The 135,787-nt window shown below is 36.0% G+C and overlaps 23 protein-coding genes across 37 annotated transcripts in view; 13 read left to right on the top strand and 10 right to left on the bottom strand.

The window, feature by feature from the left end:
- LOC132186316 (O-Glycosyl hydrolases family 17 protein) overlaps window positions 1-1,205 on the bottom strand; it is a 1,707-nt gene extending 502 nt beyond the window's left edge. Inside the window, exons 1-2 of the mRNA XM_059600224.2 lie at window positions 989-1,205; window positions 1-878 (exon numbers count right to left, since the gene is read on the bottom strand). The exon at window positions 1-878 is cut by the window's left edge and continues 181 nt beyond it. Coding sequence (XP_059456207.2) covers window positions 1-878; window positions 989-1,067 — 957 coding nt within the window. The 5' untranslated portion in view covers window positions 1,068-1,205. The remainder of the gene's footprint in view (window positions 879-988) is intronic.
- A 6,549-nt stretch (window positions 1,206-7,754) lies between these two features.
- FH6 (formin homolog 6) lies at window positions 7,755-12,483 on the top strand. Its single transcript, XM_059600223.2, has 4 exons — window positions 7,755-9,464; window positions 9,569-9,768; window positions 10,706-10,947; window positions 11,063-12,483. Exons 1-4 carry the CDS (start codon window positions 8,059-8,061, stop codon window positions 11,852-11,854), a joined length of 2,640 nt encoding a protein of 879 aa, XP_059456206.2. The 5' UTR covers window positions 7,755-8,058; the 3' UTR covers window positions 11,855-12,483.
- A 2,343-nt stretch (window positions 12,484-14,826) lies between these two features.
- Window positions 14,827-18,474, bottom strand: LOC132188447 (BTB/POZ and TAZ domain-containing protein 4). 3 transcript variants are annotated; one of them, XM_059602897.2, is made up of 6 exons: window positions 18,123-18,474; window positions 16,759-17,020; window positions 16,510-16,640; window positions 15,994-16,120; window positions 15,358-15,671; window positions 14,827-15,183 (listed from the first exon to the last, which is right to left on the bottom strand). In XM_059602897.2, the coding sequence occupies exons 2-6, from the start codon at window positions 16,990-16,992 to the stop codon at window positions 15,048-15,050; spliced, it is 942 nt and encodes a 313-aa protein (XP_059458880.1). In that variant the 5' UTR covers window positions 16,993-17,020; window positions 18,123-18,474; the 3' UTR covers window positions 14,827-15,047. The 3 variants fall into 3 exon arrangements, with proteins under 3 accessions (XP_059458880.1, XP_059458877.1, XP_059458878.1); XM_059602894.2 differs by having other exon boundaries at window positions 15,814-16,120; window positions 18,123-18,473; XM_059602895.2 differs by lacking the exon at window positions 18,123-18,474 and adding an exon at window positions 17,483-17,637 and having other exon boundaries at window positions 15,814-16,120.
- Window positions 18,475-25,426: 6,952 nt separating this feature from the next.
- On the top strand, window positions 25,427-27,608 carry LOC132188315 (cyclin-D5-1-like). The gene is made up of 5 exons (XM_059602739.2): window positions 25,427-25,819; window positions 25,958-26,044; window positions 26,139-26,430; window positions 26,517-26,650; window positions 26,789-27,608. The coding sequence occupies exons 1-5, from the start codon at window positions 25,535-25,537 to the stop codon at window positions 27,005-27,007; spliced, it is 1,017 nt and encodes a 338-aa protein (XP_059458722.1). The 5' UTR covers window positions 25,427-25,534; the 3' UTR covers window positions 27,008-27,608.
- A 2,111-nt stretch (window positions 27,609-29,719) lies between these two features.
- HEB1 (ARM repeat superfamily protein) lies at window positions 29,720-35,382 on the bottom strand. Its single transcript, XM_059601616.2, has 5 exons — window positions 34,231-35,382; window positions 33,266-33,730; window positions 32,097-33,164; window positions 31,813-31,993; window positions 29,720-30,765 (listed from the first exon to the last, which is right to left on the bottom strand). Exons 1-5 carry the CDS (start codon window positions 35,326-35,328, stop codon window positions 29,789-29,791), a joined length of 3,789 nt encoding a protein of 1,262 aa, XP_059457599.2. The 5' UTR covers window positions 35,329-35,382; the 3' UTR covers window positions 29,720-29,788.
- A 417-nt stretch (window positions 35,383-35,799) lies between these two features.
- Window positions 35,800-37,246, top strand: LOC132186514 (cyclin-D5-1-like). The gene is made up of 5 exons (XM_059600495.2): window positions 35,800-36,111; window positions 36,194-36,283; window positions 36,411-36,699; window positions 36,791-36,927; window positions 37,028-37,246. The coding sequence occupies exons 1-5, from the start codon at window positions 35,800-35,802 to the stop codon at window positions 37,244-37,246; spliced, it is 1,047 nt and encodes a 348-aa protein (XP_059456478.1).
- A 2,511-nt stretch (window positions 37,247-39,757) lies between these two features.
- Window positions 39,758-42,136, top strand: LOC148584772 (uncharacterized). Its single transcript, XM_088517261.1, has 6 exons — window positions 39,758-40,408; window positions 40,477-40,566; window positions 40,700-40,991; window positions 41,064-41,200; window positions 41,285-41,383; window positions 41,918-42,136. Exons 1-6 carry the CDS (start codon window positions 39,758-39,760, stop codon window positions 42,134-42,136), a joined length of 1,488 nt encoding a protein of 495 aa, XP_088373387.1.
- Window positions 42,137-43,723: 1,587 nt separating this feature from the next.
- LOC132186515 (uncharacterized) lies at window positions 43,724-46,644 on the top strand. Its single transcript, XM_088517260.1, has 8 exons — window positions 43,724-44,200; window positions 44,342-44,545; window positions 44,614-44,703; window positions 44,797-45,088; window positions 45,167-45,303; window positions 45,384-45,518; window positions 46,328-46,414; window positions 46,510-46,644. The coding sequence occupies exons 1-8, from the start codon at window positions 43,724-43,726 to the stop codon at window positions 46,642-46,644; spliced, it is 1,557 nt and encodes a 518-aa protein (XP_088373386.1).
- A 1,155-nt stretch (window positions 46,645-47,799) lies between these two features.
- LOC132186133 (uncharacterized) lies at window positions 47,800-49,987 on the bottom strand. The gene is made up of 3 exons (XM_059599958.2): window positions 49,894-49,987; window positions 48,834-48,927; window positions 47,800-48,495 (listed from the first exon to the last, which is right to left on the bottom strand). Exon 3 carries the CDS (start codon window positions 48,490-48,492, stop codon window positions 47,875-47,877), a length of 618 nt encoding a protein of 205 aa, XP_059455941.2. The 5' UTR covers window positions 48,493-48,495; window positions 48,834-48,927; window positions 49,894-49,987; the 3' UTR covers window positions 47,800-47,874.
- A 2,654-nt stretch (window positions 49,988-52,641) lies between these two features.
- On the bottom strand, window positions 52,642-61,564 carry ACA2 (calcium ATPase 2). Its single transcript, XM_059599896.2, has 7 exons — window positions 60,976-61,564; window positions 58,135-58,189; window positions 56,105-58,053; window positions 55,615-55,773; window positions 54,920-55,091; window positions 54,501-54,799; window positions 52,642-53,144 (listed from the first exon to the last, which is right to left on the bottom strand). The coding sequence occupies exons 1-7, from the start codon at window positions 61,153-61,155 to the stop codon at window positions 52,905-52,907; spliced, it is 3,054 nt and encodes a 1,017-aa protein (XP_059455879.2). The 5' UTR covers window positions 61,156-61,564; the 3' UTR covers window positions 52,642-52,904.
- Window positions 61,565-66,260: 4,696 nt separating this feature from the next.
- LOC132188675 (mitochondrial outer membrane protein porin 2) lies at window positions 66,261-69,332 on the top strand. Its single transcript, XM_059603195.2, has 6 exons — window positions 66,261-66,442; window positions 66,549-66,616; window positions 67,997-68,107; window positions 68,188-68,274; window positions 68,395-68,603; window positions 68,708-69,332. The coding sequence occupies exons 1-6, from the start codon at window positions 66,394-66,396 to the stop codon at window positions 69,012-69,014; spliced, it is 831 nt and encodes a 276-aa protein (XP_059459178.1). The 5' UTR covers window positions 66,261-66,393; the 3' UTR covers window positions 69,015-69,332.
- A 2,366-nt stretch (window positions 69,333-71,698) lies between these two features.
- LOC132187202 (Translation protein SH3-like family protein) lies at window positions 71,699-72,429 on the bottom strand. Its single transcript, XM_059601427.2, has one exon. It carries the CDS (start codon window positions 72,345-72,347, stop codon window positions 71,907-71,909), a length of 441 nt encoding a protein of 146 aa, XP_059457410.1. The 5' UTR covers window positions 72,348-72,429; the 3' UTR covers window positions 71,699-71,906.
- A 1,472-nt stretch (window positions 72,430-73,901) lies between these two features.
- Window positions 73,902-77,575, top strand: LOC132187215 (Phototropic-responsive NPH3 family protein). 4 transcript variants are annotated; one of them, XM_059601452.2, is made up of 4 exons: window positions 73,902-74,087; window positions 74,220-74,289; window positions 75,521-76,042; window positions 76,711-77,575. In XM_059601452.2, the coding sequence occupies exons 1-4, from the start codon at window positions 73,948-73,950 to the stop codon at window positions 77,428-77,430; spliced, it is 1,452 nt and encodes a 483-aa protein (XP_059457435.2). In that variant the 5' UTR covers window positions 73,902-73,947; the 3' UTR covers window positions 77,431-77,575. The 4 variants fall into 4 exon arrangements, with proteins under 4 accessions (XP_059457435.2, XP_088373577.1, XP_059457436.2 ...); XM_088517451.1 differs by having other exon boundaries at window positions 74,207-74,289; window positions 75,576-76,042; XM_059601453.2 differs by having other exon boundaries at window positions 73,908-74,087; window positions 74,207-74,289.
- A 2,304-nt stretch (window positions 77,576-79,879) lies between these two features.
- APK4 (adenosine-5'-phosphosulfate (APS) kinase 4) lies at window positions 79,880-83,707 on the top strand. Of its 7 annotated transcripts, none has more exons than XM_059603100.2 (7): window positions 79,880-80,228; window positions 80,531-80,674; window positions 81,782-81,931; window positions 82,028-82,146; window positions 82,289-82,373; window positions 82,724-82,758; window positions 83,277-83,707. In XM_059603100.2, the coding sequence occupies exons 1-7, from the start codon at window positions 80,051-80,053 to the stop codon at window positions 83,373-83,375; spliced, it is 810 nt and encodes a 269-aa protein (XP_059459083.2). In that variant the 5' UTR covers window positions 79,880-80,050; the 3' UTR covers window positions 83,376-83,707. The 7 variants fall into 7 exon arrangements, with proteins under 7 accessions (XP_059459083.2, XP_059459082.2, XP_059459086.2 ...); XM_059603099.2 differs by having other exon boundaries at window positions 82,724-82,770; XM_059603103.2 differs by having other exon boundaries at window positions 82,289-82,392; window positions 82,724-82,770; window positions 83,277-83,366.
- Window positions 83,708-87,139: 3,432 nt separating this feature from the next.
- Window positions 87,140-89,611, bottom strand: LOC132187078 (uncharacterized). Its single transcript, XM_059601246.2, has 5 exons — window positions 89,323-89,611; window positions 88,540-88,687; window positions 87,898-87,968; window positions 87,600-87,803; window positions 87,140-87,499 (listed from the first exon to the last, which is right to left on the bottom strand). The coding sequence occupies exons 1-5, from the start codon at window positions 89,581-89,583 to the stop codon at window positions 87,434-87,436; spliced, it is 750 nt and encodes a 249-aa protein (XP_059457229.2). The 5' UTR covers window positions 89,584-89,611; the 3' UTR covers window positions 87,140-87,433.
- A 126-nt stretch (window positions 89,612-89,737) lies between these two features.
- On the top strand, window positions 89,738-94,188 carry PUB49 (plant U-box 49). Of its 2 annotated transcripts, XM_059603029.2 has the most exons (12): window positions 89,738-89,989; window positions 90,084-90,146; window positions 90,230-90,333; window positions 91,199-91,290; window positions 91,390-91,479; window positions 91,583-91,658; window positions 91,756-92,126; window positions 92,364-92,620; window positions 92,759-93,047; window positions 93,506-93,619; window positions 93,723-93,925; window positions 94,003-94,188. In XM_059603029.2, the coding sequence occupies exons 1-12, from the start codon at window positions 89,862-89,864 to the stop codon at window positions 94,013-94,015; spliced, it is 1,800 nt and encodes a 599-aa protein (XP_059459012.2). In that variant the 5' UTR covers window positions 89,738-89,861; the 3' UTR covers window positions 94,016-94,188. The 2 variants fall into 2 exon arrangements, with proteins under 2 accessions (XP_059459012.2, XP_088373958.1); XM_088517832.1 differs by having other exon boundaries at window positions 93,723-94,188.
- Window positions 94,189-99,839: 5,651 nt separating this feature from the next.
- On the top strand, window positions 99,840-101,864 carry SHR (GRAS family transcription factor). The gene has a single exon (XM_059600775.2). The coding sequence runs from the start codon at window positions 100,106-100,108 to the stop codon at window positions 101,561-101,563; it is 1,458 nt and encodes a 485-aa protein (XP_059456758.2). The 5' UTR covers window positions 99,840-100,105; the 3' UTR covers window positions 101,564-101,864.
- Window positions 101,865-104,792: 2,928 nt separating this feature from the next.
- LOC132187668 (uncharacterized) lies at window positions 104,793-110,298 on the bottom strand. Of its 3 annotated transcripts, none has more exons than XM_059602057.2 (3): window positions 109,818-110,298; window positions 108,403-109,008; window positions 104,793-105,894 (listed from the first exon to the last, which is right to left on the bottom strand). In XM_059602057.2, exons 2-3 carry the CDS (start codon window positions 108,952-108,954, stop codon window positions 105,043-105,045), a joined length of 1,404 nt encoding a protein of 467 aa, XP_059458040.2. In that variant the 5' UTR covers window positions 108,955-109,008; window positions 109,818-110,298; the 3' UTR covers window positions 104,793-105,042. The 3 variants fall into 3 exon arrangements, with proteins under 3 accessions (XP_059458040.2, XP_059458041.2, XP_059458043.2); XM_059602058.2 differs by having other exon boundaries at window positions 108,403-108,987; XM_059602060.2 differs by having other exon boundaries at window positions 108,403-108,902.
- Window positions 110,299-113,054: 2,756 nt separating this feature from the next.
- On the bottom strand, window positions 113,055-116,639 carry LOC132186510 (uncharacterized). The gene is made up of 9 exons (XM_059600490.2): window positions 116,448-116,639; window positions 116,009-116,193; window positions 115,528-115,803; window positions 114,917-114,975; window positions 114,779-114,815; window positions 114,611-114,682; window positions 114,376-114,526; window positions 114,096-114,263; window positions 113,055-113,411 (listed from the first exon to the last, which is right to left on the bottom strand). Exons 1-9 carry the CDS (start codon window positions 116,637-116,639, stop codon window positions 113,055-113,057), a joined length of 1,497 nt encoding a protein of 498 aa, XP_059456473.2.
- Window positions 116,640-118,877: 2,238 nt separating this feature from the next.
- On the top strand, window positions 118,878-122,238 carry LOC148584771 (ADP-ribosylation factor-like protein 8a). Its single transcript, XM_088517273.1, has 6 exons — window positions 118,878-119,044; window positions 119,586-119,667; window positions 119,764-119,796; window positions 119,958-120,079; window positions 121,659-121,820; window positions 121,938-122,238. The coding sequence occupies exons 1-6, from the start codon at window positions 119,007-119,009 to the stop codon at window positions 122,053-122,055; spliced, it is 555 nt and encodes a 184-aa protein (XP_088373399.1). The 5' UTR covers window positions 118,878-119,006; the 3' UTR covers window positions 122,056-122,238.
- A 2,496-nt stretch (window positions 122,239-124,734) lies between these two features.
- DG1 (Tetratricopeptide repeat (TPR)-like superfamily protein) lies at window positions 124,735-129,803 on the top strand. Its single transcript, XM_059600126.2, has 9 exons — window positions 124,735-125,352; window positions 125,435-125,626; window positions 125,767-125,848; window positions 125,947-126,135; window positions 126,239-126,352; window positions 126,758-126,851; window positions 126,928-127,085; window positions 128,033-128,470; window positions 128,755-129,803. The coding sequence occupies exons 1-9, from the start codon at window positions 124,778-124,780 to the stop codon at window positions 129,580-129,582; spliced, it is 2,670 nt and encodes an 889-aa protein (XP_059456109.2). The 5' UTR covers window positions 124,735-124,777; the 3' UTR covers window positions 129,583-129,803.
- Window positions 129,804-131,009: 1,206 nt separating this feature from the next.
- On the top strand, window positions 131,010-131,789 carry LOC132188280 (uncharacterized). The gene has a single exon (XM_059602701.2). It carries the CDS (start codon window positions 131,093-131,095, stop codon window positions 131,600-131,602), a length of 510 nt encoding a protein of 169 aa, XP_059458684.2. The 5' UTR covers window positions 131,010-131,092; the 3' UTR covers window positions 131,603-131,789.
- Window positions 131,790-134,357: 2,568 nt separating this feature from the next.
- Window positions 134,358-135,787, bottom strand: part of TRB2 (Homeodomain-like/winged-helix DNA-binding family protein) — a gene marked incomplete in the record, with an annotated part of 4,630 nt that continues 3,200 nt past the window's right edge. Inside the window, 2 exon segments of the mRNA XM_088517734.1 lie at window positions 134,358-134,791; window positions 135,616-135,787. Of these exon segments, the coding sequence (XP_088373860.1) occupies window position 134,791; window positions 135,616-135,787 (173 nt within the window).

The following is a 135,787-nucleotide window of genomic DNA, read 5'->3' as shown; positions in this document are numbered from 1 at the left end:
GTCCATTGCCTCTTGCAGTGTCTCTGCAGGAACACTAGGCTTAGCCACACACCAAAGCTTCTGGATCACTCCTGTTTCTGGTGCCGGAGCGCTGGGAGAAGATGGATTACAGGGAGGCAACGTGAAACCGAAAGGTGGATTCGCTGGATCCATAACTGGAGGCATCTCTGGAGCAAAAGGGATTGTCAATGATGGCGGAGAAGCTATTTGGGAAAGTGGGGGGTGCGGATTTTTGGCAATATTGGCAGGGACAGAGTAGGCAACGAACGAGAGCTTCCTGCTCATGGATTTTTCCTCTTTTGGACTGAAGGCCAACACATTAATATTTTTTAGCTCAAAAAATCCAAGCCTTACGATTGACTCTGAGTGAGAAAACACTAAGCCAACACTTTCATCTGACAATGGAGAGAAATTTGGAGGTGGGTTCACTGAGTAAGTTGAGTTGGTATTCTGCAGAAACTCTAGCAGAGGTTTAATGACTTTCTCAGCCAAATCATCTCTGTAAAAAGCAGAGTATGGGTGCAAGCAGTTGGAAGAGAAAGCAGCAGAGACTTTGATTTCTTTCTCCAAACCCCACCTTGTCAGAGAGTGATAAATGTTCTTGAGAGATGGGAGGACCAATTCCAACTTGTGCTCTTGGCCTCTGTTGCAAAGCACAGTGTTACCCGCAACAATGGTGGTGATTTTGGCGGCCGGGTAGTGAGATAAAACATGGGTCCTGAGCCACGTTTCAGCGATTAAAACACTGCTTGAGACCTCATTGAGGTTTTCAGCACCCACAGAAACTGCTATTGGAAGAGCAGAGTGAGAGGATGCTTGGAAGACCTCCGGGTTTGCCTCATAAAGGTTTAAAAGTTGAACAGATTCTTGACCTGCACCTGCAAAGAAGACGAAGGAAAGCAACGAAGGTGAATAAGAAGCCCCAAAAGAAGAACATGAAAATGAAGCATTTTTGGAAGTGAGGAGGAGAGATTGAGGTTTTGGTTACCAGTAAGAGCATAGGAACAGAGAAAGAAGAGGTGAAGGAGCAAGATTTGTGTCTTCAACATTTGTGTTGCAAACATCATCGCCGGGCAGAAGAGAAGTGGAATGCACTGCCCAACACCCACAATCCTCCCTCTCCCTCCTCTTCACACTGTTTATATGCAGGGTCTCAGAGTGCAGAGGAAGCCACTGATACTTGTGACAATTTTTTTTTTTCCTGCAATTCAATTTCCTACAGTTCAAGGCAGTTCTCTTATGCTGGTTGTACCTTTGTTAAGAAAAAAACATACTTCCCTTTACTTTACATGAAATATAAAAAGTAAAAAAAAATCCCTTTTCCTATCTTTTTTTTTTTCTTCTTCTAATATTCCCTTTCCTATCTTATTTGTACATGCAAGTACTTATTTACGATGGTAATCTATTTAATGTGATATTAAAAATTATTATTAAATTTTAAATGAATGATTATTAGATTTTGAATTTAACGGTAAATTTCACTAACACGTCAAGAATTGTGCACCTAAAAACAAGCACTTGAAAGTGCATGTAGTGTTTTTCCTTTTATAATGTCTTCTCAACATTTTAAGAATAAAGGTCTATTAGCATTTCAGTAGAATTGGCGTGCTTCATTTACCTTTAGATTAAAAAACAAAAAATGAATATTAATAGTTGATGAAACATGTCAACTCCATCGTAAGAGAATGGTAAGTAATATTTATCATATATTTCAATTATTATAGCATCATTTTCTTGCATATCTAATTTAAAAAATTCAGAAAAAAACAAAATTAGTTGTTTCAAATTTTTATTTTACCATTTTGATCATAAAAGGAGAATATTACAACCTTAACATAGATGATTGAAGGACATTGTAAACTTAAATAGAGAAGGAGGTAAATAATTATTTTTGAAAAAAGTAGTGCATCCATTGCATAGAAATGAACGTTGGGCTTAATTACACGGGGGCCTAAATTCCCCAGATTTTACAACGGGCATCGTACTTTTTGTTGGGGTATATATCGTTGGGACGCGTGGAAAAATTACAAAAGGTGGTGTGGGAAGTGTGAGCCGTGACAAACAAAACAGACAGGCAAAGTCCAAAACCCCTGTTTCTCTGGCCCCACACAATTTACCACAGAGAGAAAGAGGGAGCTGTCGTCCTCGTCTCCTGTGGAATCCGGCTTTGTCTTGAACAGTTGAACCGGACTGGACAATCACGAGACGCCACATGAAAGGCCTACGGCGCGTCGTTTCAACACATAAGCAGTACGCTTCCACATAAGCAGTACGCCACATGCAGAGCCGTTGAGGTCGTTGGGACCCACCGGCACTGATCGTACGACGGAGAGAGAGAGACACAGAGACTTACTTGATTAGCAAGTAAGCATGTGAACGTGGCGGTCAATGCATAATCTTTGAATTTTCTGGATTTCTCACTATCAGAGATTCACCCAGCTGTAATAGCTGTAACCATGATGGGCGTTAATTGTACACCATAAATCACCCCCAATGTGCCTCATGAGTCATGATGCCCTCTTCCCCATTTTCCTCTCAAATGCTTCTGTTCTAATTTCATGAATATTTGAGCAGTAGATAATTCAGATTTCAGAGGCTGTCAGCGAATGTGAGACAATTTTAATGAGAATGAACAAGTTTTGGATGTTTGGATTGTTGGTAATTTATATAATAAATTGTTAGAGATTTGAATATGTTGTGTGGCTCATTTTATAATGTTGGGGATAAGTAGGTTTCGTGTTAAGTGTAAAAGTAGATAGAGAATTACGTTAAAAATAGGTATAAAGTGTGAGTGATTAATATAATATTATTAAGTTCAAATCCTTCTACTTAGACTTTTACAGTATATGGTGTTTCAACTTACTATATTATATATACAAACAAAGATTTATGGAGTACGAGCATGAACGAAGGGGGAAGGAAAGTTTGTGGGTTATAGCGTGTCTTACCATGTTATATTATGGATTCACTAAAAAAATTCTGCAAGTTTTCCAAGACTATTTTTGCCATTGACTTTAAAAAATAAAGTGAATTGTAACTATATAAAGCGTTTACTTTTTGCCATTGGCAAACCGAGCCCAATTTCTTTTCTTTTATAAAAACTCAAACGATCTAATGGCATAGGATCCCAATCCTAGCAATTTTCAGAGAATATATTATGCAGTTGTAACAATAATTGTTAGCCAGGCCTTGAATGCTGCCGTTTCCGCTTAAAGGGTGACACGTTACTTGACAAGGGCATTTTGTCTCACCAACGTCACTTCTGTGTGGAAGAAAATAATTGTAGCATAGAAATATCACCACCCTTTGGACTTTCTTGTGTTTTATTTTTTTTTTATGTGATGTGAAGTGCGTTTCATTTTCATGAAAGTATGGTCCCATAATATAGCTGTGGTGTTGTCTACCATTGACTCACACCCCTTCTATTGAATATGCTTTTCAACAATTTTACATAATGAACGCCATAATTAAGTTTCATGTAAGCATGTGAAGAAATAATTGATTGGTGACAAATAATATTAAGATAATTTATGGTTGGGTCAATGAAAATTGAGGCCTAAGGTAAGAATTTAAAATGAGTCCTTTTTACGTTTAAATTTTTTAATATAATAAATTTTTAAAATAAGCCGTGATTCAACAGCAGAGAATTTTTTAAGGTGGCGTTTCCTTTCAAAAATTAAGCCAAGAAGCGAAGGACATTCATGCATGCATATGTGCTTTTTTATTTTTTTATTTTTATATATTCTTGCAGGGTATAGAGTTTATTGGTGCCTCTAAAGCCACAGCTTGAAAATGAGGAAAAGGACATACGAAAAGGGCATGCATGCTTGCCTTCTCAATTGGGGAATGCCTTTCAAAGAAAAAAAGGGTTTCGTGTTGTCTACTCCAAATGCCTTTACTTCAATTTACACCTCCCACTGCTTATCCTCTGCCCGTTTATTGGTTAATTTTGTCCCTTCACTCTCCAAATATAGTGATTTTTTTTTTTAATATAATTTAGTTTATTTAATTAAGCTAATTTAATATAATTAAATAACATAACACTCTTTGTAATCCCACCCTCGTGAATGCTGATGGAGCATTCCCTTCATAATCTTCAATAAGATATGTTTTTGTCCCGTAGTTTGATTACCTTGATCAATCCCGGATAAGTGCATGCATTTTCAAGCATAAAACAAGAATGACTTGAATGGTTGCTCTAATCATGTACGTAATGTCACGTTATTTAAAAATTATTTTATCAATTATAAGCGGACGTGTTAGTTTGTAAATAAAGTAAAACAAAAATTGTATTTTGATGTTGGAATCTATGTGTCCATTTCTTTACACACAAACAATGCGTAAATAGTTGAACTTTCGATGAGTGATAAAGGGTGATGTGGACGGCGGTATATGTGTTTTTCTTCGACCTTCCGTTTTGTTTTTTCTTCTTCTTTTGCTCGCAATGCTGCCTTTATTCTAGACTGGTTCGATGGCACGGCTCTAAAGCAACGGTAGATGCTTGACGTGTTGCCTGAGATTAGAGATTGTATAGCAAATTAACATGGCGTGAGGAACAGCGACTTGATGAGTTGACTGTTGTTTCCCCTTTGAGATAGAAGGTAATTGGATAGGGATGATGGTTACAGCCAGAATAAAGCATCATTAATCATGATTACTTACCCCCCCCCCCCCCCCCAAAAAGGTATAAATTATGATTGAAATGTCCAACTTTTTCCCTTAAGAGAATTATGGGGCAGTATTGGGGGGAAAAATTGAAGTTTTAACTCCTAAAATTGGCCCTTACATTGTTCATATTCCCATCCATGACCCCCAAAAAATAAAGAAGTCAAATTTTTTCATTAAAATGAGTGCATTTTTCGTGGCCTCTTTTTATTTTTATTTTTTTAAAAAAAAAAAATTGACATGTTCACGTTAAATCAAACTAGTGACTTTTACTTCATTAATCATAATCTTCAACCAATTGATCTATCATTAAAATCATTAGTCTTTTTATTATTGGTGATATTAATCTCCCTTTTTTTCTTTTTTCTTTTTTTTCTCCTTAAAACTTCTTTGTATTGTTTGCTCAGAAAAAAAGAAAAAAAAAAGGGGTCTGAATTTTAAGAAACTCATCAAACAAGCGAATTGACAAAGGAAACTTTTTATTTTTTAAAGCAAAAAAAGTAAAACTATAAATAAATAACTTTAAATACAAAAGGCTCAAAATTATTTTTACCTTTACATTATATGAAAATATTTGTTTCAATAAAAAAGCAAAATATTATTAAACGAACCTCCATTTTATCGCAATTGCTTCTTAGATGAGATAGACAATGTCCCCGATAAGGAACACAATCGACTGGAGACCATGTCTCATAAAGTAGAAGTCACTAGTTCGAATCTCCTCTCATCCCTTCTTGTATAGATATGTCTAAAAAAAAAAGAAAAAAAAGAAAGGAGATAGACAATAGGCCCGCAATTAACAAGAAAGTTGACCCCCACAAGTAATCTATTTTTATTTTATTTTAACAACCACAAGAATATAATTGAGTGTTGCTTACTTTGGCAATGTTCTATAATGACAACAACAATTATATTATAGAATCGGGCATTTTTTATATAGCTTGAGGGCTTCACCAACTTATAAAAAATAATAATAATAATTAAAAAAAAAAAAAAAAAAAAAGGCTTCACCATAGCCACGTAAGATATAAAAAATACGAAAAGTAATCGAAAACTCAATCAACAGGAATTTACAAGGTCAGCAATACGTGCCAAAAGGCCCAAGACCGACAGTCTTGAAAACTTGTCGGTCAATGGGACCAAATAGATACTTGAATGGACATTAAATATTTGCTCTATACAGGCAATCTAATCTAGTGGGTTCCCCTTCGTTTTACCTTAATCTATTTGGTTAACCCAATTTTGGACGGAAAATTTACGTTTTAGGGGTGTAGCCGAGCCTTTTGGCCAGATTGTTTTTGGAAAATTTTGCATGCTCCTAATTACAAGCAATTTCGTATCAATTTAGTTTGAAAAATATTTGGGTTACTATAATTTTATAACAAACTAAAGTGACAGTTTGTAATTGATGAAATAACGAGAGCAGTGACAGATAGTTAGCCACTAAGTAATTAAATTGATAAGTTAAATTTTTTACTTAAATCATTTTACAAATTATGTATTGTTACCTCAAGTTATAAAAATATTATATTAAAAGTTATTGTCCCTAATAACACTCATTTCACTTGCAAATTAAAAAAATTAGTTTGTAGTTAAATTCTTTGTATTTAAGGCCCAAATTGCAAGTTTTGATAGTTTGTTAAAGCTTGCTTTCAATTTCTTCATCTAACTCAATAAATTTATATTTTGTCGATATTGTTCCCACATCTGTTATTTTAATCTGAAGATTAGTCATGGGTTAGCAGATTTTGTTTAAAGTCTGAATTATGACGCTTGTAATCTCATAGCTTACTATGGCTGATTCAAAGCTTTTGCTCTATATTATTAGAACTTTATGCTTATCTAAAAAAAAAAAAAAAAAAAAAAAGGAAGGTTGTTGAGGAAGAGAAAAAAGAAAACAATTATTAAATGTCTTTTCGCATTATAGTATAGATACTATTCGCTTTCACACATTGCCAAAACAATTATTGTCAAATTTTAATTTTTTTTTTCCCAATATTTCTATTTGATGACATATAAAAAATATTTTGCAAAAGATAGTTGTATGATATATATTTAACATGAGATATTTGTAAAATAGAAATATAGTGTTTAGTATTGCGTATTTAATAATTAGCAAATATTATAATCTAAATCGCAAATACATGTTAACCCAACTGCTGAAAGCGTGAGAAACTTAAAAAAGGATAATATTGTCTTTGCGTATGTGGTGCTGTACAGCAAAAGTGAAAAGGAACAAAAGAAAAGTCGTAAAGCATATGCTATTGGGCGTGTGCATGTCCCCCTAAACAGTTAGACGGGGTCGGTGGATCAATCTAGCAAGAATAAAAGCAGAAAGCACAAAACGTTAACAGTGGCCATCGAACTTTTTCTCCGAAATTACATGTCTGACCTTGACCTCCCAAATCCCCAAACAAATTCATTTTTTTTCTTCCCTCATTTTTGCACGACGTGTTTAATTAAAATTAAAATTAGCTAATCTTTCAATCAAACTCACATCAATGCTATAACTTAAAATAATATAAGTGAATTATTATGTGTGCCCAATTGACAGTCCCAAGAATGATGACCGTCCATCAAAACAAGGAATTGGCCTTTGTTAATAGAAATAGGATTTTCTCTAATTCACTTGATTAGAATATTATTCAGTTAGTTATACTGTATAGATATTTTTGTTTTTCTATTTTTTGAGATGACAAAAATACTTCTGTGTTATAACTAAATGAATATTCTCTATTTCAAATGAACTGAAAATGATATTTGAATTAGAGAGGATCCTAATTCTGGTTTAATGTGATTTGGAGAGTTTTTTTTTTTTTTTTAAAAAAAAGCAATGAGGATTTTAATATTTATCATATTGGAAGGATTGTTAATTTTCCTTAATTGATTATGATTTAAACAATATCACAGGAAGGGCCACGTGGAGTTTGATGTATATATACAGTCAGATTGTGTAGAGGACTTCAACAATTGAATAAAAGTGATAAAGGAGTATATAGACACGAAGGGGACACAGGATTTAACGGCACAATTGGGGAAAAATGGTGGAATATGTCCTTTCCTCTCGGTCGCAACGAAAGGGGTAATCCATTTAATATCGCCACTCCCATGGTCATCATCGTCCATTTACTTTTTCCCTATTTACGAAAAATACAGTAAAATAAATAGAAAAGAGGAAAAAGAAGTGCGGCTATTGCCGTCGTCAGCTACTTGGGTATCCAGATCTCACATTACAGAAAAGAACCTTCCCCTTCTCTTTTTTTCTCTCCCAGACTGAGACGCACGCGCTCTCTCTCTCTCTCTCTCTATCTGACCGAACAGAATTGCAAAACAAAAACAAGAAATGAATTGGGTGAAAGAACAGAAAATTAGAGAGAGCCAGAGAAATTGACAATGAAAGCAGCTCACCAGCATCATTTGAGCGTCTTTTTGATTCTTCTATCATTGGCTGCTACCCAAAGAGTTGCAAGCGTTCTAAACTCTGCTAGTGTTGGTGAAGCTGAAACTCACCGAAGAATTCTGCACCAGCCATTGTTTCCGGCAGGTTCGGCGCCACCACCTGGCACCGACTCAACTTCACCACCGCCGCCGCCACCATCACCCCCATCGCCATCGGACGTGAGCTCCGGGTACCCGTTCTTCGGCGAAGGAGGGTCGAGCTCCGATCAGATTCAACCACCACCATCAGCCTTACCTGCCAATGGCGTCGCCGGGCCAATCCCGGTGGCCACGCAGCCCGGGAAGCCAACCAAAACCGTTGCGATCGCAATCTCCGTCGGAATCGTCACTCTCGGAATGCTCTCCGCGCTCGCATTCTTCCTTTACCGCCACCGCGCCAAACACCCCGACGAGTCTTCGAAGAAGCTTGTCAGAGGGAGCTCACGGGGGCATCCTGGCGACACGCGAGTCCCGCCTTCAAATTTTCTCTACATCGGGACCGTGGAGCCGGGTCCGATCAGCTCCGTCGGCGAGGCAAGCGGAGAGGATAACAGTAACAGTATCAGTATCAGGTCGCCTTATCACAAGCTCAATTCGGTTAAGAGATCGGATCGGTACCGCCCTAGTCCCGAGTTGCAGCCACTGCCGCCTTTAACCAAGCCTCCGAACGCGAATTCCCCGTCGCCGAGGTCCTCCTCCGACGAGGAAAGCCACGACACGTCGTTTCACTCCCCCAACTGCTCGTCGCTCAGCTACGAAGAGAGTAGCTACTATACTCCCACGAGTTCGCGCACGGCTAATAATTACAGTAATGCCCCCGCTTCTGTTATTCCCCATTCCAAACGGACTTCCCCTAAATCACGGCTTTCATCCTCATCATCAACAAATCACGCCCCGCCTCCCCCGCCACCGCCTCCGCCGCCTCCTTCGATCCCAATACCAGCAATTCCATACTCTCACGGAAGGCCAAGGTTTTCGTCGCCACCACCGCCACCGCCGAACTTAGCACGTCTTCAGGCAACAATAAGCAATCCGGTTCCTCCGCCGCCGCCACCCCCGCCCCCGCCTCTGCCGCCGCGGAAGGTAGAAAGTTCGGAAAGGAATGTTCGTCCAACGCCTCCTCCGCAAGTGTGGAGCAAGTCGCTGTCCTGGAATTCAAGCCCCAAGGCCATTTCTTCTCAGAATGTGATAACAATGCCGACTCAAGAGGTTAGTCGAAGCGCGAACCCTTGCGAGAGGCTTGATTGGGACGATGACAAGGAAGGAGCAAAGCCCAAGCTGAAGCCACTGCACTGGGACAAAGTTCGGGCCACCTCAGACCGAGCTACTGTGTGGGACCAGCTCAAATCAAGCTCATTTCAGTAAGTAGTGTTAGTGTTAAATTGTCAATGCTCTATGCATTTGCTTGCTTTGATAAAACACACACCAATTTGCTGATCTTGGGGATGCTTCCTTTGCCTGGCAGATTGAATGAGGACATGATGGAGTCTCTTTTCGGGTGCAATCCCGTGAATTCTGTTCCGAGAGAGCAAACCAGAAAATCGGTTCTCCCTCCTGTTGAAAAGGAAAACAGGGTGTTGGACCCGAAGAAGTCACAGAACATAGCTATACTGTTAAGAGCACTGAATGTGACACGAGATGAGGTGTCTGAAGCTCTTTTAGATGGTATGTGATCTTATTTTGCTTAGATTTTGCTTAGACTATAACTTACAATATGGTGGAGTTGCTAACCATATGGTAGACACTTACAAAAAAGTATCACAAATTCTTTTAGGGCAGAAAGGATCAACAAAAGGAAGAATGGAAGATATCCGGAACAGAAATTAGAGTTCTAGAGCTTATAGATGAGAAGCCATGATAATTACAATTGTATGTGATAGTAAAAACAGTTTAGCAGTAACATGTGCCACTTTCACCATTTATGTTAGATTTCAAGTATTCATGTCAAATCCTTGGTCAAAATGACTCATGAAATGAAGATTTTCAAAATGCAATTAAATTCCCTGACCAAAAGAATGATCAGTGTATTTCATTTTATAAATCGTTTTACTATATTTTGGCTAGTAAATACATGATCATTAAACCAGGCATGCCCTAGATGGATTCTTCTTTATCCCTGTAGAGAAAGCCTGACCACAATATTTTGTTTGCTTTCCCTTTTTTCTATGTCAATATGTTCTATCCCTTCGATTTATGCAAAATTCATTACACTCTTCTGCTCCAATCTAATATGAGAAACATTTCCTCCCCATATGTTGTTACTAACTTAATATTTACTATTTCAACCAACCTGAAGCAACACTAGTTGCTCTCTGATTACAACTACTTCAATTTTTACTATTTCAACCAACCTGAAGCAACACTAGTTGCTCTCTGATTACAACTACCTCATTAACTACACATGGCCTAATGTTGCTCGAGAAATTCTATATCACAATATCATTACATTGCTAGTGTATGTGTCTTAAGGTATCAAAGGAAGAAATAAAAGCAGATTTCTTGAAAAGTTTACAATTGTCATTGCCTTTGCATCCAACTTTCTATCTAGATACAGCATTTTCCATCTGCTGCATCACTTTGAATTATATGTTTGGCACAATAGGTAATCCGGAAGGCTTGGGTTCTGAGCTTTTGGAAACCTTGGTAAAGATGGCTCCAACTAAGGAGGAAGAGATAAAACTTCGAGACTACTGTGGTGACAGCTCAAAACTAGGGTCTGCAGAGCGATTTCTTAAGGCTGTACTTGATGTCCCGTTTGCGTTTAAAAGAGTTGAAGCCATGCTATACAGGGCTAATTTTGATACGGAAGTCAAATACCTGAGAAAGTCTTTTCAAACCCTTGAGGTATTTTGGCTGAAAGTTAACAATTTAACAAGGTTTAATTCCATAATATTTTGATCTCTTAATTTCATGAACATTTACATATTGAAACTCACACCTTAGATTTCTTATTTGTCAGGCAGCGAGTGACGAATTAAAAAACAGTCGATTATTCCTCAAACTCCTTGAAGCTGTTCTCAGGACAGGAAACCGAATGAATGTTGGGACCAATCGTGGTGATGCTATAGCTTTTAAACTTGATACACTCTTAAAACTTGTAGACATAAAGGGAACGGATGGGAAGACCACATTGCTCCACTTTGTGGTTCAAGAGATTATTAGAGCTGAAGGTGCAGGTACTGATTCTACAAATGAGAATGTTCAAAATAAAGTGACCCCAAAAATGGAGGATTATTTCAAGAAGCAGGGATTGCAGGTTGTGGCTGGGTTAAGCAGAGACCTCAGCAATGTCAAAAACGCAGCAGGAATGGACTCAGATGTCTTAAGCAGCTATCTGTCCAAGCTTGAAATGGGACTTGACAAAGTTAGACTGGTTTTGCAATATGAGAAGCCAGATATGCAAGGGAAATTCTTCAACTCAATGAAGCTATTTCTGAAAGAGGCTGAAGAAGAAATTGTTAGAATCAAGGCAGATGAAAAAAGGGCTTTATACATTGTGAAAGAGGTCACTGAATATTTCCATGGAAATGCGGCAAAGGAGGAAGCTCATCCTTTCAGAGTCTTCATGATTGTAAGAGATTTTCTAGGCGTACTGGATCATGTGTGCAAGGAAGTGGGGAGACTGCAGGATAGAACGATGATGGGTTCCGCCAGATCCTTCCGGATATCTGCAACTGCTTCACTACCCGTTCTCAATAGGTATAATGTGACTCAAGATAGAAGTTCAGATGAGGAAAGCCTGTCTCCTTGAAATTATCTGAATGTGAAGTAATGAACTTCTTAGAAGGACAATCACATTAGTACATATACTTCCACGGTTATAGACTCATTACTAGCACATCAGAGGAGAAGAAGGATGGAGATGTGAAAGCACTTCAGAAGGTCCATCATTGGTGAGAAAATCCGAGTCCACCCATACATGTAGCATTCAATTAACAGAGCAAGGCTTCCAGAAGAAGAACCAGGTTTTTTATGAGATCAAAGATGCATACAGTCAAATGTTGGACATTATTCATAAAAATTTAAAAAAAAAAAAAAAAAATGTTGGACATTAACTACTTTTACTATGATAGAAAAACAAGCTGTGAGAAGGGTCCATCCGATTGGAAAAAAAGGGCAGCAAAAGACGCAGATATGGTATTTCCTTTAGAGAAGTGCACTGCCAGAAGAAGTAATTTCTAAATGAAAAAAAGAAAAGAAAACAGAATTCTTTTTTCCTCAATCCAACACAGATGCCATAGTGGAGATAGGTTCTCTCTTTTTAGATCAGATTCCCACACATTTTCAAGAAATCAGAATGTTTTGATGTTACTTCTTGTGCTTTTTGTCTGCATTTATTTGATAAATTCCTAATAATAAATAGCAGTTTTTCAGCATTTTTTTTTTATGACTTCCATTTGACAGGCTCTTTGTCAGTGCCTGGCATTTAGATGCTATCTGCCGGAGTATGCTATTTTGAGTGTGTGTATATTCCTGGCTGGTGCGGTCCTTGTTTTAGCAACCGCCAAGGAGAAATATATAGAATAGCGAGACAAATAATATAGACCCAACTAGGTTTATCAATCAAAGGATTGAAGGTTTTGTGAGTAGAAGAAAAGAAGAAAAATATGGGTGGCTGGTTCAGCTTCAGCTTAATCAACCCTAGATTCATTTCTGATGGGTGCCCTAGTCACTACTATTTGAATGAAATGTGCACCAGCTATCGAACCGGTAAAAGGATAAACGAACCAAAAGAAGATGAAAGCTCCATTTCTAATACCTGCAATCTGCCTGAGTAGGAGTGGCGAGTGTTGCTTTCCCTGAGGGAGACCTTGTTCGTGCTTTGAGGCAACCGGCAAGCGTGAGAGGTAAAGACAGGTGGATGTTCTTCTTCGTCTTTTACGCTAAACGCACATCTTTTCATGTAAACAACGAGCTTTTGCGGCCAAGTTCTTGAGCAGGCGCTACACATGCCTTGTCACCGTGCAAACCAAGGCCATTAAGGACAAGGACTTTTTTGGATTGGGATCACCGTCGATTAGGTACCTAAATTGCTAATAATTGGATAGCACATTGTGAGAAAACTTGAGAGTTACTAGAACTACCCAACCACCCACTTGAGCAAATAAAGGATCTCATTGCATTTTGAATCCTTGACCATGCCCCAAAGAAAATGTCAATTTAGCTACAAAAAAATCTTGTGAGTCACATATCAATAGTTGGAGCTCCTTTGAACCGGTCATAAGGCTCCCTTACTCCTTGCTGCATTAGTGTTGGGAGAGTTACTTACAAAGTTCTTTTAACTAGATTATATAGCACATCACTCATTTCAAAAGCTTAAAATAATGAGTTTGAACCCAATTGTGTGATATTAATGGGTTAACTACTTTATTAGTATCTCGGTGGCTCGGTTTACACTTTTTTATTTTTTGCCTCATATGTTTTCAAAACAGCAAAATATGATACCTGACCTATGAGAAAATACAAAATCGATCCCTTGTTAGTTTTTGTTAGTCTAAATTAACGGAATTTCACGTCATCGCCACGTGTTACTCCCAAAATATGCCACATGTCATAAAATTAAAAAAAAAAAATAATAATAAAATAAACTAAACCTAAAAAAAAAATTAAAATTTTTTTTTTCACATAGAATTAAACTAATTTAATGTGTTGAATGTTGGTATGAAAATTTTTTGCGAGATCACTAGTGATTTCTGACCAAAATTTGTACAAATGACTCTAAAATTCTTAATGAAAAATTCAAACTAGTGAATTATCTAATGAAGTGGAAAAATCCTGAATTTTAGCGTCTAATCTCTCATCTTCTCGGTTGTCATCATCGTCATCAATGGCAGTAGGTGGTTCTAGTAAGCTCCTTAGCCCTCTAGGCTTGTCAATCCCAATTGGTTCGAGCCAAAACGAGCAACATGGTCACAACGCACGAGCCTTGCGCGGCCAAAAGGCCGAGCCATTGCCCTCTAAAATCAAATCCCGCATAAAAACTCAGCCACATGACGACCGGCATTCCCACGAGGTAAAAGCAGCTGAGGTTGATGTTGGCTCCCAATTTCGGCCAGAGCCTACTGTTGCTACAAGTTTTACCTTCTTCAGCTGATTAGCACCCAGTTCGTTTCCAACTCAGAGAATACAGGAAAATGTAGATCAACGCCATCGTTTGAATCAAAATCCTCATTGAAGCGCCAGCCAAAGCGAGCTCATCGAGGTTAACCCAGATATTATTATTATTATTATTATTATTATTATTATTATTATTTTGTTTAGTTATTATTATTATTATTATTATTTTTTATGACACATGGCATATTTTTGGGAGTGACACGTGGTGATGACGTGGAATTTCGTTAGTTTAGACTGACGAAAACTAACGAGGTATTGATTTTGCATTTTCCCATAAGTCACATTTTGTTGTTTTGAAAATATAGGGAGAAAAAATAAAAAAGTGTAAACCGAGGTACTAATAAAGTAGTTAACCCTTATGTTAATCTCTCTTTCTTATATGTTTCTAATATGGAACTTAATTGTTCTTAACTTGCATGCATTTAGCTATAATCTAAACAAACTTCTCCCTTGCTACAAATTTTGTTAAAAACATGTATGTAATATTCTTGTTGGTGTGGATCTTATGCAATACAAATTACAATCAATCCATCCTCCACTGTTTCATGAACGAAGTAATATTGAACATTAATATGTTTAGTTCGTGCATGAAATACAGGGTTCAAGTGCGAGAATGTCCAACATTTAGCAATAAATCAAGCTTTTTGGTATACATTCCAGGGAATGATAAAGGCATGTGGTTTGGGAGGAAGTGATCCTCTGCTTTATAATTTCACACTGAGATACAAAGGAACACCACTAACTTTTGGGCCAACTTTTTCTCTATAAAGAGGCAATTACAACTTATTTACAGTTAAGGCTGATTCTAGGAGAAGCAAACTTTGTTGTCATGTAGAGCTGGCAAGTGCCCATGAAAAGAATGGTTCTCCTGCAATGGTCTTTGTTCTCAATAATTTTTCCGCCAGTATTCTCCACTTCATCTCATCCTTCTTGCTCTGTCTTCTAATTTTTTCCTTAAAGTTCCTGAAATGGTGCAATACTTGGTCAGTAGCAGTGGTCACAATTAATTTCCTGTTTTTGATGAATCTACTGCAGTTCTATGCCTGCTATAAGTGCAAGAAACTCAAATCTCCCAAATCATGAGAGGATGGAATGAAAGCACATGGAAATGAAAAGGAGAAAGAAATGTAGGTTCACCTGCACAAGGGAACTCTACAGACATCAGAATTGGCACAAAGCCGGGAGTGTAACTCCAAAAGCTGCCACATTCTCTTGCAATGAACGCAGCCACCGGGGACTCTCAATTTACAACCCGCAAAATGGCGGACAAGCAATTCCAGTCCCTTACAGGCTGCATACTTACAAGGGACCTGGTTTGCTTTGAAGTCCTTATCATGGGGGCCAATTGTCTGACAACCATCTCTGCATATATGAACAAGAGCCTCCATTGCCTCATATAATTGCAGATAAATCTTTCTCTCATTTGATTTTCTGGTCCTCTCCTTTTGCCTCTGCAAATGAATTCAAAACATGACCTCAGAATGAAAATGCAGATGGAGAGGGGATTTTCATGAGTTTCTGCTACTTCTGCTATATCAGGGTAAGAAACAGAAGAAGAAGAAGAAAAAAGAAAAAGAAAATTAGAGTATTTACATCATCTTCAACAGTTACAGAATCCAAAATTTTCCTTTCTAGCACTGGATGGCTTTGCTTCATAGCTTGCCATCCTTCAGTAGCAGAAACAGCTTTGAAGTTCCTCATAATCATACGGTGACACATGAAGCTAAGCCGAGGGGCATCACACAATAATGCAAGTTGAAAGATGTCAATTACATTCTCTATGGTAAGCAAACCCTGCTCTAGTTGTCGCATGCACTCTTGCTTCAGCTGTGGAACCACAAATACATGTGACAGCACCAACAAATGCAACACAAATTCCTCCATTTCTTCTTTCTCATAACTACATGTGAAACACCAATAACAATACGATCAGCAAAGAGTAGTACCACGCTAACATAAATAACAATAAAATTAAAGCAGTATTGGAATAATACCCTTCTTGAAAAGGAGTTCAGCAAATGTTCAAAACATACAATTTGTAACAGACTTTCTCAGATAATTTATACTTGTTGATTAAACATTCAGTGAAACAAATTTAAAACTGGGTTTCGATCATAGACTATGATTTTCAGAGATTCATGTACTCACTAGAAAAATCTAAACATCTTCTATGGCATCTGCAGATAACTGTTCCCCTGCCCAGTTCTTAAGTCTTAACCAGAAGAATGTCAAGATTATTCCTCCAGCAACCCCAGAAAATAATAAGAACTGATTAGCGAAAATATTTACCAGGAAGAGTACAAGAATCGAATGAAAACTCGAACTGCATCATGTGGAACACCTCGAATTGAAATCGATCGCTGCCGATCACGCCTTTTTGAATTCTTTAACATGCCTTTCATCACAGGAGAAGCCATGCCCTGTCAGCAAACATCCAGTTAATGGATTGTTATGTTTATGTATTAAAGATACCATGCCAACATCCAAAACAAATCAGAATTAATCCAGTTCAAATATATAGGGAAAAAATTAACTTACAAGAATATTGGCATGTGCATAGATGATGCCACCATTGACAGTATTAACAAAAACATCAGCTCTATACCCTTCATCAAAGAGGCGCTCCCACAAATCTTTTGTTGCTGTAGAGACACAGCAATACCCTCTAACCCGTGATCCATGATAACTGCTTGTTGCTGGAGCAGGCAATGGAGGTGCCACTGGAGTGATTTTCTCTGAAACTAAGTGAGACCCCTCACAGTTGCTGTCCATCTTTCCTATCAATTTCTAAGCTACGCCTCTGCAGATGGAAATCAACAATGGAAATCAGTTTAACATTCTTGAAATTGACATATGTGGGAGCTATATATATATATGTTTCCTAGATACTTGAAAAAAGATGATGAAGAGAAGATGTGACTTGAAATGTCTTTTAAGCACTGAAAAACATATTGGTCCTTTGGCAGATATTAATGCAACTAAATTGTATCTTGGCAGGGATCGCATTTTCAGATTATCTATCAAACCATAAGCAACCAATTGTCCAAAAAAATATGTTATTTATGTTCACCATCAAAATTGAATTTCAAGATCGTGAGGGTCCATGAGAAAAGAAATATCCTGCTTAGCAAAACTGACAAAGCTCCGAAATTTGCAATTTGCTTTCTAGAAACCAGAAAATAGTGAAAGACAGCAGCCATATATGCAGATGTGCAGCAGAAATAGCAGAAATAAAGGCCAGCAGCACAAAATGTAATACTACCTATAGATCAAAATTGTGACACCAAAAGTTTGAACACCAAGAAAGTACTGGAACATGCGAGAACTTGCCCTTGATTTTTATTTATACAGAGAACATGCGACAGCTAATTGAGGGAGGCTGTCTAAATGTGACGCTTGAGGTCATATATAGTCTTTAGATGATTAATGACTGGTGAATCCCATCAGAAAGTGAAATTTTTTTTGTCAATTTGTTAAACTGATTCACGGCCAAAAATGAATGATCGATGCAAAAGATGACAAATTCAAGAAGCCGCCGATATAAAGATCCTATAAGAGTCACTTACCCAGTTGTTAACAACATAATTAATAAAGCAAGTTGGCCATCCATTTGCAATGTTTTGTTTGACAATAACATAAAGTTGAAAATGAAAGGTTAAAAAAACTCTGCCGTTTATTTTGATTTATTATTATTTTTTTTTACCTTTTTACTGGTAAAGTCTTTATCGTCATTGAATTTGTAACCACCCAATTTTCCAGAAAGAAAATATCATAAAAAAGATGCCTTTCTAACACCATTTTTTTTCTGATACCAACACAGAAAGATCAAAACCCAGAAAAGCAAAAAGCCATCAACTTAAAAAGAACAGACCCATTGAGAGAGAAAGAGAGAGATCAGATACCGTATTATGAATCTGCCTGAAATGGAAACCGAAGGCCGCCTGAGAATCTCTCCTTCCAATTAATGTCCGTACGTCCGTCCTTCCCACCGAATTCTTTTTATCCTTCAAAACTACTCACTCTGCAAAAGCTTTATCCTGATCTTAACAAAACCAACCACCTTATCGTCTACATACAACCACCGACGGCATGCAATTGATATATATATCAAACGGGGATAATGCAGTTTTCCAAAGAGAGAACTCACAGAGAAAGATATAGAGATATATATATATATCTTTCTGTCTCTCTGTCTCTCTGGAAGAGTCGGAGACGAACCTTCGGAGTTCGGGCGAGGATTCCACAAATGAATATATATTATATATATATAACTGTCTTTCACGCATATGTCTATCTGTCGGTCGTCTCCATTAATTTGCAACAAAAATATCGGAAGGTAACTAAGAACGTGCCTAAATTTTAGTTTGTTTTTTTAGAAAAAAAATATATCATTATAATATATCGATCACAAAAAGAAATATAAAAATAAAAATAACTAACGTGCATGGTTCAGCCATTGCTGATACATGTACACGTCAGAATCCACTCAGTCTTCATCTTTTTACTCGGTCATGAATCATGATGACATTCCCCAGTTGTTCGTTTATGGCGTGCTTGTATTATTTCGAAACAAAATTTAATTGGAATTTCGAAAACCAAATGGTTTTCATTCCTTATCCATGTTTATTCTTTCTTATTTAATTTCAATTTTTTATTTTTTATTTTTTTTTTTATTATTAGGAGACGGAGATACAGCTGACATTTGCTGGCAATGGATTGTCTTATTATTACCCACTTGCAGTCGTACTTGAAGCACGGCTAAAAAATTTCCTGGCCGATTTACCCGGTGGATATGACAAACTTGGATCTGACTTTAGCATGTGTAAAAAAAATTATTGGATATTTATTGGAGCAAAGATTTTCAGCAGCATGGGACATCTCAGTGTCGGCCAAAGTTGATGCGACCAATTTTATTTTATTTTATTTTAATTTTGCTTCTTTTTTTTTTCTTAAATTGAAGAAAAAAAATACCGAAAGAAAAATTTAAATTTAAGGTATTAGCACTAAATTTGAGGTATTAGTATCAAATTTATGATGATCCCTTTTGGGTGATACAATCCCTAAAAAATTAACATTCAACCCCTAGATTTTTGTTTTAAATCCAAAAACAAATATTGAGGCATTAAAAATTAAATATTAACTCATAGAAATTTAACTAACAAAAAAAAAAATGACAAATTTTTTTTATATTTTATATTTTTAATATATGTCCTACGCTAGAAGGCAGCCGCATAGCATGACTCTATTTATTGTAGTTCCATAAAGAAAATGTTAGGTGTTCTTCTAATGTTCTTTTGGTGTCTTCTCAACTGTAATGTAACTTTTAAAATTATCGTTGAATTTAAGATTATCATTATTGACTTTTAATTTATTAATAATTTTAAATGTCATATCACAATTAAGAGGACATTAAGAGAACATTAGAAGAACGCCTATCGATCTATTAATGTTTTAATTTCAAAAATTTTATTAGAAAAAAAAAGGAGAAAACATTAAATATAGAGCTTTTTTTATTATTATTATCTATTTTAGTACCTAATTAAAATCCAAAAAAATTGTAGCCATGAATTTTAAGCACCTGACAGTGTTTGATCTCGGGGAAGAGTCGATGTCCAAGTTTTGGTTCGATCGTACGACAGGTCCAGAGGTCCCTATTGAAATGTGATGATGAATGTTAGTTGAGACGTGAATGAATATTGGTTGAATTATTGAGCATGACCAAAACGTGATTTTTAAAAATAATATTTAATTAAGATTTAATAATGATCGATTACTACTCAATGATAATTTTAAGAGTTATATTTTGTTTAGAATGACATAAGAGAGACTTTTAGTAATACTTTCAAAAGAGAGTTTTTAAATGTGTTGATTTTATAAATAAAAAATGTGATTTTAAATTAAATTATTAAAAAATAAATCATTGGAGATTATATTTTAAAAATATAAAAGTATAAATTTTAAAAAGTTATATTTTTAAATTCACACGGTTTAAAATAAAAAAGTCCAAAACCCAGAATAGCTGGATATAGAATGAGTGAAATAAGGCAGGGGGATCTACCTCGTTCCCTCAAGCATCGCCCGATTACAAGCAAAGCGCGTGTAAAAGGTCAACAACGACAACGAGCGTCTGTACACCGTTCAATACCGTTTCAATAACTATTTTTTCTTTCTTTTTTATAACAACGAAAACGATATGAACGGTTCACCAATCCTCCATCCCGTTAGTTTCGTCAATTAATTCAAGTTTACTATTTTAGGTTTTTATACAATTTTAATTTATTACCTAGATTTTCAATTTTAACCATAGGTTATTTAAGTTTACTTTTAAGGGAGAAAGCAGTTGGTTGGTTTATTTGGTATTTGGTATTTACTATTTACCAAGAAGTAATGTTACTTTTCAGATCAATTTGCCTTTTTTTTGGACAAATATATTCTTCTGACCCATTTACTACACTTATTTGATGTTAATTGACTGGACTTGTTTTAAGTGAATTTTTATTTTTTAAGTGGCTTGTAATAAGTGACAAGTGTCATTTAATATTTTAAAATTTTAAAAAAATTAATGCTTGACTTCTTAAATTAGTAGAATGATAATAAATGACTGTTAAAATATTAAAGAAAATATGTGAGAGATGACACTTGACACTTATTAGACTAGGTTAAATGAAATTTTCTCCTAACCAGTTTGAAATAAATTTCTATCTATGAAATAATTATGCTAAATATGTGTGAATAGTAGCATTGCTTTTTAAGAAGAAAATCCTATTTCATATGACAACCACAACCACACCCTTTAGCACGAACATTATTTTTATTTTTATTTTTTATATGTCCTCACAAGAGGGGAGAGGGAGATTCGAAAGCACGAACATTATTAATAGGCTGCTTAGAATAATTCATGTGAGATTTTTTGAAAGTTAGTCCCATATTGTTCCGGTAGATTATTTTAATTAAGTGGGTGGATTGTAAAAATATTTATAAGTACAAAAATTTAACATTGATTATTTGCTTCGGAAGATTGAGCTTTATAAATATTTATAACAAATTCTAATTAAAACTTAAATAATTTTGGGCAGAAACGTGATTAGGGATTTGGGGCTTGTTACAAACTAGTTTGAGCCTTGAGGGCTGCCCAATTTTCTTTCAAGTGTTGCAAAGAAGCACACCTGTGTCAGGCCTTAGAATGTGCCCATAATGGGCCTATAAGACTCTTTGAGTGGAGGGGTCTAAGTTAAGATCTGCCCTGTTTAGGGCCTAGTTACCACAACCCGCGCTCATGGGCCCTCGTAGAATGTTATAAATATTTGGGAAACATGCTAATCTGACTGCTCATAATTTATCCCAATGGGCCTCAAATTATTATTTTGGGGGCCCACCTTAATTAGTAATCTTCTTGCCTGCAAATTGGCAACGCTTAAAATTCCAACCTTTTGGGCCGTCAGAGATAATAAGTAAGTTTTTTCTAAAATTGGTAAAATCAATATTATCTACAGATAATTTTGCTTGGAGAAAATTTATTATTATTATTATTATGGTGCTGTGAGTTCTCTTATATATTTTTTTTCCTCTCTATTTGGAAAAAAAAGTTCAAACAAAAAGAAAATGAAAGAAAAGAAAAATAATAATTTGCTAAGATTTGCATTGGCAGAATTCGGATTCTTGACTAGATTAGCATAAATAATTTGCAAGTGGGTAATGAAATCTCGTCTTTAACTCTTTGATTTTTTATGAAATTCGTGGCTCGATGATAGAAAATCTTCATCGGTTGTCTATCAACTTGGCATTAAAACAATTAGATCAAAGATTAATGTATATAATCTTATATTTATAATTCGAAATGGACACGGGAATACCAATTATTCACCCCTACATCATGATACCACGTGAGAGCAGTGAGCTCATTTGACAAATCAATACACCCAAGGGAAATCTGTCATAGCAATTTAGAGCAACAGAGAGACATAGGAACAGGATAGGAGCATATAATCGAAGTGGGAAGTATTCGATCTGTTTGGTGCGATCCATTTAAGTGTTTAATCTATTAATGGTATCCAGACAAAGCCAAAAGAACTCGCAAATTGATGGTTCAAAAGGCATGGCCTTGGAACCATGATTTTCCCCACCACCTAGTCTGCTGCATCTCTGCAACATCTGTAAGCAAGAGAGAACATCATACTCTCAGTCAAACCTAACTCTTGACCATCTTGGGCTTGCAAAATGTTTCAGAGTCAAAGGTTCTCCTTCTCCCAGCACCAAGACCCAAGCTTTGCCAGCTTACAACAACATATCCCATTATATTTATTTATTTATTTTATATAATTATTTATATAAAAAATATATTCTATATTATGAGTGGGTGGCAACTTTGGATAGAAGAGGAGCGTCTTGTTCTTCTTCTTCTTCTTCATAGCCGCGTGGTCCAGCCTTTCACACGTGAAGACGCTCCTCCTCTGCTCTATTATATTCACGTGTGCTATCATACTTTCTTCAATACCTTTTTTATATATATATAACAATGGTGGACCTTATATATTTACAACATTTTGGTTTTTCTATTGGCATGTGTGAAATGAACAATCCATTTTTACGCTGGACATTTTTTTCTTCCCATCCTAAAAGACAACACAATTTATTTCTGATGTACCCAGAAACCACAACAACCTCAAGTACTGATTTTTTTATTTGGCAGATTTAAATAAATGAAAGTTACATATAGAGTTATCTTTTTTATGGAACCATCAACCATGGGGATGGGGCTAAAAAAATGATGATTTTGTTAGCTTCTATATATGTTGGTTGCTTGATGACCTCAAGTACTTGAATGGATGGATTTAATTTATTAAGCAACTACTTGGCTAGATTTTGAGGGAGATTTATTTCATCCTACATAATACATTATATATATATATATATATATATATATATATATATATATATATATATATATATAATAGATTTAATCAGTAATATTCTTGTCTGACTATTATTAAGAGTTTACAAGAGATGGCAGTTCACCAATTATATTAACAGTCCATTTTTTTGGATCTTGCGTCCCTTCCCTCCTATTTTCAATTTTTAATTTTTTTTTAATATGTATATATATATATAGCCTGTTATCCCTTTAAAGAAGTACATGAGGGCCAGAAGCTCCTGCCCTTTTGAAAAAACTAACTTTATTCTTTTGCTCATCTCCTTAATGACACCTAAATAATTAATTAAATAATAAAATAGGATTTATATAAGTAATCCAACTGTGTAACTGGTCAGAACATCAGGGAGTGGAGTCTCTCTCAGTTGCAAATAAAGATTTTCAATTATTCTCTAAATTCTAGGTGCATGCCCAGAGCACAAGGGAGGGAGCACCACAGATTCGCAGTGATTAATTATAAGTATATATATTTAACACAAAAGAGAACAAAAAGTAAGGAAAGTGAAAAGTGGATTAAGATTTTCGAGTTTTTATTTTATTTTTTATTTGTTTTTGGAACAGCATTTGAAGCCTTGTATTTTTTAGAGTATTTATACAATATATATATATATATATATATACACGTTATACGTATTTTTTTTTGACATGACCACACATGACCTCCGCTATATGTATTTTTAGAAATGTTTAATATACTGTGATCATTCTAAAAGAATTGATGATACAAGTGAATTTATTTTTTATTTTTTGAAGGAAAGTGAATTTATGATACACTGCTAATATTAGTTTGTTTTGTATTTATCATTACCTAATAATTGATTTCACTCTTGCTTACACTTACTATTATTACTAGGGACAAGTGACAAATCAATGCCCGTAATTATATCTATTTGCAATTAACTCCCTATTATATTAATGTTGGTTGGTAGATTCTCATAATAAGCAAAGAAAAAAAAATGATGTTGATGTGATGTTTAAAAGAAAAAAAAAACTAAAGGAAAAGAACAACAAAATATATTATCCTCCATTTTTTTATTATAAAGAGGAAATAGAGAAAAAGAAAAAAAAAGAAAAATCCGTTTTTAGATTTCTTTTACCTTCTATTGAACTTTCTCTGTTTTCAAGATAAAAGTTTAGACACTATTGCTTTTCATATATGTCCTGTTAAGATTTAATAAAGATACAAACATGTTACAAGATGCACTTCTCAAAGCATAAGCTTCTATGTTTTAAGGGCAATCTTGAAACGATTTGAATTTGTCAATTTAAAATTCTTTTTATCATCCCTTGAATTATCTACTTAATTGATAATAGTAATGTTGAATTGATCGTCTACATAGGTCTTAGAATAGTTTTGCAAGGCTTTTATCTATTTGAAATGATATATATATTAGCAAATGTACACCACGTAAGCCAAAGTTAGTGCTTGTAAATATTTTAAGAGGATATGTGAGAATATCTCAAGCATCATGATTCATGTTATGTATATATATTGATCATGTTTAATTCTTCAAATGAGAGTGAAACCCACCACACACTATCTTTCCCATCCCATGAATACCCTAAATAAACAAGGAAGAAAAAGAAAAAGAAAACGTAAAAGGAAAAAACAATGGAGAAAGAAGAAGCTGTGGATGATGATGAACCCCTACGACCAAATGAATCCCTTTAATCAAATGGGACAAAACTCACCATCACACAGCTGTCCCAAATTAAGGAAACCCAAAAATCAATATACATAAAGTACTCTCTCACACAATATCACAGTCTCCAAGCATTTGATAAAGGGTATTTTGTTTCCTACTGTATACTATCTAATATTCAGTTATACAACTGCTAAATAACTACTTACCAAAAAAAAAAAAAAAACTGCTAAATAACTAAAATAATGGGATAGTAAAAATTAATTTTTTTTTTAAAAAAAACGTGATAATACAAAAACGAATTAACACAATCATATCAGTAAGTTGTTGTATGACAGTTATATAACATTACTTTAGTTAGTAAACTGTTATACAACGGTCAGAAATAATATGACTGTGAAAATAAATATTTGAATCAATAAAAACATGTAATAAATAAATAAATAAATAGCTGATTTTCACCTCAATGTCGCTCCAACTATATGAAAGTCATATAAGAATCTAGGAAATTTGCATTTTGTTTAGGGTCTATAGTTGTATATTTATACGACGGCGTAGACCATATACTCTAACCGCTAATTAACGTAACGCCCCCTCTATATCTCATCCGCTCATTTTGGCGGCACCAAAACCGCTACTCTATCTCTCTCAATCCTATTAACGTGGATTTAGCACACAAATCCTACAAATACCCAGATATGGTTTCTGTGTGATTGTCTTGAGTATAGATGAAAGAGCGAGAATGGGGGACTCTGGCACTTTGTTCTCTCCCTCTGCCCTCTTGTGCAATGAAGACGAAGTTTTCTTGAGTGAAGAGTACTTGGGTGAGGCAAAAACCTGCATGGACTTGGAGTACCTATGTTTTGTTTCAGAGAACGAAGATGAGTATATCAAGCACTTGGTTCAGAGAGAGAGTGCTATTGGGTTTGGATCCAAAAGCTGTGTGTCATCCTTGTGTGATTGCTCAAGCACAAGCCAAAGCTGGTTGAAGGATGCTCGCTTGGATGCCATTGAGTGGATTTTCAATGTTTGTTTCTCTCAGAAAATCTTCTTCATTTTTTTTTTTTTTTTTTTTTTTTTTTGGATTTATGGCGATTTTTATTCTTTTTAGTAATATTGAACCAGCTAGTCTTGAAGTTAGTTTAATTTGTGTTTCTTGATTCAGACTCGGGCAATCTTTGGTTTCCAATTCCTTACAGCTTATGTATGCGTGACTTACTTTGATCGATTTCTTTCAAAGCGATACATTGATGTAAGCAAATTAATTTCTTGATCTTTTTGCTAATGGGTTTTCCCTGTTTTCAAAGCTCATGTATAATGGTGGGATGTTATTGTTGTTGATGCAGGATGAGAAAGTTTGGACTATTCGATTGCTATCCGTGGCATGTTTGTCTTTGGCAGCAAAGATGGAGGAGTGTAAAGCGCCGGCCCTATCGGAATATCGGATGGAAGAAATCAATTTTGAGAACAAGATGATTAAGAAAATGGAGCTATTGGTTATGAAAACTTTGGACTGGAAATTGGGGTCAATAACTCCTTTTGCTTTTCTGTATTATTTCATCAATAAATTCTGTGGTGAATCTAGACCAAAAGCATTGGTCTCTAGAGCTGTGGAACTTATTGTGGCCATCACAAGAGGTAATAATCAATGGCATTAAAGATTGGCTTCAAACCGATTTGTGAGATTACTGTGTTTTCTTATCAAGTTGAATTCTCTGATGCAGAGATCAATTTAATGGATCATCGTCCTTCTGCAATAGCTGCAGCAGCAGTCTTAGTAGCAATTGATGATCAATTCACCAAGAAAGAATTGGAGCTCAAGATGAGTGTTATCTCATTGTGGGGGTCTCTAGAAAATGTGAGTTTCCTTGTTAGTACTAATTTTCCACTCAATGCAGCTGATCTTGTGCATTGAAAATGGATATCTTAAAAATTGAATTAAAGGACCAAACAAGTTTGATTCTTTGAGCTGATTTTTATTTTATCTTCCACACAGGAACATGTATTTTCCTGTTATAATATAATGCAGAACATAGAGATGGGAAAAGTAAAGACACCCAAGTCAGTAGTTTCCCCGAATTTATCATCAATGAATTCAAGCTCAATCGATGTTATTGAGAATTCTTCTTCCACCATTGCTGCTGGCACAAAGAGAAGACTTACTTTCACAAACAGTGATCGAACTTGCCCAGTAAAGAGAAGCCACAGGGCATAGTTAGCAGAATTTGATCGAGATTGATTTGTGTTTATTAATTGCATTATAGGGTCTTTTTGACTGAGAGTTGATTCTTGATATTAGATTGGTTTATAGGTTTCATGAGTGTCATCGATCTACCATCAATCAACCCATGGTATGACTTGGAGCTGATGATTGGGATTCCATTTTCATAAACCCAACAAAAGCTCCAGCAAGTGACAACCAAGAAGATAGAGAAAAAAAAGCAAAAGTAAATAAATAAAAAGAGATAGCTTTAGCCTACAGTAAGAAGTAAGAAGCTGACTGAATTTTCAAAAGGCATCAAGGATGCAGTGAAGGCCAAGAGAGTGCCAGGAGGCCATTGAAGACTGTTTGTCTATAGTGATGCTTAGTAGTGTTTGCTTTCTTGAATGTTACCACTTTCTTACCCACTATTTCAATTTTTTGTATTTCTCTTTTTTTTTTCCCTCCCTTTTTTGTCATATGACAGGAAATAGTTATTTTTTGTTGCATACATCACTTGCCACTCTACCTTTTGATGAGGGGCTTGGGATGCTCCCTATGTCTTTCAAAAGGCTGAAAGCCATAAGGAATGAGGAATTGTTTTTGCTTGATTTGATACGTCTGTGTTGCATTTGGGCCATTGAAAAGTATATAAAGGTGAATGTGATTATATTTGCTTAGAATGTTGGAGCCACCTTTCCATGAGTGGGAAGCTTCCCTTTTACTCTTCGTTTGCACCGTCTTTGGGGTTCATCAAACTCCCCCAAATATGTTTTAGTGCTGATAACACTAAAGTTTTAAGTGCCCTAAATCAAATATATATATATATATATTCTCCTTTAAAGGTTGTGACCATAAAAAAAAAAAATCCTGAATAACCTATTGAAAAACATCAATGTTCTCACTAGATGCAACTATTTTCTTGAAATTGTTAAGTATTAATGCGCCCTAGGCCATTGTTTTCAACAACAAATTGTGATTGCTGGTATTTCGTTCCCTTCATTGATGTTGTAGGACCTAGTCTATCATCATGAAGTTAGAGACCCTTGTTCTGGGGTAGGGTGGGGGGGAATATGGGGCATGAGATTCATGGCAAAAATGGTGTCAGAGGCTCCACTCCTCCACATGCCTTCATGGGGACTGTAGAGGTATCTAGTCTGGCATCGTACAACCTTGTATTTTAGTTTACAGCAATTACCCTGCCGACCTCACTCTTTACTAAAACGCAGGATACGTTTGAATTGGTGCTTTGTAACCAAATATCTCCCCAGGGAAGCTGAATCAAACTGATGAATGGATGAAAAACATCCAGCTATTAATATGTTAGACTATGGATTTGTAGTTCTCTTCTTATGATGTATGATTTATCATTATTGTTTCAAATGAAGATTCAAAGTGATGATGCAGTTAATCATACGATCAACCTTAGATTAAGAATACCCAAGAGGGAGAGTCGGAGGTATCGGTAGGAGGCACCTTTGACTTTGATGCTTAAATTAGGGTTTTAAACTTGTGTATTTGGCATAGTTGCCTTCCCTTTCATGTGGAACCATGCGTAGCTTTAGCCAGGTGTCCTCCTTTGATAGAGTACGACCTTGACCAAGTGTGGTGCCAAACTTGTGTTTCTATTGGGACACGTCATTTACTAGCTATCACTTATGGATAGGGTATGGTGGTAGCCTGGTAGGTAGTGGCCTTGCCTGTGGGCATGTTAAAGTCATTATTTGATGTTATAACATTGTGGGCTCTTTCGCAAGGCAAGGGCATTGCTTAATTCTTTTTTTAGGAGTCACGAGATACTTAGGATGAGGAGGTAGAGTAATTTTAAAATTCATATATATATATATATATATATATATATATATATATATATTTCTCTCCTTGTTAGAATAAAAAGGGGTGTTCAGGTTTGTTTTTCGTTTTGTTAATACTAGTGTAATTAACAAAATGTTGCAAGAGGATGAATGCAATTGGATATGTCTCTTTGAAAGGCTAGATATGAATGAAACATAGAACATAACATGAATGGTTTGGGTTGGAATGTTATCACTTGTGCGTGATGTTACTCCTAGAATAGTCCATTGAATACACTGAAATGCGCAGAGTTGTTGGACCACGTTACCATCCACATCAAACAGGAACAATTTATTTTGTCATCAGACAATTTATTTGGCTTGATTAAGGGAGGAATGAAATTGGACAGCAACGTTTTGAGAACACATTTTGTTACGAGGGACCAAAAATAATACTGACCTTGGAATACATAAAGTTTTGAATTCCATGATGTAAAGAGCGTCGCATGACCACATGCTGAGTTCTAAATCAGGAATCGATGTGAAGTTGTGAACCATAATGAATGATTGCCAAGAATTTCAATTGTGATTTTTTTTTCTTAATTTCTCGAATCGCTCTTACGAGCTATGTTGATTTTTTATCCATGTTATGCACACCATCCATACATGCATGCATTGCTACATGTTATATTATATTTGAGATATCCATACATACTGGCTGCCTTAGCCTGACTTGATAATTGCTTAAGATCTGGGCACATACTAAAACAGGGTTAAAGTCTATTTTCCGTAATTTCTGTTGATTTTAGATTGCAACATGTCTCTAGCCAACCTAGACCGACGGGCCGCCGAATGGGCCTAATGGGCCCTTTGGTACGTAAAACAATTCAAAATCTAATACGTTTGGGGCTTTCCTGAGTGTTTTTTTTTTTTTTTTTTCCCCATGTCGGTGCATACATTCTCCTCAAGGAAGTTAGAATTCAAATTTGTAACAAAAAGATGTCTATTCTTCCATCATAGAAACCTTCCCTGTTTCATAAATGTGATACATCCAAACAGGTTCAAGCAACTCCTTTGCACTATGCAATTTCTGCCTTTCATCTTCCTCATTTTCTTCTTCTATTTCTCTCTCTATTTGAGGGTAGACGTCTTGAAGAGAAGCCAACAACATATTACCCCATTCTCTATCATCTTGTCTAAATAACTTCAGGCATACAAAGTGTACAAGTCCCAGTACCAACCCAAAGTCCTTCCTTTCCAGCCCAACTACTGCGCCAGTTAGGAATATCACCCCAACTGCATCCAGTATGTTGGGATTTCCTTTCAACAAGGTAACTATCATTCCTAGAAGCTTCTTGAACATTGGAAACTCCTTCGATTCAGAAACTCTGTCATCATCCTCTTCCAGGCTAACTTCACTTATTTCACTAAGCTCGGTCTTCGCTAAAATCAAGAGCCATGATGGAAAACGAAGTTTAATGTGATCAAGTGAATGAAAATGCTTCCCTTCTCCTTGAGCCATTTTCAGTATGTGCCCAGATGCTAATGCCAGAATCAAATCAGGGAGCCAAGGCTTCGCTATTGTAACAAGACGTGCGGCATAAGCAGAGCCCAAGTATAATTCAATCGAGGTGATTAGATCAAGCAAATTGTTGGCAAGATCAAAAGCTTCTAGGGGAAGTGGTGAAGCTTCGCTAACGTCTCTGTGAACTAAATTAAGTAACTTGGCTGCATAGGTGAAGGAGCTCTTCAGACACAGAAATATATCTTTCAAATCATCCTCCTTGAACTGAAATTGGTCATGAGATTGTTGCCCAAGAAAGGAGATGATGTATTGCACATATCCTGACGTGAACTTTAAGGACTGCCCATAATAGTGAGAAAGAAAACCCACCATAAAGGCATCAACGATGAACTTGAGAATTGCGGTAAGCATCTTCATTTTAATTGATACTCCTCTTTGTTCAGCACAAAAAGATCCTATATGAAAATTACAAAAAATGATTAGTCACTTAGAGATGGTAGAAATCACTAACGTGAAGCAATTATATGGGTTTTATTTTATCGAAAAACATAGTGCACATGCAGGTGAAAATTAATTAGGCCGTTTGCTAATGCTTTTTAAAACTGTTTTTTGCTAAAAGCAAAAGCATTAATAAACAACTCATCATAAAACACTCAAAACTATTTTTACCTTTATATCACATCACAACCAAAAAGAAAAATACACCTTCTAAAAGGCATTAGCAAATGAGCCCTATATTCTTATGAAGTCACCATTGTTTAATAAATTTACAGCTTTCCAGAAAGACTGGGATGTTAAAAAAGTAACTACCAAGTTGACCAATGTGGTAGAACTACAATGAGCATTTCGTACCTTAACTACATAAGAGAGGCAGTTAGTTACTGTCGAGCAGAATGGACAAAATGTTTCCAAAAAAAATTATTATTTGCGAGTATCGACTAAACTGCAAAGTAACACTTGGATTCAAATCTTTGCCCCAGAAAGACAAATGTGCAACCGGAGACAGATTAGCACACAAAAAAGTTGAGGAGACTGAATTCTTAATGCACAAATGCATTCCATCACTATCATAGCCATTCTCCTGATTGTGAAAACCAAAACTAGAGACATCCTCATTGATTCTCTAGACTCATGTCTTACTGGTAATTCTGAAGATTTGTACCACAGAATCCTGTGGTTGGGAGAAAACCAGTAATTGTCCATCATAGTCCAAATAGGGATGGCATGTGCACAACAGTTGCGTTATACGGATTAAGTGCATATCACTACTTTTCTGTTATGAAATAAAATTGCTATTACAATTTGTATATATCATATCAAGTTATTCAGACATCCAGCTCTATCTCACCAGAAGGAAATGATATGGGGCTTTTCATTTTCACTAGAAGGAAGTGTCAAAAGTACTTCTCATCACGTCATATCAAAGAACCAACAACCGAGCATGTGTCTGTGCATAAGTGTATCTAATCTGTGCAATTTGTGCACTACATGCGGATACTTACCACTGGTACTTGGACTAGAGGCGTCTGCTTGAGGCTCTCTGAATTGTTGTCCACGACGACTGGCTGTCTTATGGTTAGCCTGCTCAAATTCTGAGGGAGAGTTGCTGGACAAGTCATCTGCTTCAAGTAGCTTCTCTGTACAGTTAAGCATGTGATGCACTGTCTGTTCCAACACTGTCGGCTAAAATAGAAAATGGAGTTGGGAGCTCATTATTGACATCATACTCCTCAGTATCAAAAACCAGGATTGAAAAAATTAAGAAAGAAAAAGAAAAAACACTTGCCTCCAGAAGTGATCTTGAGGAATTAGACCTATTCTTCTCCTTAGTACCACAATCTTTTGTACTATTTATGCTAACATTTTGAAGAGTCATATGCAGAGCAAGACATGTATATGCCAGAATGGGATGTACGTCCATGTATTCACAATGCATGCACTGCACAATGCTGACTTCGGAGATGATCTTTAAAGCAAGAAATGACGGTTCTAAAGTTTGAGACTCCAATATAGCCTTACGAGAGTTCTCAGACATTATCAAGTCCGTGATTTGCCAGGATATTCCTACAGAAATAGAATAATCCTCCTCAAAACTGGAAGGTCTTTTTCCATTGACATGTTTCCACTTAGCTGAAATTTTGCTGGAGGACTTAGATTTCTTCCTTTTTCCAGAGAAAACACTGTTCTTTGGTCTTTCAGTTCCAAACTTTGTATGGCAACGATAGGCAGCTTTCTGCAAACGCACTGTTAGAGCTTCAAACATGTCATCAAATCCCTCACAAGACAGGAACAACTTGTGGGCAGACCTCACTTCAGCTTGCCTTTCCACAGTATCAGATATACCACTACAATTAGTGACTAGGGCCATGCATTCTTCAAAAAGCTCAGCTACATCATCTGGAGAAATGGTGGAAACAATTTCGAGTACAGAAGATTGAGCACGTGCAGTAGATGCTGCAGCAAACAAGAACTTCACTTTTTCACCAGCAAGTAACTCCTTGAGGGCATTTCTGTAACATGGCTCACTTGCTAGGCTGTTGCAGAGGTAGGCACTAGCAACAAGCAAACCCTCAATCAGATATGCATTTAGTTTATCTGGTGACAAGACAAAGCTGATGAGTACTCTGATGAGTTCCATGAGAGACTTAAGAGATGCCCCTTCTGCTACGGCAAATTCACAAAACCTTGCTCCAGCCATAGGAGACCTATATATCAGTGTAATGCAGCGATTGCATGCCTCTTCAACAGCTACTTTTGAGGGAAAGTATGATGGTATAAGTAGTTTTGTTATTTTCTGAGCAACAAGAGGTTGATCATTTGCAAGCGTAGATAATAAGACATCCAACCCCACCACCTACAGAGAAATACAAAGTACAAAATCAACCAACCAATATGGATAAACGCATGAAACATAACCACTGCATTGTGATGTTTGATATTGGGAATACCCTGTACCTTATTAAACTGAAAATTCCTAATATCTCTTAAAAGAAGGAGGAGATCAATTACAGCAACTCGTATGGAGAAGACATTATCCAGCATCAGATGCCCCAATCTTGGTAGAAGCACTTTAAGAATTTCATGAGATTGGGGATTGCCAAGCAAATAAATGATACCCTTCAATGTGGAGAGCCTAACCTCATAGCATATATCACGTGACATGTCATCAAAATTTTTCGTAATTATCTTTGTAATGGATGCTGAAGGGATAATTTCCCAAAACAGATGAAGGATGCGACAAGAACCTTCAACCGCAACTACTCTTATATCTGGACAATCATCTGTGAGTAATCTCTCCAACAAAAAGAACTGTTTATCAAGTAACGTATCTTTCACCTCTTTTGTGGAATCAGGATCTTCAAGAGGGAATATGTCTAAAAGTAAATGCAATGCATTTTCGCGAACATTAGAATTTGCAACCTGTCAAACAGAAACATGCAGCATGATTAAACACTGCTCTGATCCAGTTGATCCAAAACCATCCACTTATAAATCAGATATACTTGAGACACAAAGACAAATGATTCTGTGATATTTAGACACCCTGATAAACCAATATAATGATCACCAACAGACAATGCACTAGTTGATATTAGAATGCCATTGAGGTATTTAGATATCCTGATCACCAATATAATGAAAATCAGGTCAGATAATTCACTAGTTGATATTAACTGCCACTGAGGTATTTAATCCAACAGGCAATGCAAAGGAGTACGCAAGAAGCACCTCCCTGTGGCTACCTCAAAACAAAATGATTGCATTTGACAGAAAATATACACCTATTTGATCACAGAAAAGAACAACAATGGCAGAAAAATATCTTAAAACTATCATCCGTACACCATTATAGACAATTCAATTTCACTAACAATAACCTTCAATAATCACAGACTAGCTAAAAACACAGACAAATGTACCTGTAGAGACCGAAATATGACAGGCTCAGCAAGCCGAAAAAGAAGCTTCTCGACCCCCTCCGTTGTGCGCTGGCTTACAAACCCTCCCAAAACCCTCCTAATAGAGGCAGCAAACGCTCCTGAACTTGCATGTATAGCTCCTTCAATTAAACCCTGCAAAAACCCATTCTCAATCTCCTCCTTAGAATCCGCTTCCACAGCCTTCCATGCCCGAAACAATATATCCCCGAACACGTCCAACATCGATTTCCGCCCGAACGGTATTTGAGACTGAATCATCGCCAACATTTCCTTCACAAGCTGATTGCTCAGCCCAAACGCAAACGCCACGAATCGCCTCCCCTCATCAGTTTTCAAATACACTGGCGAGATCACGCACCGGATCAACAGGAGTTTCAAGTCCTCGATGCTCTCGTCCTCGAAATCAAACAGCGTAAACGCCTCGCGCAGTGCATACACTCTACGCACATCGACCTTCTTCTTCAAAGTCAGTGACCTGGACAGCAAGAAGGGCAGAGACTGAGAAATCAGAGCCTCTCGCCCCGGTAAACCCCCCTTCCACCACTCCTCGCACAAACTCGCTATCTCGGATGACAGCACCGAGTCCTCCGACGAGTCCTCGAAGAGAATCATGCTATCGTGCAATGCGCGAGCGCCCGGCAACAAATCGGACGGCGAGAACGCCGTTTTTGGGTGCGAGACGCATAAATTCCCGATATAAGCAAGAATTTCAAGGCCTTGGAGAAGCTTCCTCTTCTCGTTTCGGAGATCGGTCTCATAATTGTCCGAATCGAGCCCGACGGGGGTCTTGGAATGGCGGGACGATCGTCGAAGGCGCTTGGTGGGAGGGGAGCGAGGGGACTCCGAAGGGTTAGGGTTAGAGTTTGAGGGGTCAGCAAGGGTCTGGACGGATTGGATGGACCGAGAAATGGAGCGGTGGAGAGAGAGAGGGAGAGAGGAAGAGAAGTCTGAGTTGGGGTTGATGCTGTGGATTAGGGTTTTGAGAGTGGGTTTTGAGGATTTGAGGCTTAGTTTGGTGGCTGAGGAGAGGAAGTCTTCGGCTGAGGATTTGAGAGAGGAACGGAGTCGCTTCTCCATGGGAGGATGTGGATTTTGGAAAGTAGTTTTTCTCTGGTTGTTTCTTTAAGAGAGGGAATTGGAATCGATACCGTTTGGTTTGAATTTTGCGAATGGGGTTTATGGATTACCGCGTATGAGCCGGGCCGAACTATGTAGTGGACTTGGCCCATTAAGAAAAAAAGGGTTAAATTTCATTTGGAATAAATGTGGAGGAGTTATCCTTTTTCCCTTTCCCCTAATTTGAATAAAATAAAATAAAATAAAATCAAAGAAAGAAGAAAGTATAAAACGTTTTAAGTCCCACCTTTAACAAATATCACAAGCAAAAGTGGTAAATATAACAAAATTTGATAGAGATTTTGAGGGCCCTACCTGTATATATATATATACCCGCGGCGTCTTATGTGTACTCTCTAACCGTTAATTAACGCCCTTTCTCTCTCTCTCTCTCTCTCTCAATCTTACTAACGTGGATTTAGCGGTGTGTATATGGATGAAAGAACAAGAACGCCGGGTACTTCGTTTACTTCCTCTAGCTTCTCAAGTGATGAAGATGAAGTTGACTCGAGTGTGGATGAAACAACAGGAACGGGTGATCATCACTTCGACACTTCGTTTAATCCAGACCTCTACATGGGCAATCAAGGCATCGAAACTTTCTTGAATAATAATGAAGATAAGCATATTCAAATCTTGGTTCAGAGAGAGAGTAGAGCTGGTTTTGGAATATCCAAAAGTTTTGTCAAAACTCCAAGCTGGTTGGAGAGTGCTCGCTTGGAAGCCATTGTATGGATTTTCGAGGTTAATTTGTTGCTCTCAGTAAAGATCCTGGTTTTCTTTTCTTTATTGAACAAGCTCTTAAAGTTTTGCTTTCTTGATACAGGCTCGGGAATCCTTTGGTTTCCTATACGATACAGCCTATATAAGCGTGACTTACTTCGATCGCTTCCTTTCAATGCTGCCCATAATTGATGTGAGCAAAATTCTTTTATTAATCCTTTTAGCTAATGGGTTTTTCATGTTTTCCAAATCTATGTAATGGTTGGATATTTTTATTTACTTATTTATTTTTCTGTTGAATCGTTGATGTATATATATAGGATGGGGAGATTTGGGCTATTCGATCACTAGCTACGGCATGTTTGTCTTTGGCAGCAAAGATCGAGGAGAATAAGAAAAGGCCGGGGCTATCAAAACTGTCAGGTTACAGTTTTGTGTGGGAGGCGATTTGGAGAAATGAGCTAATTGTTCTTGAAGCATTCGAATGGAAAATGGCTCCAATAACTCCTTTTCATTATCTGAATTATTTCATCAATATATTCTGTGGTGAAGCTAAACCAGAAGGATTGGTCTATAGAGTTGTGCAACTTATTATGGCTGCCACCAAAGGTACGTAATATATATAACGTTAAAGATTGGCTTCAGATTAAGTACTGATATCTGAGTTTTACCACTTCTCAAGTTGAGTTCTTTGCTGCAGAGATCAATTTAATGGATCATCGGCCATCTGTTATAGCAGCCTCTGCAGTATTAAGAGCATTTGATGATCAATTAACTAAAGAACAATTCGAGCTCAAGATGAATGATGTGATTTCATTGTGGGGGTCCATAGAAAAAGTGAGTTTTCTTGTGGATTGAAATGGGTATCTTGAAATTTAATTAAAGAAAAAAATAAAAAGAGTTTGATTCTTATTTTATATTGCACACATGCATGCAGGAACATATATTCTCCTCTTATTATATGATGGAGAATGTAGAGATGGGGAAAGTTAAGACAATCAGGCCGACAGCAGATTTCTTAAACTTATCATCAACGCATTCAAGCTTAATAGGTGTCGTTCAGAGTTCTTCTCATACAGTTGCTGTTCGCATTAAGAGGAAACTTGGTTTTGCTAATTTCGGCAGCCAAGATCAGAAGAGAAGCCGCGAGTCATAGATAGCGGAATTTTATTTATTTTTATTGCATTGTAGGGTCACTTTGATTGACTTGATTCTTGATATTACAGTGGTTTTGTAGGTGTCATCAGTGTTGTCTTACCCATCTATTGTATGATTCATCTGTAGTTGATTAGGATTCCATTTTCAAAAACGTACGGAACAGAAGTTTCAGCCGGTGACTAGCAAGAAGATAGAGAAATGGGAAAGTGAATAAATAAAAATGAATATATAATCAGTGATGGTGGTTTAGAAGAACTCTCAAGTAACTGAGCATATACTAGAGTATGAGTTTGAGTACATAATTGAAATCCTCAAGTTAGCCTGATTATTGTTAATTAGCTGCATTGAGTCTCATTGATGCTCGATCTGGTAGGGTTGGATCAGACTATGGTTCAACCAAGTTTGAGGGAGTGTTTGCAATTTCTCACTGTCTAGGTCCATCCAATCTTTGATTTTTAACAAATATGTGCTATTATGGTTACACCCAAATAGATTAGCTTCAGTTGGTTGCCCCCTTATACCTTTTTTTTAAAAAAAATTAATTAATTAATTAAATGAATATTTTGGAAATCTCTCCTTGTGAGTGCTTCCCCCCCCCCCCCCCCCTCCCTCTCCCTCCCTCTCTCTCTCTCTCTCTCTCTCTAGGGTTTTCTTTGTCCAATTTAAAGGTGCATTTGGTAAATGGAATGGTCATTCATTTATAAATACAAACGAGTATCGGTGGAAATACAAGAACTTATAATGAAATTGTCATTTTTATTCTTTTGTTCCGTAACAACACATAATGTTAATTCTCTTTGAAATTGTCTCCAAGGGATAGCTCAATCGACAATGGACTATGCCTCATGAAGCGGAGCTCACTAGTTCGAATCTCCCCTCCCCTTCTCTTATGTGGACATGTCAAAAAAAAAAAAAAAATCTTGCTAAAATTGAATTAAAATTTCTAAAATGCATAAGCCCCAAAAATACCACCCCTAGTAATATCGCTGGTGGTCGCAGCTACCCCTGATGGTGCATGGGGGTGATCGTGGTTAAAATATAAATTAAATGATTAAATTCATATTTTCCTAGAAACTTAATCTTTTGAAGGATAAGTGATTATTTAATTTGGCATCAGTGCAAAGATCTTGAGTTCGAACATTATCTTTGTCAATTCACCTTCAATTTTAGTTAAATATTCTATGTGTTGGGCCTTACTTATGAAGTGAAAGTTTGAACCCGCGTGTAAGGAAAAGTGCTATAGACTATAAATTAATTAAATGTACCGATTTCTATTCACTTAAGCTTTTGAGATAAGTTGTAAGCACTTGGTAAAATCACAGTATAACCTTTAAAACCGAAAATGCAAATTTTTTGCATTTTCAAATTACAATTTTTTAAAAAACACTCAAAAACAATACATTATCTACTATTTGATTTAAAATCATATTTTTGTAGTTTGTGAAATCATAGTGCCAAACGAGCCCTAAATCTCATATTGGATAAATGACACATAAGTGTGATATAACATAATTTGGCCAAACTCTTATGCTTTAAGTTTTTTGGTTAAGTGATATCTCAACATGTTTTATTATAATCTCTTTAATAGGCTTTTCAAAATGTCAATCCCTGGGTCACTTGTTTGTCCCATTTTATAATTATTTTTGTATTGTTTTAGTTTGTTTTGGGTCTATTGTTGGGGATCGAGCCCACCCTTTTTTTGTTTTTAGAATCGTCCCCTCTTTTTTCCTTTCGGATCAGGAGTGAAAATGATCCTCCCCTATAACTATTTCCTTATTTAATTAGGAAAAAAAAAAATGTCAATCCCCTAACAAATGGCATCAAAGTAAATTAGGGTGAGTATTCTTTTTTTTTTTGTTTTTTTTAGAAGAATAATTTGGGTGAGTAGTATGATACATGATAACCGTCTCTTTTTCTATAAGAATGACACGTGTCTTTTTTTAATAATATGTGAAATTCATATAATTTTTAGGAATAACTTTACTTTAAACCTCTTAATTACCAAATGATTTGAGAAGCCCCCAAACTTCAAAACCTTTCAATTTGGACATCTGAACTTTCAATTACAAATAATTTGAACCCCTCCGTCATATTTTAAACGTTAAAAGTGAGACAATAACGTTTATACCTTTAACTTTTTTTTATAAAATTCTAAATTTACCCTTAATTCCAATTTACAAAATAAAAAACAAATAAAGTTAAAAAAAAAAAAAAGGATATTTTGGTATTTTTATGAGTAAATCAGGGAAGTTAACGGCTAATTAAATATGATGGATAAATTCAAATTAACTGCAATTGAAAGTTCAATGGTCCAAATTAAGAGATTTTAAAGTTTGAGAAGTTTTTAAAATCACGTGATAATTTAGGAGTATAAAATGAAGTTATTCCTAAACTCTATAAACCGAGAAAAACTGTCTTATATATATCCAGTATCTACGGCGTCTACTGTATACTCTCCAAAACCTCTGCTTCCCCTGCAGTCTGCACCCTCTCTCTCTCACTACTGTATATGGATGAAAGAGAAAGAACGACGGGTACTCCGTTTAATCCCTCTATGCTCTTTCCTATTGAAGATGGAGCTTTCTTGAAAACGGCAGAAGAAATGATAAGAAGAGTGGATCATATTCCGTTACCTCGCTCTGGCCTCTTCAGTAACGAAGATGGAGAATTCTTGAATATTGCCGATAAAAGAAAAAGAACGGATACTCCGTTCTCTAGCTTCTTATGTGATGAAGGTGGAGTGGCCGGTGTAAGAAACAGAGTGGGTACTCTGTTTTCTCCCTCTAGCCACTTTTCTGATGAAGATGGAGCTTTCTTGATTAAGGCCTATGAAAGAAACGGAACGGAAACTCCGTTTACTCCCCCTAACCGCATTTCTGATGTAAATGGTTATCGTCACTATGGCATTTTGATTACTCCGTGCCAGGAAGACGTCAAAACTTCCTCATATAATGAGTTATGTGAGGCACAAACCTATATGGGATTAAATCTATATTTTGATTCAGAGGATGAAGAGGAGCATATTCAAAACATGGTTCAGAGCGAGAGTAGTGTTGGGTTTGGATCCAAAAGTTTTGTGACACCTTCCTGTGATTGCTCAGACACAAGTCCAAGTTGGTTGGAGACTGCTCGCTTGGAAGGCATTATGAAGATTTTCGAGGTTTGTTGCTCTCAGTAAATCTCCTCGTTTTCTTTTCTTTATTTGCAGTTTTGCCTTTCTTGATACAGGCTCGGGAATTCTTCGGTTTTTCAAACCATACAGCTTATATATCCGTGACTTATTTTGATCACTTCCTTTCAATCCTGCCCATAATTGATGTAAGCAAAATTCTTTGATTAATCTTTTTAGCTAATGGGTTTTTCATGTTTTCCAAATTTCTGTAATGGTTGGATGTGTATATATATTTATATATATATATATATATATATATATATATATATATATATATAGGATGGGGAGCTTTTGGCTGTTCGATCACTAGTCGTAGCATGTTTGTCTTTGGCAGCAAAGATGGAGGAGAGATGGAAAACTAGGCCGGATCTATCACAACTGTCAGATTTCCAATTCGAGAAGGAGGTGACTCGGAAAAATGTGCTGATTGTTCTTGAAGTATTAGAACGGAAAATGACTCCAATTACTCCTTTTCATTATCTGCATTATTTCATCAATAAATTCTGTGGTGAAGCTATACCGGAAGGATTGGCCCTTAGAGTTGTGCAACTTATTATGGCTGCCACCAAAGGTAATAATATATATATAACGTTAAAGATTGGCTTCAAATTTAGTACTGATTTCTGAGTTTTCTTTGATGCAGAGATCAATTTAATGGATCATAGGCCACCTATTATAGCTGCCTCTGCAGTATTAAGAGCATTTGATGGTCGCATGACTAAAGAACAATTCGAGCTCAAGATGAATGATGTGATTTCATTGTGGGGGTCCATAGAAAATGTGAGTTTAATTTCTTGTGGATTGAAATGGGTATCTTGAAATTTAATTGATGAAGAATAAAAGTTTGGCCAAACACACATGCAGGAACATATATTTTCCTCTTATTTTATGATGGAGAACATAGCGATGGGAAACGTTATGACACCCAAGCCGCCAGGAGGCTCTTCACGCCATTCAAGCTTAGTAAGTGTCGTTGAGAGTTCTTTCCATCCGGTTGCTCTTCGCGTTAAGAAGAAACTTGATTTTTTTACCAACCGATTGTTCTTAAAACTCAATAGGAAACTTGATTTTTATTTACAATAGAATCTATTGTATGATTTGTTGTTTTGATTAGGATTCCATTTTCAAAAACCCAATAGAAGTTTCAGAACAACCAAGAAGATGGAGAAAAAGGAAAGTGAATAAATAAAAAAGCGATTTTTTTTTTTTTTTTTGGTGCTACTCTCTCCTTGTGAGCTGATTGTTCTTGAAGCATTCGAATGGAAAATGGCTCCAATAACTCCTTTCCATTTTCTGCATTATTTCATCAATAAATTCTTTGGTGAATTTATTATGTTAAGAATATTATGTTAGGATTATGTTAGGGTTATTTATTTCCTTATGTATTATAGGACTACTAGGTTTATATTTCTTTAATCTATTAGGTTACTTGCATATCACTCATAGTCTCTCTATAAATAGAGGTTTCTGTAGTCAATTCATATCAATACAATGTAGTCCATGTATTCTTCCGCTCTTCTTATTATTCTTCCGCTCCTCTTTATCTCTCCATCTAAGCTGCCAAGAAGTTCTTCAATACATTCAAGCTTAATAGGTGTCGTTGAGAGTTCTTCTCATACAGTTGCTGTTCGCATTAAGAGGAAACTTGATTTTGCTAATTTCGCAGACCAAGATATATCAGAAGAGAAGCTGCAAGTCATGGATAGCGGAATTTGATTTATTTTTATTGCATTGATTCTTGATATTACATTGGTTTAGTAGGTGTCATCAGTGTTTGTCTGCCATCTATTGTATGATTTGTAGTTGATTAGGATTCCATTTTCAAAAACGCAACAGAAGTTTCAGCCAGTGACTAGCAAGAAGATAGAGAAAAGGGAAAGTGAATAAATAAAAATGAATATACAATAAGTGATTGTGGTTTAGCGGTTTAAAAAAAAAAAAAAAAAAAAAAAAAACTCTGAAGTAATTGAGCACGTTCTAGTGCGTGTGTTTAAATATATAATTGAAATCTTTACACTAGCCTGAGTAGTGTTAATTAGCTTATTTAGCTGCATTGCGTCTCACTGATGCTTTGGTAAAGTTGGGTTAGACTATGATTCAACCGAGTTTGAGGGAGTGTCTGCAATTTCTCACTGTCTAGGTCCATTCAGTCTTTGATTTTCAGCAGGTAAGTATTATTATGGTCATGCTCAAATAAAGTAGCTACAGTTGATCGCACTTATACCATTTTTTTTATTTATTTTTTTAAATGAATATTTTAGAAATCTCTCATTGTGAGTGTTTCCTCTCTCTCTCTCTCTCGTCTCTATAGATTTTCTTTGTCCACATTAAAGGTGGATTACTAGAAATACAAGAATTTATAGTGAAATTATCATTTCTATTCTTTTATTCCATGACAACATGTAATGTTCTCATTGAAATTGAATCAAAATTCCTAAAATGCCTAAACCCCAAAAATACCATCCCTTGAGATATCGCGGGTGGTTGCGGCTACCCCGATGGTGCATGTGGGTGGTCGCGGTTAGAATATAAATTAAATGATTAAATTTATCTTTTCTTATAAACTTAATATTTTGGAATAAGTTGTAATTTAATTTAGTATTGGTGCAAAGATCTTGAGTTCGAGCATTGTCTTCGTCAATTCACTTCGAATTTCAGTGAAGTGAAAGTTTAAGCTCACATGTAAGGGAGAGTGCTAGACTATAAATTAATTAAATTTACTCATTTCTATTTACTTTAAGCTTTTGAGATAAGTTGTCTTGATAAAATCACAGTATGACTTTTTAAACTGGAAACGCAATTTTTTTACATTATCAAATCGCGATTTTTTAAAAACACTCTCAAACAATACATTTCTACTATTTTATTCAAAATCGTATTTTTAGTTTGTGAAATCACAGTACCAAACGAGCCCTAAATCTCATATTAGATAAATGACACATAAGTGTGATATAACATAATTTGGCCAAACTCATATGCTTAAATTTTTTGGTTAAGTGATATCTCAACATATTTTATTATATAATCTCATTAATAGGCTTTTCAAAATGTCAATCCCCTAACAAATGGCATCAAAGTAAGTTAGGGTGATTAGTATGATAAAAGATAGCGGACTCTTTTTCTTATAGATTGGGCCAGAATAAATTCTTCTAACCTAATTCGGAGAAAAACTCTTTCCTATATATATATATATATATATATATATATATATTATCAAGAATCCACTGCGTCTACTGTATACTCTCTAAAACCTCTGTTTCCCCTGCAACATGCACCCTCTCTCTCTCTCTCTCACTACTGTATATGGATGAAAGAGAAAGAACGACGGGTACTCCGCTTAATCCCTCTAGCCTCTTCGGTAATGAAGATGGAGAATTCTTGAATATGGGCGATGAAATGATAAGAAGATCGGATAATACTCCGTTACCTCTCTCTAGCCTCTTCGGTAATGAAGATGGAGAATTCTTGAATATGGGCGATGAAACGATAAGAAGAACGGATAATATTCCGTTACCTCTGTCTAGCCTCTTCGGTAATGAAGATGGAGAATTCTTGAATATTGCCTATAAAAGAAAAAGAACGGATACTCCGTTCACTCCCTCTAGCTTCTTATGTGATGAAGATGGAGTGGCCGGTGAAAGAAATAGAATGGGTACTCTGTTCACTCCCTCTAGCTTCTTATGTGATGAAGATGGAGTGGCCGGTGAAAGAAACAGAATGGGTACTCTGTTTTCTCCCTCTAGCCACTTTTGTAATGAAGATGAAGCTTTCTGGAATATGGCCTATGAAAGAAACAGAACGGAAACTCCGTTTACTCCCCCTAACCACATTTCTAATTTATATGGTTATCATCACTTTGGCATTTTGTTTACTCCGGACCTCTTGTGCCAGGAAGACATCAAAACTTCCTTGAATTATGAGTTGTATGAGGCACAAACCTATATGGGATTAAATCTAGATTTTGTTTCAGAGGATGAAGATGAGCATGTTCAAAACATGGTTCAGAGAGAGAGTAGTGCTGGGTTTGGATCCAAAAGTTTTGTGACATCTTCCTGTGATTACTCAAGCACAAGTCAAAGTTGGTTGGAGACTGCTCGCTTGGAAGGCATTGCGAAGATTTTCGAGGTTTGTTGCTCTCAGTAAATCTCCTCGTTTTCTTTTCTTTATTTGAAGTTTTGCCTTTCTTGATACAGGCTCGGGAATTCTTCGGTTTTTCAAACCATACAGCTTATATATCCGTGACTTATTTTGATCACTTCCTTTCAATCCTGCCCATAATTGATGTAAGCAGAATTCTTTGATTAATCTTTTTACCTAATTGGTTTTTCATGTTTTCCAAATTTCTGTAATGGTTGGATGTGTATATATATATATAGGATGGGGAGCTTTTGGCCGTTCGATCACTAGTCGTAGCATGTTTGTCTTTGGCAGCAAAGTTGGAGGAGGGATGGAAAACTAGGCCGGATCTATCACAACTGTCAGATTTCCAATTTGAGAAGGAGGTGACTCGGAAAAATGTGCTGATTGTTCTCGAAGTATTAGAATGGAAAATGACTCCAATTACTCCTTTTCATTATCTGCATTATTTCATCAATAAATTCTGTGGTGAAGCTATACCGGAAGGATTGGCCCCTAGAGTTGTGCAACTTATTATGGCTGCCACCAAAGGTAATAATATATATATATATATAACGTTAAAGATTGGCTTCAAATTTAGTACTGATTTCTGAGTTTTCTTTGATGCAGAGATCAATTTAATGGATCATCGGCCATCGATTATAGCTGCCTCTGCAGTATTAAGAGCGTTTGATGGTCAATTAACTAAAGAACAATTCGAGCTCAAGATGAATGATGTGATTTCATTGTGGGGATCCATAGAAAATGTGAGTTCTCTTGTGGATTGAAATGGGTATCTTGAAATTTAATTAAAGAAAAATAAAAGTTTGGCCAAACACACATGCAGGAACATATATTTTCCTCTTATTATATGATGGAGAACATAGCGATGGGAAAAGTTAAGACACCCAAGCCGCCAGGAGGTTCCTCAATCCATTCAAGCTTAATAGGTGTCGTTGAGAGTTCTTCTCATACAGTTGCTGTTCGCATTAAGACGAAACTCGATTTTTTTCAGCAACCAGACACATAGTTAGCGGAATTTGATCCTCTTAACAAAGATTGATTTATTTATTTTTGCTGCATTCTAGGGTCGTTTTGATTGAGTTGATTCTTGACATTACATTGATTTGTAGGAGTCATCACTGTTGTCTACATGCAATAGAATCTATTGTATGAATTGTAGTTTTGATTAGGATTCCATTTTCAAAAATCCAATAGAAGTTTCAGAACTACCAAGAAGATGGAGAAAAAGGAAAGTGAATAAATAAAAAGGGATTTTTTTTGGGTGGAACTCTCTCCCTGTGAATGCTTCTCCCCTTCCTCTCAAGTCTCTTTTGGTTTTTTTTTACCAACCTGATCAATTTAATTAAACGAATCAAACTCTTCAATCTTGACAAAACGTGTTTTAAACAAACGAGTGACAAAAACCAACCCACCTAACCTGTTAAATAAACATATTGTGTTGGGTTGATCCGAACATGACCAATTTCAATCCGATTCAACTTGGGTTAAATTGACCCAAATACTTGGAATGACCTAATTTATACAATTTCATATCTTATAAGTAAAAAAATATCAATTAGACACATTCAGTACTAGATTCATGGCAATCAATATCCAATTATTCATAGCCATAATTAATATCAATCAAAATAATATTACAGTTCAATAAAATTCATGAAGAAAATAAGATTGCATTCCAACAAATAAGATGTTAAAGCCTTCTCATATATATATATATATTGTTCCAGAATATGGAGACGATCACTATGTTCAATACTTGGTTGACAGAGAAAGCAGCAGCGGCTTTGGATCCAAATGCTTTTTGCCAAGCACAAGTCAAAGCTGGTTGAAGCGTGCTCGCTTGGATGCCATTCAGTGGGTTTTAAAAGTTTGTTTCTCTCTGTAAGCCTCTGTTTTTTATTTCTTTCTTTCCTTTTTCCTTTTATCGTGATTTTCTTTTCTTGATTCAGTTTGCTGAGATGTATGGTATTCATTCGAATACAATTTTCTTGTCTTTGACTTATTACGATCACTTCCTTTCGGTGCTCCCCATTGATGTAAGCAAAATTCTCGATCTTCTTGTGGGTTCTTCCGATCTCCGGTGACGGATCGAATCCTCCAAATTTATGCAATGGATTGGATGTTAATGTATGTAGGAAGTATTAGTAATAATCAATCGTTGGTTGACTGAAGAAAAATTGATGCTCATGCTGTCGTCTGTTATCCCAACATGGATCTATAGAAAAGATTGAGTTCCTCTTCGTTGGTATTAACTTATCTTTGAGCACAATTGATGCTCATGAAGAATCAAACTGATTTTTTTTTGTTAATATATTGCACGCAGGAACAATTATTTTCCTTTTATAAGAGAACGTTGATGGAACATGTTAATACACCCAAGCAAGAAGTTCCCTCAAAATTATCATCAATGCATTCAAGCTTAATCAGTTTTGTTGAGAGTTCCTCTCATCCTGCTGCTGTTCGCATTAAGATAAAACTTGGTTCCAAAACCCCTGATTAAAAGAGAAGATGTATGTAATAGCTACCGGAATTTTGATCCTCTTAGCAACGATTTTTTTTTAATCAATTGCATTAAGAGGGTCTTGACCGACAAAGATTTCCTTCAAATTAAGTCTGAAGAAATTCCTCCAATTGAAAACTCTTTTCCTTTTTGACGTTGGATTCTTGATACTAGATTGGTTTTAGGTGTCATAAGTGCAATTGATTAGGATTCCATTTACAAAAGTTTCAGCCAATGACCCTAGACCAAACTAAGATTTCTTGTCATGAAAGCATAAATGATAAATATATTAAAATTTAAACGAAAGAAAAGAAAAAATAATTGTTTCACCTCAATCACTTATAAAAATGGAACCTAGATTTTTTTTTTTTTTTTTTTTCATTCTAAGTGGGGGAAGGAAAAAGGAAAATTATAAGAATACAAACAAAATTAACAAAGAAATCCTAATAATAGTCGGAGATGGGTCAAATAAATGATTTGGCCCTTCAAACAAACCAAAACGGCCAAAAGAAGCTGTTATAAATGGCAATATTCCGTAAACGAAATAAAACCCCAAAGGGTTGCCAACACAACCATCTATGGTCGGAAAAGAAGAACAAAGCCGACCATCAGTAGCCGGGAAGGAGAGGAACAACTCTGTCGAAAATAGAAAACAAGACCAGAACAAGAATCTAGCCAAAAAAAAGAAACACTAAGAATAGAAAATTACATTGAAAAATAAAAAGACAATTTGCACGCTTTGAACCCCTTGATCAATCTGCCACTGCTGTGTCTTGGAAATCCTCACAATGCCAGATTGTGTTCAAAATGGAACCTAGTTGTTTGCATTGCCAAACTCCTTTTGAAAGGATTGAGATTGGTTCCTCAAATCATTATATGACCTCTCGGCAATTCTATGACGAGAATTTGGATTTTTCCCTATATGAGTGAGAAAAGCACAATCTTTTCCATTCACTTTCTTCCAATTCTTGAATCCATCAACAGTGAATGCATTGTGCGTAGGATTTCCTGATGGCTTATAAAAGAGAAAGCATGGCAAACAAAAGGCTGCATCTTTATCACGCGAATATTCAAGCCATGACGGAAATAGCTTGAACCATGAAGGTTGAAAGCGGCGAAGATGGCATGCTGATCCAGATCTTGGGTATTTTGAGAGAGTAGGTTGATACAGACCAGTTTTAATGTAAGTTCGTCGAATTTCATCCCGTCGATTAACATCATAATCCAATATTTGGGGACGTGATCCAGGATCATGCTCCAATGAACTAATATTAATTTCATTGACGTCTACTTTTCGAGATTTTGTTGGAGGATTTTCAAAAGTTAGAATATCAACTTTAGGGGCTGGCAATAATGCATCACCGACATTGGCTTCTGAAATTTGTGCATTTTTTCTTTTAAAAAAGTCGACCATTGTAGTTTGCTTTTCCATAATCTACAAAATCAAATAAATTATAAAATGTTAAATGATTGAGTTAAAGTTAAACTAGTGTAACTTTAACTAATCTAATGTCAAATAAAAATAATAAGCAACTACTTCTTACTAAATGTTTTGGTAACACAACTAAAATAAGCAAAAGCATAAAAATATATGCCCCAAATAGTAAACACATCATAAAGTTTTCAATAATTAGAACTTACTATTCCTACCTAATTTTTGGTAATCATTACTCATAACTTTTTTTAGTAATCATAAATCACTACTTCGAAGGCTTCCAATAATAAAAGAAAAAACCCAAAATCCAAAATAAAAAATAAAAAATAGGGGCCTACCTTTTTCGATGAAAAGGTTTTAACTTCTGAGATAAAATTATCTGGTGGCACTTCCCTCTTCTCTGTACTGATAATACTAGGAATCACTGAGAACCTACAAGAGAAAGAGAAGCTAAGGGGAAAAAATAGGGCATGGAGAAAAAAAGAAAGAGCAAAGTAACAAGGGAAAGCTAAGAAAGGAAAAGAAAAGAAAACCTGGGTTGCGTTGCTGGAAACAAATTTAATCTTTAGGTTTTCAATTTCAGCAGTTGTATCCTTAACTTTTCCTTTGATTTCAAATAGGATCCTCTGACATTTCATTGTCTAACTAATTAACAGCATATCATGTTAAACTAATCAATTAATGTCATGTATGATGTAATTCTCATTTGACATGTCATGTGACATGTTGCACAATTGTATTAAATTATAAAAATATACTCATATCAAACAAAAGCTACATGACATTAATTGATCGATTTGGCATGACATATCGTTACCGTTAATTAATTGGATGATGGGTCGACGGAAAAACCTATTTTAAACCAAAAGAAAACCTAAAGACTATTGTTGAAATTGAAAAGTTGACTAAATTGAAAGGGGCATGTTAGACACCCATCTTTCAACCATCTTCTTCTTTCTTTCTTTTTTCACAAATTCAATAGTGGATTCATTCATTCACTATAATGATGGTTCAAAGAATGAATTCTATCATTTCTTAAATTGAAATCACATGAGAACCGAAGGACAAAATGTACTTAAACCTCCATAGCTGGCCACCAAACTCATACATATTCTTCCAAGCATCACCAAAAACTTCTTTTAAACCCTACAGTTCATCCTCCTCACACTCTTTTCGTACCAACCAATAAAAATCACAAAGCAAAAGGGAAAAAAGAAAAATTGCATTCTCGGACCCCCCCAAGAGCATATTCCACAACCGCACCTATCCAAACCTCAAAAGTACCGTTAAACTCAATAAAACAACCCAGAAACAGGTATGATGACAGCATCAACAGACCTCAATCATTGGCTTGAAGCTATATACAAAGAAACTACACAATGGGTCAAAGAGATTCACCTTGATTTGAGAGAAAAAGTCCGCCTGGAAGGTTGCCGGAGGGAGCGCACCAAGCATGGTCTGGAATCAACACCATTAGGTTTTCTCCTGCAATGAGGCGGGGTCACTGGAAAAGAGCGATCGGGTGAAGAGAAAAGAGTGAAAACGTATCTGGTCAAATTTGCGATAATACCCTGAACGTCCTCAAAATCACGAATCAGCCTCCCTTTTTTTTTTTAATTATCGAAGTAATTTACAATCAAACATCCAAAGATGAAACAAAAAAAAAATAAATACCTGCAGAAAGTTGTGGATGGCGGGTGGACAGAAATATCAATTCTCTGTATGTGGCTTCTCTCTCGCTCTGTGGTTGTGTGACGAAAAGAAAAATGGAAGGGGAGAAAAAGTACGTGGATGAAACTCTGGAGGGAAAGAAATAGAAAAGGAGAGGGAAAAAAACGAAAAGTTACAGCCAGTAAAATAGTCTGATAAAATAAATAACATTTACTTTTGCTCTTTTGACCATTCGGTTAAACTCTATAAATTTGGATTTTCTTTAAATTTGAAAAAACTCACAAAAATAATCATTTAACAAACTCTTTATTCTATTTCAAATTTAACTTTCAAATATCAAGTGCAAAAAAGTGAAAGTTATTTAGTTTTTTTAATTTTATATATTTATTTTCCTTTTCTCTCATCTACCAAGAACAAAAATAATAATAATAATATTTAACTAAAATAGAGGATGATATAGAGAGTTTAATATTTGGTTCATTTTAAAAGTGACTCTTCAAATTTAAAAAAGTAAGTTTTTTGCTTTAAATTTAATTTTTATTGGAAAAACTCAATATGAATGCTCTTAAATTTGAAAAGGAAGTCTGACAGATGTTAGATTTAACTCTTGATAAAGAGTTTGATAAATGAGGTTTTTTGTAGATTTTGTTAAAATTTTAGAGAAATGTTAGAAATAGAGAGCTTGATGTGGATGCTCTAACCCCTTTATTGCCATATAGAAATTCATACACAAAAAATAAAGGGACAAGGATTTTTTTTTTTTTTTTTTTTTCTTTTCTTAAAGGTGGGGAAAAAACAAATTTAGTCCTTAGATTTTTATTTTATTGATCTTATGGGCATAATGTTAATTAATTAGATGGTATGTTGAAGGGGGAGTCTATTTAAAACTAGAAGAAAAATTAAGGACCTAAATATTAAAATTAAAAACTTATGGATTAAATTGAAATCGCAAAAGAATCTCGAGTCTAAATTTGAATTTTTTCCAAAAATAAATTTTGAGTATTGGGGTATTACATAAATGGTTGTAGGCTTGATATTCAATTTAAATCCAGGCAAGAAATATAAAGGGATTGATTTTTTTTTTTTTTTTTTTTTTGAAGAAAAAATTTCAATATATTCCATAGAATCAAATAACAGATGGAGAAGACTTCTCTATCGTAATTATATCACAGATACATTCGAGAGTTTTCTCTAACCAGTTTCTATCTATGATACCGTTGGTTGTATTCTTAGCCAACCTATGTGCCGCACCATTAGTTTTACGGCTCACATATTCAATTTTCCAGTCAACGAAATAATGAAGAGTTGTACGGATATCATCAATCAATTGACCCATCCTACTGCTGTTGGGACCATTCTCTTTCACTGCTTCCACAGTATTTTTGGCATCACCTTCCAGAATTACATGCTAAGGTGAGCTTTTATTAGCCTTCCAAAGAAACAGCTTCTGATTTTGGATTGAATAGCTTGCTTCCAGTGAAAAATTAGAGATCTCCTGTAATGGGGAGATGGGATGATTGGGGATAAATAGTTAGGTTTCAATAGTTTCCTTTACTGCATATTGTTTGAACTATTCTTGAATTTTCGTTGATGGAGTACTTGATTTTTTTAGGGAACATTATCATTTGGATTTTAGGACTCGAGTTTCTAATTTTTTGACATTAAAACTGGAGTTATGCCTCATTTTCAATCCAAAACATCCTTAACATTTATTTCAATTTTTTCTAGTTTCTCTCTCTTCTCGCCCCTCAATTTCTTTCTATCCTCCCTCAACTGACTACAGCTATGGTTCTCGAGTTCCATGGTGGAGGTGGGTTAACCTTTATGGTTGTGGTGGTTGTTTGAGAGAGAGTCTAAAATGCTTTGACCTCTTATTTTAATATATTTATCATTTATGATTTGGTCCCTTTCAATAAAAAAATTTGGCTCTTTCCCCAGCCGGAAACATCCCCAAATGGCCAAAGAATTTTCGAGATTGCATGAAGAATGAGTTTAGGGTTTAGGCAAAAATTACGAGTGGAAAGAAGTTGTTTGAACCTATTTGAATGTATCACATTTATGACACAAGGATTTTATGATTTTATGATGGAAGATGTTAGGTGCTTGAATTTCAAGAGCGTAACATTTTTATTTGGAGTAGCTTTTTAAGAGAAAACTTGGATCTCACAACAAAAAACTTAATGATTACAACTTTACAGCATATTTTATTGATCTCAACTGAGTCTATACGTAGACTTATAGACTTATAGACTTACATTATAAAATAAGATAATATTAAAATCCTCCTAGCAAATCCTATCAAGATAAGATAATTAACCTTATTTAAAAGATAATTATCCCTTATTTAACTATTTCTCTTAATCTTAATCTTATTACCAAGGGAGACTATTGGTCTCCACCTGGATCATAACATAACATTCCACCATGCTCCTGTGCCGACGTCCACATCAACCCATTTGCATGGTGGCTTCACTCTGAAACTTAAATATCTGGGATAAAATAACTAACATTATTTGCCTTTACAACCAAAGTAAATCAAGGAATTCGAGCTATTACAATGACTTAGTAAATATGTCCTTGGCTAATAAGAGAAATAAAAGCTGAAAATAAAACGGTCATACCAAAATATCTACAGAGTAATGCTATTCTTCACATGAGTTTTTCACACCAGCCAGTGGCATGTACCTGAGAAGACTTCTGCCGACAAATTTGATGACGTAGGCTTTGACCCATGTGGCTTATACAGGGATCATCTTTAAGCCAGCAGCAATTGGCATGCCCAAAAATCCAACGACTACACTAACGAACCATTGTGACAAAGTGAGAGGTGATGTGTTTGCAAATGTTCCCAGGAACTCTACGATTATGATTTGGAAGAAAGCAGTTGCACTGAGGACGACCACAAAAACATAATTATCCAGAATGCCTTTGAAAACGTTGATTTCCTCCATTTCGCGTGAGCTTACCTCATTAAAAACCTGTAGAATCAAGTAGGGTTAGAAATTGAAGTATAGTTAACTAAGAAACTGAAATTACTCCATGTAAACTATCTTTGTGACTCCAACAAATTGCTGTATTTCATTCAGACAAAAGCCACGTGTTTTAAGACAAAAATTGCAACAATTCCTTATCGAGAGTAGAAACAAACTGCTGAGTTGTTTGAAGTAACTCTGCTGAAAAGATGGTTATAACCTTGAATTAATTCATCAATATTATTTTGTGATCATAGACGGGAACCGGCAAGCCCGAGGATGCAATGGTCTAAATGATACATCCAACAGGTGTTCCAGTAACATATACTTTATAATGTCGTGTCAGGGCTACCAAGTCCATAAGGCCTTTTTTTTTAATAATCGGGGTATCCGGATCCGTGGAACACCGTGCAAAACACCATCTCCACATGGGTCGGGTAAAATTCAGACTTTCGTCAATGGACATGGTCCCAATGAATTGTTTGCACTCAAGGGGATCAAACTTTAAACCTGATATTTCATGAGGCACTGGGACCAAGTGACTTACCACTCGAGCCAACCCTTGGGGTTAAGTCCATAAGGCCATTTGACAATGGAAAAGGGGAGTAGCAATGATAAATTCTTCAAAACCATATCTAGTTTAGCAATTATATGATATCCTACGTGACTCCAATTGCTATCACAAGAAAGGGAACACACTTTTGGTGTGAACCCTTTTGAGCTGCAAAAGACAACCATCCTTTTCTTTCCCTTTTAATTGATACGAAGGAAGGCATACATAAATAATTGAAAGAAATATATTAGTTCTTCTTACTTGAAGTTGCAAATTTTAAATATACTTGATCATGTCAAGATCCTCTATGACTCCTAGGGTATTGTACTGTGACAATCTTTAAATCTCAACCATTGTTTTCGAAATAAATGGTTAGGATTTCGTTACATCAACATCTATCACTTTTAACATGTTAAAATATGGTTAATAATAAGGTAGTAAATGTAGGATGGGAAAAGTGGTATATGCTGATATGGCAAAATCTCAGCCATTTATTTCGAACATAATGGTTGAGATTTAAGGAATTGTATCAATACTCTAAAAATTGACAAGGATCCTGATCCATCCCTACTTTCATGTAATTTTTTATTATTAGTATGGTATCTGCACCCTTGGTCCTTCACAACAAATAGGGGATAATTTTTGTTCAAGGAAAGTCTACCCCGACATACATTGGCATCAGCAAACAACATCCAAGAATTAAAAACTAAACCTGCTTGTCATCGTCTACCACTCAAAAAACATCACATTCTACCACTTCAAACATAGTGTTCAACAAGCAGTGCTTGTAGGTCGTTCAGAAAAGTTACCTGGCAAAAGACAAATGTGTTGAAAATAAGGGTGTTTAGGATCAGATCAGAATCCGGGCCTTCAAGACGAAATACTGCTTTCCCTCTTGTCTGAAGCAACCATATTACGACAAATTGATAGACAGATTGCCCTAAGATATTTCTCCACATGACATTACTGATGAAGTTCCCTTTCCTTCCTACAGGGGAACGCTTCATTAAATCATTATTTGGAGGCTCAGTCGCAAGTGCAAGTGCTCCCAGTGTATCCATGATCATGTTGACCCACAATAGCTGAACAGCTGTGAGGGGAGCATTCCCTGAAGCATGATTTGATGCAAAGGCATAAGCAGACTTGGGAAAATGGTTCCTTTGACACAAAGGAAGGAACAAGCTAAAAATGAAACAAGAATACAAGATCTAGTATGCAGATTTCTAACCTGTCAGGCAAGCAGAAGAGAAGTTGACAATTAATGCAACCACGTTAACTGTCAGCTGAAACTGTACGAATTTTTGTATATTTATGTAAACTGAACGTCCCCATTTGGCCACTGTCACAATTGTTGAGAAATTATCATCCAGTATTATGACATCAGCACTCTCTTTAGCCACCTGAATTTAGTAAAGATTAGTTGAAATTGCCGCACGGTTGTTATTATAATTTAAAAAAAAAAAAAAAAAATCCTAGGCCAAAATAAAAAGGAACTAAAAAATTCTTCAAGCAATGAGAATAGACCCACCACTCCATTATATAAAGAAATGTAAACAAATCAATGATTTATGCTCCGACTCTTTAGCATCAGCTACGCTAAACCTTTTTAGTCATTTTCCTTGATTGAGGGACACATTTCCATCTAAGAGGAGGTTATAATGTATATATATTATGTCTAGCCATTTTGGCATTCCCACTGTACCAATGAACCACTTTCTTCAGATTTAGCCTATCTTCCTCATTGTCAATATTACATAAGAAACATAATAAGAAAATAAAATCCAGATGTTTCAAATAAAAATGGAACCTAGTTAAAAATAACATAATAATGTATCTTTTTTATTTCCAGCAGCCATGCATGACTATCTTTTCAGATGGTGGTGCGATAAATGCTGCACTTTGAAAGCACTATAGTATCCTCACCTCAGTTCCAGCAATGCCCATTGCTAGTCCAATATCTGCTTCATGAAGTGCCGGGGCATCATTTGTTCCATCACCGGTCACAGCAACAACCTCACCAAGTGAAGTACGCAAGTGCTTCACCAAAGTATGCTTGTCTAGTGGTGAAGATCGAGCCATAACCTATAGAAAAAGTGAAACTTTTGTGTCACTAATTAGAGAAAACTATACTCAATGTTAAAATTGATTAGATGATTAAATTCACAATTTTCTATTAGCTTAAGTTTTAGGATAAGTGGTAATTTAATATGATATTAGAGCAGAAGTCATGAGTTCAAACTTTAGCTCTATAGCTTTAAATATTCCACGTGTTGGGCATCATTTGTTGAGGGGAGTTCTAACCTACTCATTAAGGGGAGTCTTAAAGTACTAATTAAATTATTAAATTCATCATTTCCTATAACCGTAAGCTTTTAGAATAAGTGGTATTCTATAAATACAACTGAAAAATCACCTGAAGTTTAGGAATTAGTTCAGACATTTCTTCCGGACTCTTCTCTCGGAATACTGGACCTTCAATTGCTATACCATCATCTGTTAGAATTCCACATTCCCTAGCTATAGCCTTCGCAGTATTAATATTGTCTCCTGTAACCATTCTTACAGTAATTCCAGCTGAACGGCAAACTGCAACAGATTCCTTTACACCAGGACGTACTGGATCTTTAATTCCCACCACTCCTATGCAAGTATACCCAGAAACGGGGATAGGATTCTTTGCAGAGAACCCAATTTCCAGTTCCATAAAAGCAAGACACAGAGTTCGAAGAGCTTCACTAGCAAATTGATCAATTGTAACTTGAAGATGGTTAATGGATGCTTCATCAAGGGGAACAATCTCGCCATTGGCATTGATCACCTTGTCACAGGCAGCCAAAACTATCTCTGAAGCACCTTTACAATGGGCTCGTAAACCTCCTTCAGGAAGCTCCAACACTACCCCCATCCGTTTCTTTACAGAGTTGAATGGCTCAACTTTAACAAGTTTAGATGCTTGCCGCTCAACCTGAAAATCCCCACCAAGTGACAAGCCAAACTCCAATAAAGCAGTATCAGTGGGTGTTCCCAGTATCTCAAATTTGCCATCTTTGTTAACAACAACTTCTCCCCCAGTATTATTAAATATTGATTGTAGCAGAAGTTTCACAGCCGAATCTGGCAGTTCAGAGCACAAGCTAGAAGCGTCATTGGGTTTGCTCACTTCCTTGACGTTCATGCAAATGCATGATTTTACAACAGTCATGTGGTTGGTTGTTAGAGTCCCAGTTTTGTCACTACAAATACTCGTGGCTGATCCCATAGTCTCACAAGCCGCCAAATGGCGCACAAGTGCTTTATCATTCATCATCTTCTTCATGGCAAAGGCAAGGCTCAATGTTACAGCCAATGGCAGCCCCTCTGGAACAGCCACAACAACAATTGTAACTGAAACGGCAAAAAATTCCAACATCTCCAATGCATCATCTCCTGACCAGCTCCAGTGAGTTCCCTCTTGCCATTTACGGTTCAGCAATCCTTGCACCAAAACTGCAAAGGTCACAACAGCAAAGAAAAGACCTATCTTACCTATAATAGTTGCCACTCCATTCAATTTTACCTGCAGTGGGGTTTCATCATCTCCACCTTCACTAAGAGTTGCCATCAGTTTACCCCATTGGGTCCTCATCCCAACAGTGGTAACCAACATCTTGCATGAACCATCTTGAACCTTAGTTCCAGAGAGAAGAAAAGGATTTTCAGCACTCGCCACTACTGGCTCGCTCTCCCCAGTCAAACTTGATTCATCAATTAACACAGAAAATCCTGAAACAAAAAGTCCATCGGCAGGGACTTGGTCCCCAATAGCAAGATGTACAATATCACCAGGAAGTAAATCATATATCGACATTTTCTGCCTGTATCCATTTCTTGTAACCTGGATAGCAATCTTCTTTTTCTCCTTGTCCAAATCCTTGAACTGTAAAGATTGACGATAATCACTTATTGCTGTGACAAAGACAACCAACAAGATGCTTGCAACGATTCCAAGACCATCATGGGCCCCTTTTGGCCATCCTTCCATAATAATGCCAACGATCAAAGAAACAAAAGAACAAACTCCAAGGATCATAAGAGTCATGTCCTGAAGGGCTTCCCAAACAAATACCCAAAAACTCCGTCCTACGCTCTCAGTAAATTTATTGATTCCATATATCTCTTTTCTGCGATTCAATAAATCAACATCAGTACTGAGCCCATCGTTGATTGATGTGGAGAGCTTTTCTGCAATACCAGCTACTCCACCATAAAGTTCCAGCTTCTTTTTTTCATGACCTTCAACAATAGATCCCAGTTCATCACCACAAATCTGAAAACCTGCAGCTTTAACTTCCTCAGGTACAGTGTAGTCACTAGGTTGCACACCTGTAGACATAACAATACTGAGAATGGAGAATCTTTTGATGTAATATACTCTAAATTTATAAAAATATTAAAGAAACTTACCTTGGATAAATTGAAATGCAGCTTTGGAAACCAAAACAGCAATCCTTAATTTCTCCTACAACATTCAAGATAGAAAAGTAGTTAGTCTCCCAACTTTAAACCAAGTTATTATCGCAATCTTAGTATAATGTTGTATTTGGTAATGCAATCATTGACAACAAGATCTAAGAATAACCACAAGTAACTGGAAAAGAAAAGGGTAAAATACAACTGAAGGGAGAGGTGCAAAGTATGTGAATTGAGAAAAGAGGCCAAAATCATCTTAGTGAGTCGAGAGTTCAAGAGCATATCTTTTTCCATTATTGGTATCTTTCTATCTCGGAGTAGACTAAGGCATCAATCTGAATTCCAAGCCCTATCGCTTGGGAATAAATGCTTTCCTAGCTGCTTGCCGAAGAAACTGGATTACTTGCTAATGTGCTCCCTTAAATTAGGACACAGTTCATATGAAATGCAATGCTAAGTCAATCAGCTACACGATTCTCTCTCTTTTTATTTTGATTGATTAAGGCATCCATGACTAAAAATTCCATCGCAATAAACTTGATACAGAACGGATAAGGAAGATCGATAGCGTTAATGGCGAAACAAGGGTGGAGATTGCTTCACAATCATGACACACTGGTGGCCAGAATTTTTAAGGACACTATCAGCAGTGGAATTTTTTGGAGGCAAAACTGAGCTACAGGTCGTCTTACGTTTGGAGGAGTACTTGGAATTCCCATAATCTTCTAAAGCTAAAGATTTAGTGAAGGAGTTCTAAAAACTACACAGAGCTGGGGGGGAATAATATGGAGGATAATTTTATTTTTTTTTATTTTTTTTTAAAGGAGAGGTCAAGATGGCAAAAACCATTTGTTGGGGTGGCAAAAATAAATTGTGAAGTAGCTATAGATAAAATTGAAAAGAAGATGGGAAAGTGGGGTTATTTTCAGAGAAATATTTTGGCAACTATGTGTACTACAAAGTCTTTTATAATCGACCCAACAGTAGCTGTAGTTGTGGCAGCATGGAAGGCAGTAAAATTTGGTAGAAAACGTGTCATAGTAGAAGGTTATACATTGAAAATTGTGAATATGTTGCAGAAAGAAGATTGTTGTAAGAGTCGGTATGACCAAGAAAAATCATGTCGAATAGTTTTCAGTCATAGACTGCTACACCCATGACAAGAACTCCACAATTTGGAAATAGGTTTATTCAACCTACAAAACAGAACATTAACAGGAAAGAACACCCACCCCCACCCCAAAGTTTACAAGAAACAAAATAGCTCCACATTCAGCCAATTATGTTCAAGAAGTTACCAATATGGAAGAGTTTTCTCCTTCTTCTCAACAGTTCTCTCCACAACTGCCAATCACATCTGATCAATGCCAACAATTGATGAGCATGCTGAAACAATATTCACCAATGCCCTTTGTCATGTCTCCAACTTCCGCAAACACAGTAGGCAGTGTGCATAAAGGGGTGTAAACGAGCCAAGCTTGAGCGAGCTTTCCTTGTTTGGACTCGGCTCATTTAAATTTTACTCGAGCTCGAGCCAAGCTAGAAAATCGAGCCTGAGCTCATAATAAGCCGAGCCAGCTCGCGAGCTGGCTCTTATATTTAATTTATTTTTTTAATTATAAATTTAAACTTTAAGTACTCTTAAACGGCTCAAGAAGCCAACTTGTATATAAACATTTGCTTAGTCTGACTAGCTACGTATGGAGCTTGAGTTAAGACAACAAGACACTTGGTTTCGAAGAAAGAGGATATGTATTAGAAAAAAAAATCATTAATTTTTAATATTAATATGAGCAACTATGTGAACAACTATCAATTTGAACCTTATACGAGCTGCTCATAAGCCTAACCGAGTCGAGCCGAACTTGCTTCCTTTAATATTCGAGCCAGTATTTGTGTTCACGAAACACCTCATTTAATAATTGGTTCGAGCACGAGCCGAGCTTATACGAGCCGATCCCAAGATCACTCGCGAACGACTTGCTCATTTAACACCCCTACGCATAATCATGATCATTTTTTTTCAAAGAGGACAAGTTATTCTTCTGTCATTGATCTTGATTTTCAACATTCTGTTTTTTCTACTAATACAATTCACCCTCCCATTCATAGTAATCTAAAACACAATCCTTGGATCCTAGACACGGGTGCCACAGATCACATGATTTGTTATTTGTCATTTTTTACTTCTATTACTATTGTTTATGTTACACAAATAGGAACTGTCGAAATTTCAGAGAATCTTACACTCACTAAAGTGCTATTTGTTCCTTCCTTTACCTTTAATCAGATTTTTGTCAGTAAATTCATCAAGAAATTACATTGTTGCCGTATCTTTCTTGCTGATTTTTGTTTCATACAGAATCTACACCACTGGAAAACGATTGGGGTGGGTAAGGAGCAAGGTGGATTATTTCATTTACTGCAGCAACATGAGAGTTCCTGATATATATCATGGTCTCATTTGACTTATATGGTACAAATTTGCGGTAGAGATTGGAAGTATTCATTTATCATTAAGGCTGCATTTGTTTCTACGTTAGATGGTTTTTTTAGGAAAACATTTTCGGGAAAATCGCTTATTTTCCTGTAAAAAAATGGTTTCCATTGTTTGGTTGGTAAGAAAAATATTTTTCCATCACAATGAAACCAACCGAAAACAATTCATAATTTCCAAACAATCCAAAATACCACTCGTGCAGGCGTCTTGGAATTCAAGAATCAATTTGTGAATGAAGATTGAATGATTTTGTTTTTTTTTTTATCTAAGGTTTTCAATTAAAATAGATGTTTTCTGTGAAGTAAATAGAAAAGAAAAAAGGAAAAGCGAGAGACCTGATTGGTACGGCGCATAGCAGCAGCTTCATTGCGCTTGGGTAGATTGGCAGTAAATCGAAACCTTCGCTTCGGATTCTTCACAACGCTACACAGGTTCCTCCATCTCTGGAGCACCTCCTCCGAAGAGTGCTTCGGCTTCACTTCCCCAAAATTATCATTCAAATAGCTCTCCATCATCACCACGACCTTCTTCCTCCGCTCTCACCTTAGCCTCATATATACAAATAGCCTTGCCTTTTCAGAAAAGGAAATTGCAACGAAATTTCAGTGAAGCGTCTACGAAATTGAAAGGTACGGTTAGGTGGGCTCTGACAAAGCTAACACTAATCTTTTTGTCTCCAAATTATGCAGAAATGGAGAGGAGAATGATGATGAAGAAGAAGAAGAAGGATCCGAATTTTTGTGCATCACTTGAGAGACTTCAGCTTACTTCTCTGCTATTCGGCTGGTTTTTTGGAAGAATAATGCGCGAGTCAAGAGCTATTTCTTCGATTTACTGCTATTTTTAGGTTTGTTTTGGATGTGAAATAAATGGTACTCATTAAATTAAACAACAAAATCATGTGGTTACTGGAGAGCGTCGAATCCTACTCCTACGCGGTTCTTTCTTTTCTTTTTTTCTTTTTTTGTGAGTTACGCGGAACTTTTTTTAATTGGAAAAACGCGCTTTTGACACGGAGAAATGAGAACGACAATTCGAAAAGGACGAAGAAAGGGAGATCAGGATCCCCGGCAATGTTATAAAAATTGCCAGCCCCAATTTTGTTAATCTGGGCCGTCCATTACAACAAACGGCTTAAAAGGGTACCGAACTGGTGCGCCGAACGGACCTAACAAAATTGACAATTTGCTTTCATAATAATGTATTTTTAAAGGAAGGTGACGAACGTGTGCGGCTAAGTCATTGCCCTTGCAACTTCAAATGTGCGACTCGTTCGAGGCAGGTAAACTCGCAATTATTCTCTCCTAATAAGAGTATTTTTCAACACTTTCTCTAGTCTTTTTTCCTTTTTCTATGTTTATATCATAGCGTGTTCTTTTTAACTTTCTTTTAAGGCTTTGTTTGGTAATGGAAATAGGGTTGGCCCAAACACTCTTCATCACCATATCCCAAAAAAATCAACATCAAAACATTCTAACTTTTTTACTTTTAATATCAAATCATTCACTTTTTATTATTATTCAAATAAAAAAATCACTACAAAACAAAACTTTTTCACTTTTCCATACTACTTTTTCATTTTTTTTATACCAAACATTCTTACTTTTTTTCACATCAATCTACATCAACTACAGTGTTTAGGTCATCCTATTTGCTAAACACCCCCTAAATGTTTTGTTATACTGACATCCCATGCATTAGCTAGCACTTAAATTTTTTTATGCATTATTTTAACACAATATTTCTCTCTCCTTTAAATTTTAATGCGTTTAATTGCGCCTGAATTTGAATTTTGTATAAAATGTGAGGGTAGATAGGAAACTTACGTTTTGTAAGAAAACATAATATAGTTTGGTACTTTAAATTTATGAAAAATCAAAAGAAAAACTGCTAAGAGTCATAAAGAGTTAGTGATGTAGATCAAATAGCTCATAATTACATTAAGAAATTTAAGAATAGAGGATGCGTTCGAACAACGTCATTTCGCATTTGAACTCGATCACATAATGTCCTCGAGGGTGAGTGTTAGAGAAGAGCAATGTGGGTTGTCCCACATTGCTCATATATGTGAGACCATCTCCCCTTGTTTTATATATAAGAGAGTTTATTCCACATTACTAAGATATAAAGAGCTCTTTTTCTTTTGCTTCTATATAATGAGGCTTGTTATGTACAATAAAATCACTCAATCAATGTAATATGTAACTTATAGGGATTTAGTGTGTGGATGTAACTTATAGGCATTATGATTTCTTACTATGAGCTCCTAAAAGCTATGTTCCTACAAGCATTATTATTTTTCTTCCTCGTCATTAAGTATATTAACTACCCTTTTAGTTTATACTTTTTTAATGTGAGATGAAAACCTCACAAATGAATACGAATCAATTTGACGTGAGTCAAGAAGGGGAGTAAAGTAACAAACATTAAGCATTTCTTAATGCTATTTTCTTTTGGATCCAAGTTTAGATATAATCAGCTCTTTTTTATGATTCCAATGGTATTTAGGTAGCAGTTTAATCGTCTCCCCAATGTTGACATTCTGTATGACCCAAAACTCCAAAAAGGTGAAATTGCATTGCGTATACTTGCTAAGTTCCTACCACTTTACTTTACTCTTTTTGACGAATTGTCATTTGTCACGCAATAAATGTGTGCTGTTCTCGGACGGTATTGCACGCAATCAATATTTCTTTTTCATCTTTGACCTTGAAAAGAAATATATATTAGTCTTGGTTTTTCCAATGGAAAATTCAGCCCCGCCTGCTACTTAAACTGACTTATACGCCGCGTACAAAAATAGTGCTTTTCTTTATGTTTATTTTATGAAAATTTTCAGTTTATTCCCGGAAGTTTCAAGAATTTTTTAATTTGAATTTTAAAATTTAAAAATTGACAATATATCCTCCTAATGTTTCAAAAAATTTCAATTTAAACCTTCAGTTACTAATTTTCGGAAATCTATGAAATTACGTAATTACCTTCAAGCTTTTTTTTAAAAAAAAAATTTCATCCAATTTAACGGAAATTAGTAACAGAAGGTTTAAATTTAAAATTTTTGAAACATTTGGGGGGTACATTGCCAATTTTTAAACTTTGTGGTTCAAATTAAAAAAATTCCTGAAACTTCATGAAGTAAAGTGGATTTTCCCCTTTATTTTACACGTCACTTAATATTATTGTTAATAAAATAATATGACAAGGAAGAAGAATCAGAAATAAACACTAAATTGTTAGAAAAATATTATTCAAGTAATAACAAAATTTAAAATAAATGATAGCTTTGAGGCACAATAAATCGTTATCTTTAAGGTGATATTTGCAATTTGCTAATAAGTTGCTAGCAAATCCCCTTCGGGATACAACAAAACTATGAGTTCTACAAATATCAATTTTGGAGAATTATCACAATTTCTTTTGTGAACTACTAAACTTGGGAATGAAAAACTTAATAGTAAATTCAAAGGGGGAGTGTTATTTATAGAGAACCAAAGAGCACAAATGAAAAGCCATAACTTTTCAACTTTTTATAACTGACCGCGGTTAACACATTAATATATGCGTATGTGGTTTCATAACACAAGCTAAGCGATGTCTTTCTAGGGGTGGGCAAATTAACTGGTTACCGATTATCGTTCTATCCCCTGAACGCCTAGCCCCTATCCCTTACCCCATAGACCTTAACTCCTACCCCATAGCCCCCTATCCCTTACCCCCTAGCCCCCTAGCCCTTAACTCCTACCCCCTACCCCTTAACTCCTTAACTCCTACCCCATACCCCCTATCCCTTAACTCCTACGCCATACTCCCTAGCCCTTAACCCCCGAACCGATGTTAACTGTAACTGATATACCGATATCCTTATCGGTTAAATTTTTTATACCGGTATGTTTATCAGTTCAGTTCGGTCTGGTTATAAATTTCATATCAGTTAACCGTTTAACCGATATAAACCATTAAGTAGGGATGCCAAAACAATGTAGTTTTGGGATTATATATATACCTATGTAACCTTATCTTAATTTGAGTTTGAGTAGGTTTGATTTTTTTTTTAGTGATGACATTGGATGGGATTTTTTTGCCTTTGGTGAAAGTATTTTTCATTAACTAGTTTTGTTAGTCTAATTAACATTCATTATGTTAATTAGTCCATTTGCTTTGGAAAAATGTATTTTATAATATATAAAAAAAAATAAAAAATAAATAAAAATGGTTGTGGTGGATCAATATAAAAAAACTTCAATTTTTAGCCCAAAAAACAAATATTTGGGTCATAGCAAAAAGTATTTGGGCCTTAAAACAACTAATTTTTAATAAGTTATTTTAGCCCAACAAAAAGTATTTGGGCACTCAAAAGTCAAAAAACTCATTTTTGGCCCAACAAAATAAATCAATATAAAACCCACGGTTAAATCTCCGATTAAACCGAACTGTTTAACCATGTACCGTTATAACTGATAATTTCGGTTAAAATTATTATTGGTCCGGTATTGGTTAATAAACCGTTTAACCGAAAATTATCGGTTAATAACCGATAAGAGCCAAAATCAGACCGTTTTGACCCATACCTAGGCCTAGTCTTTTCAACCTTGGACACATTGGTTCGAGTCTCAATACCTGCATATTTGCGACTATTGTTTTTGCTCTCATAAAAATATAAAAGTATTGGCAATAAACACATATAACTGCATAATCAGCAGAAAGTACAAAACCGAGAATCATATGACTAAAACTTTATTGTATATCAAAAAAAAAAAAAAAAAAAGATATCATTTAGATTTTTTGGGTAATTATGGACAGATTTTCCTAGTTGATTGCAAACTCAATCTATAATTAATCACAACCTTATACACCAACATTTCATTTTCAATAAAAGATACCTAATCTAATCTATATAATAGATTGTATGATCAACATCTATCAAATATTAAATTCAGTATTAGTATTCTCTAGATTTGTAAAGATAGTTATGGATTAAGTTATCTTCTATTATTATATGCAAAGTTATGAGATAATGAATTAAGTAAAATATTAGGACCCTCCTGCAACAACGAGTAAGATCTATTGATCTAATGGTAAAAAAATAGAAATGCAGTCAGAATGAGATATAACGGCCCAATATGCCACATGATGAACACAAAAATTAACACTTATATAGATCTTCATTTTCCTCGTTCTCCCTCTTTTCTTCTTTGTAATTCGTAGTGGTAAAAATTCACCCTCTCTTCTTGCTGAAAAGGGATGCTTCCCTTTCTGTTGTGTTTGTTTTTTTCTGGCTTTTTATGTACTTAAAAAAAAAAAAAAAAAACAGGGCATAAAAAAAAGAAAAAAGAAAAGAAAAAATAAAGAGTAAGGTCTTAAAGAGATTTGACTTTGGGTACTGTAAATAAAAAATAAAAAGAATTTTTTTTGTAATTTTTAACTGTTTAGATTCAATTTCAATACTTTTTTTTTTTATATATATAAAAATTGGAATTAAATTTAGACCACTAAAAAACTAAAGAAAATCTCCTTAATTGTTTTAACAGCATTTTATAAATAAAAATACTAGTTAACAATTTGGAGTTGGACGCACGCACATAACATTTACCGATCAATAAAATTGACGGTTGGCAATACGCGTGTCACCCCCAAATCGGTCACAGCCGACCGATCAATCATCATTTTGCCCACGTTCGTCGCCACCACGAAAATCGATCTCTTCCATTTCCTCAACCCTCTCTCCCTCTCTCTCTCTCTCTCTCTGAGCAAAGATGAGCAAGGGACCGGGACTCTTCTCGGACATCGGCAAGAAAGCCAAAGGTAATCGCACTCACTCACTAATCTTACTCGCCTCCGTTCGATTTGATTTCTCTGTTACGGATTCATGCTTTGCATCGATAATAACTAGCTGCTGCTTCCTTTGTAGATCTTTTAACTAAGGACTACAACGCTGATCAGAAATTCACTGTCTCAACCTATAGCGATGCCGGAGTGGTACGGAATCTAGCTTCAGTATTTTATCTTCTTTTTTCTTTTTTTTTAATAATCAATTGCATTTATTTGTATCTAATTAGGGGAAATAGGGATTAGATCGGTGATTATTTTTTTGTGGTTTTCTTGTTATTAGTCTATTTGAATTGCATTCTGAAGTGATTTACGACAGCTTGTTGAGTCTTACAAATCCGTAATATTGATTTAGCGACCATTTCCATTAGTTGGATGAGGAACCATATAAGTAGAAGAATTATTTTGTTTTTCGATAATTTTAGACACTACTAGGTTCTTTCTCACTCTAATGGCTGTTTTCGCTGAATCAATGAGCAATTTGTAGTATGTTATATTCGATTTTATAAGTTGATATAGTAGTTATTGTTGGCTTTAAAGGTTATTTTTCAGTATGATTTTGATTCTAAAGTTACAAACGAATGCTGCTGGCTGAACCTCCATCTCCTTATAGAAGAAGGAGGTGCAGCATGAGCTAGAGCTCATTGGGATTGCTTTAATTGAAAATGTGTACTAGATAGTGAGGAGTGATGAAATGGGATATTGTTTACTGCTGAGAGGTCATAAGACACTGTCGGTTTTAGTTAAGTTTTGGAGTGTATTTATCATTCACAGGTGTAGTGTGACTTGTGGGGGGTGGCTTGTTGGCCATTTTTAGATAGCATGTGACTGGTACTTTATATGATTTTTCCAGCTGCTTTAGAAACTTCATCAAGCTTCAGTTCACTGTATATCTTGCTTTCCATGAAACTTTAGAACTGTCCTTATGTTATTTGTTAGGGTCAAGATATTGTTAAGTTGACTTGAGTTGTGTGTCCATCATTTGTAAATATTTTGCTGTTGTTATTGTGTATGGCACAGTATTTGCATCATCAATTATGCTGCTATTTTATTTTTCCTGCAGGAGTTTTGATATAGTTTATCCACTGAAGTGATAAGTACCTTTCATGCCAAAGATTATTTTTGAGTTTAGGACCTTAAATTTGTTATATGCACAGATCTGAATGCTGTAGTTTTTTTTTTTTTTTTGTCTTACTTTAAGCTCTTTTATCTCTTTCCAATGCAGCTGCTAATAGTCCTATGTTTACTGAAATTTTGCTAGTTTATCTGTCGCTGTATTTCAGTAGTTAATTCTAACAGATGCACCTAAAAGTTATTTTCCAATAATTAGTAGCTAGAGTGATCTGCCTGTGTCAAAATTTTAATTTTCTCGGTTTTTGGTCATGCTTGCTTTGGAATGTCATTTGGTGGTCATGTTGTAGTTATTCCTTCTTTGACTGCTGTGTGTTTTGTGAATTTATGTGCATGTGGGAAGTAACAATATCAACTGCTATTTTTTTATTTTATCCTTTTCTTTCCTTCTAATTCCAGGCACTCACATCAACAGCGGTGAAGAAAGGAGGACTCTCAACTGGGGATGTGGCGGCACAGTACAAGTACAAGAATGTAGTTGTTGATGTCAAAGTTGATACGGAATCAAATGTGGGTTGCCTCCTTTGTTTGAAAATGTTAGTATAGCAAATTTACTTCTTGTTGAGTCATCTTGCATTGTGTCTTTGCAGATCGCAACAACCCTTACATTCACTGAGATTGTCCCATCAACAAAGACCATTGCTTCATTTAAGCTGCCTGATTATAACTCTGGCAAGGTGTGAATCAGCTTCCTTCCTGCTGGGAAATTGTTAAAATAATTGTTGTAGCTAACATGTGTGTCTGTTCAATTTTTTTTTTTTTTTTTTTTTTTTTCTTTTTAAAATCTCCTTTGGCAGTTGGAGGTGCAATACTTCCATGACCATGCAACCTTCACAAGTGCTGTTGCTTTGAGCCAATCTCCTGCCGTTGATGTTACGGCCACCATTGGCACCCCAAGCATTGCTTTTGGTGCAGAGGCAGGTTATGATACTACTTCTGGTTGTTTTACGAAGTACACTGCTGGCATTAGCGTGACAAAACCAGATTCATCTGCTTCTATAATATTGTAAGCCTTCATACTCATCACTGGGGGCAATTGTTTCAACTTATTGAAATCTTAATTATATTGAACTTGAGGGATTTAAATATTGTAAGCTCTCTCTCTCTCAGGGGTGACAAGGGAGACAGTATAAAAGCATCATATGTGCATCACCTGGATCAATTTAAGAAGAGTGCTGCTGTTGGGGAGATCACAAGAAGGTTCTCCACTAATGAAAACACTTTCACAGTTGGAGGGTCATACGCTGTTGACCAGCTGACAGTGGTGAAAGCAAAGCTCAACAACCATGGGAGGCTCGGGGCTCTCCTGCAGCATGAGGTCATACCGAAGTCGGTGCTGACAATCTCCGGGGAACTCGACACCAAGGCCTTGGACAAAAATCCCAGGTTTGGGTTGGCTATTGCTCTCAAGCCCTGATGGTTTTCTGCCATTGGATGATGTGATGTTGGAATATATAATTTCTATGATTTTTTTGGGTGGCGCATGAAAGGGAGCGCATAATAATTAGTTCCACAGATATATTTCTTTCTGGTTCTCCATGACTGTTCTGTGGATCAATTGTTTTGATACCTGAGGTCTTCCATTGTCTTCTGCTCTCAGTATTTTATCTTTTTTCCCATGCCCCCTTGTAGGCATCTTGATATTTGCACAATTTCCCTAGTCTTTAGGAGTTTAGCTAATTCATATGTTTTTGGAGATGTCACCTTCAAAATAAGCAAGAATCATTTTTTGCTCTGTTTTGGCAGATTGCGAATCATTTTTTGCTCTGTTTTGGCAGATTGCGAAGTAGTGCTAGTGCTAGTGCTTCGTGGTATGATCATCTCTATTATTAATTAAGCAAGAATCTAGTTACTTTTCAATCACCAAATTTTCTCTACATAATTTTAGAAATACCCTTCATAGCTAGGGGTGTAAATCGCACTATGTGTGCAGATAATACCTTTATTTTTCATCTGAATCCACATTATGCGAATGGCGAATTTTAGAACAGGCGGGCAGAATCTGCTCATAACCTCACACAATTGGGTTTTTTTTAACCAACTGCTTGTGACATCTACTTTACATTTTTGACTTTTTTTTTTTTTCTTTTTTGACATGTTCACACAAGAGGGGGATGGGGGATTCGAACTAGTGACCTCCGTTTCATAAGACGTGGTCTCCAGCCGATTGAGCTATCTCTTGGAGACTGGACTTATTTTTTTAGAACGTGAGAGAGAGACGGCAGCAGGGACACTATGGCTACGGAGAGGGGAAAAAAGAAAATAAGGGAGTAGGGCTTCGTTTTCTGTATTTTTCTTTCAATGAAATGGCGTGGTTTTGGGATTAAATTCCAAAATAAAATGTTGTTAACCTCGATACTACCCATATTCCGCTGCGGGTAGTGGATATCCTATCCACTCACCCAGGTTAGAAGCTGAAAATCTTTTCTTCTAAAATGAATTTTATGTTTTTCTTTTGTTTAAATTAATTAATTATAGAAAAAAGAGAAGTAGATGCAGTTCGTTCCTTAAACGAAAGCTTCAATCTCATTGAAAACACTACTCGAAGATGACATTTATGGTATAGATTGGTTTACAGACAGTTTTGACGATAATCCTATCTTTCCGTTGGTTGGTTGAACCTAGAAGAGGTCGTAGAACGCTATAGCTATACGCTTTAATAGATACTACGCTGATTGTAGTGAAGACGCAGGACTTACGCCATGCTATGCTATTCCAGAATCCTTAACGCTAGTCATTGAAGGATCTGAGTTTAGAGAAAATACAGGGATCCGTTTGTTAAAAAAGAAAAAGAAAATGTTAGGCCTCTCGTTTTCTAACGTTAACACAAGATCTAGGATTCAAAGCAAAACCCATATCCTGAAGCCACGAACTTGTCTATTTGTGCCCCATAGCGAAATAAGAAATAAGGGCAAAAAGTTCTTCCAAGGTGAACAACAGATAGTTTCACATGCATGCTAAATCAACCACACAAGGAAAAAAAGCATAGTACAATATATGCATATTCATGCCACAGCAAGCATATAACACAATTATTGTAGATATTACTGATATACTATGGGTAAAATTGAGTATCACCCCTTGCAATGTCAAGGTCATTTTGTTGAATAAAGCCTCTTCATTTATCTAACTAAACCTTTACATGCCAATCTCATGTATCAATAAACTTCACTAGAAAAAAAAAATAATTTTAGAAGATAAAGAAAAATTTAACCCTACATCTGGTACTCTCCTACCAAAATCTGGACTGAGAATGCCAAATGAATCTACCTTGAATAAAAGCCACGATGCTTTAATCCAGTAGATCTTTTACAAAGAACAAAACGCTGCATTAATAAAATAGATAAAGCCTAGCTAATGCAGTTACAAACTTATTTCCATTAGTTATTTGCAATAATCAATCTGAGTAGTATTTCAATTGACATTTCCAGCAATCAATCAGAATGCAAAACTCCACATCCAGCCATTCATTAAGATGAAAACATGCATTCTACAATAAAATGTAAAACTTAAGAAAAGAATATCAGAAACTAATCAAATCAAGTTATTCTCAGTTCGATAACAACCAAACATTACACTAAATTCAGACTTCTAAGAACCAACAAAGAAACTGTTTAACTAGCAAAACTTAACTAGTATCAGAATTTTCACCACCATCACATGACGACTAGAAAGCAGAAGCAATATTGGAACATCCTTGGCAGAGGATCTAGATCCACACTAACATTTACACCTCACAAAATAACGAAACTAAATCACAATACAAGTCAAGATATGACCCACAAGGAAATAACTAAGTACCAAATCACAAAAACACATCAAATGAAACCCTATCTTCTTCCAAACACAAACTTCAACAAACAAACCGTACAGCCAATGGATTCTCAGTAGTCAGCACCAAATGATAAACCCAACGAAATTCCTATTAGATAATAAACTCAATAAAATCATTGCGCAATCAAACACATTAATCCATCAACACATCAGAGCTATTATCATTAAAAAACACCAAACCACACAAATCATAAGCCAACCCAAAAACATAAGTTATTACCAGAAAACTGAGAAACATAGCATTCATTAAAAAAACAAAACCAGGTCAAGCCAACCCAAAAACATAAGTTATTACCAGAAAACTGAGAAACATAGCATTCATTAAAAAAACAAAACCAGGTCTCATAAAGCCCTTAAAATATTCAGATCCAAGAAATAGCATTTCAAAATGCTTCTCCTCTTAGTACGGCCAATGACGCTAAACAAAGAAAATACTATAAATGAAAAAAAGACCCAATAAAAGCGTTTCACCGACTTAATCAACAGTCTGCATGATATCCTCGGCGGTGAACTTGGAGCCTTTATCCTTATCGGCGGCGGCGCGTCCCTTGGCCTTGCGGTCGAGCAGGGACTTGCGGTCCTTGTCGAGCCGGAGCTTGGTTATGACCACCTTGGAGGGGTTGATGCCCACGTTGACGGTGGATCCATTGACCTTCTCGCGGGTGATCCGCTCGATGTGGATAACCCACTTGCGGCGGTACACCTGGACGACCTTGCCCTCGCGACCCTTGTAGGTTCCACGCACCACCTGGACCTCGTCGTCCTTGCGCACCGGCATCGACCGCACGTTGTACTTGCCGCGCAGATCGCCCGAGAGCGGCGCGCTCATCAGCACGCGACGAACGCTCGACGGCGCTGTGAAGTGCGCCTTCCTGTTCTTCCTCCTGGAGCTCGACACTCTCGGGTTGTACTTCATCTTCGCTCTCTGTCTCTCTCTCTCTCTCTGTGTTTCTGAGGAAACGGCGAGGCAAAAAGGAGGAGTAAGAACAGGCTAGGGTTTCTGTGAATTTATAGTGCAAATGCTATCCAATAACAACGGTGCCGTATTTGTGCTAGGGTTTTGTGCGCGTTAGGGTTTCAATGTGGACCTGTGTGAGCATTGCTTGGTCCTGACTCATTGTTCAAGCCCATATCTTATAAGCTTTATGAGTTTAGGTTTTCACTTGAAGGCCCATATGTCTATTGGACCTTCGGTCATCCTTCAAGAGCGATGTTTTTCACAGTTCTTTTATGTTAATTTTAGATGCAACTTTATTTTACTCCCCTTAAATGTCATGCATTTTGTAAACATCTTTTTAAAATTTAAAAATTCACTTTGATGTATCAATTTTTCGAATTTTTTCAATTAACACATTTGTTACGATTTTCTGTTAAATCCTGAGGGGTATAAAATTCTTAAAATGCCCTATTTTTTATTAAAAATTTATTTATTATTTAAAAAAAATTCCTGACCCGCTAGTTCACTGGTGGATCCAACCCATCCGCCTTGCGACCCACGGGTCTCACATATATATATATATATATATATATATATATATATATAAAATGACCTGCCATGGGTCACTTTTTTATTTTATTTTTTAATTTATTTTTTATAATAATAATAATAAATTTTTTTTTTTTTTTTTTTTTGTAAATAAGGGTAAATTTATATTTTTTTAAAAAAAATTCAGGAGTATAAAAGGTGTTTTTACCCCTTTTGCCGTCTGATTTAACCCCAAGTTTTAACTGAATTGGGTAATTGAAAAAAATCAAAAGGTCAATATATCAAAATGAAACTTTTTAAACTTTAAATGAGTGTTTACACAAGGCGTGACATTTCATGGGAGGTAAAGTGAAATTGCCCCTTATTTTTATCTTGTAAAATTGACGTGAATTTTAAAAGAAGAATGCTATGTGTTCTTTTTGTATTAACTGAATATTATTTTTTAAAAATGAAGTGAGAGAAATAAGTGCCATAATAATTTCAAAAGATAAATGATATGGTTTTTTCTCGTGTTCTACTCGTTCTAAGTGAATATTATTTTTTGTTTTTGAAAAAATAATATTCATGTAATACCAGAAAAACATTAAGAGAACTCCATAAAGAATCATAGCATTTCTCATTTCAAAAGCCACACTACCCTATCTACCAAAGCCTCTATATGTTTGTCTCGGTGGCCTGTCTACTTTTTAATAGATAACATTTTTCAAACCGCCAATGTTCCATAATTTTAGAATTCACAATTTCAAATCTTGATCCAATGAAGATTACTAGATTTTCCTTAGAAGCAATTTTGCAAGCTCCAAGACAGACCTGATCCAAATGACCATATATACCAAGAGAATTTCAAAAAAACAAATAAAAGTGATTGAAGGAAGAGTTAAGGCTAGCATTTATGAGTCATCACATGCATGCCATTAATACCTCCACCAATTCATTACCCAGCATGGAATTTCTCACCTTCCCAACTGTAACAACAACAACAACATAACATCCACATTACTCTGGAATAGGAAGAGAAGCTAAGAAGAGAATGAAGGCTTGGAAACATCTGGGAGTTGTAGAGACAATACATGAAGAAAAAGAATACGAAGATTCCTCCTCCACCTCCCCTTCTCTCTCCCCAACTATCTCTTCTCCTCCCACACCTCTCCATACTAGAGTACAGGCATGGTATGTATATATATTTCCCATTATTTTCCTTTTCTTTTTTTCTTTTTTTCTTCTTTTCTTCTAGTGTTTATATATCAGTTTCACTGTTCCAGAAAAACCCTCTGTGATATTTGAATCAGTTATGTTAACCAGGTCGCTGGCATGGGGGCAGAAGACAGACATCTTGATAAACGTTCATGGAAGGTGTTTTCATCTGCACAAGGTTAGTTGTGTTGCTTGAGATCTACTATATTTTCTTCTTGAGTTGGCCGGTGACTTCATGTTTTCTTTTCTAAGGAAGGTTGGCACTTGGATGTTAGAGGATCTAGATTTTTAGTAATTTTGTTGTTCCGATCGTTAGTAATTCAAACAACAAAATTATTAAAAATATCTGTTTGTCTTAAGAAAAGAAAAAAAAAAAAAAACAAGATTTGTTCTTAATTTTCATTAATTTTATAGTTAAGGTCATAATAGATAGTACTACACCAAGTACATCATTGTGAATAATTTCATATGAAAAACTGTACATGACCAAGCAGTTGTTTGTTGGTTTCTGTGGAATTTTTGAGATTGAGAATCGTCGTTATTGGTCTGTTCGAATTTTTATTAAAAAATTAGACAATTTAAGAGATAGAAATTGTGACGGCCATTATCCCGGACAGTCAGATGGCCCCGCAATCCCATTTTTAAGGCTTTTCATTAATTGGTCACAAAAATTCATAAAACCTAATCATAAATAAGAAAATTGGTCAATTTTTTTTTTAAAAAAATGAAAAATAAAAATTATTTGGCTAGCTGCTTATTTTGAAAATAACTTATATAGGGAGGTTACACAAAATGTGAGTTTTGTGCAATCAATCAGAAGTTGACACCTAAGCCAAACTTAACAAACTTAAGTTAAAAAAAAAAAAAAAAAGTTTTACGTACACCTAATTATATCACATATGAAATAAAAAATTAATTGTTTATATAATAAAAAATAAAAAAAAATTTGAAGGGGTGGCTAGCTGGCCACCCCTAGTCCTAGGGGTGGCGGCGCAGCCACTCCCATGGCCTAGGGTGGCAGAGTTTTAAAAATTCTGTTTTTTTTTTTTTAAAATTAATTTTTTTTATTTTATTTAGAGTATATAATCTGGTGTAGTTAAGTTTTTATTTTAAATATAAGTCTAATGAAATTGGATGATGTGTCAACTTCTTATTAGTGGCACAAAATATTATTTTTGTGCAACAAGTGCACCCAAGTCGCTCTCAGCTCACTTATTTTTCCCTTGTTTAATGGTTGGTCTAGATTCATTTCTTGTGTCCGGAATTTTCCAGTGAAATTTTCCTTATTTATTATATGATTCTTACTTGCCATAAAAACTGAAAGCCATTTAGTAGGTACGTAATTAATGAGAAAACAGTGGTCACTTATGACATGTCTCAATTCTCATGTTTCTCAATGCTGTTCTTAGGATGCTCTCACATCAAGAAGCACCTACCTAAAACGGGAATTCATGGGAATTTCAGTGTTCACACTCTCTCCACCGTTAAAAATAACGGCCGAAACATTTGCTCTCATAGCGGACTTCTGCTACGGGACCAACATCGTCATAACACCGTTCAACGTCGCGGCTCTTAGAACGGCAGCCGAGTTGCTAGAAATGACGGAGTCGAACGACGAAGGCGAGGAGAACCTGCTGCAAATAACGGAGACGTACTTCTATCGAATTATCGCCGTTAATCGAGAGTACGCGTTAATAGTGTTTCGCTCGTGCCTTTCTCTACTTCCCGAGGCCGAAACGACAGCGTATCTTGTGAGTCGGTGTGTTGAAGCATTGAGTTCGGTGGAGGATGACGGTAGAGGCCACAATGTTGCTTGTTTTGACGACGTTATACCGATGTCCCCCGAGGATTTTCTAATAGTCACCGACTCCATGCATCGTCGATTAACGAGCCATGACGTTCTTTATAGGACCGTTACTCTTTATTTCAAGGTCAGACATTGAGGCATGTATTACTCTACTCTCTCTTATTAATTATTATTACCTCTCTACTTGATTTAGTCATTTAATTGGAATTAAGGACAAGAATCCATTATAATTCTTTGGATATCACATAAATTTCTTTAAATCTTAAATAGTATTTTCAAAATAAATATTTGAGATGCTGTTATATTAGTTTTAATCATCTTTATTAACTCGTATTTATCATCTCAATATTTCATCATATATTACATGGTATGTGAAAATAATGTTTGAATTTGAGAAAATCTACATTATTGAATGTTACATAATTATAGAGAATCTTATTACGAAATTAGAAATAAATTATTTTTTAATAATAGATTTTATGGAAAAATACATTTACCAAATTACCATCAATATCTAACTATCATTCTTTTTGCAATACCTCTCAATATTTTAATTTTTGCAATGTCTCATCAAAATTAAAAAATTTGTAATGTAGATGTCGGATTTATGAACTACTTTTTCAATCACTCCTAACTGTTAAGGTTTTTCATTAATTCAAATTACTACCAAGTGAAATGTCATATAATTTATAAAAATTCAAATATATTATTATTTTTAAAAAATTATAAAAGCAAAAAAAAAACTAAAGAATTTTGTAGTGATATTTAATAATTTATTCATATTATGGGCAGGGATATAGTGGGAAGCTTACGGAGGAGCAGAAGACCCATATATGCAATTCCATTGACTGTAACAAGCTCTCACCTCAACTCCTCTTAGAGGCGGTGCAAAACCCAACAATGCCAATAAGATTCATGGTCCGAGCCATGTTGATGGAGCAGCTTAACACCCGCCGCTCTATTCTCTCCGCCACTGACCGCACCCAACCACCTCGCAGGCAACGGATCATCAACGAGCACCCCACAACCCTTGGCGCGATCCTTCAGCGTGAAAAGGCGGCTCGCCAGGCGGCGCATCTCAAGGCCTCGATGGACGCCACCAGCTCCCGCATCGAGAGCCTGGAGAAAGAGCTGAGCGTCATGAAGAAGCTCTTGAACGAGCCCGATACGCAGAGGAGCATAATGGGGTCGGCTCGGTCTTCCAGCTTCCATTATGGCGGCGGCTCAGAGAATAAGATAGAGAGAGTTGATAGAGGATCGGCGAGCTTGCGGTTTTTTGTGAGAGGAGGAAGAGGGTCTTCGTCGTCGTTGGAGGCCTCGAGTACTGATCTTGCAGAGACTCCAAGAACAAGGAAGAATATGAGACAACGGTTGATATATGGATTAAAAACTGCATTTCGGGTACCGAAGTTGTCAGCATCCAAGAACGAGTTTGAGAGTAGAAAGTCAAGCAGGGTGGATCAAATGGGAATCAGAGACGAAGATGAATATGGGGATGTTATATATTTGTAAACCATGCATGCACCCAGAGAATTTACTTTCACATTTCTTCGTCTTCTTCTTCTTCTTCTTCTTTCTTCTTTTCTCTTTGGTGGATGTTTAATTTGATACGTGTATGTAAAAACTTTTATTAAATATTGTTCTTATTCTTTTACAAGTTTGAGAAGGGCATAGCCAAGATTTGTTGTCTTAGTCATCAAACTTCCAAATCTAAACAGCTAAATTTGCGTCTCTCTTTGCATGTTCAATCTTGAAAGATCTCAAAAGATGCTTTTTTTCCTGAATTTCATCTACTATATGACCATATTTGATTCCCGCTTTGACTGCATCTACAATTTGTACTCGTTTCTCTGTTAACTTTCACTGCACATAAAGCAGCTAAAGCTTCCACACACTACAAAAATTTGCCACGTGGAAGGTGACGTTTTTAGCTACCAAAAAAAAAATTGTTATTACTAAATTAGTGACATTTTAAAAATGACTTCAAATATAGTGTTTGGATTTAAAATTGGAGATGTTTAAACAGTAAAAATATCGCTACAAGGCGACATTTTTTCTCACACGTCATCGTTGGGAAGGCAACGTATGAATAGTGTATGTTACCTTCCACAAAGTGATATTGGCCCTATTCACACGTTGCGCAACAGTTTTTTTGTTATACTGCAAGCTGGCATTACTATTTTTTCATGGTCCCTTACTAGTAACTATAATACTAATTCCAATACACCCATGCCTCTTATACACAATTACATCCCCAATTAATTTACAAGTTACAAATGGTTTATACGACTAATTACTTAAAATACATCATGTCTAAAATAAATATTATAATAAATGAGAAGAAATATTCCTAACATAATTTTGCTGGATTTTGTTCGTCATGCATGTACTATAACGTAGGACGTCCACATTACGTACTGTACGTCCAGTCAATTATCAGTCAAACCACGCTTGTTTGCTTTCTTTTCTTTTTGTTTTCTTTTCTTAACCAGAAGAAAGTTTTCAATAGAACTCTTCTCCCCAAATCCGGCCACCTTAATTTTCTCTCTAATAATCTTCAAACTTTTCAGATAAAATAAACCAACCATAGGACTCAGAATTCATATAATTGCTAAAGGAAATGATTTACCGACACTGGCCTGATCTTATTAATTAATTAACCTGAGACCTGTTTGGTCCCCATCTCCAGACAGACATGCGGATTGATGTCACAAGGTACCTACTATATGTCCCTTGGTAAGTTACGCTAATTAGGTCTCAACTATGTACCAAAAAGTCCAAGTAATAAGGTTGTTGAAGCACGTGTCTAATGATATAATGTCCGTATAGCCACAGGTGTCATGCATGGATGATCCATATGGCTCCTGATGTTCCCGATCGAAATGATAGGAACGATAATAACACTACAAGGAAAAAGAACAAAGATAAAAACTATTTTTTATTAAAAAAAAATCAATAATAGACTCAATGCTTTAATCATGAAATAAGGTTCAAGATAAGCTTCATTCTTTCCAAAAAATAAAAAAAGTTCAAGATAAGCTAGCCTTATATAGGCTACAAATACTAGGATTGTGATCCTCTAAGCGCCTAGTTATTGCGATTAGAGGTAATGATGATTTTGGATTTTGAAATTGTAATTCTTATTTTTAGTAAATACAAAAAAAAAAAAAAAAAAAAAATTATAGTTGAATAGTATTATATATTCATATCAGACTTGCTAATCATTTTGCCATGAAATTTTCATCTCATACATTGTTTAGTTTATTCTATTATTTATCTATAGTTGGTGATGAGAAAAAATATTTGAAAATATAATAATAACAACATATAAGGCAATTAGATCCGAATAAATCAAAAAGAGTTTCCCAATAGTGAAATCCAATATCATTACAAATCTAACAAATATAAATAAAAAACATAAATTACAAATCCAGCAAACATAAAAATAAAATGGATTGCGTTTGTAATACGTGAGGTATGACTTTTAGATGATAGTAGAACAAAAAAAAAAAAAAAAAAAAAAACCCTAACATAATCTAAAGGTCAAAAACTTATCAAATCCAAAACAAATTTAATTATTTTCATACTTAAAAATCGTTATTCGCATCTACATATACGGATCAAAAAATGAGATGGCTTTTAAAAATATTATTTGATCAAAATTCAGTAATAATGAGTCATAAAGTCAATGATAATTTTAAAAGTCACGTCATTCTTAGAGAGACATAAAAATAACACTTATAATATTACTCAATAATTTGTTATGCGAATAACGAATAGCGAACAAATACGGATAGGGATATGATGTGATTTTCACCCTACCCCGGGGCCTATTGCATTTCCTTAAACCGACAATTATTGAAATAGGTTGGAGAAAATTTTATATCAAAGTATAAAAACACAACTCTCAATCACGTTCCAATATAAAAACATAATTAGGATAATTTTGGTTATAAATACACTACGTCCTCATTGGACATGCCCCTCTCCACTATCTCTCTCTCCCTCCGTCGGTCGCCCTGTCACGCAACTCAACTCATCCATTTGCTTTAAATGTTACGCTCACCGTAACACCATGTTACTCCGCCCGTAATCTTGGCGCCGGGTTTGTTATTCATCCAACGCTTCAGAAATGGCCGCGATACAAGGAGCCGGACCGTTTTCGCCGTCGCCGTTAGCCAAGTCAAGATTTGCGAGGATCGTACTGGAGACTAATGCGACTAGAATTGGCCTCCACGGCGTCGATTTCAGATCGAGCTTTCTTAAACCGATCAAAGCAATGGCGAACGACTGCGGCGCTGCCGTTTCTGGTATGCTCTTCAATATCATGTTTCTTTGGGCTCAAATGGAATTTGAAGCAATGATTGTTCAAACTAACCGAAGTTGTTAAAAAAATTTACTGGAGGTTAATTTTTTTGTCAAGCTATTCTTTTCGACTGGTAGGTAGGCTTCTGGTTGAAGAGCATGGACACAAAAACGAGGTCGTTTTGTTCTATTAAATATCTTATATGAAATGCACGGCGTTTTGATTTTGACTTCTGAGTTTTATGATTAATCAGGCAAATTTTTAAGATCAATTTAGGGTTCTAATTTGAAGCAATTATCTAACTAGGTAAGAATCTGAGCCAGATGGCGAAAACCGTAGGGAAGGCGACAAACATTGTGTGGCACAAATGTTCAGTGGACAAATGTGACAGGCAAGAGCTGCTTGAGCAAAAGGGATGTGTGATATGGATGACCGGTCTTAGTGGTTCAGGTTTGTGATAATGATATCAGATTCCACTTTTGCTTTTATGAATCGTTGAGTGGTGTTTGTGCTGGCAACTGCTGGTGATGGATGATGTTTTTTAAGGTCTTAGATTCAAGTGGAGACATGTACTCTGTAATGCATAAGCACACAATAAAGTCCTTATCTTCATATTACTTTTATGGGCTTTGTAGTTTAAAAGTTATATATGCTTGCAGAGCGAGATAATGCCGATATCAATTGCATATGCAAAATTAGCACTAAGGAGAATTTTGCTGATGTTTACTTTATCTTTGTGAACCCTTTCTTTTTAAGTATTGATTTGTTAAGTTTCTGAAGGAATTATGCTAATTCCACTTCAACATGGCGTAGAGCCTTGTGCGAAACAGAGTTGCAAAATGCATGGACTCTTTCACTTGATCATAGGTTGAGCAGCTCCTTCCTATTAGCTTAAACTTTTAAAATAAGTTATGATTTAACATAGTATTTGAGCAAATGTCATAAGTTCGAACCTTATCTTTGTCATTTACTTTCTATTTCAATTAAATATTTTACACATTAAGCTTCACTTATTAAGGAAGAGTTTTTTCATTTAAAAAAAAAAAAAAAAAATTAAGGGAGAGTTTGAGCCACATATGAGGGGGAGTAGAATAGTAACAAAATTATTAAATTCACTATTTCATAGTCTTAAACTTTTGGGATAAATTGTGATTTAACATTATTGGCATCCATTGTGATCTAAGGTGAAAATAAAAAATCGAAAAATATTGTAACAATCTCTATTAGGTATTGGAAAGTTTGAGTAATTAAGTATTTTAAAGACCTTCGCTGACTCAGTAATCATCTCTGAGTGTGATCAGATTCATCACTCTTATGCATGCTGACTCAGTAATCATCTTTGAGTGCAATCAGATTCATCATTCTAATGCCAATCTTTCTGGTAACCAATTAAAATTGGAAGTGTCGGTGTCTAACATCTGTAGGACTTGGAATGTTTCTGGATCTTATGTGAGTCAGCATAGTTTACAACTATTGATACTACTCTCTTATGCTACCGCTGTAATCCATATTGTCACATTCTTTCTCTCTCTCTCATATATTGGATTCTAATTAAAGGAAAAAGCACTTTGGCATGTGCTTTGAGTCGAGGCTTGCACGCGAGAGGAAAGCTGACCTACATTCTTGATGGTGACAATGTTCGGCATGGTCTAAACAGTGATCTTGGTTTTAAAGCAGAAGATCGTGCAGAAAACATACGAAGAATTGGTGGGTGTTTATTAAGTTCATATTATTAAGTTTGTTCCCTAGTTCAACCAATATCTTTCATAATGATTTAAAACTCCATAATTTTCATAATTTTAGGCGAGGTAGCAAAGCTATTTGCAGATGCAGGCATCATTTGCATTGCTAGTTTGATATCTCCCTACAGGAAAGACAGAGATGCCTGCCGTGCATTATTGCCAGAAAGAGATTTCATTGAGGTATGTGGTTCTCATTGGAGCAGTTTGACTTATGAGGCATATTTTTGAACTGTTATCACCACCAGGTTGAAGCAAAGGAGTTTTGAACCAGCAGAAGGTTCTTGGTCGACTGTGATGAACTGACAATGATCACATTTTATAGGTGTTTCTGGATGTGCCACTGGAAGTGTGTGAGGCAAGGGACCCAAAGGGTCTGTACAAGCTTGCACGATCTGGAAAGATCAAAGGTAGCGTGCTGGATTTTATGTAAGAATTTCTCAGTATACAGATGAGACATGGTATCAAAATGAAGTTCTCCCTCTTGGAAATTCTAGGATAAACCATTGATAACTTATCTGCTATCCAATCTCATAATGTTGCTGTCACTAACTTTAGCCTGGAAGAATGTTTCTCTGTACCAAAAAATGCAGATCATATGGTCTTACCATTTTTCTAGCTCGGGCTGGTATCTAGCCGTCTGAGCAATTAAAGGATTTTATCATGCTTGTGCTAACTTCTTTCTTCTGTTTAATATGATGTGGTCTTATCACTTCTTTGTTTAAAATAGGGCGTGAAATATTTATTTTGCATTCTGCAGGTTTTACAGGAATTGATGATCCATATGAACCACCAGTAAGTTGTGAGGTGCGTAGGGTTATAATGGAAGATTATTCATGTATGATAGGATTGAATGTGCACAAATATGCACATGCCCTTGACATTTGATTTTGTTTAGAGAAACATGAAAAATTCAATACATGAAAAAAAGTTGAGCAATTTTTTACTTGTTGGATTTCTGGGGTTGAGGACCATTCTATCGTTTCTTTTTCATTTTTCTCTAGGCCCGTACCATTATAAGTCAGCCAAAAAGAATTTCCGATATTTTGGAGTGACAACGGGTTTCTTCCGGTCAGCTGAATGATCAGATGAAAACGTGTCAAGGTGGAAGTGTCTAAACATGGCTAGGTGCCCCTTTAATTAGACTTGTTAGAATTTTCATCAGAAGGTGCCTAGCATTAGGATATAATTGGACATATTTAATCAGCCTTTGTTTTGTATTCATCCGAATTTTCGTTTCCTGACATTTCACTTCATGCCCTTTCTTTTTCGCCAAATAAAATGGGATTTATCTCTCAATTTTATTTTTGCAGATAGTATTACGACAGAAGGCAGGGAACTGTTTCCCCCCAAGTGCTATGGCTGAAACTGTGATATCTTACTTGGAGGAGAAAGGCTACCTGCAGGCCTGATATATGGGAAACGCCACCCATTTCCTGGTTGCTGATGCTTCTTTTTTAGGTGTAAATAAGCTCCTTTCCCCTGATCAGGAAACAGCTCGTTGCCTGTCTGTTCTTTAAATAAGGTTCCAATTCTAGGTTAATTAATCGATCGATTAATTAACCTATCTTCATTCTGGAAGGGAAGCCACTTTGTGCACAGCTATGCATGGCTTCATAATTTAGATAGCAATAAATTAGATGGAATCTCAGGAAAGGAGCTGCTGTAAATATTGTATCAGTTGGTGACATGATATTTATTGTGGAATAGCTTGATGCCTTAAATAATGCAATTGGGTTGTACCGTTGTGGTTGGCACGAAATAAAATAACCTTTTTTTTTTTTTTTCTTTTTTTTTTCAAAGAGATGATAAAAATTATTCTTTTAACTATCTTTTTTATAGTGAATGAGTGAATTTATCATTGAATTTTTATAAGACTTGCACGAGTCCACAAATCTAATGGTGGATTCATTATATTTGCAAAAAGAAATGATTAAAAGACGGTTAAAATAATGATGTATAGCATGTCTTTTTTTTTAAAAAAAAATCTTTTAGAGTTAATTGTCTACCATAAACATTTAATTTGGTTGCTGCTATGGTTTGAAGAAGTTACCAAATCAGAGAAGTAAGATTTGGCTAAAAGAAAAAAAATATTTCATTTGTGAAAAACAATTTTAGTTTAATGTGCGTTAAATAAGTGTACTGTAGCGTTTGGTCCGAGTAATTCTAGGAGGTATATTTGTATCCTACTAAGAATGATGTAGTAATACCCTTCAAAATGCACTAAATGAAGGAAATAGAGAGATTTTGAAATGGAGATAATCCATTTTCACACACAAGTAGGCCTTTTAGAATTACTCGTTTAAGCCCTTAATTTTGAAAACAGATCCTCTCAATTTCACTTTCCTTTCATTTTAAGAATTTAATGTTATTGCATTTAATGGTATACATAATGTTGTGTAGTAAATATGTAGACACGTTATTTTAAAAAATAAATAAATGCATGTACTCTATTAAATTAAACAACATTAAATAAATGAAAGACCATAAACCATAAACCGGCTTCACTAGCTATTTATTTTTACTATTAAATTTAAAATATGTTTCTTTATCTACTTTCGCTATTCCTAAAGATGAGAGACAAAGATAGAAATATTTTTTGGCATTTTGTTCACAGGGTTAGATTGAGCAATTATTTTATGGTCATTTTTTTTTAAGAGAAAATATTACAGTCTCATTAATTGAAGGATCACGAGCAAAACGTTCTTACGTCACATAACAAAAGTTATGAGAAAATCATAGCCAAAGTTACAAGGTTCAAAGTCATAGATACATACATATCAATCTAACATTCAAAACTTATCTATGACACTAATCTCCGCTAACCCATGACTAATCTACAGTTGTAACATTAGATCTGTTCCCAATAGATTCAACTATAGGTAACTCAATTTTATGGTCATTTTATTTTATTGCATTTAACGGTATATACAAAGTCATGCTAATTAGCTAATAGAATTCTCTCCATGAAAGTAATAATTTCACGGTTTAAATTTTGTTTTATTGTTATAAGGTTGAATTTCATTTAAAAAATTTAAATAGCTGCGAAAACATTTACACCATTAACATATAAAATGTAATCTCTGCACCATCTAATACTTTTCCACTTTCCAGTGAAATGGATAGGACGTTGCTCCCAGCTTTCAGATGGTGCGATTTACCTACCTACCTACCCTCCAGAGCTTCAATCAAGCCTTGGACATCTCAGAAATGGGTAAATCTGAGCAATGGCGATGGCGTGGAGGTGATAGAATTAAACTGAAAATGAATCAAATGAAGGGCATACATACCAATACCATATCCATTTTCAATTACATAAACTCCAAATTGCCCAGAAACAATTTACTAAGACAAAATTGGGAAAAACCCAGAACTGAAAAATCAAATGAAGGCCATGAAAGCAAGGCCCATTCTTCCTCGTTGGTGTCTATCAACGGACAAAAAGCAGAAAATGAGCGCCATGGTCATGGACACCGCAGCAGACCTAACAGCCTCAAAAGTGGTAGAGAACCGCCGCTCCTGCAGGCCCCAAAGGGTTCTAACAAACAGCCCCACCCCATCCACCACCATTGCTACCACATGTGCCATTCTCCCAAAGGACCACACACACACTACTGCAAACAGCCAATTAAAGGACCCAGTAACCCAAAAAATGTTGAATCAGAACTTGTCCGTTACTCAGAAGCTCTCTCTTTCCGCAGTGAATGCATTATTAGTGCAGGCCAGAGAGAAAGGTGGGGGAGGTGGGTGGGGAATGGGCAATGTGGGAATATGGGGTGAATGGGGGAGGGGACCTTTCTCTTTTGCTTTATTAAAAGAAAGTATAGGTTTTGCAACTTGAAGATAAAGAGACCGTTGCTTCCACGTTGCTTCCTACTTTTTATCTTCACACCGTTACTTGGAAGGGAGCGGCAGGTTGCTTCAGGTAGAAAGGCCAGGAAAGTTACTTGCTTCAATGGATTTGGATTTATATCAGTGAAGCCCATGTGAGAATATCTCTGCATGTCTTCTTCTTTTTTGGGTAATTTAGAGAAAGCAAAAACAGGGTGGGGAGACCTGAAGAGAAAAACAATCCGAACAGTAAATGTACAAAAGTTTTTATTAGATTCATTTGTTCAAATTAGTCTGCAGGGCCGTCTGAGATTTGTTTAGGTAGGTGAATTTCATGAGTGCTCTCTTATATTTTGTATCTAAGTATCAAGATTATTGAAGATTTATATTTGAATGAAAGTGGTTTTGAAATTCTAATTGGACTCAATATAAATGGAGAAAAACTAAGAATGGTTTTAAAATGAAATTTGGAGACAACCCACCTAACTAGATTTGCAATTGTGCAAAGAGTTCTATCTCACTTCAAATGCTGACATGAGTGCATATTGGACTAGAAACAATAATTGCTATTGCTAGTACAAAAAGAAGAGAAGAAAGGGATGGAGAAGGCAAAAGGTGAGTGAAAACCTAAGTACTGCACCCAATTGATTTAAAAACAGTCGAGTTAAAACATTTAAGGAAAAAAAAAATGTCTTTTGTGGATAAGCTTAATGTGGTATCAAAATGTTCTAAGACCTCCTTGGGGTATGCCTATATAACAAATTATGCCATACTGTCAAATTCCGTCAAAAAAACTTGCCGAGTATGATACGCCCGAGTTAATAAAATCACAATACATGTTACTCATTACAAAAAAATATATAAAATATCCAAAATATAAATAGTTTTAATTTTAATTTTTTTTAGTTTTAAATTTTTATATATTTATAGTTTTTATATTTTGTATATTTACATATTTTTTCTATTATGAGTGACGTGTGTCGTGGTTTTATTGGCTTTGACGTGGCACATTAACGTAATCCATCTAGTTTTTTGACAAAATTTGACAGCATGGAATAATCTGTTTTTTTTACATACCTCAGAACATTTTGATACCACATGAAGCTTATTGTAAATCAAGTAAATTACACAGACTGATTTTACATTTTCCCCAAACATTTAAATGAATATAAAATTAAGTTCAGAATTAATTACTACAAGACAAATGGTCTTTAGCAACCACATTATTAGTGACAACAGAAAGGTTGTTGCTGATAATCGCTTATCAGCAATGAAAATTTCTAGTCGTCACTGATGTCACACAAAAATTTCATATCAACAACAACAATTTGTCGGTAGCTCATATGGAGGTGGGAAATTTATTTCACCCAGAGGAAGCCGCGAAATGATTTTAGTGAGAAAATTGGACCTATTTGTGACGACGAGTGTCATTACAAATACCATTTTATATTAGCGACCTAAAATGTTGCATGTATTTAACTTGTAAGAAAAATGGCAATTACAACTTGTCTTGAATACATTGTTTAGTCCATCAGATTTCGGGGTGAAGCAAAGGGCTCCAACCAAAGGGCGCACAATAACTTGAAGAACAGCATGTCAAAGCTTTTGAATATAAACCCACACCAGTTGTGTGGAATTTCTACTTGATAGAGCGTTCCAACAATGGCAACGAATGTCGTAAGAGGTTACGATCATGGCTGTTTCTCTGCCAAAAAGTTGAAAAGAATTATTGGATTAGCGCTCACAAGAACAACCACATGCACAGAACAGTCTCGAAGAAACATATTTCAACCCTGAAAATCTACCTGCATTTCTCTAGCAATGGAAGGTAGCCATCTCTCTCCCCTAATCCTCTTCAGTTCTGCAACTCTTTCCTCCTCTCTTTTAGCTGCTGCTTTTGCTGCTGCATCTTTTGTTTCTAGTCTAGCCAATGATTTTTGGCATGCATTTCTTGCAGCAGCCATTATATCTTCCGCATCAACAGCGACAGATTGGATTTGTCTTTTAAACTGTTAAGTATGGAGGCATGGAGCAGAATAAAACTGAATATTAGATAATGAACCACTAATGAGCATTGAAGATTTGATAGAAAACTGAACAAACCTTCTTCGATTTCTGGTCAATATCTTTTCCAGGAAGGATTCTTGGTCTCTTTCTTGGTGGTTGAAGTTCATCTAGGAGCATACATATAATCTTCAGTTGTTACATAGAAATTTGGCATTTGACACACTGAAATGCATCACAGGGTCAACAACAGAGAATGACCAAATCTCTGCTTATTCAAACTCCTTCAGTGACATGTCAAAATTCTGAAATAAGTCTGGCAGAACTAAGCAGGATATTTAACAATGTGTGGGTGATCTCTAAAACTCTGTTATATTAAAGGATTCGTATTGCATAATGCATATGGGGCAGCAAATGTTGGGTTTTTATTGCAGCTTTGCACTCCAAGCATGCACTTTTTCGCTAATTAATAAATCTACATCAAGAATGCAGCATGCAGTGTCTAGCATGGGACATAACGACCCCTGCATTGTAACAAATATAACAACTTGAAATGGAAGATATAAAGCAGCAAGGGATATGATTGACAGTTGCACTTCCCTTACGTGCAACAATTAGAAAACAATCGGCTGGAAATTGGAGTCTATAGGAACAATCATCAAGCATCGTCTAAAGTTCAAGTGCAAATGTTCTTTTAATCGCATGTAAAAGCAGCCAAGGTTTATAATGAGATTGACTTACCTATATGATCAAACACTATTCCAGGGGGAGCATTTTTAAACAAGTGAATTCCACCTTCATTAATCTCGGGATCATTATCAGGGACATCAATGGGATCTCTCACCATCACTAGTGTCTTTTCAAGCATATCATCCAAAAGCTTTTGTGCCTGTAAAAAACATTCAGTATAATGCACAATCTGGTAAGACAGCAATTATTCAAGATTCAGGACAGCAAAAATATTCTTATCAAGAAAGGCGGGCCAACATAGAGCCAAAATACTTGCCGCAATTCCACATTGATGGCTACTTTCCTTTATTGTTTCCAAAACAAAACCATCCATTCTGAATGTTAAAATCACCATTTTCTTATAAGTTTCGGATTTTCAAGTTCATCCAAAGTTTCGATTGGTTCCACAAAGAATGGCCAAATATTCACTAGGCAGACAATGAATTGGCATCCAGCCATGTCCAAATCCAATTTCTGAAGAGTTTTCTCATTAAATTGTCCCTTTGTATTCAAGCCTCTGCAGTCGGTTCATCCAAATCAATGACTTTGTGTTATTTACACAGTGGCTTCTAGGACTCGGCACTGAAACTCAATCGGTCCTTATTCTAACATATGCAGAGAACTAACCACTTTCCGAGTAAAAACTGAATCCTTCAACCTTATACTAATGGCGGGTTCCTTCTTTTTTCTCTTGGGCACCAAATTCTCACCCCAAAAAAACAATTTACCACATGACATTAATGTAATGAAAAAAGAGGGAACAAGCACACATCTTTTAGCTCTGAACCCACTTACCTTGAGTTGATAGTGCTTGAGCTGTTGAGGCTTTTGTTTGTGAAGGCCGCCACCATCATCATCATCATCATGATCATCATTGTGGGTATTCTGAGGGGTCGTCGAATGGTTGGAGGCAGCCGAAAAACCATTGATGAAGGAAGGGACACAACCGTGGGAGGAGGAGGAGGAGGAGGAAGCGGCGATAGAACTGATTGCCGCTTTCCACTCCGCATCTCCGTCTTCCTCTCCACTGCTACACTCACTGCTCCGACCTCCCATTCTCTCCCACTTCCTCTGCGGCTCTGCACAAATCTTTGTCCCTGGGCTTTAAACCTTAGAGAGCAAAAAACAAAAGGCCTATCCTTTAGGCCCATACAACTCCTAGGCCTTATTATGGGCCGCAATGTCCAAACGGTAAATCAGTCGGCGAAGGCAAAATCAGAACTCGTAAGCCGAAGAAGGAAATCCCCTTCTCCCTCCCTCTTTCTCTCTCTCTCTCGGACTCTCACACGCACAAACACAGAACCTTAGCTCGAGTGTTTCTCTGAGTTGCAGAGATGGGGAAGAAGCAGCACAGCAAAGACCGGATGTTCATAACGAAGACGGAGTGGGCCACCGAATGGGGCGGCGCCAAATCCAAAGAAACCCGCACCCCCTTCAAACGTCTCCCCTTCTATTGCTGCGCGTACGCACTCACTAACTCGCACACGGTATCTCTCTCTCTCTCTCTCTCTCTCTTTCCTGAGAATTCATTCTTTCTTCAATTTCTGATTGTGCAGGCTTACATTTACGCCGTTCGAGGACGCGGTGTGCACCGCAGATGGAAGCGTCTTCAATGTTCTGTAAGTATATCAATTGGGGTTTGTTTTGAAATTTGAGAAGCTTAAGTGGTGTTGGGTTTGATTTTGAAATTTTGGGTTTGCAGGCATATAATCCCGTACATTAGGAAGTATGGGAAGAACCCTGTAACGGGAGCTCCGCTTAAGCAGGAGGATCTCATCCCACTAACCTTCCACAAGAACTCCGATGGTTTGTACCTCTGTAGACTGTTTGTGCATATTAGTTCATTTGTTGTTTATACAGAATTGAAGTCTTTCAAGAGGTGCCAGGTTTTTTTTTTTTTTTTTACATTTAGTTGTTAATGGGTGTTTACTCTAGGTGTGTTCGGATTTTGTATTTTGGTAATTTGGATGTATTATGGATTTTCTTTATTTCTTCTGTGAACAGTCATGTGCAGTGTAGAAAATCGACAAACAATTAAGTTGTTGTTTGAAATAAGTTTCTTGTTGTCAACTGGCTTCTATAAGCAGTCGTTCCTACTCATTCATTACCTTGCTATATGAGTCCTGAAAATAGAAGATAACACACCTCTTTGAGAAGTAGAGCATACTTTTGCCTTTTTTTAAAAAAAAAAAAGAAAAAAAGAAAAAAAGAAAAAAAGAAAAATTGGACTTTGTAGAGTAGGATCAAGTTGAAGAAGTTAACCAGGACCCCTGAGCAACTGCTTTGCCTGGTTGAGACCCCTGAGGAAACCACTAGAGGCCTCATGAAAAAATGTGAGTATATTACACAGGACAAAAGAAAAAGGAAAGAAAAGATGGAAGGGTATCTTATGTTTGGTCGCAATTAGTCATGAATATAGGGATTATTTGGTATCAAGTGAAACTACTTTCAGTAGTAGTATGTATGTAACGGTACCTGCTTGTTGACACTAATCCCTTTAATACAGATTGCTAATGGCACTATCTATGTGAGCTCATAGATACCAAATTAAAATGTTATGATTGCTTTTTTAAGCTTCTAATTATTGTTATTGTTTTTTCACATCTCTTCTTTAATTTTGTATCCTGGCTAATTCGAAAACTAATTCAAAACCTTTTCAAAATTTTTGCAGGAGAGTATCAGTGCCCTGTGTTAAACAAAGTTTTTACTGAATTTACACACATAGTTGCTGTGAAGACTACAGGAAATGTGTTCTGTTATGAGGTTTGTTTTTGTGTTGGCCAACTGCGTCACTATACTTTCCTTCTAGTTATCTGTGGTTTTTATGTTTATATTCTTCATTTCTTTGCTTTTGTTAAGTAGGCAATTAAAGAATTGAACATCAAGACCAAGAACTGGAAGGAGCTCCTCACTGATGAACCATTTACTAAAGGAGACCTTATAACAATTCAGGTAGTAATTGCTTTGAGATATATCCAGTTTGTTTGTTGAAAGCTTGTTAGTGGTTTTTGCAAGCATTCATAGATGTTCTTATCTTTGTCGTTATGCTTTACAGAATCCTAATGCTCTAGACAGCAAGGTTCTCCTGGATTTCGATCATGTTAAAAATAGTTTGAAAATTGATGATGAAGGTCAGTTTAGCCTCCTTGTAGGGTCAGCCATGGTGGGTGTTTGGTGTGTGTATATTAATCTTTTTATGATTTTGACTTTTACATTTCCTTTTTCCAGAACTCAATAAAATGGGTTCCGATCCAACTTATAATATAAATGTCACGGGGGATATCAAGCAGATGCTGGAGGAGCTTGGAACTGAAAAAGGAAAGCAAACTGCACTGCTTGGGGGAGGTGGCAGCAAGGCACAAAACGAAAGGGCTGCTGCACTTGCTACAATTTTAGCTGCCAGGTCACGCATTAAAGAAGATTCTGAATCAAATTCAAACGGAGAGGTTAGATCTCAGACTTACAGTATCGTAGATGCTGCGTCTGCTTCAGTACATGGAAGAAGTGCCGCTGCGGCAAAAGCTGCAACAAGTGATAAAACCGCTGCTAGGATAGCTATGCACATGGCTGGTGAGAGGGCACCTGTGAATGCAAAGATGGTCAGTTTCCTATGTTAAGACTTCTGTTATACAAAACAATAAAATTTAGAAGCACCATTCCAATGATCAATTTGAAAACTATATATTAGGGAACTAGGACTGTCGCATTACTAATTATGGCGGTATATTAGTTGGCCTTCCAACTCCATTTGGTATTATTAGTTTGTTAGATTTTTTTGCCCAGTTGTTTTATTTTCCAGGTGCTCTGTTCAGTTTTAACATGAGTTTTTGCTTCAGGTAAAGAGTCGTTTTACTACTGGTGCTGCTTCACGGTCCTTCACTTCTACCTCTTTTGATCCTGTCACTAAAAATGAATTTGAATATCTCAAAGTTGAGAAAAATCCAAAGAAGAAAGGATATGTACAGTTGCACACAACACATGGTGATTTGAACATTGAGCTGCACTGTGATATTACTCCCAGGGCATGTGAAAACTTCATCACTCTCTGTGAACGTGGCTATTATAATGGAGTAGCTTTCCATAGAAACATCCGGTATAGTGATAACTCTACTAAAATTAATCCAACATATTCAATTTCTTGCTTAGGTTTTTTTTTTTTTTTTCTAATTTTTTTTCTTGCTTAGTTTATTAGTATCACTTATTTGAAGTTATCTTATCCAATTTATTTTAGGAATTTTATGATTCAAGGTGGTGATCCTACTGGTACGGGGAAAGGAGGTGAATCTATATGGGGCAAGCCTTTCAATGATGAACCGAATTCCAAGTTGCTTCACACTGGAAGGGGTGTTGTTAGTATGGCAAACAGTGGTCCCCACACAAATGGTTCCCAGTTCTTCATCCTTTACAAGTCTGCAAATCATTTAAACTTCAAACACACGGTTTTTGGTGGAGTTGTTGGTGGCTTGACTACCCTGGCAGCAATGGAAAAGGTTCCAGTTGATGACGATGACCGACCTCTGGTGAGTTACTGTCTATACTACTGATATATTACATTGTTTAAGCAATTGTTGATGCTTAGTGTGGTTTGTATACTGTTATGTGTGTAGAATGATTCAAAGTACTGATTGTTTTGTGTTCTGTATTGAGCACTCTGCTGTTCTTTTAATTGTCAATTGGTCTCGAGTATGGAAGCTGTGCATAGAAAAGCAATGATGTCGTATTCTGGTTGTACCGTTAATTCTAAAAAAGATATAAGATCAGGAAAGTTCATGCCCAAACAAGTTTTCAGCTTACCTTAAGGTGTGTGAATAGAAAAATATTTATTGCTTTTCATCTTACAAATCAATAGCAAAACTTGTTTTGGATTAGAGAGTCCATTTGCTTTGATCATAATGCTTTCTGAAACATTTAATGGGATTTAGCAACTACTACTGCAAATTGCCTCATTTTTTCGTGTTCTCTTCTGTCACGTGTGCAGGAGGAGATTAAGATAACTAGTATAACAGTATTCGTCAATCCTTACACAGAACCCGACGAAGAAGAAGAGAAAGAGAAGGCCAAAGATGAGAAGAATGCTGACGATGAAGAAAATGTTAGTTTCAAGTCCTTTGATATCAGAGTACTGACTTTTTTTGACTTTTATTTTTTATCTTCTAATAATCATGTTGGTATTTTATGTTTTTCCTTTTGTTCAGGATAAAATTGGGTCATGGTATAGCCATCCAGTTACAGGAGGAGCAGATTCTGGAACTGCCAGAGGTGGTATTGGAAAGTACTTGAAAGGAAAAAATGCAGGAGGTGAATCTGCTGCTGTTGACAGTAGTCTAACAGCGAATGCTGTAGCAAAGAAAAGGAAATTAAAAGTCTCAACAAGAGAATTTGAAGATTTTTCTAGTTGGTAAGAATTTTCCCTATTGTACCTTATATATATATATATATATATATATATATAATTGCTATGGAGTTGTGGTGTAGGCCAGCTTTATGACAGTAAAATTGAGGTAGGAAAAGTGAAAGAAGACCGACAGAAAGGGGACAGTAGGCTGCATTTGAATTTTTTCAGGCTGTAACATTGAGATGCTTTTGATCCAAAATTGTTTATATTTTTTTCTTTAGATTGAAACGCAGTTTTTGTTCCAAAAAGTGTGGTCCTCCTCTTTATCTCCTCCTCTGTGAGCTTGCAGTCACTGTTATCAAACAATGCCTTCACATTTTTCTTTTTTGGGTTAAATTTACTTTACCCCTAACATTTTAGGAGTTTTTCAATTGAACTCCAATGTTTAAAAATTGGTAATGTACCTTCCTAATGTTTTTAAAATTTTCATTTCAGATGTTCTGTTACAAATTTTTATCAAATTGGACGGAAATTTATGAAATTACGCAATTACCTTCAATGCTTGTTTTTTTTTTTTTTTTCTTTTAAATTTTTGTCCAATTAGACAGAAATTAGTAACGGAGGGTTTGAATTGAAAAATTTTAAAATATTAGGAATGTATACTACTAATTTTTAAATATTGAAGTTCGAATTAAAAAATCTCTGAAACTTCACGTGAGTAAAATGAATTTAACTCTTCTTTTTTTTGTTATGGACAAGAACGCTGCCATGGTGAGGTTTATAGTGTGACGTGGCTGCTTGAATTGCAAATGTTCCAAGAATAAGGATCTGGGTTCTTCAATTGCACACCATAATGGGTAGCCCCACAAAGAGGGAGACTATGGGACTCTCCTCCCCAGGTTTTGTGGGGACCACCGACCTGGGGGGTCTTGCAACCTCTTTTTGGTGGGACTATTCGAAGTAATTGTTACAGTTAGATGGGGTCCAAGATAATTATGGGCTTAACTATAATCCTTGTTTGGTTGAGGCCTTGGTGATGGTTGACTGACGAAGAGAAACCTCAAGTCAAGCTACATTTTCACTCTATTTGTATTTCGTTTTAAGAAGCAGTTTTCGGGTTGTAAAACTTGAAATTTTGGGTTCCATCCACGGAAGACGATTTTAGATTAGCCTGAAATTGAAAACATTAAAAAACTTAAAAATAGGTTTCACTTTAAAAATACAGGAAACCACTTTTTATTTAAATGTGTTTTTTCAATTTTTTAAATTCATTTTTTTGTCAGAAGTTTTTCAAGAACAACAAAAGACGCTTAAAAAGAAGAAAAGAAAAAAAAAACTACGGGTGGGTGTTAAGGGATAGTTGTTGGTGGCCAAACAATCCAAAGTGTAGTTTAGCCACCACAAGAGGTAGTTTGAGGGTAGCCAAACCACCTCTTAGCCAAAGGGGGTGATTCAACCATCTCACGATAACAGTCTAGGGGTAGGCCAAACAACCCCCAAGTGACTTGGTGGTGGTCGAACCACCCAGAAGTGGCCAAGAGTGATTGGGCTGCCCCAAACCACCTCTTGTGGGTGGTTCAACCACCAACAACTGCCCCTTAATACTACCACTTTTTCATTAGATAATTTTATTTTTTAATTTGTGAATTTTAAATAGATTCATTTAACAGAACATATATTCCTCAACATGATTGAAAATAAATAAATTCTACAATATGGTCAAGAGCTCTAAATGCGACCTTTATGTTTGTTTTAATTCACAAAGTTGGTCAAAGCTGAAAGGCTTTTTTTTTTTTTTTTTTTTTTTGGGCCTATTTCTTTGTTGACAAGTTGGTTTGATTTAGCAGTAACAATTTCAAATTACAAACTGAGATTTTTAAAGTATACAGTTCGACATTTAAAGTCGTGTATAATTTAAAAAAGAAATATTATAATACTGAACAAGTATCTGCATTTTATCCACCAAGCTGATGTGGCGTGTTCCCCACAATTATATAACTCATTTCCATCTACCAAATGTTACGAGGACCACGTCACATTAGATTTGATGAATGAAATACGGATATTTATAAAGTATAAAATATTTATTCATTTTTAAATGCACTCACTTTCCTATCTCTTGAAAACATGAATTTTTTCATGTTTTCTTTATTTAAAAATGTGTGTGTGGCTTGAAAGCTTTTTGTTTTTAATGTTTGTTATATATATATATTTTGCTTACTACTTTCTCGATAAGTCCGTTCGATTTAGCGGCAAGAATTTCAAAACACAATTAATAAAAATGAGATTTTTACAAACGCGGTTCAACCTATAAAGTTGTGCATTTTTAAAAATTTACTCCCTTGCTTACTGCACAAAACATGAATTATTATTTTTAACTGAAAGAATCTTACCGACCTAAAGAAAACCATGCCTCCCAAGTTTTCATTAGGCACTCCAAATTAAGAAGCAATTAATCCATTACATTAATTTAATTGAAAAAAGTAAATAATGACCTTTACCAATATGAAATGAATCTGATCACTTTTTCTGAAGATATACATGACAGCTCAAAAATTGTTCTGGAACCATGACAACCATAAATCATTAAATCCAACAGCTTCTACTTTGGTTGAAATGTAAAGTTGGAGAGGCTCTTTGGTTGATGTAGCCCACATACACACCACTTGGAAATTTCCTTAAAGAAACTCAATGCCATGGTTTTTCCAATACATAATATCTTCTAAAAGCTTTTCATGGGTGGTAGTTTAGTATAAGAATTTATTAAATAATTTTATAAAACTTGAGACATTGATAAGGGAAAAATAGACCATTAAACCAACTGGTCTTCAAAACAACTTGAAGACCAGTTGGTTTATTAATTGGTCTATTTTCCTATCAATGTCTCAAGTTTATGAGATCATTATGTCATTGCTAATTTCATTTTCCCTTTCTCTTTCCATGTATTGCATATAAAAAATAAAAAATAAAAAAATCAAATGGTCTTTCTTTTTTTCAAATGACCATTAATTAATTGGTTTAAATTAATGGTCTACTCTTAGGGGTGTGTAATAGGCAAACGCGTGGACAAGTTCCACTAAACCAAAGTTTGTGCAGGTCAACTGGTCAACTCATGCATTATGCGTCAGGGCGCGTTTGCTTCCATGCTGAGTGGATGTCTGCCTGGCTCACTCTCCAATCCATTCTTCATATCTTAATGTTCCTTTCTTTCAATCACACGCAATAATAGTTTATTACGGGAGACTAAACTAAGAACCATGCTTAATTATTATTATTATTATTTACTTTCCAACGTGGCATTGTCACATAAGACAAAATATGTTGCCCCTCTTTTTCCTGTGGTTGCAACCATATGTAAATTAACATCCGATTGAGGTGGTTACATGGCTAACGCCAAGAGAATTGTCGACACTCATGAAAAAGGTTTAGAAAATTCCTTTTAGGTTGACTTGGACCACATTAAGGAGTATAACAGATGAAAGTGAACGCTACTTAAGGAAAATCCCCCGTCCCCCCAGTGTGATCAAATGCCCAATTAGTTACTTATTACCTATCCAAACATCCAATCAAATCAAGACCAAGTTTATATAAGGTCCGTAGGAAGAACGACACATGTATATATGCCATAATTTCTACCTTTCGCTTTCATTATCTTGAATCAATATACATTAATCATTTTAGTAACTTACGCATTGTAGGTGGTGTCGCCACTACAAACAATGAGTCACTTTGATTTCTGGCTTTTTTGTAGGATTCTTGTGTCGAAAGTTGGGCATGTGTAGTCACTATATATACATATTAATATGACTAAAATAGAAGTGTACATCTTTATCATTCTTCTAAATTCTTAAACTCAACCTATTTTAATTGGTCTGAAAAACCTTGTTGAGTTGCTATCGCCATACCAATCAAAAAATGTAAGGTGTCTTACTTATTTTTATTAGTAGAGATAATATATAGTTAATTTGTTGCTTGGGACTAAACTAAACCCATCATACTTGAATTGATCTAAGAACCTCATCAAGCTGCCATCGCCATCACAAACCAAAAGGGAACCGTACTTATTTTAACTTATGTTGGATGAGTAGCATTAGGGTTTGATATAATTAACAATTAATTATAAACAATTAATGAATTTTTAATTAATTTAACTTAGATGTTCAAGTTTTCCTTCAAGTAAATGTTATATTCTTTATATATATTCTTCCTAACCAAAACAGGAAAAATAAGAAGGAATTTAAAATTAACCCACCATCAACAAACCGATCTATTACTCGATTTCTTACATTAGCACGCTACAATAATTTTATTTTTTATTTTTTTCTAAAAAAAAAAAAAAAAAAACCTTATATTATGGTTAAGACTTAAGAGACAATGACATTTCATCTATAATTTGGTTATATTAATCCTGAAAAGGAAGGTTAAGTAAACAATTGTGGGCCTCAGAAATCCATAAAACATCCCTTAATTTAGGACCTAATTAAATGTGTTTGTCTTATTTATATAATTAATAAACAAAGTATATATATATATATATATAGAGAGAGAGAGAGAGAGAGACTATATGTAGTTATGCAAGTGGGGATTGTTGTAGGAGAATATATTTCTTCAGATAATTTATTGGGAATCGAGTGGGCAAAGTCACGAAACTGCCCTTCCCGGGGCAATCCACGACCGTAGGGTGTACTTGGATTGGAAGATGAGAAGGGCAATTGGGCAATACCCTCTGTGCTTCTATCCGCAATGATGGCTTCTGAGAACACTACTTGAACCAACTTCTTAACAGGGGACAAAGAGCACAAACATGGGAATTTTTCTTATGATTGATGAAGAAAATCAAGAACCACAAAAATATCCAACGAACAAACAAGTTTGTTGCACATCCAACTCGACGACAACAAAAAAAAAAAAAAACATCATTCGAAGGTCGTAGGTATAAATTATATGTTCATAGCTAGCCTTTGCATATATATTTTATAGCATGTGCATGAGACATACAAAAAAAAACCATTTAATAAGTTGGAACAAACAAAAAAAAAGAGTTGATATTTGCGTTAATTTGAGGAAGCTGATGAATCTAAAGATGGCGAGAGAATAGGAAGTAAGAGAATGGGAGAATGGAAATATATATTGAACATTGAAGTAGTTGATCAAAGGAAGAAAAAGAGAAAAGATTTAGCTAGCTAGGGATTGTGAGTTGTGACAGGGAGGAGGTATAAATGGATAATGGAAAATGTAGAGAAATGGGCTAGGCTTGGTGGTTTGGGTGGAGTGTTTATAAACAATAGTATGAAAGTAGGAGAAAAAGGTTGACGGGATGATATATGATATCAGGCATGCCATAGATTTTGGGGAAGATGGATGGAGCATATATTGGTATTTGGATACGACATTATTATACGACATTTTCATGTATGGGTTTATCAAATAGAATAGAAAAGGAAAAAAGTAGGATGGGGTATTTTGGCAGATTTTGGAGAGGGATTAGGAGGCAGGGAATGTGAGTGGGTTGTGGTTGGGCGATGGTGGGTTTGATGATGATCATGCACGCCGGCAGCTTTACTCATGTCTCTCTCTCTCTCTCTCTCTCTCTCTCTCTCTCTCTCTCTCTCTCCCAGTTGGCACGCCTGCTCCCACTAATAATAATAATATAAAAAAAAAACATGTGACATCCTCTCTCCCTTTCTCTGTCTCTCAAAGGATGAAAAGCTAATCCACTAACCCAGTTGGTCATCTCTCTACCTTGTTAACTTTTTCCTCTCCTACTTTTTTACATCTTTTGTCAGACAATTCTAATACTATAAACACCAGCAGCAAGGCCTATTTCAGTCAATCCCCACCTCTATCTAAAATCTAAAAATATATATAACCCATAAAGAGTAACCTAAGCTACAAAAGAAACCAGCCCCCTTCCCCCCCCACTCTCTCATTCCTCATCGATTACACCAAAAGAAACCACAACACACACACACACAAAAAAAAAAATCTAACCCCACTTCAGATTCCCCCCCACTAATTATGTTTTTTTTTTTCTTTCAAATTAAACTTCTCTGCTAAATTCCAACTTGAAGATCCCCCCCGGCCTTTAATCATTATATCTGTATCCCAATTCCCCAATCCCACCCCTTCGGCCCCCAGCTGTTAAAAACTCAAAAAACATCTCTCAAAATTCCATATCCCAACAAGACCAAAACAGAGGACTCAAGAGTTTATTGATGTGGGTCTCTTCTTCGGTTTGGTTAAATGGATACCTTGTTTAGGCTAGTCAGTCTTCAATCCGATCAATCTTTCAACTCCAGTAGAACCTCAAGCAGCTCTCGATCCTCCAGACAAAACCATCACTACCAACAAGATCAAGACGAAGAATGCTTCAACTTTTTCATGGATGAAGAAGACTTCTCCTCGTCTTCTTCTAAGCACTACTATCCCTATCAACCACCCCACCACCACCACCCTTCCACTACAACAACAACCACCGCCACAAACATTAGCACCCCGCCCACCGACTTCTCTTTCTCACCCGCCCGTGACTTTAACATCGAATTCTCCGGAAAGTGGGCTTCCGATATCCTCCTCGATACCGCACGTGCCATCGCCGACAAGAACAGCTCCCGCGTCCAACAACTCATGTGGATGCTCAATGAGCTCAGCTCCCCTTACGGTGACACCGACCAAAAGCTCACCGCCTACTTCCTCCAGGCCTTGTTTAGCCGCATGACCGACTCTGGCGACCGCTGTTACCGTAGCCTTTCCTCCGCTTCCGACAAAACCTGCTCCTTCGAATCAACTAGAAAAACCGTCTTGAAATTCCAGGAGGTTAGCCCGTGGACCACGTTCGGACACGTAGCGTGTAATGGTGCAATCATGGAAGCCTTCGAAGGTGAGCCAAAGCTTCATATTATTGATTTCAGCAACACGTATTGTACTCAGTGGCCGACTTTGCTCGAAGCCCTAGCCACCCGCACCGACGAAACCCCACACCTCCGCCTCACCACCGTCATGGCAACCAAGTCCGGCGCCGCAGCCGCCGTGCAAAAGCTAATGAAAGAGATCGGGAGCAGAATGGAGAAGTTCGCTAGGCTCATGGGCGTGCCTTTCAAATTCAATGTCATCCACCATGGCGGCGATCTTTCTGAGCTAAACCTCGATGACTTAGACCTCAAAGACGACGAAGCGCTTGCTATCAACACCGTCGGATCGCTGCATTCAATCACAGCCGTCGGTGACCGCCGCGATTATCTGATATCGGCTTTCCAGAGATTGCAGCCGAGGATAATCACCGTCGTTGAAGAAGAAGCTGATCTTGACGTTGGGGTTGATGGGCTGGAGTTCGTTAAAGGTTTTGAAGAGTGCTTGAGATGGTTTAGGGTTTACTTCGAGGCTTTGGACGAGAGCTTTTCTCGGACCAGCAACGAGCGGTTGATGCTCGAGCGCGCGGCTGGGCGCGCCATCTTGGACCTCGTGGCTTGCGCGCCGTCGGATTCCGTCGAGCGGCGCGAGTCTGCGGCTCGCTGGTCTCGCCGCTTGCTTGTTTCCGGGTTCACCCCGGTCTCGTTCAGTGACGAGGTGTGTGATGATGTGCGCGCTTTGTTAAGAAGGTACAAGGAGGGTTGGTCAATGACACAGTGCTCGGACGTCGCCGGAATATTCTTGTCGTGGAAGGATCAGCCGGTGGTGTGGACAAGTGCATGGAGGCCTTGACTGCGGCGCGCGCCGGGGTTTCACGCGCTTGGGATTGATCCGCACGTGTAATAATTACTTGTTTTTTCCTTTTCTTTTTCTTTTTCTTTTTCTTTTTCTTTTTCTTTTCTTTTTTGGTGCGTGCATGGGATGGAATGTGTGGGTGTGTTTTGGAGGAGAGAAAGGAGAGAGAGGGAAGGGATTTGCTTGAATATTTGAATAGGAATGAAGTAAATTTATCTTCATTACTCTTGTTTTAATTACTACATTGTGATTATTTCTCCTTTTGTGGGGAAAAAAAAAAAGGTTATGGTTTTGGTTATGGTTTTAATTTTAATTTTTTTTAGTAGAGTTTTGTTTTATTTATTTATTTTTTTCCCTTTTGTCTTTGATATTGGAAAAGTAATAAGTACTATATATATTCTCCCAAAAATGAAATATCATTTTTTTTTTTCATTTTGTTTTGAAAACCCAAAAAAAAAAAACATATAAATATTAATTTCCCATGGTTTGCCAACCCTAATAGAACACCCCCGAAGCCTTTGAGGATAATGTAACCCCATATAGAGTATTTCTCGTATAATTAGTGCGGTGGGTCGGTGGGTGTAATTTAGTTATAACATGCTCAAGATCTAATAAACTCTCAATTAGCTACATAGGATTAATATTGCCATGCACTTGATTTATGACGTATAAGACGGAAATGGTGAATGTTTGACTAGAGATGGATGGCTTGCTCACTTGTCTATATCCTTAACCTATATATACAATTTAAGACTTAAAAGCACTTGATGTTAAATTACTTGGAAGCATCTTTTATTTTCTTAATTTAGATGGTCGTTGAAAACCCTAATAAAACTAAAGTTTTTATATTATGGAATACATATATAGTCCAAACTTCTGATATGGGAGTTGGTATTTGGTGTATTAAGGTGATATCAGCAAAAGGATATATATATGTATATATTAATTAAGAGCTAAAAAAAAAGGGTTTAAAATGAAGAACAAGTAAAAGGTCATTATCTAATTTTTGGGGCCATAGAATCTTTGGACGGCCATTGGGTTGGGTTGTGTTTGGAGAATCTCATAAAAAAAGGTGTTTGGTCAATAGTGGCACAAGGGGCCGGGAAGGGGTTTTTAGTGGCCAGCACGCTGCGTTGATATGGTCTCCTCTCCCAGGCCAATTTATTTAATCATCAACTTTTCCATTGACAGAAAAAGCTTTAATAAGCCTATCCCACGGCCCCCACCCACCAGAAAACTCTTTCATGGCGGTACGTTTTTGCCCCCCACAGAAGAAGAGAAAGCATAGTAGTGGGAACTTCTTTTTAGAGTCGCGCACATCTTATATCGTTCTGATGAGACTTGCCCCCTCCACGTTAACATGCTTACGCTCTTTCCACAGTACCTTTTTTTTTTTTTTTTTTTTTTTTTAGGGTTTTTTCATGTGGGTTTTTGCAAAAAGTGGGACTTCTTTAGCTTTGAGCTATGGTTTCTCCTTTTCTCACGGTGACAGGACCAGCTGTTCTACTTTTTTAGGGGCCATGGGACCAGATTCTAGCGTATGGTACAAACCTTGAACAGTATTTCTGGCCAAGCAAACGCTAGGGCCTTACTACATGGCCCAATTTGAATCAGACAAATATCATCATTCCATTCCCACAACCAATCGGAAGATAATCAATAAAATTTCTTTTTCGGAGCGATTTATGACGGTCCAATTTTGTTTGGGAAGTAACATATAGTAATTAAGGTTAATCAGATTACTTTTATTAATCTATGTTGGCAAACCACTCCACTGTGTCACCATCGTGGTCCATTGGAGTGGCATGGCAAGCAAGTCCTGAATATTTGGGGAGTGGGGGACCGAATTTGGTGAGACATTTTATCATGATGAGGAAAAAGAAAAAGGTGACACATTGTAGCATAATGTATGGGCCAAATGACAGTTTTTTTTTTTTTTTTTTTTTTTTTTTTTTTTTAATTTAAAAAGTGGGAAGGGGCGACCAATGTGGTTTCTCCCCTTGGGCGTTACCATCGGGGTTACCACCCATTGTAGAATGTTCGGTTTGAGCCATAGCTACTGCTTGGGAAAGCGAGTCCGTCACCACAACCCCACAAATGTGTGAGCCAGTAGAGCCCCTTCAAAGTAGCATCTGGTTCACGCATCTACTACCGCAAGCGGATTCGAACACGCGACCACTAGAATGAAAGGAATTCTTCTACCAACTCAACTACCACCCTTGTGGTGGGCCAAATGACAGTTGATATATGCTGAAGCAATTTTACAAGTAACTTTGCAAAATAGAGAAAATTATCACTAAAATGGGAGATGAGGAGGAACACTCTATGCTCATATGTGAGTAAATTGATTGATAAAATAACTAAATGGAAAAAGAAAAGAAAAAAAGTTTAAAGAGAGAGAATGTATATGGGCATGTCTAATTTGGGGTACTTGTTTTCCCTTTTAATGAGAGACTCTATGGAGATGGTCCCTTGGATGCTTGTCACGTGGTAGGCTCAGAACCGTTTGATCAATGGTGCAGTCATTTTTATGTAGTGGGAGTTATTCTTCATGTAGTGGATTTGTGTAGTTATTTTTCATGTAGTAGGTTGCTTGAGTGAGTCCACCTATAATTTATATTACCGACAGTATATAATGCAAATTTCTCCCCGCACCAATGATTTTACTTTTTTTTTTTTGCTGGGCTAATATACATTTTCACACTCAAATTGACATGGCAAAAAAAAAAAAAAGTTTGAAACCTCTTCTTAATTCTCCCCATTTGCAATTGGTGATAATAAACAAATGGTGGGTGGTGAAAGTGGTCATTGAGGTTGGGTTTGGTTAGATAGGGCTGAAAGAGTGACCAATGACTGCGCAAATACAAGACTATGGTTGGGTTTCTTCGATGGGAATGGTAATAGGGCAGCCTCATATGAGAGGTCATTTGAGCTTTATCTGTTCAGACAAGCACTCGAACAATCCGAGCAAGTGAGATTCGGGTGCTGGGCACCTACCTAAGCAGGTGTGATTCAAACAGACTCTCATATGAACTACTCTATTGTTCGAGATCTAAAATAAAGTTTTATTTAAAAAAAAAAAAAAAAAAAAAAGAAAAAAAGAAAAAAAAGGAGGCCTGAAACACATTTCTGATGATGTTTCAATTAAGGCCTACATATAGAGTAATATAGTATATTTAGAAGTACCATAGAAAATAGATTCATGAACAAGTGAAGTCAAGACACGAAGGGTTGACAATGCTTGAATCACCGAATTAATTATTAGCAAAATTTCAATAAAACGGGCAATTCATGTGGGAAAAATACATCCCGCCTCAGAGCTAATATTAACATTACCTAAACAAAGGCGTGTGATTGAAACTGAGCATTTGTTTGTATCTGAATCCTCATGCTGTGAAATATGCAAATCCCAAGACATCAATGTTAAGCCAGTGGAAGAGTGACCAAAAAGCCACCAAATATATGAAAAACCTGCATCACTTCAACCCACTCCACCCCTGAGGAAGTCTCCACTTTCTATGCCAATATATTGAGAGTCTTGACCACAATGGGAATCCGAAATTATACTCAAGTGGGCGATCAGCTGGCCCCCCAACAATCAAAGGCAACCACACGTATCTTGAGTCCCTCAAGTCAGCTGGATTCCACCTATCTGCCATGAAAATATACAGGCCAGGAAAACCTGGCAGAGGAATCACAAATGTGCTCTGCGCAAAAAACGTTGTAAGCCGAAACATTTTGCTCCCTCCAGCGCATGGATTTCCCATTGTCTCCCATGGCCCCATGATTGACTCAGCTGCATGAGCAAGTGCCTCATTTGGGGCCCAACCAGTGCAGCCTGATGTGATCATGTAATAAGTTCCCTGGTACTTGAACAAAGCAGGGGCTTCCCGGTGGTGTCCAACAAGAATCCTTCTCACGAATTGTGTCACATCAAGATAATCTTCAGTTAGTGGTCCAATATGGAGTTCACTATTGTCATCAGAGGAGTATATCAGATACGCTACACCATCGTCATCTTTAAAGACTGTCATGTCCCTGCTTTCAAACCCATGAGGCCTTTTGCTATGGAGATAGTTAAAAGGACCGGTGGCGTAATCACTAACGGCAACACCGATGGAGGCTTTGGTGTAATTGGTGTCGTCAATATGCATCCACATTACATACTTTCCTGTCTTCTCGTTGTAAATCACTTTTGGCCTCTCAAGAACGTTTAATTTGTGGAGATCATGGGTTTCATTTGATTCCTCTGCTGCCAGCACAATGCCCTCATTTTTCCATGTCCACAAGTCCTTGGAAGAATAGCAACCAACTCCTATGATGTCAACCTGAACCATTACAACAGAATTGGTGAATTACGTCTGCGGTTGTGCTGAACTATTTTAAATTATGTATGTATGATGTAAATACTGAAGATGGGGATGATAATAGCATAACATGGGTTAATGGCAACGCAATAACAGCAGCAATGCAGGTTTAGATGTCTCACATGATTAGGCAAACTCAAAGCAAAATAAACAAACCGGTGTTGGTGCCTGAAAAGTCATATATCTGCATTTGTGTGGTTGCAACCAGAAAAGCCTAAGATAGTGAAGAGTGCCCTGGTTACATGAAGCAATTGTCTGTCTTTATGATTCCACCAAATCAGTGAACTCGGCAATTATTTTTCCAGCTTCCCAGTTTCGAGCCACCATATTCTTCTTTCTCAAAAGAAATGTAGTTATCTTGAATTTATGTTCTCTCAACTTATTCATAACAAACTATTGGGTGGGATAAGTCCATCACAGCATAAAACTCATAAAAAGGGTTTAGATTTTATCACGAGTGGCATTTCTACAATTTTCACTCAGTTTTACTTCACATTAGAAGCAGAGGGAGTAACAATGCAGTTAATTAAAGAAGACGAAAGACGCCCATCTGAGCTGTTTGGATGCATACCTTGACGTTATATTCATAATGTACCATTTCGGAGTGCAAATATTGTTTCCAGTTCAAGGATAATAGTACACACTAACTTCTCCGCCAATCTGAAAACGACCAGACACAGGGGACCCACTGGGAGGGTGGGGGTGTGTAGAAAGAGGCAGCGGAGGTTTTATGTTCCTGGGTATTATAGCATAGCTTTATGTTTCCCCAGGTTCAACAGTAAAAGTTCTGAGCCATTGGAGTGCTAATTCTACGTAATTTTGCAAGTTTAGATCATTTGGCAAGTCTATTAAGACGTTTGTACTAGGTGTTCTAATATGCATCCATGTAAATTCGTTTTCTGCTAAAAACAAGTTTTCACTCCGCCCTTTGATATAACAGAAAAACACTCTTTCTTAGTTATTTTCCATGCACATAGGACTCAAAAACAGGATTTGATACAGAGAACTAAAATGAAGGATAGGACAAGGTATCCTTAAAGTAAGTATAACAACACGGCCTACTAGAAAGAGATCAAGGAGATACAAAAGGCAGATATGAGTGTCCATATTGATAAAACATTTCTTAGCAAGTAAATGCACCTCCTTGTTAACAGAGGATGCACCTATTTGAAGACAACCTCAATTTCTATGCAACAATCAAGATTCATATTTAGGGTTGCGCCCCTCTGTACTTGATAATGAAACTGAATTATTTATAAAAATAAAATAATAATTGACAATATCTTTAACCACCAGAGGGGTTGCCTTAGTGATAAGGTGCTTACTCTCTTGTGATCTCTTGTGATTTCGCGGTGAGAAGGACATGGGTTCAAGTCTCCATGTGTGTGATACTAAGGGGACAAAGCTCATGCCTATTAATCCCCGCCCACCAACTTCCAATCAGGGTTGGAGTTAGGCTATAGCTCGATTGGTCTTAAGAGAGTGCCTATGAATCCCCCATGTTGCGAGCCCATCTAGGTCCCTCTTGACTAGTGCCCCAACAAGTAAGGTACTACTATAATTACAGCCAGGTAGGAAGTTCCAGCCTCTGGTTGCCCTCCCCTTACCCATTTTGCCCCCCAAAAAAATTGACAATATCTTTAACTATCCACACTGCAGTTTTCTACCCAAGAGTTATAAGGGGCTTACTCACTTGTGATCTCTAGTGATTTCGTGAGGTAGAGGACATGGGTCCGATGCAAAGGGGATGAGACTCATGCCTATAAATCCCTGCCCTTACCCATTTTGCGCCCCAAAAAATTGACAATATCTTTAACTATCCCCACTGCAGTTTTCCACCCAAGAATTAATTAGACCACTGTGTCTCTATATAACCTTTGGTTTGGCATGTCTCAGACCCATTAAAAAGGCACAATTCTGCTGTCTAATATCACAACCCATATATAATGGGCGTGGAGAAGTTGTAGATAAACATACTATTATTATTTCTAAAGATACCACCGCTATCAATTGGAATAAGATTTCCCATGGGGCAACCACCATTGTTTAGTTTGTTTTATTAAGGTGCATAGGGAAAAACAAATCATATATAGAGGAAACAATATAACCCCACACAAGTGCCAGAAACTGAATCTTAAATTTTAGACCTTATATTGAAACAAAAAGGGGGAAAAGAAGGTATACAATTGATATTAAGCAACTTTAGTGGAACCAACTAGATTGGTTTAATTTTGATTGGCATACATGACTACTGGTCTCCACTTAAGTCAAGAGAATAATTCACAATATAAAACAAAGATTGATAATTAGCAGCAGCTACATGATCACAATGCACGTAAACAGATATGCACACAGCTCACGTGGATATAAACTATGGTGATTGCATCCCTCAATCCTTAAGGCCTGAAATTATAAAATCAACCTATATTTAAGCATAACATTATAAATTCATAAATTTAAGTAACTTACCCTTGCCGCCCCTTTTTTGTGAGCATGGTAGGTAGGCCCATCTTTATACTCCCCATACCAATAGTATGTCCTTGATTTTTGATCATACAGAATACCCCCTCCATGGGCTTGAATAGGATTTCCCTCAGTGTCCAACCACATTCTCCCTGGATAATAGTAAAAGCTATCATTCCCCGTGTCCTTCATTGGATCTATAGCAGTTCTCTGATCTGGAAAGAATGTATTTCTAAGTTGTGAATTCTCATCCAGAAATTCGTCAATCAGTGTGGTTGACCGTTTTGGTTTTCTTTTTGCTGCACGTGGAGATCTCTTTCTTGGTGGTGGCATCTGAATATTTTCTTCTTCAACCTCTAAAAGTTCACGGAACTGTGGGTGTTGGCTCATACGCAATTGGATCTCTCCACCCACTCCATCTTTGTGGCGAGCAAGGGAGTATAGATGAAGCATAAGAAGACATCCCACCAAGCTCCATACCACAGCAGACATTGAACATCTGCCCCCTGCATTGCAATTGAAAGTTGTTGGTTTCCTGTATTTGTTCTTGATCCTCATTTTCTCTTTCGTTTTTTTATCTCCAAGATGATGCTGCAATTAAGAAAGTGCAACCTATGGAGATCCAATAAATCCAACCAAATATGAGTCACAACCAAAAGCTAGTCCAGGTTTTATAGAATGCAACTTGTGTTTTATTTCATGAAAATTAAAAGGAAAATAACAAAAAGAATTGAAAGCAATAATGAGATTTAAAAGATATAGTCACGTAAATTGATTGAAAAGGAGTTCTCAATAAAATCAGAATACCATGCTTTTGTTCGCAGTTTATATGCAATACTAGGTATCAACTGTATAATCACAAAAATTAATTGTCAATGATTCAATGTATAAAAATGACTAAAATTCAACCCCCAGTTCTTGTTATTTCAAAATACTAAACCCCAGCAATTTTTTTCTTTTTCACTTGAAAATATGAAGTATAAACAATGATGAACTGATGTCAAAGGATGAAACAATTCACTGTAGCACAAGCCTTCCTGACCATATGAGGGGCAATTAATCAGAAAGTATTTAACTCTCTGATAGCAAAGCAAGTAGTACAGACCAGATATCGTTAATTGTACAGGAAATGAAACCAACGGACTCATCAGGTTTAAAATCAAACATAAACCAGCAACCACAAACTATCGCATACAAAATTGGCACATCCAAAATTGAAAGTTTCTAAACACACTTCAAGCCACTAAAACACGAATTCTCAAAAATGTTCAACACAGCAAACCCACCCCTGATTTCACAAATAAAATCAACAAAATATATCAAATTCAAACACAAGCATCACCATTTATAAAAAAGAATTATACCCAAAGACCAAGTTAAATGTTGGAACAAGCAAATAGTATGTCCAGCAAACACCTTACCTGCGAACCCACGGACCTTGAGTGCAGCTAGATTCCCAGACATGGGTTCAGACTGGAGCTCCAATAGTACGTTCAATAAGCAAAACCAAAGCAACCCACAACGCAGTTCGCTAAATCATACATCAATCCGACAACCTCATAAGATAATTCAACAATTCTGTCAGGCCCCAGAACCCTGTTTCTTCCCAGGGTTCACAGGAAAACAATACAAGGGCCTTGCTGCTTAGCTTAGCATGTTGGTTGGAATTGGATCTGAGTCTGAGGTTGATTACTATGATGATGATGATGACTTGGGACCAAAGGTCCTGCCTATGGGCTATGTCGCTGTATGTGTGTTTGCGTCTTGGAGCGTCTCGCTGATAGATATATCTGGAAGGCTTCTAATGAATGATAGAGTAATATCCTCGCCATCTTGATTCCATATCTATCAGATTTTCCTTACTAAGAACTTTGACAGTTGAATAAAGAACCAACGACAATGTCAAAATTACAATGATGTTCGCTTCTAAAGGTTACTTCTTATGACAAATTATACTATTTTTCTTTCCAAAATACTGGAAACAAATATAAAATATTTTTAAAACTACAGTAATAATGGGTTTCTTTTGGAGATCATCTTGTGTTAATTAAAAGCTACAATCTCTTTAATCATGTGAAATAGTTTTACCCATTTATATATTTTGAGATAATATAACTATATTTGTTAATGTACTTGGGTAAATAAACAAATAAAAAAATGCCTTGCTTCCATTTCAGCAGAGGAAAAGGGTAGTCGTGCAACCATCTTAGCTTATTGTTGTGGCCACACGGCTATTTTGACTAAGATAAGGTTTGTTCTTATAAAAGTTAAGCACTTGTATCGTCATAATATTATCGTTTTATAAAAAATTAAAAAAAAAAAAAAAGAAGTGTTAGATATTTAGTAAGTATTTTATATTTTGAATTGTTTATTAATGTAAGTTAAAAAGAGTAAGAAATTCAAACCAAATTAATAAAACAATAATACAGCTTGTTGGCAAACATAGGACATAGCCACTTTTTGGTGTAATAATTTTATTTAAACCTCTGGATTAAATAATATAACGAGAAATGTTCGTAGAAACCTCTTAATTATGTGAGTAGTACTTTTCTCAATAGTTTCTAACATTTATTTCTAACTCTCAAGTACACTGTACACTGTACAGGATCAGGATTTGGTCCAAAGAAAAAGTACAAGATTTTGGAGGTAAATGCAATATGATTTTGAGGCAAGCTCTTTAGCACATAGAGGGTAAATAAAGAAGACAGAAGAATATTAGAGTTTGATTAGCAGAAATGACATTAATTGCTCGTAATTATAGTGATTATCATAATCTTAATCGTCACATACATGCACGTAGTTAATGACAACAACCATGTGCTAATATTTCAAATTGAGTAATGATATCAAAAGCCAAGTTTTTTTTTTTGTTTTTTTAGGTAAAAAATCACAAGGCTATTAATATTCCAAACAACTCATAAAATTTGCAAACCTCCCAAAAAAAATGGAGTGCCGATGATTTGTACTAGTATGAATGATTATTGATTGGATCGTGTATACAGGGCTGCTTTGATCACCTCAAATGATTGGTCAAGAGTCGAGCAAAAGAAATTTCGGTGTGTATGCCTTTTAGAGCCAACTTTCCACAAATAAAGAAACGAATTTTTCTTTAAATTGGGTATGAGAGAATTGGGCTTAATTCGTTTAATTTATCAATTCATATATAAAATATGTGATTTTTATTTGTATTTTTAATTGGGATGCCGTGTTTCCAAACCTCAAAATCATCATCTAAAAAAGTTTGAGGAGGTGGCCGAACTACCTCCTGTGATAGTTTGAGACAGAGTATGTAGGTTTTATTTATTTTTTAATGTAAAATACCGTACATTAAAAGGAAACTTTTTTTTTTTTAATGTAAAATGATTAATTTCGGACCCTATTTTAAGTCTAGAAGAAAACTTTGTTTAATTTTTTTTTTAAAAAAAAATTACTGAAATTAATTATTGAATAAGTAGTTTTGATCATTTGGCATAAGAGGTAGTGAGGTAGGTATGGTCTCATAACTAATTAATTAAGAATGGGTGAGATTCGGAAATAATGGTTTGATAAGATTAATTAAGTTGGTTTGGCATTTTAAACTCGGTGTGATTAGTTGACCAATTATTAGCATCTGACCATATGTCTTTTTTACTTGTCTTGCTGGCCTTTGGTGTGGGGCAAACACCCTATCGAATTCCCTATTTTAGGGTTCAACAATTTAATATTCACTACCCGGAAAGCAACATACTACTAAACATATTGATGGTGACCACCATCATACCAACAACAATTTTTCTCTTGCAAATGTTTTAAGAACAAAGCATCTCTATATATATATATATATATAAACATGTTAAAGTGGCATTTTTCCATATTCTATATTTGATCTTCATGTTCTTTCCCTAAATACAAAGGATCTCAAGACCATACAACAAAAGCGAGTAATTTTAAACTAAATCGTAAAAAAGTGTTAATTCGGTTTATAGGCATTAGAACACTAGCAGCAAACTCCTTATAGCCCATTCTCTTCTCTATATTTAGGAAAAATCTAAAAAAAACTAAGAAAAAATACCCACATCAGAAGTCCTAAATATAACCAACATCAAATGGCATCTACAGTATTATTGGGAAATACTGTAGATGCCCAATGCATTATTAAATTATAAAAAACTGATTCTCTCTTTTCTCTTTTTCACATGTCCCAATAATTCTTGTAAAGTGTTTTTTTACAGGGAATCGAAAAATAGTTTTATTTCATAAATTGAGAAAAAATAGTTGAAAAGCTGCTGCAAGTTCTCTTAAAACGCATGGTTTAAAAAAATTCTGATTTCAAAAGACATTAAATAAGTGATTTTTAAAAAAATAATTAAATATTTGATAAAATTGTACATAGTTTGCCTCGACTTGCAAAATTGGGCGGCCAAAGGCATTCTAAATACCAGTAGGCCCAGTACTGTCAGTAATGTGCTAATTGAGCACTCCATAATTGGATTGAATTAATTACTGAATTATCAAAATTATTCACATTTCTCTTAAGCTGAGTACATTAAGCTCCATGATTTAATCTACGTCTTGCGACGACCATGGAGTGTATTTCTGACTTCTTTAAAAAAAAAAAAAAATGGAAAAGAGGGGTAAGCATTTTGTACATTTGTTGTAATTCATCATCTTCTAGCTAGCTAGGATTGGGGTTTGATGGAACATATAGAGAAGCATCTTCCTCTGTCTTGATATGCTTTTGCCACCCAAATTAAAACCAAAATCACCATGACAATGGAAAGAGAGAGCATTGATGACCATAATAATCGTATTGAAACCCTAAATGGCCTGCATTGATGCGAAACAACATCAGAAAATCTGTCCTTGACAAAGTTGCATTCTGTCAAACTCTTCAAATCTGGATATATATCTAGCAAATATTGGACACAACGGCTATAAGCCGAGACCATGTCGTAAGAGGCCTCAGGAAGAAACTTTCCATTGCTTTGGCATTCCTTGCTGGAGTTATATTGGAAGCAGGTGAACCTACCAAGAACCTGCACGTACATGGTTTTGCATGCACCCAATGGTAAGCTTTTGTATCAATCCAAAACTCAGGGAAAGCTTCAAAAAGTCTCATGCTGTATATATAAACACACCATGGGTTATTTCTAGCTAGTTCATATTGCTAGCAATTCGAACAATAAAAATGAGAAAGTCCTTATGAGACTCACATGTCTAAATACGTGTATCGACAATCTAAACAACAAATGTGAAAGGATTTATAAGAATGACCCACATGTCCAAATAAGTGGGTAGGTTGCCCAAGATCTGCTTGGGCATATAGGTCTCATGATAGCTCTTTCATATTTTCTGTCTAGATTGCTAGCTGTTCTAGTAATAAAATTGTTGAAATCTCTATTATATCACATGTCGTGTAAAAGTTACAGTAAACTACCCTTGGAATTGTACCAAGTTTTTTAATTCTAGGTATTTGGTTCATTTTAAAAGTGACTTTTCAAATTAAAAAAAATGAGTTTTTCTTTTTAAATTTAACTTTTATTTGAAGAGCTCAATATGAATACTCTTACAACCGTTCTCCAACTTTTTAATAATTTATTGACATGTGTCAGCATGTGATTGAGCCACATTAAATACTAAAAATTTCTTAAAACCCTCCAATTTCATACCACACATGTGAGCAAATCGTTAAAAAAGGTCATGGTAGAGTTGGAGCTTACATGTGGTAAGTCGCCAACTGCAATAGCATCTTTTGGGCAGCTTTCCGGCGTGTAGGTGTAGTTAGGTGCTCCCGAGAAAGGTTCACAAATCTTTATAACCCCAACTAAATCCTCGCTTTGTTCATCTAGTCCAAGAAACCTATAATACTGTGTTACTTTAGAATTCAACTGCAACACCAAGACACATACATCCCCATGTGTTACAAAAAAACAATTCATTTGTGTATATTATATATATATATATATATGCAAGTCAATTATAAGCACTAGTGTATGGTACCTCGTCTATAAAAGAATGGACAGTGTGGCCAATTCCAACCATTATCTTTCCTGAGGATGATGAATCCATGCACGGCAGCAACGAGCTCAGACTATTATCATGTGGGTTTTGTTCAAAATCTGAAAAAGCTGAACATGTATCTTCTGCGAAGCTGCCTTAATGGCAAAGTGAAAATTCAATGAACAGTAGGAATAAGAGAGCAAAAGAGGAGGGTGGGTCGAAAGGTTTTACTCACGTGTGAAGGAAGAAATCAATGCCGGTCAAAACCCAGCATAGAGTTGTTAAGATCCAGCAGCAAAAGATTATTCTGAATTATTGAAAGCAGAAGAAAATTTGAGTGAAAAGGATATATATATATACCTTCACCAAATTAAACTAATTGAAACTCATACATTTTACTCACGTTATGAATCCGGGATGCCAATGCAACAAGAGCAGAACTGAGCCAAAGCAGCAACCCATTAGTCTAACCAAGTTAGTTTTCGTTACATCTTTGTTAGAATCGACCATATATATATATATATGGTGAAGGAAAATTTACCTAGTGCAGCAACCAACATGACCAAGTTGATAGTTACAATCACAAGATGAGCTATGTACCTACAACACATATATAAGAAAATCAATGTTAATTTTGCAGATCATATGAAGGAGCTGGTATTATAGCACATACTTTAGCATTTAGGAGTACTAATCCTAGATTGCTTGTGGACAAGATCTTGGGCATATTTATAAAGAGTGTGCAACCCTCTCTTATTGAACTGGTTTTATGAAATAAATTAGAAGATATTTGGCAAACAACAACAACCATCCATAACACTGTTCATAGTTAAAAATATTAAAAAAGAAAATAATGATTGATATAGAAAAATGAAAAATTGGTATTGGAAAGCGAAAAAATTTTGTTTTGTAGTGATTTTTTTTTTATTTGAATAGTAATAAAAAATAAATTATGTGATATAAAAAAATGAATGATGTGATATAAAAGTAAGAGTGTTTTGATATTGATTTTTTTGAAAAAAAATAAAGTGAATAGTGTGGGGAGATGTGGTATAGTTTAACAAACAAAGTCATAGACCCACAAATTTTTTCATAGTGTCAGAGCCTACCATTAGACAAATACGTGAGACATATATATATATGGATGCTTACGAAGTATGAATTGCCTGGTCAATGGAATGCCCACTTTTGTGAACAAAACCCAGGATGACACGCGATTCTTTCCCAAGTCGATGGGTGGTAATGTTCAAGCTCAGAGACGTGGTTGGATCATATGGAAGTAAAATTGTTTGCATTTCTGTCATTGCCTTTATTATTTGCTTGATGGTGTGACGGGCATCTCCTCCCATTTTGAGAATGGTTCTTTTCATCTTCTCCGTTCTCCATAAGGTGCTCTGATTTGCTGCCAGGACGAAGCTGGATGCAACTCTTGAAACCCAAATAGATGCACATACAGAGACTAGATTTATTAAGAAATCCAAATAGTTCTTATGTTGTTTGTTATATATAGATGAAGGAGAAGGTTAAAGTATTAATTAAATAATTAAAGCGACACTAAAAAGTAATTCACAAACGGAACAATATAAGACGAGAAAGAAGCAGGGAATTATGGATGATCACTTTAGGCACTTACACGGCAAGAAAGGTGAAGAGCAGGACCAGCAAGAACATTAGGAAATAATGATGATCCAGATGCTTTAAAAATGGCCAAGAGCTGCTGCTTGGCTTCTTTATGGCGACGAAGATGGCAAATCCCAGCCCACATAGCAACCAAACTCCCGCAATTGCATAGCCATGGACTCCTGTAAATGCCGCAGACTGGAAAAAATGAGAAAAACACACAGTAAATCAATCCCATTTTCTTTACCCCAGATTTTCTCACATCTTCCTCTTTTTTCACTAACAACATCCTCTGAAGAAAGTGGACATCTATCGTATCTTATATCTATTCTTTGTCTGGGAAAAATGGGACCCATGATTTGAAATGTTACATATGTAAGTGGGTCCTGTCCCTTGCCCTATAGCAAAGACAAGAAAAATATTGAAAGGGATATAATTGCATTGGAACTTACAACCCAGTAATGCTTGTTCCTAACATCGTAGGCTCCATTGTAGTAATGAAAGTGGCGCAGAGGATCGGGCCTCTTGAAGTTGGGATCCCCAGTAGGCGACCCGGACGCAGCCCATTTTGGTGAAAACAAGGAGGTGGAAACCAAGAAGAGAAGAAAAGGAAGAAGAAGAAGAACCCCATTTGGGTTGGACATTGGCAGAAGCTGTGTTGGACTTTGCTGTGAAAAATGGCAAAAGCTTTTTAAGTTGGGGAAGGGATAAAGAGAGTCTGACTTAGTGAGTAAGGTAAGAATAGCTTGTGGCTATGGTTTTCTGGAATATTTGTTATTGTTATGTTGAAGAAACGAAAAATGCTGTATTAGAGAATGAGGTAACGAATCAGTGGGCGAAGTTTCTGGTTCCCCAATTCGAGGAATTGACCACTTTTTGCTGCTTCTTGTCTTTCTACGTAAGCCTCCCGCCTCCCTCTCGATCTCTTTTTGCTGCTTCATAAATTTGTATGTATTCTTCTGCAATAAATAAATTTATATAGGGAAGGGGAACAGGGTGCCTTTTTTCCTTCCTTTTTGCAAATGTCTTTTCCCATGCAAATTCCTCTGCCTCGTTCGTTAACAAATGATGATATGCTGCGGGCAAACGTTCGATGTTGATTGGTATACGGAGGTAGCTTTCAACAACAAAAGACGATCAAAATAAACAAGGCTTTATAATACTAATAGCTTTTACAGATTTAATTGTGCATAAGTTGTCGCTTTTTGTAATTTTGTTTTAAAACCCACTTTTAACTTTTGAAATTTCAAACAACTCATTTAAAAATGTGTATTATTACATACAATTACTTTGATTTGGCAATCCTACCACTTTGATTTAGCAATACCAATCAGTTTTTTTTTTTTTTTTTTTTTTTTAACAATAGCTGATTGATTGAGTCACATCAGCACGATAGTATCGCAATTCAGCATTTAAAATTATAAATTTATTTTTATAATACTCACCCCTCCTTAGGAATTCCAGGGCTATAAAATTATTGCAGTATCTTGTTATATAGATTTGAGCAATGTTACACTTACTCGCCAATTTCTTTACACAATTTTTCTATATTTATATGTGGCTTTTAAAATGATTATTGAATCAAAATTCAATAAAGATTTATCTCATATTCAATGGTGGTTTTAAAAATCATTTATGGCTATGAGTGTAAAAAAATTGTTTAAGAAAATAGGAATTAGTGTAGCATTATTACTCTATAGATTTGATCAAATCCGAATTATTATTTTCAATTTTAATGTTAAGATTTATCATCACGTACCCTTATCATTTTTAACAACTACTTATTATCTCAATTTTATCTAATGCAGACATGTAATTGTTATCTCTTTGTCGGAGTATAATTATGTGTCTCCACGACCCCTGTTGGCAAGTAGAGCGCGTAGCTAATGAATTTCGAGAACGTTCTACCATTTCCTTAATTTAGCAAACTCCTCCGCAATCATTGGATGTGATGTCCACTCGCGTTGACTGACAATGGGGCTATTGGATCAGGATCCCCTCGAATTAGAGGGGATCTCCAATTATCTTCTATCACCAATTTGGATTGTTTATTTTCGTCTAACTGTTCAAATTGGTCAACTAAAATAAAATAAGAAACTATTATTTTAATTAAAATAATAAATTAAAATTAAAATAATAAAAAAAAGAAATGGGTGAGAAATGGAGTGGGTGGTGGCCGGCCACCCCTATTGAGAGCCTAGGAGTGGCCAAAAGGCCCGAAACCATCTTTTGGCCCTTAGAAGTGGTCTAGCTATCTTCAAGGGCTAAAAAAAATTTAAAATTTTTTTCAATAAAATGAGTTTGGTCTTTGGGGGTGGATCGGTCATCCCAAGGGCCATCCCTCAATGGTTGTTGCCAAGTAAATTTTTTTTTTTTTTTTTTTTTAATCTTTTGAGGATGGTCATGCCACCTCTAAGGGCAAAGGGGTGGCCGAAATCACCCTTAGGTTCTCAATAGGGGTGGCCAGCCACCCCTTTCTCTCCCATTTCTTTTTTAATTTTTTTATTATTTTATTTTAGTAGATCAATTTAAACCATTAGATAAAAAAGAATGGTCCAAATTGATGATCAGATATAATTGGAGATCCCTCTAATTCGAGGGGATCGTGATCCGTTGCTAACTTGCTATTACCCTTTACTCTCCGAACTTCTTTCGCCTCCCAGTAATCTCTTCTTTTTTTTTTTTAATCTTTAAAAAAAAAAAAAAAAAGTAATCTTTTTTTTTTCTCCCTCATTGATTGGTTTGTGCCAACGAAACTTACGGGCCTTCTTTTCAGTTACTTTCCGCTCATACGGCTCTATTATCTTTCTAAATCTGGACCGTCCATCTTATTGGCTCAGATTCGGGGGTAAATCGTACTCGTTGATAGTATTTGCTTTGTGTAGGGTGAAGCCGGTGGCAAAGGAGGGAAGTAAGGTGTTGCGAAAGGTGAATTGGATTTGGAGGCAGAGATCTCTCTCTGTCTCTTTCTGAGGAAACAGAGACTCGTAGATCTCTTTCTCTGATCATCAATGGGTTTGTGGGAAGCCTTTCTCAATTGGCTCCGAAGGTTTGCAACTCTATATCCCTCTCTTTCTGTAGTTTAATTTCAATGCCTTTGTTTTAGGAATATTGATTTTCTTTTTTGTTACAAGATTTTTACCTTCTGTGTAAAGAAAGAAAAAGCTGATGACTGGCTTTTCTTTGTTATTCTTTTTTGTGTCCAAGAGGATCATGCTTTGCTAGTTGAGTGAGATCATTATCTGTGGGGGGATGTAGGAGGATCGGGGATTGAATATTATGAAAACTGGTACATGTTGAACTTAGGTTTGTTGAATAAACTTCAATTGTCACCCTTGGGTGATATTTGTGGCCATTGGAAGCTTTGATGCATTCAAACAATTACAGAGAAGAGTGAACCTATTAATCTTAGGAAATCCTTTGAAGCCTATTAATCTTGCAGAGTATTTTGGTTGCCTCATGAATCTGGTCACATCTTATGACAAGAATATTTTTTATCTTTTATGTTTTGCTATTTGATTTTTCTGAGTGACCTTGATGGATCATTGTTTAGAATTAATGAGCTTACTATGTTTTAAATGTGATTGCAGCCTCTTTTTTAAGCAGGAAATGGAGCTATCTTTGATAGGACTTCAGAATGCTGGAAAGACTTCACTTGTAAATGTTATTGCAGTAAGTAAATTACCATGTTGACTGGTATTAGTATTATTTTCTTTTCGTCCCTTTGGGCTGATGCACTGAAAACTGGCTTGTTTGTCTTGTTCATAGACTGGTGGATATAGTGAAGACATGATCCCAACGGTGAGTAATCTTTTCAAAAGGGATATACCTGATTTTACTTTTACCAATAGATGATATATTTTTGCCCAAAGCTTGCATTTTATCCTTTCAATGACGTTTTTTCACTTATCATCTTGCTGGGGATAAAATATATTTATTAATGCTTATCATTGGATTTTCAGGTTGGATTCAATATGAGGAAGGTAACGAAAGGGAATGTCACCATAAAGTTATGGGATCTTGGAGGTCAACCTAGGTTCCGCAGTATGTGGGAGCGATACTGTCGTGCAGTTTCTGCTATAGTGTATGAACCACTTTGCCATCTTAATTAACTTGATGTGTTTGGACAACACTCTAATGAAATGCACTTGGCAGTTTCAGCAAAAGAATACATGCTTGCCAACTCTTCTTAGGTTTCAAATGCATTCATTGTTTAAGGGGCTTCCTTGTGTTATTCTGTTACAATTATGTTTGGATTGGATATTTATGCATGGTTTCTTGCGTACTTGTCTATCATGTCTCATACGAATACTAAATTGTAAATGTTAATACTGGCTCGTCATGTTAAGTTGTCAAAATTGTATACCTTGTTTATCTTCAAGCCTTAGCATGGTACGTCAATACTGCTAGATATTCTGGAAGTTTAGTGAAACAGATAGTGGACCAAACTGTTTGAAGTTTAGAAATTATAATGTTCCTAGATTTTTGAGAATGTTTGAATTGGAAACTAAAACAATAGGTGAATTATGTGTTACATACAACCATTCACGCATTTGCATACATACTATTATACATGCATGCTTTCATTTATCTTTAGCAGTCCAAGTTTAAAAAATTCTGGAGGTTCTAAAAGTTATGGTGAAATAGATATTAAACTGAGCTTTTTGAAGTTCAGACTTATCAAAAAACTGTTTTGAGTTCAGAAATTGTCTCTTCATTGTTATCAGTGAATGTTTAAAGATGCTCAAAGTTTAGTGCATATACATATACATGCATTTATGTGCTTGTGGATATGAATATATGTTTATATCTGATTTGCCAAATCATAACCTTTCTCTTTCCTTTTTCATGGATGGGTGTCAAAGTGCTACCTGATATGCATTTTTACTGATTGAAATGGTTTGATTGTCTATTTCTTCTTTGTTCTAAGTTGATTTTATTTGCCTGTCCTTGTCAACTACTGTCTCCATATTGTTTCTGTTGGCCCTTTTCTTTTTTCTTTTCTTTTTTTTTTCTAAAACAAATTCTGTATATTTAGACAGAAAGCGATGCTCACTGACCTGATGAAAACTGGAATCCTCGTGTTATAATCAGTGACCATGATGCAAATCTAATTGTCATTCAAATGCCTTAGAATGGAGCTCTTACCTTTTTGGACGCAGAACTCCCATGAATTACCTTGGTGTCACAAAATTTTTGGATAGGGAATTGTGCCTTCACCAGTTAGGGTTGTTATAATGAGATTGATGGTGTGATAAGCGAAGTGTCTCAGCCAACTCCGGTATCCAACTAATACTTTTAAGCATGGGATGGGACAGGTGCAGTTACAAGGAAAGCACAGGCAACTATAGTAAATTCTGAGGTTAATCGGGATTGTTTGGAAGAGTTTCTATGGGTTGTGTGCTAAAAGCAAATTCAAAATTCCTTTTGTTGTGTCTGCCATTTGATATTTTCACTTGCCCCATAATGCCTCTTTCGTGTTCAGTATAGTTGTATATGCTACTTTTCTTGTGTAATCTGTACTTTGTCTGTTCGGCATATGTTTCTCAATCATGAACCTTATTTTAATGCTTTGTTTATTAAATAGAGTAATTAGTTCAGAAGCATCAATTCATTATTTTATGATGACTTAACAACTTGTAATAACCTGTTCCTTTCTGCAGTTATGTTGTTGATGCTGCGGATCCCGACAATGTGGATATCTCAAAAAGCGAGCTGCATGATTTGCTGAGCAAACCTTCACTGAGTGGTATCCCACTGCTAGTGTTAGGGAACAAGATTGACAGGCCAGGAGCTCTGTCTTTACCGGCTTTGACTGATCAAATGTAAGACAGGTTTTTTACTTTGTGACGGAAACTTTTCTCAAGCGATATTCCAAAATAAGCCATCTCTTTCTGTTTGCTTCATTATTCTGATACTGAAAATGGGATTATGCTCTGCAGGGGACTCAAGTCAATTACTGACAGAGAAGTTTGTTGCTACATGATCTCATGCAAGAACTCCACAAACATTGATTCTGTTATTGATTGGCTTATAAAGCATTCCAAATCAAAGAGCTGAGTGGGTTTTCTATTTTATTTTGGTTTTGTGTGTTATAATTTCTCTTTGGTGGTGGGGTTGTCTAACCTGGTTGCTGATTGTTTTGTCAATCGTGTTTTTTTTTTTCTTTTTCCTGAGATGCTATTTGTAAGGTACTGTATATTTCTTCCTACCTAATTCAGGATTTCGAGGTTGTTTTGATCACTCTTTCTCTCTCTCTCTCTCTCTCTCTCTCTGCGCGCTGCAAACGTGCACACCGTACGGGGAGGAATGTGTTCATTGTCCAACTGTCGGCTAATCAAGTAATGAATCATTATTTAGGGAGCAATTTTTTTTTTTTTTTTTTTTTTGGAAATGTGTACCATTTTTCTTCCGGCAAATGTTGAAATATATGCCTTGTGCCAAATCATGCCTATCGCAGGTGCACTGCCAATCCTAGTAAATTGTACTCCACTAGAAAACTGCTATGATAATTGGGTCATGCTATAATATAATTCCTAGTCTTGATCAGTATCCTTCAGCTCAAGAAACGAAAAATCGGTATCTTCAAATGTATGATAATTTTAATGTACTGACTTTGGATGTAAAAGCTATTGAAGTAATAAAATCTAAATATTAAAAAAAATCTTAATCAGTATCTAGATTCAATATAACAGATGTCGTTTATATTGTATTAAGCTTCTTCTTTCTTTTTCTTTTTTTCTTTTTTTTTGGAGTTTTTAAATTTTAATTTAATTATTTTTAAGATATAATTATAATTTAGTGAGAATAATAGTATGACGTGTTAAATTTATTACGTGGCTAAAGGGGAGTTGGTACCTTGTTTACATCACAGAAATTCATTAGTAAGTTAGGTGAAAAATTGTCATAGAGTGAGTTTTAAGAGAAATGGTTAGCTTCATTCAAAAGTTTAATTTTTAGCCATTTTAATTTTAGGTGGTATGGTCTATTTTTTATAAATCTATTAATTTATTGTTTAAAATCTATTAATTTTAAAATGAGCCATGTCACTTAGGATTAAAATGGTCAAAAGATATATTTTTTAATGAAGCCAAGCATTTCTCAAGTTTTAAAGTGATGAAAACATTGAGAATGAATTTTTTTAAAACTTAGGCCCCGTTTGGTTCGCGGATTAGACCCTTGGATTGGACTAGCTAACACTAGGTATATCTAGTCCTTTGTTTGGTAACACTCTATTCCTGGGAATAGTTATTCCCATGGGATTACTAATCCTATATACACGGGGTTAGCTAAGCCACTCAAAAACAAGTGGCTTAGCTAATCCTTTCATGTGGGATTAAAATTATCGTGTAAATTGCTCACAAAAACCCCACCCTTCTAGCACCCACATCTTTCAAGGAGACTCTGCAAAACGATCTCCATCTCTCAAAGAGCAACGATCTCTCTTCTCTGCGCAAGCGATCTCTCTCCCCTTCTCTTCTCTTCGATTTCTCTTCTTTGTTTCTTGGTTATTTCATTCTCTCTCTATTTCTTGGATTTTTTTTTTCTTTGTAACGTTTCTCTGTTTTTTTTTTTTTTTTTTTTTCTTTTGATTCTCTGTATCGTTTCTCTTTGATTCTGTTTAGGCTTTTTTTTTAAAAAAAATTAATTTTTATTTATTTTTATTCTGTTTCTCCATCCCTCTTTCTCTATATTTTCTCAGTTTGATTTTTAATTCAATTTTATATATATATATATATATATATATATATATATATATATATAACCTATGTTCAAGCGTACAACCTGTGTTCAAGCGTATATATATATACACACACGCTTGAACACAGGTTATTCATACCTGTTCAAGCGTGTGTGTATATATATGTACCCAAAACGTTTCTGAGTTTTTTATTTTATTTTTCTTCTATTTTTTTATTTCTTTTGATTCTTTGTATTGTTTCTCTTTGATTCTGTTTAGGGTTTTTTTTTTTTTTATTTTGTTTCTCCATCTCTCTTTCTCTATACTTTCTCAGTGTGATTTTTAATTCAGTTATATATATATATATATATATATATATATATATATATATATATATATATATAATTGAATTAAAAATCACACTGATATATATACACACACACTTGAACACATGTTATTCATACATGTTCAAGCGTGTATATATATATACATGACATAACTAAAAAAAAAAAATTATAGTAAAATTGTTTATGTTTCAAAAAAAAAAAAAAGAATGAAAGTCCTTAATAATATAAATTGTATTTATATTATAAGGGTATTTTAGGAAATAAGATCACAATACAATTCCATTCACCAACATATTGCATTGTATCAAACGAAGGAATAGGATTAGGTAGTTTATTCCAACGTTACAACCAAACAAAGGAATAGGACTAGCTAATCTATTCCCAGTGGTAGCTAATCCCAGTGATAGCTAATCCTTTTCCAATGGACTAGACAATCCGCGAACCAAACGAGGCCTTAAGATTAATTTTTAATTACGTTGAAATTTAGGAATAGTTATTTATTTATTTTTGTTGAGCTTAGCCGAAGAGGTACATGAATAAATTTATGGCTCTATTTGTTACTTGGGTTTTTGGTTTTTTTTTTAAAAAAAAAAATTAATATGACATAAATATAAAAAAAAAAAAAAATTATATTTTTAATAGTGTTTTAAAATTAAATTATTTGTTAATATTTCTGTTGCGGAAACTCTCCACTTCATTTGTCGATGCCTGTTAAAGGGCTGGTCCTATCAGTTACTCTACTCCCGCTTCCACCATGGAAGTCGTACAAGGCCCCCCTCTACTTCCCGCTCCCAAATTCGAACCAGACACAGAGAAAATCAAATGGAGGCTCATCCAGAAGGGCGTGCACAACCCAACCCCCAAAATCATCCACACCCTCCGCAAGAAACAAATCCAGAAACACAACCGCAAACTGAAGCGCCTTGCCCAACCATCCCAGGCTCCATCACTCTCCGGGTCCCAGAATCCGGCCCTCTCGGAAGAGTCTCACTTCCAGACCATCAAGCAAGAGTACAAGCAGTTCACCAAGGTGGTAGAGGGTGTGAAGAATAGTGCTTTGATGGTGGGGAAGCCATGGGAGAGGCTGGAGAGAGCTGAGCTCAGAGAGATTGCGAGTGAGAGTAGGGAGTACAGTGGAGAGAAGCTCAAGAGGGAGAAACTGAGGGAACTGGGGGAAATGTTTGAGGAGCGAAAGCGCGAGGCTTTGCAGTGGGTTTTGGACGATGATGTGCTCGTGAAGGAAGAGTGGTTGGATGGTGAAAAGACCAATTGGGACCCGGCAAAGCGGCGGCGCAGCGAGGCCGAGGTGGTTCGGTTTCTTGTTGATAGGTTTGTGTTTGAATCCCTTGTGAATTGGGTTTCTTTAAATTTAATTTAATTTTTTTGGGTAATGAGTGAATTCGTGGTGTAGGCTAAGTGCTCGGGAGATTTCTAAGAGGGACTGGAAGTTTACGAGGATGATGAAACAGTCGGGATTGCAGTTCACTGAGGTTCAGTTGCTTAAGATTGTCGGAGGGCTTGGGGATAAGAGACAGTGGAAGCAAGCCTTGTCTGTTGTGGAATGGGTGTACAATGATAAGGAACAAAGACGTTATAAGAGCAGGTATTTTTTTGTGGGGTTTAATGCTTTCATGTGCAAAGAATTAAAACTGTGTTAGAATTGTAATTCTGTCATTGTTGCAGGAAAAATTGGTTGAGCTCATAAGTTTTTCTTCCTATTAAGAAATTTCATTCTCTTTGTAGGTTTGTTTACACGAAACTCTTGGCAGTCCTTGGAAAGGCTCGGAGGCCCCAGGAAGCAATTTCCATTTTCAATCTGATGCGTGTAATAATCATCAACTTTGATATTTTTATTCATTGAGGTTTCCTTTTGAATGTTTATTTGATGTTACTGGATGGAATCTTACTCTTTAAGTGATTCAGGGAGATTTCTATTTATATCCAGATATGGCTGCATATCACAGCATTGCCGTTACGCTTGGTCAAGCTGGTCTTGTGAAAGAACTGATAAGCACTATGGAATGCATGAGACAGAAACCTTCTAAAAGAATAAAAAATGCACGGAAGAACTGGGACCCAAGCCTTGAACCTGATATGGTTATATATAATGCAGTAAGGGATAACGGGATAACTATGTCACTGACTTCAAATTCCTGACGTACATTAATCTGCTCAATGATAAAATAACTTGATCTCTTCTGAATTTGTTTTCTAGGTCTTGAATGCTTGTGTTTCATCACACCAGTGGAAGGGCGTATCTTGGGTATTTGAGCAGTTGAGAACGAGTGGTCTGAAACCTAATGGAGCAACCTATGGACTTGCAATGGAGGTAACTATGAATCATGGCATGCATTGGCATGAAATATTTCAAGCATGGACTGGAAACCTACGTTATAGAGCAATACAATTTGTTACATATCATGATTGATCTGTTGGGTATAACAATTGATTTGTAATGTAAAATTGCTATTGCGCCTTTGCAGTTGTGTGATATCCAGAGGAACCTAGACTTTTATCGATATATATGATGATTTGGTGTTGCGGTTATTCTATAGACATTATAATACTAGTTTAAGATTAGATTTTAGTTCTTTAGAGGCTGCTTTTAACTTGTAGTGAAATTGAGGTTGGTGTAATGAGTCATCTGAAAAGGAGAAGTGTCACACATGCCAGATATTGTTTGTCCTCAAAATTATATATGTATTCAAGTCTTACAGGAGGTGCTTGTTGAAAGGTAATGCTGAAATCTGGAAAGTATGACCTTGTCCATGAGTACTTCAGGAAGATGAAGAAAAGTGGGGAAGCTCCAAAAGCTCTTACTTACCGAGGTGATTTTAGCTATCCCTTTTCTGTAATTGGTTTTGGTGTTTGGTGACTCATACATCTTTGACATCTGACTTCCAGTTCTTGTTAGAGCTTTTTGGGAGGAAGGTAAAGTTAATGAAGCTGTGGAAGTAGTCAGGGATATGGAAAAAAGGGGAATTGTTGGAACAGCCAGTGTATATTATGAGCTAGCATGCTGCCTTTGCAACAATGGGAGGTGGCAAGATGCTACGGGAGAGGTAAGTTTTTGTGTCTGTGGACTTTGTTGTGACTGGATTTAATCTGTCTGTTTTAATCGTTTCATGTATGTTTCTAGATATAACTCATTTGACTATTATATTGCATAGTCTTTGCTAGCATTCCTTTTTCTTCTTCATCTGATTTCTACCTTGATCAGATGGGAAACTATATTTTTGTGAGATAAGGTAGGATAAAGGGCATTTATTCAGGCTGTGTTCTTATACTTTGGTCAAGTTGGTTTATTGCAATACCATTTTCATATTGGTGTTTAAATATATCAAAATCAAATCATTTCATTTCAAATTTAACGCTGGTTGTCTTGCCTGATCCATCTATATTGGTCACGGCCGCTGTCAGCCATCCTCCCCAATGCTTACACCATCACAGCTGCTGTTAATTTTTTAACAATTCTAATCCTAAAGTGTTCCTTTGAACTTTTGAAGTTTGTGTGCCACTTTTTGTTTACTGTTTTTCACTGGATTCTCCTTTTGAAATAACTTTTTTCTTCCTTTTTTAACTTGCTAGGAAATTGGGAAAAGGGGTAAATTTTATATTACTCATCCTTTTGCAAATCGTGATGAAAGCTTCAGCACTCCACACCACAATTATATTATCAATTCTATAATTTTTCTCTCTTCTTAGGAGGATACAAAAGGCAATTTGTACCTTCTTAGCAAGTTTCCCAGAATGTGGCATGAGATATGAAACTGTGCTATAGATCCTTGCATTTAAAACATAATTCAAATGACTTTTGTTATTTAAAGATCATTTGTAATAGCATGAATATACCTTTGTTTGATAGATGATATACGTTGATGGTCACATGCTTATTACTTGTGCTGGACCTAGATAAAATGAAATGTAATGTTGTGACATTTGTCAAAAGCAGTCTTTCTTGGCCTCTTAGATATCAGAAAGTTCATTTTTCTGTAAACAATGCCTGCAGGTTGATAAGATGAAAAGACTATCTCATGCTAAACCTTTGGAGGTTACCTTTACCGGCATGATAATGTCTTCCATGGACGGTGGGCATATTGCTGATTGCATATCTATCTTTGAACACATGAAAGCCCTTTGTGTGCCTAACATTGGGACCATAAATACCATGCTGAAAGTTTATGGCCGGAGTGACATGTTTTCTAAAGCTAAAGAGTTGTTTGAAGATGTTAAGAGACCTAATTCCGATTCTTACACTTCCCAAAATGGTGGTGGTATTGCACTTATCCCAGATGAGTACACATTTAGCTCAATGCTTGAAGCATCGGCTAGTGCACTGCAATGGGAATACTTTGAGTATGTGTATCGGGAGATGGCTCTCTCTGGGTACCAGCTGGATCAAAGTAAACATGCATCACTACTTGTGGAAGCATCAAAAGCTGGGAAGGTAAATCATGTCTGTAAATTTTTCTTATTCTTCCTATTTTCTCCATCTTAAATCTGCTGAAGCTTTCAATCCATTTTACCATGTTTGTTATATTGGAACTCTAGTTGTTCTTTGGTAAAACTCAAATCATCTAGGAAGTGACCATACTACAATAACTAAAAGACTAGATTTTCTCTTTTCTTTTAAATGTTATTTGTCATCTGTTCTTATTACCTGATTTTATTATATAAGTTCAGATATGGATATATAATTAAATAATTTGGCATCTGTCATTTTTACTGAAGTGGTATCTGCTTGAGCATGCGTTTGACACTATTTTGGAAGCTGGAGAAGTTCCTCATCCTTTGTTCTTCAGCGAAATGGTTGTTCAAGCTACAGCTCAACATAGTTATGAGAGAGCCGTCACCTTTGTCAACACCATGGCTCTTGCCCCATTTCAAGTCAGTGAAAGACAGTGGACAGACCTTTTTTCAAGTAACAGAGACAGGATTAGTAAGGATAATTTGGTTAAACTGTTGGACGCTCTTGATAATTGTGAGGTAGCATCGGAGGCCACTGTCTTAAACTTGTTAAGATCATTGCACTCTCTCTGTGGTTCTGGCACATCAGGAGCCGTCTCAAGTTCCATTTTATCGAGTAGTGGAACCTCGGAGAAACCATCCTTGGATGGTTGTAACAGGGGATTTGATGGTTATACTACAGCCAATATGCCAAACTATTCTGGAAATATCATGGATGGAGACCCTAACATTGGCGGGGACCCTCTTGTTAAAGATAGTGATGTCAAATTAGATATACTATCGGTTAATCATGCTAGCACCGATGCTGATTCAGAGACAATTTCTAGCTCACCAAATCAAGGTTTCACCACAGGAAAGGGATTTGCCGATGATAATGTAGAATCTGGTACGGATCATCTGGCTAACAAGCTCGCAACTTTTGTATTAAATGGAAACTCAAATAATCTTGATGAGATGGAAATTGAAATGCCGATGAATGGAGTGGATTCTCCCGGATGTGAGATTCCCACGGCATATGAAATACTTGAAACTTGGAAGGAAAACAGGAAGAAGGATGGGATACTCTTCCCCTTTCAATTTGGCCGGAGATAAATGCAAGTTCTCTTTTCAGCTTTTTATCATAACTTTGTTATGATAGGAGCTATCATAACTTTGTTAACAGGTCAATTCAGCTGATTTTTTGTTCATAGGTTTGTATACTTTTATTTATTATCAGGACAAGTTAGAAACCATCAGCTATGGTTTGTAAAATGTAGTGGAAAACTGTATCTTAAGTTAATGTTCAAATTTCTAGAAAGAAACAATTCCCTGTATATTCTTTCACTATCACTCTGAAGCAGCTTTTATAGGATAAAACTAAGGGTTTATTTGGAATTGCGTTTGAGAAGTTTAAAAATGTTTTTAATACTCAAAAAATTTGTTTGAAGAAAAAGTATTCGTTTGGTAAAAAAAATTAAAAGCGCTTTTAAGGGTTTAAAAGGCTTAAAAGTGGATAAAAACACTTTTGACAAAAGCTTAAAAAATGAAGTTTTTGCTCGAAAGTTCTGTTTGACTTAAAGTTCTATTTTTCAAACGCAATTTCAAACAGGCTCTAAGAAAGAAGTACATAAATCTCTCTTTTTTTTCTTTTTCTTTTTGGTGGTCTGTTGAATTATCAATTAGAGGAAAGTCCACATACTCCCCTCAAATTATCATCCAATTGACAATGTTTCCCTAATGCTAGCAAAAAGATAAAATTGTCCACGAAATTTTTTTAAAACTTAAAACGGAAATTTTTATTTTTATTTTTTAAAAATTTTGTTTTAGAAAACGAAAATTGTTAATTTTCTTAAACGAAAATTGTTAATTTTTTATAAAAGAAATTTTCATTTAAAAAAATTATAAAACAAAACAAAAAATTTCAATTTTTATAACCAAAAAAAAAAATCGAAATTTTTAAAATTTGTTTCTTATAAAAAGGATTTTTTTAATTTAAAATTTTCCACCCTTTGGATTTTTTTTTTTTTTTTAGTTTTAGTTTTAAGTTTTTTTTAGAAGTTTTAGTATTTTTTGTTTTTATTTTGATAATGGTAGTTTCGTCATCGGAAAAACATTGATAATGTTTTGGTAATTTGGATGAGACATTGTCATAATTGAAAGTTTGTAGGGACAATATTAATTGGATGGTAGTTTGAAGGGAGTATGTGAACCTAAATTAAAGTCATCATATATTCATATCCCAACTCTTTAGATACACTTGCATAAAGATGAGTTAATGAAAATTTGTTTGAGCAAGATGGACAATTTTATAAACACTCTTGAAACTTTGTCCGGGAAAGATTAACTTTATGTAATTTACAAATGATATCTGAACAAAGTTTATTTCACTAGAAAATAAAATTAAGAATCCATAACACTACCTAGTAATGAAGCTATGTAAATACACTAACAAAGTTAAACAAATACATAAAAAAACATTGCAAGAGTAGATAAACAAACTATATGAAATTCCTATATTGCCCTCACCTTCATATTTCCTTCCTGTCAGAGCTCAAGAAGAACCTCTCTCTGTAAACCCCCAAAACCCTGAACTCTAAAGACCCAAACCCTAAATTCCCCTAAAATGACCTCCATAACTACAAAAATCCCCTCCAAGTCCCTAACCAGGCTCCTCACCCTCGCTCCAAGACCACCGTTCCGCACTCTCTGCACAGCCGCCGAGACTCGCGCCCAGAAGCTCGAGCGAATCGCCGACGAGCTCTTGGACCTCACCAAGCTCGAACGCTACGACTACGCGATCCTCTCGAGGCTCAAGATGGGCCTCAACAAATACGGGGACGCGGTATCCGGGCTCGGCTCATCACCCGCAGCCGCCGGATCCGGGTCCGGGTCGGCCGACGAGGCCAAAGCTGCCGATAAAACCGCGTTCGATATCAAGCTTGAGAAGTTCGACGCGGCGGCGAAGATCAAGATCATCAAGGAGGTAAGGACGTTCACGGATTTGGGACTGAAGGAGGCTAAGGATTTGGTGGAGAAAGCGCCTGTGGTGTTGAAGAAGGGTCTCACCAAAGAGGAGGCCGATACGATCGTCGTAAAGTTCAAGGATTTGGGTGCTACTGTGGTATTGGAATGAACTTTTTTCTTTTTTAATTTTTTTTTTGAACTTTTTTTAAATGTAGAATAATGGTTGTTTAGATTAATGGGGAATGAGAATTTTTGTTTATTGGAAATGGGTTTCTGTTATTGCGACTGGAAAGCGAAACTTGGGTGCTTTTGTATGATCCCAGTTTTAATGAGAAGTGATTCTGTTCAGGCATCAAATTTGTGTTCTTGTCCTGCTATATTGAATATTTTTTTAATGTAGAATAGGGATTGTTTAGAATAATAAGAAATGAGAAATTTTGATAATTGAGATTGGGTTTCTGGTATTGGGCTGGAAAAGGCCGAATTTAGGTGCATTTGTGATCCCAGTTTTGATGGAATTATGTTAAGATTTGTGTTCTCTTGCTTCATTGGAAGTGAGACTGTGTTCTTCATTTGCCTAGACATAACACAAATATTCTTCATTTGGTACGTTCAAAGGTTGTCTTGCCCAAAGCCCCAAAATCTAGGTTGATATGTTGGTGACCTATTGACCCATGGAAGTTTTATGCATGATCATTGTGGTAAATTGTGTGCATGACAGTTTCTTCTTCTAGCAGATACAATTCCATTCAAGCATGTTTGAGGCTTTGTGTCTTCATCTTAAAGCAAATTGAACTTTATCCTCTCATTTCTTTGAGAGATGGGTTGGATTCATGCATAGATGAAAAGGTTGCTTGCTTTTTTTGTTGGTTAAGAAAAAAGCAAGGTTGGTGTTTATGGCTTAAAGATAGGGAAGCTCACGGGCTTATAATTTAAGGGTACCATTTGGTACGCAATTTGCACTTGTTTTCACAGCCTTAATTAACTCGGAGAAGAGAAAGAAATAAGAATTTTTAAGAGTTTACACACTGTTGATAGGCTAGGAAATGTTGGTGTTGACTGTTGAGGCATTTAGTTCTTTGGGATGTGAATCTTTAGCTGCTTGTATTTGTAAGTTTCACTGCTAGCTTGTGGTGCCACATCAACATGATGGAGGAAGTAGGACAAAGGTACATCACCTCTTTTTTTCCCTTCCTTGATAGTTGATAGTCAGAAATGCATAATAATTCAAGATATAATAACTCAAAATATGACTTGTTTTCCTGAACCATATTTATATTCATAAAAACCAGGCAATGCGAAGGAAGAAGTATAGAAAAGTAGAGAGTTTTTGCTTCTCAAAAGAGTGCTTTTTTCATTCTACTTACACAATGAATGAAACTGGCGAATTTTAAAGCTCACGTGGTAAAGGATTAGGAAGGGTTTGGAGTTTAATCCTTTATCGTTGACCCAAAAAAATGGAGATTGTGCATGGGTTTGGAGAAAGATTCTTCATTTAGGAGGCATTATTGGATCTTGATTGGAATTTAAAGTGGGGGCAAGGGATGCATTTATCTCTGGCATGATAATTTGACCCTGCAGCAGCAGGACCACTTTATCTGAGATATGGAGAGGGAGCTTTATATGATTCAGCAAGCTCTATGCAAGCTAAAGAGTCTCTACTCTAGTGTGCTACACAAAGGTATATGGATATGGCCTCAAGCTAGATATGAGGACCTGGAAGAAATTCAAAGCAGGCTGCATGAAGTTACATTCAATAGTGAAGATTCAGCTGTTTGGAATGCTCCAAAACTGGTAAATTTACATGTCCAGAAACATGGGAAGAGATCAGAAGAAAATTGCTTCAAGATAATTGGTGGAAGCTAATCTTGTTTAACAGAGCTATTCCTAAACATTCTTTTATTAGTTGGCTTGCTTTAGAAATAGAGACTCTACAGGAGGTATTGGTGAGTACCGAGTACTTCTGTACCTTGTGCAAGCTTCATAACAGAGAATGCTCCTTTGTTAAGCAGAATATGGAAGAATATTTTGAGTGAAGATTTGATCAAAAGATATACAGAGGAATGGACTGATGAGCAGCTCAATTAGATAGAATTCTTTGAAGGGTAAGAGTGATTTTCTTTGATCTAATAGAACACAATTATTTGTATGCCGACCATTGATCAATAAGAGTAAATTTCTTTGATCTGATAACATTTTTTTTTTCTCCCGATGAAGCAGCTTGGTAGATTTTATAAAGGCAAAAATGACAAATTTTGAAGAGGGGGCTGCCGTCATAGCCATAGGAGGAATACGACAGCGGCGGTACAGACAAGTGTTTTTCTTTTATCGTCTTTCTAGTTTCAACTAAATGTGCTTCATTTCAATTAAATAAACATTTCTAGGCTGTCAAAAATTGATAGAAGTTTTAATAAAGAGACAGCGAGTGAACAGTGATAGTGGTGTGAAATTAAAGGCTTTTCGTTTTTTCTAAAAGACATTTTACCACTTGGCTACTGCCTTTAATTTTAATATTTTTAGCCTTGATATATATATATATATATTCTAGTTATATGTAACTCTTGTATACTTTCTGTATTGGATGGCACATTTACATTTTTTTAATAAATTCACAATTATTTGTAAAAAAATTATTTCTAGGCTGTCTCTCAACAAGATGTCCATGTGACCTCTATAGTACACACCATTTTCTCTGATGTCTTTCTTATAAGTTAAGAGGAAATTCCATTACCTACAAACAAAAAAAGATAAAGGAGGAAGAAATTTCATTAAAAAAGCACAACTCTTGCTCAAAGGATACATGATAATTTTTTAGACTGAATTGAAGAAAATTTCCTCCACTTAATTTGAAAAAAAAACTCTGCCATGTGCCCCATGTACCTTTGAAAGGAAACATAAATGAGATTGTGTACACCAAACAGTAGTGGACAAACACAAGGCTTTCATTTGGTAAGCCATAAACACAAAGCTTTCGAGGCACATAGCCACAGCTTGGAACATGTTTCTCATCTTCATTCACTTTTCCATTGGCTAAAATGCCAGTCACAACGACATCTAAATATATATCTACCTACGCACCTGAAGTCCCTATATGTATTTTCTTTAAGTTATCTTTTACTCTTCAGACTCTAGTTCTAAAAATTGAAAATTCTATAAGCTCCTAACAAAATGATCCCCGAAATAGCAAAAGACAGCTCACAGATCAATCTCCCATCTCCCAGATTTACAAGCCTAGCCATATATACAGTTATAGACATATCGGCAGCACACAGCTGCACCAGTATGATGCTCAGCCCAATGCACAGTTCATATTCAATGATCTGGATACCCATATGTGAAGTTCATACCATCTGAAAATCTGCAAAGATACAACTAGGATTAAAAACCATAAAGGACACTAATGGGACTAAATTGTTATCAGGTATAAGAATATGGCAGCACTAGATATAGGTTTGCCAGAATTAATCTTCTTATAGGTCAACATGAGCCTTTTTATGATACCATGATAAACATCCAATTCAAAATTAATGGATTTCTTGGCAATTTACTTGAGAAATAATTTCTATTTCGAGGTTATTAAAATCAAACACTAGTCACTGATTTTGATTTTGATTTTATTGAGGGGGGGGGGGGGGGGGGGAGGGGGGGAGGGGACGACAGGGGATATTAACATTCTCCACAAAAATTTTAGGAAGTAATGAACAAAATAGAGTGGTGCAAAAAACTATATATATATATATATATAAGAGTAGAGAGAAGCATATGCTTTGGGTTTTGAAAATATGGAGCAGATGAGCATCAATTAATGAACCAACAAATCGAGATGGGTGGCATCATCCCTTGGAAACAGTGGAATAAACTGCCATTGACCAGTGGTGCATTGCATATGTAGAGGATTGTATAAGTATTTTCATGGAGTAATGCAATAATAAAGACATCCGACATGTAAACCACCGGATTTGCATGTAGGTGTCTGTCCAAAATACTAGCTAAGCTCTCAGAAGTCAACTAAAGAGGAAGTCCTAAGTTTTACAAGGATGGAAAAAATAGCATATTTCCCAGCCTCAGCTTTTTGACAGGATGCAATGCAGCATCCTAACCATAATATCCCAAGACTCAGGATGCCGGCACAGTTAAGTTAAAGGGCAAACATAAAAGAAACTTGAAGAGAGAACACTTTACCAAGCGCGAAGTGTTCCACATTTCAATGCGCTCATTGCTGCTTTGGCAAAAACCTGAGCTGCTTCTGCTTCAGCTTCAGCTGCTTCTGCTTCCCTTGCTGCCTTTTCAGCTTCAGCGATAGCTGCTTCTGCATCTGCAACTGCTTGTGCAGCAGCAGCTGCAGCCTCTTGTG

The sequence above is a fragment of the Corylus avellana genome, chromosome 6 (assembly GCF_965113065.1).
Source record: "Corylus avellana chromosome 6, dhCorAvel1.hap1.2, whole genome shotgun sequence".
Taxonomy (NCBI): domain Eukaryota; kingdom Viridiplantae; phylum Streptophyta; class Magnoliopsida; order Fagales; family Betulaceae; genus Corylus; species Corylus avellana.
This window is presented reverse-complemented; position numbering and strand designations above follow the sequence as displayed.

Excerpts from the sequence above, each read along its gene's own strand:
- FH6 (XM_059600223.2), top strand. The coding sequence starts at position 8,059 with ATGAAAGCAGCTCACCAGCATCATTTGAGCGTCTTTTTGATTCTTCTA. Across the intron at positions 9,465-9,568 it reads CTCAAATCAAGCTCATTTCA|ATTGAATGAGGACATGATGG; the intron begins GTAAGTAGTGTT and ends TTTGCCTGGCAG. Across the intron at positions 10,948-11,062 it reads AGTCTTTTCAAACCCTTGAG|GCAGCGAGTGACGAATTAAA; the intron begins GTATTTTGGCTG and ends CTTATTTGTCAG.
- LOC132188447 (XM_059602894.2), bottom strand. The coding sequence starts at position 16,992 with ATGGACAGCAACTGTGAGGGGTCTCACTTAGTTTCAGAGAAAATCACT. Across the intron at positions 16,641-16,758 it reads ATGCACATGCCAATATTCTT|GGCATGGCTTCTCCTGTGAT; the intron begins GTAAGTTAATTT and ends GTTTGCTGACAG. Across the intron at positions 15,184-15,357 it reads TGTAGAGTTCCCTTGTGCAG|GAACTTTAAGGAAAAAATTA; the intron begins GTGAACCTACAT and ends GCACCATTTCAG.
- LOC132188315 (XM_059602739.2), top strand. The coding sequence starts at position 25,535 with ATGGGGGACTCTGGCACTTTGTTCTCTCCCTCTGCCCTCTTGTGCAAT. Across the intron at positions 25,820-25,957 it reads CCATTGAGTGGATTTTCAAT|ACTCGGGCAATCTTTGGTTT; the intron begins GTTTGTTTCTCT and ends TTCTTGATTCAG. Across the intron at positions 26,651-26,788 it reads TGTGGGGGTCTCTAGAAAAT|GAACATGTATTTTCCTGTTA; the intron begins GTGAGTTTCCTT and ends TCTTCCACACAG.
- HEB1 (XM_059601616.2), bottom strand. The coding sequence starts at position 35,328 with ATGGAGAAGCGACTCCGTTCCTCTCTCAAATCCTCAGCCGAAGACTTC. Across the intron at positions 33,731-34,230 it reads TCATATTTCGGTCTCTACAG|GTTGCAAATTCTAATGTTCG; the intron begins GTACATTTGTCT and ends TCTGTTTGACAG. Across the intron at positions 33,165-33,265 it reads GGAATTTTCAGTTTAATAAG|GTGGTGGGGTTGGATGTCTT; the intron begins GTACAGGGTATT and ends ATTTCTCTGTAG.
- LOC132186514 (XM_059600495.2), top strand. The coding sequence starts at position 35,800 with ATGGATGAAAGAACAAGAACGCCGGGTACTTCGTTTACTTCCTCTAGC. Across the intron at positions 36,284-36,410 it reads CAATGCTGCCCATAATTGAT|GATGGGGAGATTTGGGCTAT; the intron begins GTGAGCAAAATT and ends GTATATATATAG. Across the intron at positions 36,700-36,790 it reads TATTATGGCTGCCACCAAAG|AGATCAATTTAATGGATCAT; the intron begins GTACGTAATATA and ends TCTTTGCTGCAG.
- LOC148584772 (XM_088517261.1), top strand. The coding sequence starts at position 39,758 with ATGGATGAAAGAGAAAGAACGACGGGTACTCCGTTTAATCCCTCTATG. Across the intron at positions 40,409-40,476 it reads GCATTATGAAGATTTTCGAG|GCTCGGGAATTCTTCGGTTT; the intron begins GTTTGTTGCTCT and ends TTCTTGATACAG. Across the intron at positions 41,201-41,284 it reads TGTGGGGGTCCATAGAAAAT|GAACATATATTTTCCTCTTA; the intron begins GTGAGTTTAATT and ends ACACACATGCAG.
- LOC132186515 (XM_088517260.1), top strand. The coding sequence starts at position 43,724 with ATGGATGAAAGAGAAAGAACGACGGGTACTCCGCTTAATCCCTCTAGC. Across the intron at positions 44,201-44,341 it reads ATGAAGCTTTCTGGAATATG|TTGTATGAGGCACAAACCTA; the intron begins GCCTATGAAAGA and ends TTGAATTATGAG. Across the intron at positions 46,415-46,509 it reads GCTCGCTTGGATGCCATTCA|TTTGCTGAGATGTATGGTAT; the intron begins GTGGGTTTTAAA and ends TTCTTGATTCAG.
- LOC132186133 (XM_059599958.2), bottom strand. The coding sequence starts at position 48,492 with ATGGAAAAGCAAACTACAATGGTCGACTTTTTTAAAAGAAAAAATGCA.
- ACA2 (XM_059599896.2), bottom strand. The coding sequence starts at position 61,155 with ATGATGGAGAGCTATTTGAATGATAATTTTGGGGAAGTGAAGCCGAAG. Across the intron at positions 58,054-58,134 it reads TGCATTTCAATTTATCCAAG|GTGTGCAACCTAGTGACTAC; the intron begins GTAAGTTTCTTT and ends TTATGTCTACAG. Across the intron at positions 55,774-56,104 it reads AACTAATTCCTAAACTTCAG|GTTATGGCTCGATCTTCACC; the intron begins GTGATTTTTCAG and ends CTTTTTCTATAG.
- LOC132188675 (XM_059603195.2), top strand. The coding sequence starts at position 66,394 with ATGAGCAAGGGACCGGGACTCTTCTCGGACATCGGCAAGAAAGCCAAA. Across the intron at positions 66,617-67,996 it reads CCTATAGCGATGCCGGAGTG|GCACTCACATCAACAGCGGT; the intron begins GTACGGAATCTA and ends TTCTAATTCCAG. Across the intron at positions 68,108-68,187 it reads AAGTTGATACGGAATCAAAT|ATCGCAACAACCCTTACATT; the intron begins GTGGGTTGCCTC and ends GTGTCTTTGCAG.
- LOC132187202 (XM_059601427.2), bottom strand. The coding sequence starts at position 72,347 with ATGAAGTACAACCCGAGAGTGTCGAGCTCCAGGAGGAAGAACAGGAAG.
- LOC132187215 (XM_059601452.2), top strand. The coding sequence starts at position 73,948 with ATGAAGGCTTGGAAACATCTGGGAGTTGTAGAGACAATACATGAAGAA. Across the intron at positions 74,088-74,219 it reads CATACTAGAGTACAGGCATG|GTCGCTGGCATGGGGGCAGA; the intron begins GTATGTATATAT and ends TATGTTAACCAG. Across the intron at positions 76,043-76,710 it reads CCGTTACTCTTTATTTCAAG|GGATATAGTGGGAAGCTTAC; the intron begins GTCAGACATTGA and ends TATTATGGGCAG.
- APK4 (XM_059603099.2), top strand. The coding sequence starts at position 80,051 with ATGGCCGCGATACAAGGAGCCGGACCGTTTTCGCCGTCGCCGTTAGCC. Across the intron at positions 81,932-82,027 it reads AGAAAACATACGAAGAATTG|GCGAGGTAGCAAAGCTATTT; the intron begins GTGGGTGTTTAT and ends TCATAATTTTAG. Across the intron at positions 82,771-83,276 it reads AACCACCAGTAAGTTGTGAG|ATAGTATTACGACAGAAGGC; the intron begins GTGCGTAGGGTT and ends TTATTTTTGCAG.
- LOC132187078 (XM_059601246.2), bottom strand. The coding sequence starts at position 89,583 with ATGGGAGGTCGGAGCAGTGAGTGTAGCAGTGGAGAGGAAGACGGAGAT. Across the intron at positions 87,804-87,897 it reads TTGACCAGAAATCGAAGAAG|TTTAAAAGACAAATCCAATC; the intron begins GTTTGTTCAGTT and ends CATACTTAACAG. Across the intron at positions 87,500-87,599 it reads CCATTGCTAGAGAAATGCAG|AGAAACAGCCATGATCGTAA; the intron begins GTAGATTTTCAG and ends ACTTTTTGGCAG.
- PUB49 (XM_059603029.2), top strand. The coding sequence starts at position 89,862 with ATGGGGAAGAAGCAGCACAGCAAAGACCGGATGTTCATAACGAAGACG. Across the intron at positions 90,147-90,229 it reads GGAAGCGTCTTCAATGTTCT|GCATATAATCCCGTACATTA; the intron begins GTAAGTATATCA and ends TTGGGTTTGCAG. Across the intron at positions 91,480-91,582 it reads GAGACCTTATAACAATTCAG|AATCCTAATGCTCTAGACAG; the intron begins GTAGTAATTGCT and ends TATGCTTTACAG.
- SHR (XM_059600775.2), top strand. The coding sequence starts at position 100,106 with ATGGATACCTTGTTTAGGCTAGTCAGTCTTCAATCCGATCAATCTTTC.
- LOC132187668 (XM_059602057.2), bottom strand. The coding sequence starts at position 108,954 with ATGAGGATCAAGAACAAATACAGGAAACCAACAACTTTCAATTGCAAT. Across the intron at positions 105,895-108,402 it reads ACAAAAAAGGGGCGGCAAGG|GTTGACATCATAGGAGTTGG; the intron begins GTAAGTTACTTA and ends GTAATGGTTCAG.
- LOC132186510 (XM_059600490.2), bottom strand. The coding sequence starts at position 116,639 with ATGTCCAACCCAAATGGGGTTCTTCTTCTTCTTCCTTTTCTTCTCTTC. Across the intron at positions 114,976-115,527 it reads GACCAGGCAATTCATACTTC|GTACATAGCTCATCTTGTGA; the intron begins GTAAGCATCCAT and ends TATGTGTTGTAG. Across the intron at positions 114,264-114,375 it reads TCCATTCTTTTATAGACGAG|TTGAATTCTAAAGTAACACA; the intron begins GTACCATACACT and ends TTGGTGTTGCAG.
- LOC148584771 (XM_088517273.1), top strand. The coding sequence starts at position 119,007 with ATGGGTTTGTGGGAAGCCTTTCTCAATTGGCTCCGAAG. Across the intron at positions 119,668-119,763 it reads CACTTGTAAATGTTATTGCA|ACTGGTGGATATAGTGAAGA; the intron begins GTAAGTAAATTA and ends TCTTGTTCATAG. Across the intron at positions 121,821-121,937 it reads CCGGCTTTGACTGATCAAAT|GGGACTCAAGTCAATTACTG; the intron begins GTAAGACAGGTT and ends TATGCTCTGCAG.
- DG1 (XM_059600126.2), top strand. The coding sequence starts at position 124,778 with ATGGAAGTCGTACAAGGCCCCCCTCTACTTCCCGCTCCCAAATTCGAA. Across the intron at positions 125,353-125,434 it reads GTTCGGTTTCTTGTTGATAG|GCTAAGTGCTCGGGAGATTT; the intron begins GTTTGTGTTTGA and ends TTCGTGGTGTAG. Across the intron at positions 125,849-125,946 it reads CCATTTTCAATCTGATGCGT|GGAGATTTCTATTTATATCC; the intron begins GTAATAATCATC and ends TAAGTGATTCAG.
- LOC132188280 (XM_059602701.2), top strand. The coding sequence starts at position 131,093 with ATGACCTCCATAACTACAAAAATCCCCTCCAAGTCCCTAACCAGGCTC.